The 144179-nt window shown below is 39.1% G+C and overlaps 5 protein-coding genes across 11 annotated transcripts; 4 read left to right on the forward strand and 1 right to left on the reverse strand.

Moving 5' to 3' along the window:
* Positions 1 to 35877: 35877 nt before the first annotated feature.
* On the reverse strand, positions 35878 to 37770 carry fam43a (family with sequence similarity 43 member A). Its single transcript, XM_055221147.1, has one exon. It carries the CDS (start codon positions 37562 to 37564, stop codon positions 36536 to 36538), a length of 1029 nt encoding a protein of 342 aa, XP_055077122.1. The 5' UTR covers positions 37565 to 37770; the 3' UTR covers positions 35878 to 36535.
* Positions 37771 to 38805: 1035 nt separating this feature from the next.
* Positions 38806 to 42131, forward strand: lsg1 (large 60S subunit nuclear export GTPase 1). Its single transcript, XM_055221129.1, has 14 exons — positions 38806 to 39017; positions 39171 to 39297; positions 39375 to 39495; positions 39569 to 39655; positions 39754 to 39840; positions 40006 to 40066; positions 40179 to 40355; positions 40435 to 40761; positions 40832 to 40933; positions 41020 to 41172; positions 41272 to 41386; positions 41455 to 41534; positions 41648 to 41821; positions 41893 to 42131. The coding sequence occupies exons 1-14, from the start codon at positions 38919 to 38921 to the stop codon at positions 42070 to 42072; spliced, it is 1890 nt and encodes a 629-aa protein (XP_055077104.1). The 5' UTR covers positions 38806 to 38918; the 3' UTR covers positions 42073 to 42131.
* Positions 42132 to 42616: 485 nt separating this feature from the next.
* tmem44 (transmembrane protein 44) lies at positions 42617 to 47596 on the forward strand. The gene is made up of 10 exons (XM_055221143.1): positions 42617 to 42823; positions 42898 to 43024; positions 43104 to 43194; positions 43328 to 43479; positions 43846 to 43932; positions 44008 to 44178; positions 45361 to 45498; positions 45573 to 45641; positions 45728 to 45850; positions 47451 to 47596. Exons 1-10 carry the CDS (start codon positions 42696 to 42698, stop codon positions 47553 to 47555), a joined length of 1191 nt encoding a protein of 396 aa, XP_055077118.1. The 5' UTR covers positions 42617 to 42695; the 3' UTR covers positions 47556 to 47596.
* A 1468-nt stretch (positions 47597 to 49064) lies between these two features.
* atp13a3 (ATPase 13A3) lies at positions 49065 to 66234 on the forward strand. Its single transcript, XM_033965476.2, has 34 exons — positions 49065 to 49276; positions 53392 to 53469; positions 54958 to 55039; positions 55117 to 55290; positions 55810 to 56067; positions 56160 to 56230; positions 56338 to 56421; positions 56493 to 56562; positions 56632 to 56766; positions 56846 to 56918; positions 56991 to 57122; positions 57222 to 57401; positions 57624 to 57781; positions 57897 to 58085; positions 58189 to 58250; positions 58354 to 58504; positions 58619 to 58738; positions 58820 to 58837; positions 58936 to 59089; positions 59167 to 59287; positions 59411 to 59535; positions 59905 to 60065; positions 60140 to 60268; positions 60352 to 60431; positions 60542 to 60584; positions 60667 to 60776; positions 60877 to 60973; positions 61046 to 61118; positions 61201 to 61378; positions 61454 to 61626; positions 61709 to 61797; positions 61872 to 61952; positions 62645 to 62737; positions 63435 to 66234. The coding sequence occupies exons 3-34, from the start codon at positions 54989 to 54991 to the stop codon at positions 63630 to 63632; spliced, it is 3831 nt and encodes a 1276-aa protein (XP_033821367.1). The 5' UTR covers positions 49065 to 49276; positions 53392 to 53469; positions 54958 to 54988; the 3' UTR covers positions 63633 to 66234.
* Positions 66235 to 66861: 627 nt separating this feature from the next.
* opa1 (OPA1 mitochondrial dynamin like GTPase) lies at positions 66862 to 92017 on the forward strand. 7 transcript variants are annotated; one of them, XM_033965478.2, is made up of 31 exons: positions 66862 to 67055; positions 67493 to 67817; positions 68228 to 68324; positions 68400 to 68507; positions 69340 to 69393; positions 70072 to 70154; positions 71463 to 71618; positions 72627 to 72680; positions 72754 to 72858; positions 72953 to 73039; positions 73113 to 73226; positions 73516 to 73596; positions 73687 to 73761; positions 73830 to 73901; positions 73979 to 74078; positions 74152 to 74282; positions 74400 to 74472; positions 74589 to 74661; positions 74764 to 74879; positions 75756 to 75820; positions 75901 to 75977; positions 76707 to 76872; positions 77429 to 77581; positions 78646 to 78754; positions 78861 to 78940; positions 79026 to 79166; positions 79597 to 79713; positions 79787 to 79880; positions 79953 to 80063; positions 90641 to 90716; positions 90812 to 92017. In XM_033965478.2, exons 1-30 carry the CDS (start codon positions 67027 to 67029, stop codon positions 90703 to 90705), a joined length of 3111 nt encoding a protein of 1036 aa, XP_033821369.1. In that variant the 5' UTR covers positions 66862 to 67026; the 3' UTR covers positions 90706 to 90716; positions 90812 to 92017. The 7 variants fall into 7 exon arrangements, with proteins under 7 accessions (XP_033821369.1, XP_033821371.1, XP_033821370.1 ...); XM_055221167.1 differs by having other exon boundaries at positions 66873 to 67055; positions 71460 to 71618; XM_055221168.1 differs by having other exon boundaries at positions 66873 to 67055; positions 71460 to 71618; positions 90820 to 92017.
* Positions 92018 to 144179: the final 52162 nt, after the last annotated feature.

Here is a 144179-nt window from a genome sequence, read left to right on the forward strand (position 1 = left end):
TCAATGTATTTTTAGAGCAACAGTTGTACTTGAAAGATAAAACAAAATGATTTTTAAATAACTATTTCAATCTAACATTTTCTCGTGTTTGCATATTTTTGCATAATTTGTCAAAACTTGCAGTTGCCTAAACAATCAGAAAGAAATCTACGACGGAGTATAAGGGTCAGTTAAATAAAATAAATTATGCGGGTGCTACGAGAATAAAGTCGTAGCATTTCGACATTAAAGACGTAATTTTACGAGAATAAAGTCGAAGCCTGAAAAAGTTGTAATTTTACGAGAATAAAGTCATAGTACTACGAGAATAAAGTCGTAATCTTACGAGAATAAAGTCGTAATATTACGAGAATAAAGTCGTAATCTTACGAGAATAAAGTCGTAATTTTATGAGAGTATAGGCTGCTGTGTGTGAATGAGTGACTAGTGCGTTATGTGTTATGGAGAACTTGGAGCATTTTGTTCAGATAAACTTTCAGCTGGGGTTTACGCACGATGAAATACTGTGTCTTTTAGCCCACCATCACCACACTATCATCAGTATAAGTACTTTGAAGGGACACTGCAAGTATTTGAGTTTGTTTAGTCGGAGGAACCATACGGATTTGGAAGAAATTGCTATATCTGAACAATTCTTCATAACTCACTGGTCACACATTCACGCACACAAGCCTATATTCTCATAAAATTATGACTTTATTCTCGTAGTACTATGACTTTATTCTCATAAAATTACGTCTTTAATGTCGAAATGCTACAACTTTATCCTCGTAGCGCCTGCATAATTTATTTTATTTAACTGACCCTTTTACTCTGTCATAGAAATCAGATTACTCACATCAGATGTAACTGTTGTGATGCTTTGACCAATAAACGTGAAGTATTCATTTTAATGCTCCAATCACTGGTTTCGATCACTGTCAACGAGCCATCCCAGGCTGACGTGTAGAACTTTATTCAGAGGGCTATCAATCTGGTGAGAGGTTACTAATGGACATGTTGAATATATAATAGTTCAATGTAGTAATTTACAAATGTAATGACAAATGTAATTTGTAACACTCCCTAAGGGCTGGATGCCCTCACCGAGGGTATTGTACAACACCAGAGAACTATGGACAGTATACTTTAGTTTCAATAATTTTATTATTATAATTTAAGTTATTTAGTTAAAAATGGGGAATGATTAAAGTGCCACAGGGTTGAAGCAGAGTCGTTTTGGGCTTGGAGGTTTTTCCAGGTGCCCAGGCTTATGGTCAGACTGAGCTTGCTCTGTAGCTCACATTCAGCAGCTGGCACAGCTGGTGTGGTGCTCAGTCCCCAGTGTGCCCCAGTTTCTCCCAGAGCAAATGACTGGTCTTGGGACTGTCTGACCCTGGCTGGATATAAGATAGAACGTTTTCAGTAACAAACATTTGGTCAAAGCAATAAAAATTAGGTCTAGTATCAATATTCTACTTAACATTAGCATTAGAGAAAGTCCAATAGGTGTGATGTGATGCGCTCCTTCCTAGTGAGCTGGACACACAGATAACAGTGTATGAGAGAGTGAGGGAGAAGATAGGGGTTTTAAATCCAGGCCCAAGAACAAATCAAACTGACTAAGAGTGGATTCGAATTTCAAAGGGCTGCAAACATCCATCCATCCATCTATTTTCTTCCTCTTATCCGGGGCCGGGTCGCGGGGGCAGCAGTCTAAGCAGGGACTCCCAAACTTCCCTCACCCCAGACACGTCCTCCAGCTCCTCCGGTGGGGTCCCAAGGCGTTCCCAGGCCAGCCGAGAGACATAGTCCCTCCAGCGTGTCCTGGGTCTTCCCCGGGGCCTCCTCCCGGTGGGATATGCCCAGAACACCTCCCTAGGGAGGCGTCCAGGAGGCATCCTGAGCAGATGCCCGAGCCACCTCAGCTGGCTCCTCTCAACGTGTAGGAGCAGCAGCTCTACTCCGAGCTCCTCCCGTGTGACTGAGCTCCTCACCCTATCCCTAAGGGGGATAGGGTGAGGCTGCAAACATAATACCAATTAATACCATTAAGTGTCATTATTTTAAGCACCTGAAATATAATATAAGATAGATAAGATAAGATATGCCTTTATTAGTCCCACAGTGGGGAAATTCCAGTATTGCACCGCACAGTTCAAGAACAGCAGGAAAATGGTAACATGCAATAAAACAAGATAATAGATAATAGCTTAAAATAATTAAAAAATACACTTAAAAATAAACTAAAAAATAGACTCTAATGTAACACACTGTTTATTATTATCATATTATCTTATTATTATTATTATTATTATTATTATTATTATTATTATTATTATTATTATTATTATAAGAGTAACAGTGCAGCATATAAACAGAATAAATCTCAGTAAAGTGACCTCAGTAGATTTACATGGTATTCAGTACTGCACATGGGTATAGTTGAATGACACATGTTCAGTGTTAAGAGTGTTCGTTGTACAGTCTGATAGCAGCAGGAAGGAAAGACCTGCGAAACATCTCCTTCACACAGTGAGGGTGAATCAGTCTGTCACTGAAGCTGCTCTCCAGGGCAGACAGAGCGTCTTGCAGGGGGTGAGACTCATGGCCCAGCATAGAAATGACCTTAGCCAGGACCCTCCTGTCCCCCACCTCCTGCACTGAGTCCAGAGGACAGCCCAGGACAGAGCTGGACTTCTTGATGACCTTGTCTCTCACAAACTGGGGCTGGTTTGTGAGACAGTCCAGGATCCAGTCTGCCAGGTATATATAATAAATATTTTTAACTGAGGTTGCAATGCACCTTTTTGCACCCCTGTAGACCCAGGCCTGCTTTGGCCCATATCAACATAAGAAAACACCCACACAAAGAAAAGACACTCAAATTTAAAGTGGCAGAGGAACAATAGTTTTACCCCTGTTACACATAAATCACTCATAGATTTTGAAACACAATCAGCTAGCTTATCTGTTAGTGTTCATTATTCACTTATTAAACACCCTTGGTATATGTCACCAGGCCTTGTACTTTATTATACAATAATCAAGCAGTTTGTTGATCCAGCAGTTTAAGCACACCTTTCCCTTCAAACATAGAGCGGCCTATTATTAGAATTTATGAATGATTTCCTCTTGCGACACTTACAACTGCAACAAGCAGCTAGTGTCTAAAGATAGGAGCCCTGATTTTCTTTGAGTAATGAGGTGTTCTGATTCTCATCCAGAATAGAAACAGGCGCATTCCTCCAAAGCAGTGGGGCAGAATCTAGGGGAGCATAGAATGTACTCTTGACCTGGAAGCGCAGGCTATTTTGTGCACAATTCCCAAAATATCCAAGCTCCTCTTTAATGGGATCTATTACAGGTAAGAACAAAAACACATAACATTTTTACAGTGTTGAGTGTGAAAAGTCAATGCATGATCCAAGCCTGAAGCTGACACGTGACCTTCTGGTTTCATTCAGAACATTTTGTCCACGGCTGCTCCAGTTCACTGATTGCTGTGTATTATAGAACATGAGGTTTGTTGATGTTCTAACACATGATAATGCCTTTGACTGCCTGCATGGTTAGGCCTTTTCCTCAATTTTTTGTAGTTTTAATGTACTCAAAGCTCCGACCTAGGGAGGTTCCTATGGGGCACATTTGCAGGCACAGCAGGAAGTGAGCAGATCAATATAAAGTCATCACCAGACCTGCAGTGAATGTCCGGCACGTGCACCAACACACCGCGCCCACACCTCCGCTTTCCCAGAAACATCAGAACAAGAGGTTTTAAAGGGCAGCAGACTAGAGAGTACAGAACTTTACACGGTCAGACTTTTATGTAACTTTTGCTTCAAGCCTGGTAAGCTAGACTCTATGTTCCCTGTATATTTCATTTAACCGAAACATATTGCTTCCAGACTACTGAGCAGGAAATTTACTTTTCAACTTCCATATACACTGAAAGCAAGAACCATTCACTGACTCACATAATATATTTTTGGGAAAATGTAACAGAACTAACCCCAACCACAGTGTTCCAGAAAAAGGAACAACGGAGGAGATTGACATTTGTTGTTCTGTTTTGTTCTGTTTTGTTTTGTCCCTGGTGGTGAGATGGTGGCAAGCAAAAGGCTCTTTTAGGCCAAGATAATTGTATTTACTTAAGGGAAAAACAGGGAGAGAGAGTAAGAGAGAGAAACCCCATTGAACAAAATAGAACGCTAACTGGTGATGTCAACATGGCTTGATACAAACACTGCTTGAACTTGGCAAAGACTAAACAACATTTTTGATTACTATAAATGCCTGATCTATGTGAACTGTGTAGGCACCTTTACCAAACTAAAATAATTAGCTGTGAATGCTCTTATAACTTCTTCTTTTATGTTTCTGTGACTTAAATTTAAGCTGTTTCTCTTGTTTTTGTTTATGACTGTCTGTGTGAGTGTCTCCATTATGTAACACTGGTATTTGCCTCTGGTCATGCTTTTATGAAGAGAACAACACAGTAACTGTGTTTCCACCTATATAAAATGCACATTTAAAATAAGTTGGTGGAAACACAACTACTGAGGCACTCCTTAGGTCTTTCTGTGAACATTTGACACTAACATTATACTTGGAACAATAATTGTTCTGCTGTCTCCCTCTTTCTTTCTTTTTTCTTTCTTTCTTTCTTAAGTGTACTGATATTTTATATATAGTGAAGTACCATCTGAAAGTCTCCTAGAAGATGAGATTGCAATATTGAGAACAAGCCTCAACCTTCACTGAAACCAAAGCGCTGATATACACTTCAGCAGACATGCTTGGCTGTGAGAAACCTCCAAACTGGAGGAGTGGCTACAACAGATCCCAGGAAAAACATCAGACATCACAGTCCTGAAAAATGTATTGTATTTTAATTATCATTTTATTATATCTTATTTTAAGATTTACTTCACACACACACACAAAAAAAAAAAAAAGTTCTTACCTTGTGGCACTGAATAAACACTGTATGAATTGAAAACAAATATGCTGAGGTAATGTTTATCATGGGTACTTCTTGGAGTGGAATTTTCTGTTATCTTTTTGTTCTATGATAAGATTTGAGCTGTAGAAGGTTGAATTAACAAGTTCTATGACTAATACTAATTGTAGACAGTATATAGGTTTTATTCTGCTACTTATTTCTTGCAGCTCAAGTTTTGAACAATATTGCACATTTAGAATCATTTTTATAACCCTGTTTTAGGGTTGTTATGTCAGTGGCATAGGTTAGTTTCAATATTATCATTTATTCTATACTTTCTTCAGAAATCACACTTTTTTTTCTTTTCTTTTTTTTTTAATCTTAAAGGGCCTAGTTAACACTGTCATATTTCAAAACACTTCACCCGACCTCCAGCTGACCCCCGTTTACCTGCACTCTCCCCCGGGGTATTCTGACAGCAGGGATCATGTCACAGGGGTTTGTCTTTCATTTCTCCCTCCATACCTGTTCTCCTTCTCTTCTCTAAAAACACTGTGCATCATTGAGGGGTATAGTGGTAGAAAAGTGGTTTTGTTCTTGACTAGGACATAAAATAAACAAACAAACACATGATCCGAGACAACTAGATGCTTTGAAAAGTAATTGATTATAATAAAAAATAAATCAGGTTCTACATTAGAGACTTTGGTAGATGTTGTATCTAAGTAGATGTTATGGTTGTGTTGATGCCAAGCAATAATATCTTCATGGAGACAAATGGTAAATAGTCATATTTTTATGCAGTGCTTTACCTTCAAGGCACTCGCATCGCTTTTACAAGGAACCCATTCACACACATAGGATTAAGTGTCTTGCCCAAGGGCATAACAACAGTAATCATCTGTGGGAGCTGGAATCGCACCGCCAACCTGTGCGTTAGAGCATTTGACCACTCTACCAACGATGTTTGTTGGTCAAGAGTGGGATTCGAAACACCAACCTTCAGATCAGTAGATAAACACCAACATAATACCAACACGATAGTCACGTGTTCATGCATTTGAGTCTGGTATGCAGAAATGTAAACAGTCAATAAATCCCTAGAAACATTGTACTTTCTAGTGTTCAAAACGCGTGACTTGGAGATACAGCCAACAGATGAAGGATTCTTCTTTGATTAGTTCTGGCTTTTCCACCATGTTTCCTTTGTTTATACTGCAGTCTGATTGAGTGCAGCTGTGCACTTGGATACTGGTCATCACATTGGCTGCATCTGTCCGTGCTGGGATTATAATCAAAGTGGACATGCACAGCCATAAGGGACTGGGATTGACTAACATTTCTACATCAGTTATATCTAATTTTGGCTTTAGAAACTGACTCAGCCAATAATACATCCCCAAAATTTTCACTGTACAAACCACGCTTTCAACGTCCCAATACAGTTTAATGCACTTTTTAAGCATGTTTTAAAGCTGTACATTTTAGGAGCCTCAGATAGCAGTTATGAAAGCTTCAATTGAGCTGGATAATGGGCAGTTACAGTCACATGGCTGATACATACACAAACAAACATTATTTTTCTCTTGTGCAATTTGCACTTACCACTTGACACAATAAGCCTGATAGAAACTAAAATTAACCACTCTGCCTCATGCATTTGTAATGTATCCAGGTTTTAAATACTGACTAAACTAAATAGACTAATTCACCATGTAAACATATTATCTTACCTTTATATCTTTTTAAATAATTCCTCAACAAACTCCCAAAGGAATTTCTAATGTAAAAGCAACACAGTGGTTAAGTACAGGGACGTCATATTATCAAATTATTATGATATGAAACATCACAATTTCATCAATCAATGAAACTTAATTTTGATACTTGACATTTGTAGGTGTAATGCCTTTTTCCTGTCCTGCGGTGTGACACATCTTCGAAGCAAAATGAAACATATTTGTGTAACTCTTTTAATTTGAGACATTTTAACGTGTCCTATGGTGTGACTCTCTTGTCACCCCACTGGACAGACGTTTCAAATTTTCCATGTTAGAAAATTATATTAAAATAATTGATATGTCTCTAGTGTTAGTTTCCTAAGTATATGATTGTCCAAGCTTAAAGAATATCTTTTTAACAATTATTATTTATTTATTTATTTATTTTAGAAAATACAGCTGTCACACCGCAGGACATTAAAATGGTGCCTGTTTTTCAAAAGTAAGAAAATGGCAATTATTCATTTTGACCTGTATATTAATCCAATCCAACTTTATTTATAAAGCACTTTAAAAACAACACAGTCGACCAAAGTGCTGTACACAAGTTAAAACACAAAACATGAGATGGAATAACATTAAAATATTAATATTAAACCCTGAGCTCGTCCTGGTGCATAAACATCAGTTGAGCTACTTCTGTTTTTTGTGTAAATGTCTTTTTAAATATGTGATTTTTCATGTCAAGCCGCAGGACACCCTCTGGGTTACAGGATTAAACTGCTTTTATCTTTTTAGAGATAAAGGTGTCATTTTATTAAATATGTCAACTCCTTTATGACCTGACTCTGACATAAGAGAAGTGTTAGTTACACAGCAGGACATTTTGGTGTTTTTTGTTAAAATACTAAAATATGATGCAGGACTTCATTTTAAAATATATTTAATTTATAGAATACATATTTGTGCACAGTTTAGTTTAATTTTGGAAGAAGAAAAATGTTATTTAGAAAGTCAATTAAAGTGATAACACCAAAAATGTGCATCACGTCAAGTGCCCATTTGTGCAAATATGTCTAGACTGATTATGGCAGAACTCAAAACATTTTAATACAAGCTTTAGGCTGACCTTTTTCCTAGTTCATCTTTGCACACTGTTCAAATCTCATAGAACTCTATAATGTATGAATGATTGATGATACTGTACCAGCTCCTTTTGTTCTTGTATCCTGCTGCCTCCCCTTCAGTGAAATCTAAAGCCTGTTGATTTCAGACCATTGCATCACTCACTGCACAAAGCCAGATTTATTTTTATTTTTTGGTTTAGATTTATTGAGTGTAATCTGAATAGATCAAGACACAACACGAAAATACACCAAAATAATTCTCATCATCTCATTTTCCTCGTTCTGTGTCTCATGATCCAGTCTGAAATACCTGTTGAATATCTCCTCACCAAAACGTGTTTGGGATAGGCTTGTCAAATGAATGCTTCAGTGGACAGTGAGGTTTTGGCTGGTCATAATAAACTCTGCTGGATTACAACAACATGATGCAACAAACCATTTGTAGAATTATATTTTCTTTTACAGGGGGCAGTGGTGGAGGAAGTACATAATATTGTTACTGTGGTAAAAGTGCAGATACAAATGTAAAAAGTTAAGTACTCATTGAAAAACTGTATTTTATGAGTAAAAAATAAAAGTATTTAACACAAGTGTTGTTAATTTGTTAAATGTAAATGTGCGTTAAAAGTAATGATATTAATATTTTTTACTTTTCAGTCCAGTTCACAAATGTGGTGGAGTAAAAAGTACAGATACCTGCTCTCAAATTTAGAGAAGTGAAAGAATCCACTGTAAAAATGTATGTAAGTACAGTACAGATACCTAAACTTAAGCACAATACTTCACTACTTGTTACTTTTCACTGCTGATGAGGGTGGTGCAGTATCACTCTTAACAGATTACTTTTAAATATATTTAATACCAAGTTAATTGGGATGATCGAATGAATGGAAATTACTATTACAATTAAAATGAAGTAGTGTGTGGTATGAAATATTTAATAACTAAAAAAATATCATTTTTTAAGTAGAGTTGTCACAATCCTAAAATTTTGAACTTGAACTTGAACCTGATGCTATAATGAAAAGTCTTAATGTTCTAATTTGAGTAACAGAGCTTCTGACAGAGCAGTGCCTCCAGTTAGCTTTACCCTCCCAGAGAATATTGATGACATCAGCTGCAAAGTATCAATAGTTCACACACACCAATAGTTCACCTCACAAATGTACCTTTAAAGTCTATAATATTTAGCAAACAGATATAATTAGTGCTATAGGCGTTTCTCAAAGTATTTGAGATATGCATTACTCATAGGTTTGGGGTGAGAACTGAAAAGAATTCAGGGTTTAACAAGAACTGAAGTTGCTTGAAGAAGAATTGGGAAATCATATTAGTCACGCTGAAAAAAATTGCTGTTTCCAATTTATTTATGCAATCTTTAATGGAGTTACATTTGGCAACTCTAACATGAACCAAATGAAGATCATATTGTGCCATGCGCTAACGGAAGATTTATTTACTTATTTTATGGGTTAGGGCATTAAACTTTCTCCCAAATCACAGAACACATAACAAGCACATCCAGGAAACAGAAGTAAAACTGATGGGAATAGACCGTCAGTGTGAGTTGAAATCATTGTTCAGTTCCAACTTGCTTCCTGTGTTTTGTTTGAGCTCAGTGTGTGTTGGATCTGAGTAATACCAGAGGTAGAATTACTCATCAGTTCTACTGAAAATCAGAAAAATTTAAAACTAAATTGTGAATAATTAAATAGCATGTAAGATCTTACTGAGAACAACATGGAATAGATATAAAAAAACACTAAAGTATGTTATACAAATGATGTGCTCATGATAATGTTTATGTAATTATGTATACTGTATAGTAATTATTCATATTAGCCACTTACCTCTCCCAGGTCACAGTATACTCTGTGATGGTCTCAAATCAAGATCATTTGAGTAAGTTAGGAAGGGCATCTGATTTTAACCTCAAATAAATAGACTAAATGCACTAGATGATATCCTGTGGTATTTCGTAGTCATAGACTGTACATATAAATGTACATAGCTAACCTGTTAGCCGCCACGTTCCAAATAGGAAATGAGCACGAGCACGCCTCCAGCTCCAATGACTCTGGCTCCAATTCATTTTACATTGAAAAACACCCCTCTCTCTGTCACTGCTGCTACCAGGCTCCTTATTTGACATCATGATTTTGGTATCTTTATTTTGCTCTTGTGTCCGTAAATCAAGATATGAACATTAATAACAGACAAATCAGGGCAATTTGATTGAGAGCATTTGTAAACACCCACTCCTTCTTAAACCAGAGGTGTGGGTGGGAGGAGAGTTAACTTCAACAGCCTCACTCCTGATTGGCTCTTTGGTTGCTATGTTACTCGCAATTGGAATTCCAAATATGGAACTTGGCTCCAAATTGGCCCCTGTAACTGCAGCCTCAATGAGCTTCATTTGACTGGAGCCAAACGCTGTGGGTCACATCATATTGTTTTAGTCCATTCTTTATACAGTCTCTGGTTTGAGTGATGCAAATTTGCACTCAGTTCTTTATGGGTAATTACCTTCATCCTGTAAATACTTTTCCCCAGTGCAATGTGATATGACAAAAAGTCTTACCATGGTAGAGGGAAAGTGACAAGGGAAACTTTAGTTTATCTTTAATAGCACAATGCTAGTGTTGCTTTCACTTTCACAGAACTAAATTACTGACATTGAGAAACATTGACACTTCTTTATTTACCCTAGTGCACTGTAAGCAATGCTGAAATGTGCCCTATGATCAGTGTACCTCCCCCACAAATGTTTCATTGGAACAAACATACAGACGCACTAATTATAGTCTGGAGTTTTGTTCCAGTCGGTACCTCGTCTCTTTCAGCTGCAGGAGGTGATTACTGAAACCCACAGACAAGAGAGTGTTTGGGTTGTGGAAGTGCATAATGGTTTCTGATGCAGAGACGATATCATGACAAAGTGATACCAAATATAGAAACATAAGCCATATTTTATAGAATCCTGACAAAGAACAAAAGGGTATGTACATGTATTTACATGAGAAAAGTTCCAACAAAATACAGTTTATACAGTAATAGTGTTTTCACGACACTAACATTTCAAACTCAATTTTGATACTAAATGATAGGAGCGATGCCAATACCAACCGTAATGATAATAAAAATTGATAATTTTCTTTATGTTGAAGTAGTCTGTGTAATCCCTCAATCATCCAGGTATGACCCATAACAAAAGAATAATTCAACTCTGTCAACTGGACAAAGGTTTTAGAGTGAAGACGTTTTGCTGCTCATCCAAGCCTCTTCTTCAGTTCTGGTCAGATTACTGGTGGACACTGCCTTATAACTGTTTGAAGTGAGGAACAAACTACACTGAAACTAATACACCTATTTGTTAACAGCTTCTGTTTGTACATTAAGTGTGGCACAGTTCACACTTACTTCACTGTTCACCAGCAATCTGACCAGAACTGAAGAAGTTGCTGGGATGAACGACGAAACATCTTGACTCTAAAACCTATGTCCGGCTGAAAGAATTGAATTTTTCTTTTGCTATGGGTCATACCTGGAACACTGAGGGATTACACAGACTACTTCAACATAAAGAAAATTTGGATATTTTATTATCATTATGGTTGGTATTAGTATTGATCCTATCATTTAGTATCATAATTGAATTTGAAATGTTAGTATTGTGAAAACATTATTACTGACAACTCTCACAATCAGAATAAATAATGTTTTGTAGGATATATTCTCATGTACATACCATTTTGTTCTTTGTCAGGATCCTATAAAATATGGCTTATGTTTCCATATTTGATGCCATTTTGTCATGATATCGTCAAATCATTCTGAAACTGTTCAAAAAATGTCACATTTGAAAAAAGCTATTTTAAAAAAATAAATATCAGTACTTGCTACAATGTGTATCTAGTTTCAATACTAGTTGTAGTATCAATTAGCATCTGATTTTTGACAACTTTAGTCAAAATGATAAATATAAGTGCAAAATACAAAACTGAATTCTTAATTGTATGGAAAAATGCAAAGGCAAAGCACACTGGAGACATTTTAATAAAAAGAACACATGTGACTGTGCTGAGTCAGTTTGAAATACAGCCATAGCTGTTCAGACAGTGCGGACAGTAATATCCACATTTAACACTAGATGTCAATAGTAAGTACAAAACATCAGCCAAAGCCAACTCATCATCAGTGTAACCATAATGTTACAATGTTGTGAAATGTTATATGATGTCACTGCTGTTTTGTTATAAAATATAAATATATTTCATGCATCACATAAATGGCTATGGACTGAATTATACAAAATAAATAAGTATTCCTTAACCTTATGGCTAAAGATTACTTGTAGTTACTGTTAACACTCATCACATTTTTGTATAGGAGCCAGTTTCCAGAGAATTCTGCTCTTCATGGTAACACAAATACAGCAATTTCATAATACATTCCAGAGAGGAGTGTTAGTGTTGCAAAAGGCAGATGGGGGGGCACCTAAACAAACTACCCTGACACAAATTTCAAAGTATTAGTGGAATTTTCAGAATAAATGAACAAATCCTAATAACTGTGTGAAGAACTGTGACTCAGCCTGACCCTTTAGGTTGCACACTAATATGAATGTGTTTCTGGGAAGACCTGCCCAGTGCGGAGAAGCTGTGAAATACTCTGTGTTCTGTGCATTGAAGCTTATTTCAGGTCAGTGTCTTGTGGTCCTTATTCCAGGAGCAGGGAGACGTCAGGACATATAAGCTAAAATTACCACACCTTCTACAACCAGGGCGGCTTAGTGAGGTCAAGATTAGGATCCCTGCAAGGACGCACTCAGTGAATGTGACCAGAGGCTAATTACTCGAGGTAGGAGGTAACCTTTCACTTGAGGTATTATTTTTCTGTACTGTAGAAATGTAGTGGTAGAAGAAGTACTTGACTTTGTTACTTAAGTAAAAGTATACAGACCATGGCAAATAAATACTCAAGTAAAAGCAAAAGTATCATATGAAAAAATCTACTTAAGTAAAAGTGTTTAAGTACCTGTTTAATACTTAGAGAGTAAAGTAAAAGTATTTTGCGGTCTTAAAAGGCTTCAAGTACATTGATTTTGATTTGCTCAAACTACAAACGTGTCAAAAAATAAACTCCTCAGCCTTTTCATCAGGTCTCAAGCAATAATAAAAAATACTGTTACTTTTCAGTCCAGTTAAAAAATGTAGTGGAGCAGAAAGTACAGAAATGTAGTGAAGTAAAGTAATAAGTATGCACTGTAAAATGAACTTGTGTAAAGTACAGATACTTGCAAATTTGACTTAAGCACAGTACTTTACTACTTTTATTTTGATACATTTCGGCATTGATGGAAATGAAATTATCTATTTATCTATGTTTTTAATTGCAGGTGTCACCAGTTGCCATGCATATTCGACATTCGATATGTCTAAAGCTAGACTAAGGAACATCCCAAGCAACACAATAAGATCTCCATAGAGACAAAATTCATAATGAACTTTTAATGAAGGTACATATCTATAATAGAATACAAAAACGTTGAATTATATTTTTACAAATTTGTCCACTATATTTATTTTTTATTTTTATTTTGAAGGTACAGCAACCTGACCCACTTTGACAGACCAACAGCAAACCAACAGAGGGTACCTGGGATCTTATAGTTCAGGGGTAAATGCTCTATGTTTATTAACCCTCTATAAAGCATTAAAGCACAATTACAAAACACTCTTTACAAAACATAAAAATTTAATTAAAGTTATGCATTATACCAGACATGTTGAGTAACAATTCTTGGTATAATTGTTTACTTCATCACAATTCAAGGAAACATAACAGTGACGTAAATGTAATTGGTTGTCTCTGAAGTCTGAACACATTTTTTAAAACTTGACATTACCAAAATCACTGGCAACAAGTTTATTTTCTGAATCCAAAAGAATCCCTTTGATTCACACCCCACTGGAGATATTTTCCAGATGAACCAAGTACAGAATGTAAATTGGGAATCTCGTGCTTGTGTCTGCCTTCTTGTACTGGCATTCATCCTGTCAGCAGCCGGCATCCTGAAATAGCTGTGTGGTGTGCGGGCCAAGTAGAGCCAGAGTTGTGCCGGAGTCTGAGTGTGTGACTTCCTCCGTTGGTGCTATTAACAGACCAGGAGGATTTGGAGGGAGAGGTGCTGAGCAGGCTGCCGCGGGTCGGGTGGTGCATGGGTGGTGTGCGCTCGTCTGGGTGTGCACATGCCGTGTAAATGACATAGAAGGAGTGGCGTGTTCTAATTGGTTTTGTCACCGTCAACGCTCACCAAAAGTATGGGCATCCCTCATTGAGTCATGTGCATATAAAGAATGCATTACTCATCAAAAAACATACTTGCTGTTCTGAATGTCAATTAAGTTTATATGTCATAGCATCTCGAAGAATTTCCCATCTGTTTTTTCCAATGCAAGAGTAATTAGAACACGTCAATCCAATAAAAATGAAAAATTTGCCTAATCAAACCTATAAGTAAGCAATTAGCGATAGTGACGAGGTAGTGTCTGCCCAAGTTTAAGTGTTTCAAATGACGTAAGAAACATTGCAATTAACATAACAGTAAAATAATTAATAAGTAATAAAATGTTTGTGAACTCTGATCCAGTTCAGTGTTCAGTGGTAGTAACACGAGCGGCATTATCACCCAAGAAGAAGAACTGCTGTAAATCTATAATGTATAAATTTACTAGTTTTTCATATGATTGTTCAGAAAATTTCAGTTGTCACCTACCCCCTATCCCCGCCGACTGCCCTGTATACTTGAGAGAGAGAGTTGAGACGTAAACAAATTTGTCACATACCCATATTTCAAAAAGCGAAAGATGACTCACTGGACGTCAGTGCTGCTCCATACACCTTATAAAACATGCTGTTATTTGGAAAGCTAAAAAGACGTTTTGCTCAAATCTTGTGACAACTATGCAAACTTCAACAGATTGTACTAATGATCCCTGACTGCCACAGCTAAGAACATCGTCTGCTCGTTTGTGCGTGTGTGCGTGTTAATAGAACAGTACACTTTCTCTGATTGGCTGTCAGTGATCGAAAGTAAACAAAGCACTCCACTTCCCCAGCAGACTCCTCTCCATCTTCCACTCTCTCGTCCAGTTTGTGCAAATATTTTCAAAGGTGATCCCTGAATTAATCCTGGCCCATCAGTCATTATCATTCACGAGGAGGTACTGTTAACTTTTGAGTGGATTTTTTGGAAAGTTTAGGAGAGAGTGGCGCCTTTGTAGACTGGTCAGTGTCTGGGTCAGCTGATCTGGACAGTATTATACAGTGAGACGACACAGTTAGTCATGAATAATAACCAATGAGACGTGTGGAGATAAGAAACAAATGGAAGGTCAGATGGAGCCACAGAAATGGCACTGGCCCAGAGCAGACTGCAGTGTTGGACTTCCTGTTTACAGCCCTGGACGAGCTATTTATGTCCCAGATGTTTGAAGCAGGCCTTCAGCAGAACAATAGGACAAGGCGAGAAGCAGAGGACTCTGAGGGATTGATGCACCAGCCACTGAGATGTTATGTCTAATGTTAATAAAACTATTCACTACGTCCAAATTAGACGAAAAACATGTATAAGAAAAACTGCAGCAAATCCAGACAAAATGTTTGCCGTCTACAGTGAGGGGATGAACCACATTACAATCATATAATTATGAAATACTTCAATGTCTCTTTTTCTTCTTCATTATGTTCCTATAAGAATTAAAATGATGACATTTTACAATATAATTATTGGTTAATTAAAACAGCGTTTTTACATAGGGCTGTAATGATGGCACTCTTGTGTAATCATCATCATGGCACATTGTCTGAAAGTTCATCCTGTCCATTATCCTTAACAGGAACTTGATAAATAATAGGACATTCCTCATATGACTGCAGGAGCTCTGTCTTTCTTTGTTTTATTAAAAATGCTATATTTGGTGGTAGACTGCAGTTTATGAGCAGTAGCCTGGATAGTCAAGTCATTATGACCTTTACAAAGACATATAGTCTGAGTTCAAATGGGTGTGACCGACAGATGGATTAGCCAATCAGAAAAATGCATGGAGCAAATATTCTACCAAGGACAATATTTTGGTGAAATCAATTGCCATAATATCTTACTAAGCATAATATCACCAAATACAATTCTTTTATAATACTTCTATGCTTGTGCAGAAGTTGGGACATTTTTTGTACGGTCTATAAATATATATTTTATTATAATTATATGTGTTACTATTGGGTCAAACAAAAAAAAAAAATTCTGTCAGACAAATTGCAATAGAGAATCCCCAAAGCAGGGAATAGAGCCTGAACCCCGCTGACCACAAAGCCACATCCAGCCTTGTTCCCACAGCACACAGCTCCTACTGCTCAGGATTGTGCCGGGTGTATTTTTAAACAGCGTTCTGTGATGTGTGTTTTCAAAGCCGAGCACTGGATTCTCCAACACAAATGCTGCAAAAGCCTGTTTCTTTTTCCAGCTGCACAGATAAGACAGAGGCCAGTGCTGTTTGGGCAGGATGAAGCCTTGTATGAGACAACAATGAGGCCCATGTAACTAAAGACAAGGCCGTATTCTCACCAGTGTTTTATTAGGCAGGTTATGACATGCAGTTCAAAGTAAAAATACAACCCAATGACACTAAGTACTGCATTACTGATATTTGGGTTATTCATTGTTTCAGCTTCCTGTTATTTGTAACAGTTTTGTGACTTTTTCCCCTTCAAAAGATGTTATATTTTGTTGTAAATTGCCAATCACTATGCCAACTGTGCTTTTATATCATTCTGAAACCCATGGATAGTTTTACATAAATTTGGTGTTTCTTGTTCATCTTTTTACATGGTATGGTTTTATGTCTCACTCCTAGTTAACCTTACGCAATTCAGTTCCTTTACCTGTACAAGCTCATTTCTGGGCCTATCTTCACTCATCGCTCATCACTGTCCCACCCATCAGCACTCATCACCAGCTGATAAGCTCTCAGCCAACATGTTTTAAACTCTACTCTCACTCCTCCAGTCAGCTGTCCAGCTGACACAGCCCTCCTCCACCCCAGCACCACCTTTGCAGAGGCTTCATCGCTTTGTCAGTCTTTTCTCATATCTAGCTCTGCACCTCTGATCGTTCTCTGGGTCATGGTCTAACTGTCAAAGCCTTGTATCTTTTTAACACATTCATTTGAAGCTCTGCATATTTAGTCTCTTTTTAAGTGTGTCCATTGATTGAATTACAAAATAAAAGGTAAAACCAGATAACCTTAAGTATATTTGTATCAACGTCAAACATTACCTTACTACCTTAATCTGAATTGTTATCAAAATCATACATATATTTCACACAGTGGGCTAAAAAGAATCATTATAGCGAGGATTTATAAACAAACCACGTCTGCTTTTGCATCAGCAAACATCCACATAAGTACTATGCTAATAAGTAACTGCACAAAGAAATCCTTGGTGGGCATTGCCATTCTAATATATCATTGTCTCACATCCCAAGAGTGTGTTTCTCAAGGGCCATGTAAACCTCCTTTCATCATGTATTTGCCTTCTGCACAGCTCCTTCATGCTAATTCACACATGCTGCTCTCAACGCACACAAACGCACCTGACCTACTTTTGTCTTCTACATTTCCCTCCTTCCATTTATCAGTTCTCATTCATAGCTTCAGCGGGTTCAAATAGAGTTGAACTGTATTATATATTTTTTGTTTTGAAGCACGCAATCAAGCGTCAAGCAAGTTATTGTGTTGTGTTTCCCAATAGCATTTTATTTTCAGCAATAATTTTACTTTTATTACTTCATCCGTTCAGTAATTGAAGTAATACGCAAACCCTCTTACACTGTTGGATCAACGTGATAAAGCAAAAAAAATGAAAGCACAAGCCCCGTGGCCACCCACTCTGCCAGCAAGCAACTCATATCCAATTTTATCCACAGACTGTAATGAGCCTACGTTCCCCTTTGCACCAAATTGCCCCATGCCCACTGTGGATAATATCTGGAAAATGGTCTTCTGCTGTATTGATGCCCTTTCCAGAGAAATGCCATTGTTGTCAGTCTCATTTGTCATGCAAAATACCTACTTGCTTCTTCAAATGTCATTTTGAAACTATGCTGTTGTGTTTATCTCATTCTTCTTGCATTAAATATCAGACACATAAAAGTAACCATGCCGACACTGTGCTAATTACTTCCAATGACAACAGCCTACAATCCTCTTAGCACAGATTATAGGAGGGGCATTTTCGATGTCCATCTCATTAATTAAAGCAACCCTGTAACTTTCTGAAGGTGGCATGTGTGGTATTTATATTTTATGTCACGTGCACGATTCCATGACATATAAAATTAAAGCCTATACTTACAAAACTTCTCCATGGAGATGCAAGTTTTAAGTAAGAGTCAGGTTTGTGGAGATAGACGCCTGCTCACAGTAAGGACACATTTTTTTGTTTTTTGTCTTGTTCAGTGCAATGAACACATGAACAAACATGCGTTTATTGTTTGCTAAAAAGTTACACAGTGGGGCTTTAATGTAAATCTGATCCAGAGCTACTTTGACTACAAATATATGAACAAAGTAAAAAAGAGAATTCTGAACTGATTGATCTTGAATATGATTTGCTCAGAAAAGAGGTTATGGCCGGACACCTGCAGTTCTTATTGATAAAGCTATATATGAGAACAAAGAATACTTAGAACAAAGCATTGTGGGACTATAGCCAGCAGAGCATCCTTTCAGGTCTATAGCATCGTAAGACGTATAATGGAAATGTGTGATGTTCTGCCAAACATGGAGAGGCTGACCTTAGAAATGGTTCAAAAATCTAAACAGGACATTTCTGTGGAGCTGACCCTGTTTGAACACAATGCTGCTTTCTTCCTTTTGCACTTTCAGTGTTATAAGCAACTTCACTAAGAAGGTTGCAGGTGGGAGAATTTAATGTACACTTCCCTTCAGAGGTGCGGTCAAGCAAAAACAGTGCAGTTTCGTATTGAGATCACAAAATCAATTGTATCTAACGGCATAATGCACATGGCAACAAATCTATAAATGTACATGGCAAGAAATAAGAATATACATTATAGCTGGGAACTGGGTCACGTTTATTGTCCTGGAAACTGGTTTCTGTTTTGGCCTAAAGCTCCCACCAACCTGTGACACCTGAAGGTATGGACTAGGTAAAAAAAATAAAATTTTATATATATATATATATATATATATATATATATATATATATATATATATATATATATATATATATATATATATATATATATATATATATATATATATATATATATATATATATATATATATATATATATATATATATATATATATATATATATATATATATATATATATATATATATATTTATTTATTTATTTATTTATTTATTTATTTATTTTTTACCTAGTCCATAAAATAAATAAATAAATAAAAACAATTATTTAAAAGATCTACAAATATAGAGATACATAGCCAAATAACAATAAAACATTTGGATATCCTGTCTAGGTAGTATTAAATGCAAGGGAAAGGAGGTGGGCTTTCGGTCTAGTCTTAAACTGTTTTTAAGATTGAGAGGATCTGACAGGCAGAGGGAGGTGACTCCATAGTCGGGCACTGCCATGGAAAAGTCATCTCTGTCATCGGTCGGTCTGGAGTTTGATTGTTGCATTGTATTTCAGTGCTTTCACCCACTTCTCCTATTGGTCAGCCTCTGTCATGCTCTGAGTGACCAGTGGATTGCAGTGAAGTGTGAGCTCTTAAAGAAGAAGATTGCTCATGGTTAGCGGAACATTAAAAGATACAAAAAGCATATTATTATCCTGGCATATTTCCCACTCCTACTTGAAGGGGTTTATGAATTGAGTTCCTGGAATTAGTTATTTTTTTTGCCTTCCTCTGCACTCTCTGCTCTTCTGCCTCTTGTCTTTGAAAAGCCTGTAGATTCCTCCTCTTTTATCTTGTTAATCTATACTGGAGACATGCCAGCTATGAGTTAGTGCATTCCAGTCACTTTTGCAGGATCGAGGTAGTAGGGTGGACAGGCCGGACAGGCATGGTTGCGCCTCAAACAGCATGTTCCTCGCTTGTTTTAAATCATTTTACTTTCTAGAAAATATTCAATAATAAATGTTCCCTTTGCTGTTCCTTTTATGTTAGTAAAGGTGGTAAAGAGCTTGGTTTCAAAAGGTATTGTAAACTGTTGCAAAATCCACTTCTATCTTGTTTTTATAACCGTGATGCCTGCAGTGTATTACCAAAGAGACCTGTGGGTGGAGGAGAGCCAAACAATGGTGGAGCCTGCTTGAAGGTGCAGGTGGGTGGTGGTCTGCAGCCAGAACTGTCTCAAATATTTGGGACACGGATTGCAACAGGATCTGAGGAAGGCCACCTTTTATCCCTGAGCTCCTTGGCATCACAACAAGGCTGTGGTTCTCACACCATTCTGATCGGCTTCTTTGAACTTGAACGTGTTTATTGGGTTTCTCTAGCTAAGTTCCCTGGTTGAATGGGTGAAGGGTAATTATTTTGTACTGTGGGTTGGATCACAAACAGGTTAGAGGTTAAGTCAAAAGAAGGGTGCGTTCCTGAGCATATTTGTCTCCAAAAATCTGTCAGTAATAAATTTCAGTTGCAATACTAATAATTGCAGAGTGCACGCCCATAAGCTCTTTGAGTTTATTCTAATAGACAAATACTGTTTATGTGGATTATATAAGACTTCAAAACTAGCAGTGGCTCTTTGAAACATCATCATCATTCTGTTCTGTCTTTATTTTGGTTAGCTATTTTTTGCCAAGTGAGTGTACAGGTATAAACAAAGGGATGATCACCCGTGTTTATGTTACACGATGTCACTGAAGCACATCCGTTCTGTGTGAACTTTGTTTAATGACATTGGCAGTAACACGTTTTCTGATTTACAAAACAAAATTTTGTGCTAAATGTGCTGTTTTTAATTAAAGGTCCAATATTACAGCTTATTAATCTTCTTTTTTTTTTTACAATGTTATTGCTTCATCAAAAAATATACCCGGAGGTGTGTTTTGTTTCATTCACACATGTTTAAGTAATTATTAGTCTGTCTACATTTCAAAAGTTCAAAATGCTCTGTTCCACCCTGTGACGTCATGAAACTGTTTTCAAAGAGTTACCTTTTCATTTGTTCAGTAGAGATTGGCAATTCCAGGGCTGAAATAATCGAAATGATTCCAGTGAAGGTGTATGGAGTTTAAAAACACAGTGGAGCACTTCCTGTATTATCACATGACATCAGAAAGTGGAACAAGGTGGAGTGTTTTGAGAACTAAACCTAAATATGCAGGATTTGTGTGTTAAATGTGTGAATGAAACAAAACACAACTCGAGGTACTTTTGTGATGAGTACACAACATTATAACATAGATCAGAAAATGGCGTAATATGAGCCCTTTAATATACCCATTTTTCCCAAGTCTTGTGCAACAAACAGTTATATAATTATTTTGTACCCAAGTAATACTCAAGGCCCAGCCCAAAACTAAAACTACACAAATAATATCTCAATACGTGCATGTTAATGACAGAGGCTTAACCTGAAAACAACAAAAAAAACTAGAAAGCAGATGTTGTTTATACCAGCATTGTCCATTTCTGTTGACATGTAAACACGATTGTCAGTGGTGTCATTAGAGGAGTGAAAACAAGGAGCAGATCCAGGAGCAGGCATCAGCTGAGCTCACAATGCAGCCAGTCTACTCCAGCTAGTCTCACAAACCCGCTGCACCTGTCCCACTGCATTTGAAAAGTATGTGCTGAGTCAGCTCCTGTCGAAAGGACTGTGAAGTCATTAATATTTGTACTAAGTTTATGTAGTACTGATGAAAGACACACCCACCTTATTCTGAAAGCAAAATAAACTGTGGTGTTTCAGAAGACAGTCAACAACAATCAATAATCCAATTATGTTTAATACAGACGGGGGCAGCTAAAAAGAATATAGTTTCAATGCAGATTTTTGTTGTAGTACAGTGAGTTCTTGGGTCTAGTCACTAATAGAAATGATCAGGTTCAACATTTGTCATTTACCTTTTGGATATTTCATGGTCATTGTTCATCTGGGAGTATGACATCAACACATTCCTCTTTGTCAGTTAACCTGTCTGAAAGTATACGAAAAAAAGAGAAAACAAGACTGCTATGGATTTTTATTTCTACTTTCATGTTTTGTTGTGTTACTTTGCACACTTTAGCTTGTCGTAACCTGTGAAATAAGACGTGTCTTGTGGTGACCTGTTTTATGAACTCTATTCCACCTCAACTCTTTGCACCTTTCAAGTGTCTCATGTGTTTGCAGATGCACCTGTATCAGTGTGTTTGTGTGTGTTTTCAGGTGTGGTGAAGAGAGCAGGAGACTGGGAACACAAAAGAGGAAACAGGAAGGAAATGACGGCGGTTTCCCTGAACTGCTAAACAGCTACTCTCTCTCCTCTGTGTCCTGTATGGAAAAAAACACGCACACACAAACACACGCACATACAGGGCTGTGATTGTGTTGTGAAAAACAGGATTGGAGACACAGGAAGCACACTCTCAATACAGCTGGACAACTGAAAAACTATACGCAGAGTGAGGTAGAGTCACATTTGACCAGTGGTGGAAGGAAACAAAGTAAAAGTATTAAAGTACTGTACTTAAGTCATTTTTTTAAGTATGTGTACTTTACTTAGGTACGTTTTACAGTGGATACTTTTTACTTTTACTTCATGACATTTGAGAGCACTATCTGTACTTTCTACTCCACTACATTTTTAACAGGACTGAGAAGTAAAAAGTACTTTTCATATGATTTGAGGGTTTAAAAAAACGGACAAAAATTTTTGAGTTCAAGCGTAGGCTTTGAGCAAATAAAAATACAAAAAATTAAGAAACTGATTTGTATTGTTACTGTTGAATAAAACCTGTATCAGTTTTTAATAAATATCACACCAAATTAACACTTTTATAATACTTTTTTTTCTTTTCTCGAAAAGTACATTGTTAAACAGGTACTTTTACTTAAATAGATTTTTTTCATGTGAGATTTTTACTTTTACTTGAGTAACTTTTTGCTTCTGTGTCTGTACTTTTGTCTACGTAACAAAATTGAGTACTTCATTCACCACTGGATTTGACCAAACTGAATACGGATTAAAAGTCCATACAGTTTAAATAAATAAAATGTTGGAATAAAACTGTCTCTTTTCAATGCTATCTCCGTATCTCTGTATATTGTAGATTGAGTGGTATTTTGTCAGACTCTGCCACAGAATTTCACTTTGCTTGGAATTGGAAATGTAATATTTTGTTGACAGTTGTAGTAAATGATTACCTATTGCATGGTTTTTCTAATTTCAAAACATGATCAAGTAAAGATGACAAGTATGGGAAGCATTACTAAAACATGTAAGACGCACAGAGAAGCTTTGGCGCCGCTCGCGCTCTGAGCAGTCTCTGAAGGCATGGAAGCTCTGCCTGCTCACTTATAAGGCCGCTCTGCGGAAAGCCCGAACTAGATACTATTCAAATCTAATAGAAGTAAACAAAAATAACCCCAGATTTTTGTTCAGCACTGTAGCCAGGCTGACAAACTCCCACACTGCCAATGAGTCTCTTATCCCCTCGAACATTAGTTGTGATGACTTTCTTCACTTCTTTGATTACAAAATCACAACCATTAGAGACAAAATTAACAAAGCTACTCCAAAAATCAGCTCTGAGCAAATCCAGTCTGTAATGCCAATATCCCATATGGACCCTCTAATAATATTAGATAAATTTACTCCTGTTGATGAGGTGGAGATTACCTCAGTCATCATGTCGTCAAAACCATCAACCTGTTTGCTCGACCCTATTCCAATCAGACTCCTCAAAGAAGCCCTCCCCCTAATAATAGATTCCATCCATAACATATTAAATATGTCGTTAGAAAATGGCTACGTTCCTCAGTCCTTTAAGTATGCTGTGATTAAACCCCTTTTGAAAAAACCTAACCTAAATCCTGATGAATTAGTCAACTATAGACCTATCTCTAATCTTCCCTTCCTCTCAAAAATTCTAGAACGAGTTGTGGTGAAACAGCTCTGCCGCCACCTGCAGGACAATAATATATTTGAAAAATTTCAATCTGGATTCAGAGCTCACCACAGCACAGAGACTGCACTGCTTAAAGTAACAAATGATTTACTACTAGCTGCTGATAACGGGCTGGCTTCAGTCCTGGTCCTACTGGACCTCAGTGCAGCGTTTGACACCATTGATCACAACATTCTACTGCAGAGGTTAGAATGTGACATTGGAATCAGAGGGACCGCCCTCAAATGGTTTAAATCCTATCTATCAGATAGGTACCAGTTTGTTAGTATAAACCAGAGCACCTCTCCCTGTTCTAAAGTAGCCTGTGGTGTTCCACAAGGATCTGTGCTTGGTCCAATCCTATTTACTCTGTATATGTTGCCATTGGGTAACATTATCAGAAAACATGGCATTAATTTTCACTGCTACGCTGATGACACTCAGCTGTACTTATCAATGAAACCAAATCAGACTGATCAAATAGATAAACTCAGTGCCTGTGTGAAGGACATCAAAACCTGGATGACCTTGAATTACCTGCTCTTAAATCCTGAAAAAACAGAGGTCATTGTCGTTGGTCCCAAAGGTCAAAGAGATTCTCTGTCAGACCAGATATTCTCACTCGACAATGTGAATATAGCTTCTAGCCCTACTGTAAAAAATCTTGGAGTCCTATTTGATCAAAATCTCTCATTCACAGCCCATATAAACCTAGCTTGTAAAACCGCATACTTTCACCTGCGAAATATAACTAAAATTAGAAATATTTTACCTAAAAACGATGCTGAAAAACTCATCCATGCATTTGTTACTTCCAGACTTGATTACTGTAATTCCCTGCTTGCCGCCTGCCCCAAAAGTACTATAAGGAGCCTCCAGTTGGTCCAAAATGCAGCGGCCAGAGTCCTAACAGGAACTAAAAGAAGAGACCACATCAGTCCTGTACTAAAATATCTGCACTGGCTTCCTGTCGAGCTTAGAATCAAATTCAAAGTCCTCCTCCTGACATACAAAGCCCTAAACGGTATGGCCCCATCCTATCTGCAAGATGCTATTGTCCCGTACCAGCCAAACAGAGCACTCCGCTCTCAGAATGCAGGACTATTAGTGGTTCCTAGAGTGTCCAAAAGTACAGTGGGAGGGAGAGCATTCAGTTACCAAGCTCCTGTGCTATGGAATCAACTCCCTGCTGATGTTAAACAGGCCCCCACAGTCTCTGTATTTAAGACCAGGCTTAAAACCTTCCTCTTCGGTATAGCGTATGACCAGGTTACTTAGTGAGGGAGTTAGGGTTATTAAAACCCGGGATAAGATAAGCTGCAGTAGGAGTAACTAGCTGGGGGAAGTATGGCAACCTGAGCACTATCCTCTACTTTGCCCTATTTTCTCATCAGCAATGCTATTCACATGTTGTCCCCTGTCCCACTCCCCCTGTGGAGTGTATCTCTTTCAGATGCCCCGATGACAGTTGGACCTCCTCCTTGCCTGGCTCTCCTCCTCCTCGCCCGGCTCTCCTCCTCCTCGTCTGGTCTCCTGGCCGATTTCTTATGTTGTCTGATTTTTCCTGTTGTGTCTGATTTTTCCTGTTGTGTCTGATTTTTCTTGTTGTGTCTGATTCTTCCTGTTGTTTTGTTTTTTGTGTCTTGGCGGCACGGTGACTGAGTGCCATCACTCATGTCTCACAGCAAGAAGGTTGGTTCGATCCCCGGGTCACCAGGCCTTTCTGTGTGGAGTTTTTCATGTTTCTCCCCGTGTCTGGATGGGTTTCCTCCGGGTACTCCGGTTTCCCCCATCAACCAAAACATGAACGCCCTTCGAGACAACTGTTGTTGTGATTTTGGGCGTTACAAAAATAAATGAATTGAATTGAATTGAAAAACGTTTGTGACAACCAATTAAAATAGCTGCACTTTAACTTGCGTCAGTAATTTATTTAATAGTCAGTCACACCTACAATCATTTTGTCGCAGTCAGTATAACCTCACCTCCTAAAACTGCAGAATCAGAGCATTTTAATAAAGCCAAAACGTGTGGAGTGAAATATGTGGAGCAGGAGGAAGTCAGTCCTTCCACACTGATAACCCACAGGGCAGCGACACAAACACCGCAGGCGCCAAAACATGGCGGGCTGAGCTCATACAAACCTCCGTCACGTTTTCTATTGTTTTCTATTACTGCCTCATCAGCTTTTCCAAATTATTATTTTATTTTCACCATTCAGGAGCAAGTGCGAATCACCGGATGCAAAAACATTTGAGTGGAATGTCTCAGGAAGGCCAGGGGTCGGGACAAGAATGTCACTGGCATGTTTGTTATCACATATTTGCAGCTGCATGACTCCAGAACATGTAGGAATGTGTTTTAAAAGTACTACATTTTCCTCTGTAAGATGTGTAAATTATCAATAAAACAATGTGAAAACTTTTGAAACTGATAGCTGATGGAGTAGCGAAATTGCATAATACAGTGTGACAGTGACATACAGTGTAATAACTATAGTGTGTAAATCAGCATATAATGTCATGCTCCTTTCGTCCAAACAAGTCCAAACCTTTTCCCTGCTGTTTGAAACCTCATCTGAACTTGTTAAATATGTGTTGCTGCAGACAAATTAAACATTTGTAAGGTGTACTATGTAACTTTTGAGGTTTTCCATGAGCATTTTCCCCTTTTCAAACCATGCATATGTGTATTAATGTCTGTACCGTTATGTTATTATGTGAATTATAAGCACAGGTTTGAAATAAATATTCTAACTAAAAATGTTGTCTCCATGGAGAAGTTGTTGTTTTGCCTGCTTTTGAAATTTGTCTGTCTTGTATTGAAAAAAATACCTAGAAAACATGTATTTTTATTGTGCCTGCTTTTCACCATGGAGATAGATATGCTTAATGTCATACTGTGGAACATTCTAAAAGGAACAACATCTCCATAGAGACAAGCAGGTGGTATACCCTCAACACGAAAAGTTACAAAGTGCAACCTTAAACCAAGCAGGTGCAACAAGCCATTGTAATTTTATACCTGTTTCAAAGCCTGGATAAACCAAAATGTCAATACATCTTTAAAATGTATTTATTTATTCTTCATTGAAATGGTAACTTTTTCATGAATACGCCTACATTTTTTTTTCTCCATGATCACTTCTTTATTTATTTCTGTTTGCCCTATTTTTCTATCTGACTGAGCATATCCGTTTGACAGGGCCTTCTGTTTTAAAGCTTTCGATATGACTCAACTTTCTGCATTTGTATCATGCACTTATCCATTTTTAGACACTCTCCAATGTATTCGCACATTTCTGTTTTAAACCTGTAGGTGTGGAACAATTTTATAATGGACAGTCTTTATTTAGCAGCATTTTTTTTTAACACTATCAATCACACAGAGAAGGAGAAAAATGGTAAATGGTCTCATTTTTATATAGCGCTCTTCCACCTTCAAGGCACTCAAAGCATTTTACATCAAAGAACCACTCAGTCATTCATACGCCAGTGTTCGCAGACACAGGGGGTGAGGCAGGTTAAGTGTCTTACCCAAGGACACAACAACAGCGTTCATCTGTGAGAGCTGGAGTCAACCGCTCAACCAATGATGTCTAAATCAAGAGCGGGATTCGAACCAGCAACCTTGAGATCAGTGGAAAAACTAAGCTACTGTCACTCCATTAGGCTAATATGTCATCTAAGCATTATTTCCATACAGTGCAGTGACCATAACAACACCAAAGGACAGGGTCAACTTCTCTGTCATGGTGCAGGATGACACACTGATTCCACAGCGACAGTAAAGGGGGCGGGGTCTGGGATTAGCATGCAGCGGGGGCAGTTGCCGGAGCAGTTTGTTGTTTGTTGCCATGATGCTTTACGTCTTAAGAGGCTTTAGCTGGTTTGGAGGAGGGAGAGCTTCCATCTGGTCTGGTCCACAGCAGACAGCGGGCATATGAAGCAATGATGTAGTGTGACGCTGCAATAAGAGGCTAATAGCGGATCGGTGTCTGGTGTCTGGGGTTTGCTACTCAACACAGATGCTATCCAACCTGTTGTCATTTAAACCATGACAATACAACTACTTTGTCATCACTAAATACTCAAGGGCAGGGTAATTGGTTGGGAAGTGGTTTGTCAAAGCATGGTTTTGGAGCTGAAAAGTGCACCAATGGCACTAGCTCTATCTCTATATCTGATAAAGGCTACACATAATGCTTCAACTTCAATTATTTCTATTGGCAAATGTTTTACCATTTTACTCACTGAGGCGTAAAGCTGTTGAACGTGTCTAAAGGTGTAATCACAGGTACAGTATGTCTTCATCTAGTTCCATGACAACCAGCAATTCGCCCCACCCAGCTAAAATCCCATTCAGTGTGTTTTTGAGCAATAAAAACACTCTGAATAATACAATGTAGGTGTTTTATGCCATACTGTAAACATTCCAAGGGCAAAGCAATAACACGGAGACGAGCGGGTGGCAGACTCCATACTAGAAAAGTTAACAAATTCACAAATCCCAGCTGAAAATAACATTGAAGATTCACACCACACCTTTGCAGAAGAGTAATCAGACCTGTGTTGAGAAAACATCACCTCACATACTGGTAAAATACCTGGACCATTGTGAACCTTATAATATGTGTATTGTCAGTCAGAACAGAGATTTAGTCACCAGTCTCCCTGTGATAACATACATAACATAACTTTGATGTGTTCTCAGACTCACATACAAACTGCAGGAGAAACTACTGGTTCAACATGTCGATACAGTTGTACATGCTTTTGACTTTGAGTTTTTTGGGGGTTTTTTTTGTTTGCAGATATTTTAGTGAGTTTGTGTTTGACTGTTCTATTTTGAATTATGTGCTTGATCAGTACTCACTTAAGTTAATTGTATTTTACCTGTCCGGGGTTTACAGGCATATCTGCTAAAACCTGGCACATGACATAAATGGTAAATGGTCTCAGTTTTATACAGCGCTTTTCCAAATCAAACCACTTCAAGGAACCCATTCACACACTCACATTCATACACCAGTGTACACAGACACTGAGGGTGAGGCGGGTTAAGTGTCTTGCCCAAGAACACAACGACAGCATTCATCTTTGGGAGCTACAATTCCCCCGCCAACCTGTAGGTCAGTGGATCTGGCCACTCAAAGATGTTTATGTCAACAGTGGGATTTAAACCACCAATCTTCAGATCAGTGGACAAAGTTTGTACTAACTGAGCTACTGTCATATGATCTACCAGGCAAGTTTCGACACACAATCTCATTCAATGTTTTTTTTCCCTTCATTTTTACCGTTTTCTACATTTTATATATTCTCTACTTATAGATATCAAATATTTCATGTAAGATATATAAAATTATGGGGGAAAGAAAAAAGTTACATAACTAATAATTAAATTAAATTAAATTAAAATAATAATAATAAAATAAGGAAAAAAACATTGAATAAAAGCGTGTGTTCAAACTTTTTACTGGTAGTCTTATAAGGTTAACATTTCCGTGCACTGTCAAATTAATTAATTTAAATATTAAATCATATGATGAGAATCAGATAGAACCAACATGTTGAATACATTATATATTAACAATAGCCAGCTGTGCAGAACAGCCTTTGTTGCACTATGAGCTCCTGGTCACAAAAAGCTTGTAAAAATGTGAATTATGAGGTGAGGAGAAGAGCTGACATCACATAAGCCACACACACCTACAGGCAGTTTCACAGTTTTCTGGTGGTTCTGAGACTATACGTGGTTTGCGAAAATAAAATAGGCTTTGACAGACTAAATACAACCATATCATGGAGTAATTCAATTGTGTTGTTTTTATAAATTTTACCAATAAATGATTCTGATTGAGGCACTGTTTTTAGGTTATTAGAGCACTGCTGCCTGAGTAATACAATAAAAATGCTATTATAATACAACATTTTCAAAGGCAAGAATACTATAATTCATAACTCCTTATAAGTTGCCTTCACGGCTATATAACTTAAGATGAACAAGTCTACGTAAGATTTACTGTCAAATCATTAAAAGGAAATTGCATAAAGGTTTGCTTGAGTCAATAAATTAGCCATACAAAGCTTACAGCTTTTAAGTTCTTTCAACTGTTAGCCGTACACCTTAATTTACTTAACTGGAAAGAAAATACATCCAGTTGCATGATTTTTGTTTTGTTTCATGTGGATACCCCTTACTCAGCAAATGTTTTTTTTTCTGTGACACACATGAAACGAAGGAGCTCATTGGTAACCTATGATTTACAAATAAAATCATATTTATCTCGCCTCAGATTTACAGAGTTTAGAGCTTCGCCCATTGATTCTCCAGAAATCTGTGATGTTTTTCAACCCTCTCTGATATTTTTTCATTTATTTTTTCCAATACAGATGGACTTTAGATGGATTTTCAAATATTGCGATGCCAAGTGAACACAACCACGTCTGTCCACGCCCACAATGGCATCATTGAGACAGGTCAGGAGTGACGTGGCATCCATTGATCAGCTTCAGATCGGTGGATTGATCTGATCGTCACAAAAGTAACAGACCTGATCTCTCCTCTTTGCAACGCTCAATAGGTACTTTGCAGCTGATGTCATCAACATTCCCTGCTCTATCTGTGACTTGTTAGCCTTTTAATCTGTCCCTTGTTTTAACACAATCTGACCATAAAGTACTGACTTACCTGAACTACAACGCGTTTGTGCTGTTAAAGTCTCTCTCAAATAACATTACAGTCATAAGCGATCTAGCATTTGCAATAGTTGTTTTTTTAAAGTTAGTTATTCTCAGCTTTTTGTTGAAAATCAGACACCTAAACAGGACTATAAACACGTGTATTGATCACAGGCTCCTAAAAATATGCTTTTTAAATCCATTTTGTATTTTCAAGCAATCTTAAAACTTATTTTGCTGAGTTTGCTAATGTGTGCATTGTGTCTCCATGTTAACCAGCGAGGATTCCACTATTGCACATACATGTAGAACATCCCCAGCGTGATGTACTGTAAAGTATCAATAGATCAGTTCCAGTCCTATACACAACAACACATTGATCTGAATAGAGCGGAGCAAACACTGTGGTGGAAGCAATAAGTACAGTGATAGGCCTAAATAGGACAACTACCAATGGAAAATGTCTTGTAACTTGTCTTTTCTAACATTTAACTGTATTTAAATATGCGCAACAATGAGTATGTTTTGTGAGGTAATGGCTGGGTAATTTCTCATAGGTGTAAATGAATGTACTGATTGCAAAATGCACGGCCTCTCTGTGCAGTACAAAGTCATGTTTACATGAGACGACCACAACCGAGGAATTTTTACAGCTGCTGACAGTGAGCTTCAAAGCTATAAATCTTTGAGACCTCCAATTTTCAGGTCATGCACAAGTAACATGCAAATCCAACAGGTCAGGTGAGCCAAGTCATGGGTTTTGTTTAGACTCAAGAATGTGTACAAATAGTTTTTTGATATTATTGCAGTTTGTATTATATACTGAGTGTACAAAATATCTCATGAGGACCATGTTTTTCTAAATGTTTTTTGACAAAACTTCAATGTGTGGGAAAGCAGTCATCATATAACAGTAAGGGTTCCACTTTAAGTTGATGGTGGGCAATACAATATCCTGACTTTTTATTTATTTTTAATTGTTTTAAATAACCCTGATGTTAATTCTTAGACAGTATTTGCAAATTGTAAATTGTCACATTTTTATACAGCGCTTCTCAACCTTCAAGACACTCAAAGCACTTTACATCAAGGAATCACTCACCCATATCAGTCTGCCTTGTTTGGGAAGATTGTACAGTAATTTTTTGTTCATTTTGTTTGTTATTTTCGCAGCTTTTTATATATATATATATATATATATATATATATATATATATATATATATATATATATATATATATATATATATATTTTGCATAGCAGGTGAGACAATATACTCAAAATTCAAATGTTTTGCTTATTTCCCCCAAAATGTGACAAGGAGAAATTACTATGTGAAGTGCCTCCTTGCAAAACCTCAGTGATGTTACCTTGTTTGACCATACATACAAGAAAACAAAACCGCAACTCTGCCACTTGTGCATTCAGTCAAGGCAGCCACTGTGTCCACTGTATTCTTTTTCCCTCCTGTTATTATTACATTTCCTCCCCTTGAACGGAAAGACCGAAATAACCCTGCTGAAATCTATGGCTCTCCGGGGGCAGGGCTTTTGTGTCGGTGCGAGTGCAAAACAAGAGCGGCGCTGGTTTTGAATGGAGGCTCAGTCACAGCTCCAGTTTCCCAGCAGATACCCAGCTCATTACATGGGGTAGAGTGTGTATAAGGAGCCGCATAGGGAGATGTGCTGGAGAGAACAAGAGGCTGGACTCCTGTCTGTCTATGAGTGATGAGGACACTGATGAAATGTGATGCAACTTTACCTGCATCAGAGAAAGAGAAAGAAATCACCTGCTTGTGCCCATGGAGGCGTTATTACTTGCCTAGAATGTTCCACTGTATGGCATTAAACTTATCTTCATCCATAGGGACAAGCAGGTGACAACTCTAGGCCAAGTTACAGGTTGGATGATGTAGAGAGGGGTATGTTTTAAGCAATTTTTTGGGCTAAAAAACACACACCTGTAATTACACTGGTGTTCTGTTTAATGCCAAGCTATGGAATATTCTATGTAAAACAATAACATCTCCATGGAGACAATCAACCACCAAAAAAGTTACTTACACAGAGGAAATCGAGATGAACTTTTCCAAGTCCATCGTATGGCTGGATGATATTGCCGGGGTGACCAGTTTTGTTATTTTTTTCACAACATTGTTTTATGTGCTTATTGATTTAGGACAATATATTAACTTATTTTTATTAACTTTTCTATTGACACGAAAAATGTCATGAAAAAGCGTTAACCACTCTGACAGTGTGCAACCCTGTGTAGAGCTGTCACTTCTGAGGATGAACCGGCTGATTTCTAGCATTTCTAGGTTTTAATTTTAAATTGTATTTTTATTTTGCCTTAATGCTAGAATGTTGGGGTCAGGAGCATAGACTAGATTCTTTACAGTCTATGGTCGGGAGGGACAGTCTGCTGAGATTGATCATTTGTTATTTGTCATTAACTTTGGAAACAAGCTATGCTTAAAGTTAGGGTTTGGTTAAATGTAGAAGCAGGATTAGTTTAAAGTGAAGAAAATGGTTAAGGCTACGGAAAATGTTTTGGGGTAGTTAACGTTTTAGAAGAAGTAATTTCAAAAACCAGATTCATCACCTAGTAGCCTTATCTCAACTTAACACCATAAATAAAACATAAAACAGTCAAAAATCCACCTTGTTAGGTCTGTTTATAGCAACAGAAGCTAACACATTACCATAGCAACCAGAGCTACATGATCACTTCCCTCCCATACCCTGTATAAAGAAGTGGACTAAGCGAGTGTGACGTCAGGCGGGCGCTTAGCAACACTGTCAATCAAACCTGTTGCTAACGCTAGTGGGAACAACCTCAGGGAAAGAAGGTATCTTGGACCTGGAAGTGACATCATACTTAGCAACTCTATAAAGTTTTCCCATGGTCTACCACCACCTCCCTTAAACCTGATGATCTATACTCCCAGGGTAAAATAACAGTTTATAAACTTTTGCTACCTTGTATTTTCTATGATTGAAGACTTGCTTAATAACACATCTGCATGTTATAAGTAGGATGTTGTGAGTCTCCTCCACCTGTCCTTAATGCAGCCTAAGCACAGTCTCCAGTGATCGAGGGCCTGTAAGAACATGTTGGTGCTATTTGTGGAGTCACTTGTGTGTCACGATCATGTTTTTAAGTGAAAGACGCCACACGCCCTGATTTAACATCTCCAGTGTTGTAATCAGACCCAAGGCCAGTCTAGCTTGTCTGGTGTTCCCTAATGCATTATGGACAAAGAGATTTAGTAGCACGGTTAATAATGCAGCTGAGTGCTTGCCCAACTGCAGTGATGCTATTCAGAAAGGACCGACAAGAGGATCATTAGAAAACTGGCACCGTCCATAAACACAGACAAACCATTTACTAAAGAGAGCATGAGTTACCTGATGTTAATCGCCAAAGCGACTTGTTTCAAAACAATGTAGGTTTCTATGGTAACCATTCAAATATGTTATCCAATGATTTTTTTGTGTTTTGTTTTTTTACTGGCATGCTATTAGTCAGCTTCAATATTTTCAATAGTCAAATCCACTGGTGAAAGAACTACTCAGTTTTGTTACTTAAGAAAAATACATATACTGGAGCAAAAAAAAAAAAAAAAAAAAAAAAAAAAAAGTATTAAAGTAACTATTTAAAAATGTACTTAAAAAGTAAAAAATATTTTGAACCTAGGTTGAGATCTAATAAAGCTTAAAATTTTATGATTTTGATAAAGATTAGTGCTGAACTTTGTTCAACAGAAGCAACTGAATACATTTTTTCCTAGCTGTTTTTATCTATATATTTTTGTTTGCTCAAACTACATGTTTAAAATAATTTTCAGCAGGTTTCATACAATAATGAAAATACTATTACTTTCCAGTCCTAGTGGAGTAGAGAATATAGATACCTTTCCTCAAATGTAGTGAAGTAAAAGTTAAAAGTACATAACTTTACTACTTCTAATTTTCTACGACCACTGGTAAAATCTGAATTTTCCACCAATACTGCCGTGAATTCTATTTGCATTTGATTTGGTGCCTAATGATTTCTATTCTAAAGATGCCTCTCTGGCCCAAAGCTGCAATGACATTTTAATAATCAAAGGAATAACTGTAGATAAGGAATAAAAGCAGGCAACTGGCCAAACTTTTTAAATGTTTTGCTCATTTCTGCATGACTCACTCCTGACACAGGGTTAAGCAAATGTCTCCCCATTTTACAACACGGGGAGAGAAGCGCTGAAGGTGAATTTTAACAAGCCTGCTTATTATGATAACTCTTATCTCCTCTAAAGGCATTTAAAACATGTTTCAGACAAAGCATTTCAGTGTATGAGAGGCTATAGCTGGTTCACATTAACCAAGACATTATTACCACAAATGGAGCTGAACAGAAATCTAGGTCAGTATAGGGGCAATGCGTTGACCATAATGAGCTAGTCTGTTGCATATATAGGCTGGCTTTGGCTGACCACTAATCACATGCTTATGATGTCAAATCATTATACAAGGGCAGGGAATATGGAGAAGTGAGGCAACATGTGGGTTACCTTCCTTTCTGCTACTTTCCAAACTGAAGTCATACACATATTTAGTGAATGCTTTTTATAGGCTCATAGCTGTGGGTTAAAATACTTTAACCTCTTGAATTAATCCATGAAGGGAGGGCTATTTTTACCTCAAAGCATTAGTCTGAGTGAGTGAAATGTATTCTAACCATACCCTCCCGTCTCTGGTTGCTGTTGCTGCCCGGTGCTCATGTCTTATTCAGACCTATTAGTTCTCAGGGAAACACTTGTGGTGTAGTGAAGAGGTGTTGGCTGGCAGAACAAAATATTGCACTATAAATCAACATCAAGACCACTGTCGTGAGCACTTACTCTTGTTAAGGTCTGTGCAGCATTCTTGAGAAAGTTATGCTGCTTTCCTTAGTCAGATCTGACTTTGCCCGTCACATGCCTATGTTTTGTGCTTTCTGATTTCCAATGAAAATTATTTTATAAATTTGTAATAACACTGAGCTAAATGGCCTTGACCTGAAGATAGTGTTTGAAGATAGTGACATTGCATCAGTTTATTTATATGTTCAGCTGATCTATATCATAATTGGTGTGTGCTGAATGAAACAAGAATTAAGGACAGTTAGTTGACATTGCCATGTCATTAGAAGCTTTTAATTTTCCTCTTGTTTGTGCCAATGCTGCCGTCCATCTGTGGAGCAGGCCTTCAGCATGAATGAGTCTATAGTCACGCTTCAAAACAGCATCTTTTGGAGTTTCATAAAATGTATTTTTTATTGTTTCCGAGGTTCACAAAACAAACCACATTTTCTCTTGTTTAAAAAATAACAAATGTATCTTTCATATTTTACATTTTAATAATTGGTCTTTTGCACAGCAAAGATATGACACTTATGTTTCAGACAACATAGCAGACGAACAATGTGGCCAAAGGAATACTTTCACAACAGTGCAAAATCAACAAATAAACTGGTTGTAACAAGCGTCCTAAAAATAAGGATGCCTTTAAGAACTACAACAAAAATGTGCATAATACGGAATGTTTTCAGATCATGGTAACCAAAAGAAAATGTTAAAGAAGGAACAGTTGGTAAACAAGCCAGAGGCTGCACCAAATCCTCTTAAATAAAAGAGATGGGTTTAGTGCGTCCTAATGCGCGCTGGGATTGTGTTGGCCAGTCCTACACGCACGTGCAAACCTCCAAACCTCAACAGTCCAAACATGTGTCCGTTTATCTCAGCGCGTGTGGTAAACCCTACTTTACTTTGGAGGCACAAACGAGACAAACACTCAAAACCTGGTTAACAAAGGGTGTCATTTCTCTCGGAAACAACTTGGCTCAACAAAGACAACGTCCCAGTGCGCGAGTGTTAAAGATACTCAAGGTTAATTAGGCGACTTCCTGGACCTTAGGTTCCTCATAACCATTTGACAGGTGAGGGGGCTCTTGGTTACTTTCTATAGAAGACTCACTGCCCGTGCTCTCCCCGGACAGTAGTCGGGTCACCCTGAGGTCCGCTTTCAGAGACTGAACATCGTTCCCTATGCTCATCTCCCCCAAGTCATTAATAATCTGAGTCAGCTCCTGTTTGCCATTACAGTCATTGTCCAAAATGTCCTCACATTCAAAGTGCATTGACTTCTCCTCCTCCTCTTCCCCAACCAAGTCCTCAGTGATGGAGCCCAACTTGGGGGCGCTGCGGCTGCGTTCCACCGGTGGTTTGTAATAACACTGTCCGTTTAGCAGCTTTCTAAGAGGCACCAGTGGGATAGTCTGCTCCCCGATCAACTGTTGCTGCTGGTGCCGAGCATCATCCCTGCGCTTTAGTCTTTTAAACTCGGCCAGAGCCGTGGCGGAGGTCTGGTACAGCAGCAGTGCCATGGCTTTTGCCTTCTCTGGTTTGGACACCAGCACCGCGTGGCAGCGCAGCATCACTGCCTTGTGCTTCATCTCGTGTCTGTAAATCCAAGCAAATATCTTCGGCAGTCTGGGGTCCGCCACGCAGTACGTAATCCGGTGTAGTAAGTACAGGTGTCCCGGTCTGCGTGCCTTGTCGTCCACATGCACCATGCGGATGCCTTGTGAGCTGATGGTCAGTCTCATTTTGGTGCCGTTCTTTCCCATCTCACTTTTGGCCCAGATTTTGCTTACGGCCACATCCGTGCAGCCGTCTCCTTTGGACTGGATAGTTGTGGCATTCCCCAGGTAAAGCACAGTGTATGTTGGGTCCTCGCTGGTGATCTTCACCTTTTTCCTTTTCGACTTAAACATGCTTCCCACCCTGTTGAGTGCGCTCTCAGGGCACGACTTGGCAAAAGAGGTAAGCGCAGAGTAGTTGAGACTCACCGCATAGCCCTTTTGCTTAGACTGCTTGTCTTCCTCTATCAGGTCAAACTTATTCTTCTTCCAAGGCAGCATTTTAGATGTGTTTCCAGTCAACAGAAACGTCTACTGAGAGAGACAAAATAGGATGTTGTTACTAGATCCAAGGGTATGCAAAGTTTAGTCAAGTCATTAATTCTACTCTACTCTAAATGACAAGTACACACAGAGACATCGTACTTTATCTGTCTATCCAAAGAGCGACTCTCCATCGTGTGCGTCTCCTCCAGTATCATCGCTGAGTCTACAGGCTGTCCGTCTGTAGCGCTCCAGTTATACAGTGGAACAAACCATCGGAAGGACTGTAGGGGTGGAGCAAAGGAATCTACCAAATAACCAAAGTGTCCAACATCGTCTCGTGGTCAAAACAAAGGCTGATGTTATTATTATTATTATTATTATTATTATTATTATTATTATTATTATTATTATTATTATTATTATTATTATTATTATTATTATTATTAAAGGTGCAATATTGTAACTTCTCTGTTTGTTTTTTTGAATTTTGATTTAATGAGTCCTATGTTTTTTACACATGCTTTGCAGCCATGTGTAGCCAGTAGCATCAAGACTGCGTGTGAGGGTGTAGGTACCTCAAACTGTGTAAGAAACTGCTCCAATAAAAATAAATGAATGGATGAAACTACTGATGAATGGGAAAGAGAATTGTACTGTATTAATCGATTTTATCAAGTTTGCATGGTAACCACCGCTGGCCTGATGATGTTTTAGTATGAGCGTGTAGTGATTGTAATGAATGTCTATGTCTGAGCATCTTCTGCCTGTCCAACACTAATTTCTCCACAAGGAGACAAGGCGACGCATGGTTGCGTCTATCTCTACCATGTAAGTATATTTTAGAGCCATGACCGCTACATCTTAGTCTTGCCTGCCACCTAGAGGCCAAAAGAAGAAGTACATGTAATTGTCATTGTCCTAAGTCGAGTATCGATTAAGTCCTTCTCAAGTTGTAACATGTAACCAGTACTTGGTAAGAATATAACGCGTTTATAGAGTAGGTTTGACTGGAGCCTTTGCACCAAATTCAAGGAACCAAATTCAAATGGTGTCGTTTCACTGGGACATAATTGTGAGCTGGACGATGCGACTGTACCACATCTACAGTAGAAGACACAGTCCGGTCATTTTTGAAAACAGTTAAACCGAGAGGGACCTGTTCTATAGATTAAAGCGTAAAAATGTGTTATCTGTCGTGAACTGCTTCATGTGCGTTTGATTTGCTTTATTTTTCATTATTCATTTTAGCCAGAACTAGAGCTCCAGTAGTCTCTTCCATTTCCTGTTTTCACGTCAACAACAGCACACACATGTGAGTTTACACTGCGCATCAGTTTTTCTGTTTTACGGGGGTTGAAAAGATATTTAAATGGGTAAAAAGAAAGCGGCAGGCGGTGGTCTCGGCAGGGCGCTGATAAAAGAGAGGCTTCAGTCTGGTCGGGGGAACAGAAGAGGAGACTCATCATGGGTGAGCTAGCCTACAACACTGCTACACGATTTACAATGCCATTTATTTACCAGAGCTATTACGTAAAAGTTGTCTTGACATGATTAATGCTTTGTCAAGGACGCAATTACCAGTACTAATGACGTTAAAAAGCACATTGACGTAATTTTTCAGCTTCACACTAGTGAAATCAATGATGGCTATGACTGGGGAAGGTTGAACCTGCAGTCAGTGACAGAGCAGAGCTCTATGGATGATTTCCTGGCAACTGCAGAACTTGCAGGAACAGAGTTTGTGGCTGGTAAGAGATGGGCTACCTACATTTCTTAATTTACACTGGTGTGTCTTCCAACTATGTGTGTTTCATCTTTCTTATAGAGAAACTCAATATCAAGTTTGTACCAGCAGAGGCAAGAGCAGGTTTATTAACCTCAGAGGAGAAAACCAGGCTGAAGAAGCTACATGAAGAACATAAACATTTCCTCAGAATCCCTCGCAGGTTCATATAATAAAACAATGGCCTGCTAAAACTCAGTGACCCAGTAAGTTTGAGTTATTTGGTTTTATTTCAGACCCCACTGGGATGAAAGTACAAGTCCAGAAGCTCTTCAGACTGCGGAGAGGGACAGTTTTTTGCAGTGGAGACGAGAACTTGCCCAGTATGTATTTGTTTGTCAGTAATTTCAACTTTTAGTGTATCTTTTAATTATTTTATTATTAAAATTGTAAAAAAAAAAACCAAAAACATATATTAAAGACTGGAAGAGGAGCAGAAGTTAATCCTCACCCCTTTCGAGAGGAACTTGGAGTTTTGGAGACAGCTGTGGAGGGTTATAGAAAGGAGGTAAGCAATCGGCCTATTTATCAAGACAAGGTATATAAGACTTTTTGAAACTTTCTGCACAGATTTTTATATCTTATTTCGAGGGGAAACCCAAATGCATCATAACAAGTCTAAGAAATCCTCTGTAACATTAATTGTTAAATTAACTGTATTTTTCTCTTCTAGCGATGTCGTAGTTCAAATAGTGGATGCAAGAAACCCGTTGCTGTTTAGATGTCCTGATCTTGTAAGTAATGTTTAATAGAATATTGATAATTGTTTTTTTTCATCTGACATTGATGTTAGTTTGCATGCTAGTAAACCTGAAATCAAACCTAACCTACTTTATTTATTCATAGGAGTCATATGTGAAGGAGGCCTCGAAAGATAAGGTGAACATGCTTTTGATCAACAAAGCAGATCTGCTCACCAGGAAGCAGAGGAAAGTCTGGGCTAGGTATTTTGAACAAGAAGGATTGAAGGCAGTCTTCTGGTCTGCGTTGGCTGAAAGCAATCGGTTAGATGCTGAGGAAACGGTAAGTGCGTTTTGTCAGTTAACAGTATTAATAACAAATAAATTTCCAAAAAATACAGAAAATGGTTGTCATTTCACAGGGGATAGAAACTGAGGATGCAGATCATGAACCAAGTGACGAAGAAGAAGAAACACAAGATGACTTAAAAGAAGTCAGAGAAAACAATAATGAGGGGGAAGTGTCCAGTGCAGAAGGGGAAGATTGGAACGATGTAATTGTAAATGAAGAGGACTGGCAGACCTGCTCAGAGGATGAGGGGGAGGGTGAAGAACGAGCTTCTATTTCTTCAAATGAATCCTCCCTCCATAACTCGAGCCGACTATTGCATAAAGATGAGCTTCTGGCTGTGTTCAAGTCTGTTCACAGTGGACAACGCTGTAAAGAAGGACAACTAACTCTGGGACTGGTATGTGTAAAACTGTATATGCAGGCATAAAGGCAAGTTTTCTTTTTTTGATAATTTGGTTTTGTATCAGGTTGGCTATCCCAATGTAGGAAAGAGTTCTACTATAAATACTATACTAAGAAACAAAAAGGTTTCTGTTTCAGCTACTCCTGGTCACACTAAGCACTTTCAGGTACGAATCATTTAAATTTAATTCTCATATGTCTTTTATTTTTCTCACATATTATTGCCATCCCTCTTTGACATTTTGTTTCACAGACACTGTATGTGGAGCCAGGACTCTGCCTGTGTGACTGCCCTGGTCTAGTCATGCCTTCATTCGTTTCCACCAAAGCAGAGATGATCTGCTCTGGGATTTTACCGATCGACCAAATGAGGGATCATGTCCCTGCAGTGTCCCAAATATCCTTTGTTGCAGTATAAGTTACTTATAAGCTTACATTATAAGTTATAAACATTGGGGTAGATATTATTTAAGGTTTTGACCTGAGCATGTTAAACGTATGTCAGACAATTCCACGGCATGTATTTGAAGGAACGTACGGCATTAACATCATCCGACCTCGAGAAGATGAAGACCCTGACAGACCACCCACCTCTGATGAACTGCTCACAGCTTACGGGTGTAAGGCTTAAGCAAACCATTTACTGGAATTAGAAAGGTCATTGTTAATTTGAGCCATGTTTTTTCAGACATGAGGGGCTTTATGACTTCACATGGCCAACCTGATCAGCCAAGATCAGCACGGTACATCCTTAAAGATTATGTCAATGTAAGTTTATATCTCTTATAAAAAACAGGGCGATAATATCTACAGACTGAAATATGGTGTTAATATCCATTTTTATATGGCATTTCCATCTTTTGTACATTTCAATCAACCAGGGTAAGCTCTTATACTGCCATCCTCCACCAAGTGTAAATCCTGAGGATTTTCAGCCACAGCACAGCAACTTTCAGAAAAGAGATCGAGACCAAAGTCACGATTCTTCTGCTAAAAACAATAATCTAAAAATTAGAAGGATTGAAAACACAGTGGACAAGAACTTTTTCCACCAGGTAAGTTGCATTTATTTCTTTATTTTATTGCTTTCTTGTCTACATAAATATGTTACATTTGTAATTTTCAGGAAAATGTACGAGCTTTATCTAAAGGAGTTCAGTCTATCATGGGCTACAAACCAGGAAGTGGCGTTGTTGGACCTGGGCAGATGGGGCCAGATGTGATGGCAGGAAAACCCTGGAAGAAACATGGAAACAGAAATAAAAAGGAGAAAGTACGGCGGATCACCAAGCATCTGGATGCCTAAACTAAATACAACATTAAAAATTTGTAAATTTAGTTCTTAAAAACAAGCCCCTCTTGAGCTTTCTTTCATGCATAGCATATTATGCACAAATGATGACATGAATTAAATGTAATTCCCAGGTAAACAAAAAAAATTAGTAAAAATAGTTTGCAATTTAAAGATGATTTCCTTGTATATTTTTGATTGCCTATAACTACAACAAAATGTGTTTACATTATGATATTTTGTATTCATTCAATCATCAGACGTATATGTAGTAGCTAAAGGTGAATATAAATAAAAAGAAAAGTAATAACATCATGACTCTTATTTTTATATTTGGCTATACATATGCATGTTTGTCACTTTGCCATTGTACACTTAAACGTCTCTAAAGGTATATAGACCCCTTTACATACAGATTATCAGCAGCTAAATGGGTAATTCATTCAAATTCCTTTAAAGCTAGTCCTATTTTAATATCGTCTCTTATATTCCAATCAGATTGTAATGGTGCGTTTACATAAACTGGAGCAGGTGAGTGAGCTCCTCCCACTCACGCCTTCCCCAGCGTGACCCCTTTATCTCATCTACACAATTTTACCGCACGTCTGCTCATTGAAGGATGATTTACAATCTTTGACATGCATTCGTTTGCAGCGTTTTGGGAAGACTCCATCACCTGTTTCACCGAGGACGCAGGAGGCAAACTTTGCGGCGCTGTGGCTCTTGGTAGCGTGTCAGGGCTGCTGCTTCTGCTGGCACACGCTGCGTAAGTGGGTTCAGATTCATTCTAATGTATTTTCAGAAATATTTTGCTCATAAAATTTTGATTTATTTATGAAGGTTAGGCTATGAGCGATGCAGATATCAAGTAGAAAGTGGGAGGGAAGCCACCACTTCTCTCTATTGCCTCCTTGGTAACAGTTGCAGCACAATTGGAGCCATTCTGTCCAGGCAGCTTCATGTTCAGGTGAGGTCATAAGAACAGGCCTATTTAGTGACTGACTGCCATCACTGTGCACATTTTATACTTTTTGTTTTGTTTGTAGGTTGTTTTGGCTGCCTTTTCTGCGATAATGGATGCTATATCTTTCATCACTTTGTGCATACCAATATGTTTGTGTAGGAAGTCAAAAGCAGGTAGGACAATGCCAATGCTGCAACCTGTTTTGGCAGAAATGCATAGCCCTTTTGAAGAGAAAGGGAGCTATCATTTAAGGCAAGATAACAGCTATATAGATATTTGCATACCCAAATACTGTCCTTGTTTCAGGACTGAGGATGAGAGCAAGACGAAGAAGACAGCATCTCTATGGAGTCTGTGTACTGTTCATGCTCACTGGAGGGTTTCTCAAAGTTGGACTGAGTAATACTGAAATACACAAGACTCCTACACAGAGGAGACTTCTACAAATTATAATGGAAGTAAGTGCCAAAGCAATAAATAATAAAACCTAGTCCTATAGGCTTTATTGAATTGGGCCTATTTTATAAATGAAGTAGACCTAATAAATACAGTGATTGCAATCTTTTCACATAGAACATTGACACAACTACACTTCCACAAGCTAATTTCTGATTCACCATTGAAAAGTTGGTGATGGTAAATGTTGCTAGAATAAGTACTCATTATTGTTTTGGGTGTGTAGTCCCGGCTTTGACCTAAGACCTAAGAGTCAAGATAAACCCTTTCTAGCTTTGAGTGCATTGTTGAGCATTAAATCGAACGCATCAGTGTATAGATGCCATCATTATTTTTATGAACTGACCCTTTACCATCTTTTTACACAGGACAACTCTGATATACTTGGATATGTCCTTGGAATCCTGTCTTTTGTGATAGCATATACATCTAGATTTCCTGCACTCTATAGAACAGTAAGATACAGACAACCATGGATTCAACATTTAATAAATGTTTGTGCCTCACACAATTTTTTTTTCTTTTCTTAGTGCAATAAACGAAGGCTGACAAGAGCCCAGCTGTTCTCGGCAGTACTGTGCTCCCTGGCTGGTTCATGCTATGCCACTGCCTTACTGCTTTACGACACCAGCAATGTGTTTATCTGGAGGACAATGCCATGGTTGCTGTCAGCTGTTTTGTGTGCCATGTTGGACCTTCTTGTATCCTTTCCCGTGTTAAAAAATGTACTCAGTTTTGTTACCTAAGTAAAAGTACAGATACCAGGAAAAAAAAACTCAAGTAAAAGTATCACATCAAAAAAAAAATCTACTCATTTATAAGTATTGAAGTACCCATTTAAAAATTGACTTGAAGAGTTAAAAGTCAAAGTATTTCATGCAGATTTTGAGATCTAATAGGGTTTAAGATGTAGTGATTTTGACAAACAAAATTCAGTCTTTAACAAAAAGAACTGAATTCATAGTTTTTTTTCTGGCTAGTTTTATCGGTATATTTTTGTTTGCTCAAATTATGGATGTGTTAAAAATTAAGCACTAAGCCTTTTCAACAGGTCTCAAACAATAGTAAAAAAATATCTTTTTACTTTTTAGTCCTGTTCAAAAATGTAGTGGAGTAGAAAGTACAGATACCCTCTTTTAAATGTAGTGAAGTAAAACTATTTAAGTCGATTTTAAAGTGGATACTTTTTAAAGTATAGATACCTAAAATTTATAGTAAGTGAAGCAGTGCTTTACTACTTTTGCTTTGTTACATTTCACTCCTGATCCTTTCCAATTAAACTTAAGAGATACCACATCAGAATTTACACTGTGGCCACTAGATGTTGCTACACAATCATAAAAACTGATGTGGGGTAAACCAAGGGATGAAGCAGTAAGAAATGAGGAGATTGACTTGACACCTGGGGCACATTGACTTTACCCTCTGACACAGGGAACAAGCAAGAGTGCCCAATAGTGTTAAAATGAGTTGAATGAATAAATAAATAGCATAATGAAACATAATTAGTCTTAGAAATGTACTGTCAAAATGTTAAAATGTTCCCCACAACAGACCCATGATAAATATTGAGAAATTATAGTTATTTCTTTATATATTAAATAATATGTTGGTATAGCAATTATTGTGACAGGCCTACTTTTCACCAGGGCCATTTATAGTTCTCTAGGGGTCTCAGTTCCCCCAATATTGAGATTCTCGTGCTCCTAAGCTCAGGCCCATAGTTGTAGGTAAAGGAAACCGCTATGTTGATAATATTCTCATAGAAATAACTCTCAGCTCTGGAGCAAACTAGTGAGAGTGAAATAAAACTATGCAAATGAATAACTTTGGCCACTTTTAAACCAGAAATGAACTGATTTAACTTTAACCTACTTTTCTAGATGATAGTCATTCATTTGTGCAAAAAACAAAATCCTGTGGTGTTGTCTCCAGACACAGTTAGTCTTCTGGGAAAATCAACCATCGCTGTTAAAGAGAGGCCCAATGAAGAGAAAAATCACTCAACACCACAGATTAAAGTAATAACATTTCTGCTCCATTCCTTTTTACAAATTATGATATGTTTGTTGACCTGTTTAAATTCATATTTTAGAAGAAAAATGCTGAGAAGTTGACTGGGACAGACTGTTACTTGCATGTGAAATGTTCATCTGAAAGTAAAGTAAGCATCAGCCACAGTTATGTAATAGTTTGATAATGCAAATATTCCACATGTTGCTTAGTGTTGGAATCTTTTTTTGTAAACAGAGCCCTATTCAGTTAAACTTGTCCAGAACGGTGAAAAAGGAGGGAGAACATAACAAAGATGAAGAGTGTCTCTGTTCTTCTGATACATCGTTTGACTCATCTGTCATCAGCTCAGACCTAGAGGTGGGCATGTTCTATATTCTAGTTTTTATGTCCATCTTGTATTGATGCATTAGTCTTATTTTGCACTTTAGTGGAAAACCCAAGATGTGTTATTTGCATGTTTTGAGACTAACCTGGGACTAAATCTGAAACTAACCCAAAACTATACCAGGACTAACCCAATACTATAACAGAACCTTGTATCCCAAAATGGTAGATAGTAGTTCTCGAGGTTTTATTTGATTATTCCATTAGGTTTGGTAATTGTTCACACGTTCCACTAAGAGGTAAGTAAGTACATATTTTTGTGGGGAAAAGTATGTTAAAAGTGAATTGTTCTCTGTTGTATAACGGCTGTGGCATTTTATTACCTTTAACACTCCCTCTAATTATTTGATATCTCTTTATATTACGTAAGAGATTTTACACCCACAAAGGCAAAGTCTAACTTTATTACAAACTTTGATACAGCACGAATGTGTAACGTTAGAAAGAAGAGCATGTTGTTTTGAATAGGTCTTTGTGCTAAGACTTTATGCTTATCACATGTTTCTAAAGGAAGTAAATAAGACAACCTTTCGTCCATACAACAGTCAGCATGTTCTTTGTTGAGACATTGCTGTTGGAAAAATAAGAAAATGAGGAATTGAGAAAAAAAAATTCTTCAAATCAGAACCCTTCATCAGTTTAAATTTTTTTTTTATTACATTTGTATTTTGTCTTATTAAAAACAAATTAAAATAGCTTCAAGTAATGAGTTATGGACATAAACAAGAATACCTTTTACCATTAACCAAAACTATGTGAACGAAAACACAGTGGGCCGAAAATATGTCTAATGTTTAACCAGAAGCACTTTAGAGTATGACTTAATGGTGAGGAGCACTTTTTTCTTACTGTTTCTATGGTTAAAATTGTGATGGAGGACTAAAGGAGATCAAAATGTAAAAGCTAAACCAACATAGACTTGTAATTGTCCTCAGAAGTAAAGCTGGAGAATGCCCAGACACAGACTAGGGAAGGAATTGTTTGAGATTTGCCATGTGCCCCAATTGTTCTGTTGTAAAAGATTTTTGATTAAAGAGTTACAGAGGGCTGGGTCTGTCTGCTTAGGAAGTTTGTAAAATGGAAGCCTTGTCTATAGAAGACTGTAGCTACCTCCGCTATTTTAGGACATGTTTATTCTCTCCAGTGCGTTCCCTGTTGGCCAGAGGCTTAAGAGTTTGCCACTAAATGTCCCTCACTGCTTTCAGTCCTCTACTAATGATCTCACTCAACTTGAATCATCAAAACAGTGTTATACTAAAATCTCATGTTTTCATTAGTCATAAGATATTTAACTAAAATGCATGTAAATATTTGATTACAATCAATAATCAGATTGCACCATTCCATGATTTTGTATGCCAAAAATAAATAATACAGACCAAGCAAGGCTGTATTTCACTATGAAGCAGAAATATTGCCAAGTTTTTTTCTGTTGGTTATATAATTTTGAACATGCATTTAGGACTTATTTTAAACTTAAACAAATAGTTTTACCAAGAAGTTTTAACCATTAGATTGATACACAGAGTAATTTTGAAAAACAGTTAATTTTTCTTAAATCTGTATTTTCCAGTGGGATTTTGAAGATGCAAATGTCCAGTGGTGTGAACCAGCAGCACAGCTCAAGGATGACAAGTTTCCATTGCAAGAGTGGCAAAGCATCCCTTTAACAAATTAACACTAGACAGATCATAAAATGCAAAATTAATTAAAAAAAAACAAAAAACAGGGTTGATAAAAATGTTAATCTGGGATGTTTGTCGGTTATCTTAGAATTAAATTGTAAAAAAAAATATGTCATGTAATAAAACAATATTGTATTGCTATCTTCTTGGGTTCCTGGGTCATATCCTGCATTTTCATACTCCTCGGGTTATCAGGGCTGGACTCGGAAAAGAGCTGGAGCTGATAAGAGGCAGACCAGACGACCAGTGCTATCTTTTAGACTTTAGGCTTGGGCACCAAAATGCCATGGCCACACACACCAGTGCATAACCCAGGGGACTTTCAAAGAACCTGATAATTGAACAATGAACAGATTATAGCAAGAGGATAAACTGCACCTCATACCTTAGTTCCTTCTTTTCACGTGCCACCAAAACAAGCCACATATGGGAACTAGCAAAGCAGTACCAGTATCAGCAGTGGAAAATACAGTTCTGTCTGTAAAGATGGCCTTCAAAGAGTGACAACATGGGACTCAAAGCTCAGGTTGAATATTGGCAGACCTAACCTAATATTACATTTTTTACTTGCCTTCAAATAGATAGTATACATTGTGTCAATTCCAAGCTCAGACAAACATTTTAACTTGTATCATGGAAGTAAAAGAAAGATTCATCATAGCTCTGAGTCATAAATTAAAAAGCATGTACCCTCCCTTTTTAATATTGTAGGGAATAAATGCTGACCGAGCATGGCTTTAGTGTCTGGGGGCCTCCCTCACAGTGTCCCTTCTGAGACCAGACAAAGAAAGCCCACTTGTGTTGTCTGGTGCTGTTCTGTTTGCAGAGGAGAAGAACAGCGAGATTAGGACATCTGAAGCTACAGGATTGACTGAAGCTTTGTTTTTCTTTGGATATATACGTCAGTGATCGCTCCACTGCAGCGGATACACCAAATAACTTCAGCCTGCAGGACTTTTCTTTCTTTCACCTCGGCAAGAACAAATTACAGAGATGCTTGTAATATGTTAGTGTTTTTTAGACTATGATATAATGTGATTATATCATACTCAGACAGGGCAAGAGCCACATCCCCACTATTGATAACATGGAATTTTTAAAAGGTAAATTCACAAATGTTGAGACCAGATCATTTCTATTAGTGTCAACACCCAAGAAATCACTGTATGTTCATTTTAGTTGCCATCTATCTGTATTAAATATGCTTGGTCAATAGGATTTTATGATGTCATCTGAAACCCAGCAATATAGTAGGCTGTAGTCACTGAGTCAAGTTGATGTGGATTTGGGTTAGGCTCCTCTTAAGTCTGATCTGAGACAGGACCTGACCATGTGTTAGGCATAGACAGATCCATGGTGGCACTCTTCTTGTGGTATTTGAGCTGCGTGATGATGACTGGACGTGATGTTAATAATACCATGGCTCTGTAACACTTCATAGTTAATACACCTTGCGTGGTTATCCTATGATGTCACTTCCTGCCGTCACACAACAGCCAGTTCAGGCCAGTTCACTATTGTAGTACAGAGGCTGTCCCACTGAGCTGTCAATACGCAGAGCACGAAAGCTCCGATCCGCTGCTTCTCTGCTGCGACAAAATTTTCGCGTTAAACTTAGTCCGTTTTCTGCTTCAACGACGTCTTCTTCCAGATAACAGTGGCTTTAGTGTCATAATGACTCGGAGGTGATCTTCAGCGTGTCCAGGTGGCTCTGGTAAGTGTAGTTAAATGTTTATGTTATGGGGAGCGGGAAATGGCATGTTGTACATTACCTTGGTGCTGTCATCATCACCCATGTGCTACATAGCGAGGCTAGCGCTAAGGCGGTAACGTGGACACCCGTTTTCTGTTTCCATGTGCTCCTGCCGACACACTGGCTGCCTCAATAAATCTGTTATTTCGATAAAGCGGGTTAAAAAAATGTAAGAAATGAAATGGTGTAAGAAACATGGAAGATGCTGTAAACGAGAGGCTGAGTATCGAGCTAACAATGACACGGGGCTAAGGCTAAACAGTTAGCTCACGTCCAATAATGTCCTTATACAGCACTTCCCATATGCTTATATTAGAAGCAGTGAGTCATTGTCATAACGTTGCTATTTATCTGTCATATTTACCCTTATAACTACATATAACCCTATACCAATTAGTTCACAGCCAAATGTTAAATCTGCATCTGTCTAAGCCTCAAAAACAAATGCAGTTGTATGTTGTTTTTTTCCTTTAGCCTACTATAACAGCATCACCTGACAAATCTACATATCAATTGCTAGTGTTCTTGTCTCTGCCCTCTTTCAAGCTATTTTTGTCTTACAGCATAATCTTGATGTACTTAAGCTATTCTTGGCCCCCAATAGACATTTCTATAAGTAAACATTAATTTGTATACTGCTGCTGACTGCCTGATAGTGCTTCTACAAATCATTGACCTTCCTGGTTTGTAATTACCACAGTGAATATTTAGTAATGTTCAGTTTGTGTAACATACGTGGGCAGGTGGATTACTTTAGTGAGACAGTTCTGACACTTACATACAGCAAGTAATGTGACTGTACAGTATATACTGCTTCCCTGCTGTGTGTTTCTTCATAATACAGGATCTTATTACATACTTTTTGTCTCCTACACAATGCCACAAGTTGCTACAAGTGGTCATAAAACACGCCCCACTGCTACTTGTATAGATTGACATGCTCATTTAATTTGAACACTTAAGAGTTTAGAAATTAGTTAGCCTCAGGGGTGGGAGATTTGCCAAAAAATCCTATCAACATTTTTTGAGGAGAGATCATAATTTTCATTTGGTCACAAGTCATCCAATTAGTGTCTTTTTATCCACCATTAATGAGAAACTAAAACCATCTGCTGCTTACTCTTCCTCTGCTGAATCCTCATGTACATCACTGAAATTGGTTAAGTTTACCACACTCGGGGTTGACCAGTAGAGGAAGGACTGTGGAACTACAGAGTTAGTGTAAAGTGTAAAAGCACCTCGTCACAATATGTTGATTGAACGAAAAAGGAGTATTGTCCCAGGATAAGATTGAAAATGGTAGTTTGAATGCATATAGTTGACAACTCTTAAAGGCTGCAGTTTTTGAGGAACCATCATTTCCTCCACAAACAACAAGATTCTAGTCTAATATTGCATAAAATTGCTAACCCTGTAGTTTAGATCTGTACAACCATGTTTTAAAGTACATGTGATTCTTGTATTATTTTGCCAGTCCATATAATCTATTAGTTGTCTCTGATTTAAATGAGAACTTTGAACAGAATCCAATTTTTTTAAACGCTAAACTAATCACAATCACTGTGCATTAGAATAATCACCAGTAGATATTTTTCCCAAATTGTTCAGCCCTAAGGATACCGATTCCTTTTTTTTTTTAAGTAACCATATTGCCCAGCTCTTCTTGGCCCAGTTTAAGAAGGTGCTGCCTGGTATTCCACAGGCGTTTGAGACCATCCCACATGGCTTTCACAGTGAGGAAAAGCCTACAGCATGTAATATGAGTTCTGCCGCTGTTGATTCAGAGTCCACATGTGAAATATCCTGACACAGTTATAGTCCTGTCCACATGTCTCCAATGTTTGTCCTGGGTGAGTCTCACAGTGGAGAGGTGAGCTTTGTTGAGCTGCTCTAGCGGTTTACCTTGAACAAGAGAAGGACAAGTCCATGACCCACATCAAAGAAGGTTACTCTAAAGCATTTGATGCAAAATAAAGTAGAGACAACTGTGAAACTTGACACTGTAATATAAACCTTGGAACTCCTTCATACAAGCTGACTGGAATGTTTGTCATCCAACATAGATTTAAGCAGCTCTTTAGACAGTTTTTCAGTCAAAATTAAGTTGTTTTGTGGGAAGACATTGTTTCTACACTGGCTTCACTGGAGTATGTACCATTAAATGCAGTTTGTGTAAAATAATGTTCAAATTTAACTTTGTAGAATGACCCTTTGCTTCAACGATGACATCTAGTAGCCTAATTGCAACTCTTTAAAGAAATAGCTCTGCTTTAGTTTAATAGTTTTATTTGTATGTTGATGAAATAGTCCATATACATTTGTTGTTAGGTCTTCATTTTCACAGAATGACGGTATAATGAAGTAGATGAAGGGCACAGGCGTCTTAAGCTTCTGTACAGTGTTAGTTTCTCATAAACACTGTTAATCCAGAGGCACATGCTTTGACTTAAACCCCTCTCACTTTTGGTTGGTTGGATTGTTTTTCCTCAGTTTCTGCCCTCTTTCTTCTCAGAGATATTTTCTCAGGCCTGAGTTGTACTGTCTGCTACACACACATTGATACTAGTGTCAAACAGTAACTGTAATACCCTGTGAAATTTAGGGCATCACCTTGGGCTGAAGCAATTCCCGCCTTATTTCATTCAATTTAAAATGAGAAGCAATTTGGAAAAATGTATGTGCTAAAGCTTTTTTTTTTTTTTTTTACTTTTGAATTCATTCTGCTGTTCAGCCCAGGAGCCTTATTCTTGTATTTGGCTCAGAAATTGGTCATTTCTGTAATCCTGTAAAAATCTGTGATCCAAATCCATGCACAAACAATTCTTTCTTGACCCTTTACCAACCTTTATAATCTTAATCTAAAATGTATATTGCTTGTCTATAAAACTATGTAAGTATAATGAGTATATGACTGTTATGATGGCCATAGGGTTACCTGTGTGCTCAGCTGATGTCGGGCAGGTGGTTCAGAGTTGACGTGATAATGAGGCAACAGAGGAGGGAGGACTTGGGCTCAGTATGAGGGGAAGTGATTGCGAGAGTACATTGAGAACTTGCAGCTTGATGGCAACAAAACACTTTCCTCACAATATTTCCATGAATTATCGACTTGTGTCATTAGGTCATGGTCCATTGTTAATTGTCTGGATTTATTCTCCCTGTGATTACCAGTGAGTTAGGGTGAGCGATGGCAACAAAAATTCATATCTTGATTTTAAGTATCCCAGCAGCAACAGCATTCAGACAATACTATGTGATCCAACCAAAATTATCTTATTTATTTATTTATTTATTTATTTTATTGATTGAGGTTTAAATATCAGACAAATATGAAAAAGCTGCATATTACCACAGAAGTTTCATCTTATACCCTTTGAAAAAAACAACATGTGAACAGTTTTATGCAGTAAATTTTAATTTTCAACATTATACACTATACTCAAATTCTGCATATCAACAATTCAATATATTGCCCATCTTTGGTAGTGTACAACAACAAAATATAATTCACTGGATAATAATTATGCATTTTTATGAATAAATAACTGGAGTATAGATGTATTAGTAATCTGTATCTACATTCTAAGCTATCTGTCTATATCTACATTCACATTGGCGCCTCTTCACCACTGAACCACACTTTTGTTGCGTATTGTATTTGTTAGTAAAATAACATTTAAAAGACCCACATATTTCAGCCAATGTTTTTTTTTCTTTGTTTGGCAACGTTGCTTGTTAATACAATAGCAGACTAATCAAATTTTAGACAATGCAGCTTTAGGCTGGCTCAGAGACTATAAATGTAACTGAGGTCATGCTGACTCCAGGAGGCCTCATATGGGGCTTTCTCAGTTGCTACATTTATGATTTAATTTGTCAATTCACAACCTTATAATCAACTTACCAGTATTGTCTTTACTGTATGTTGTATGTGCTTATTTCTGTCAGTGAATAGAGATAAAATAGATGCTCTTTTTTACCAATTTGTACAGGTTCTTGTGTGTTGACAGCTTTACATCAACAATGTTTGTAATACATTTGAAACATTGTTGAACTTTTTCTTCTGTTCTTGTCAGGGTTCCAGGTTGGTGTGGTGAGAGAGCTAGCTAACTGCGGGGAGGACCGCCTGGGGTACTGTGCACCTGGCTTTCAAGGTACTGCAATGCTAACAGACCATCAAACTCACCTCATTAGAATGTTTTATATTTTTGTTTACCAGTTCACATGAGACTACCCTGAGACAACTCTCATGTTTTAAGTTTCTACATCATATATCAAATTTCAAAGTTTTGTAGCCAAACTGAATTTGAATTATAATATTTCTTATTATTTTGTCTGCAGTTGTCTGACACTAAATGCAATTCAATTCCCACTTATTTAGAAATAAGTAAATTCTATGCTGATTGGAAAACGTAACTTTGATGTAGATTACTTGTGTCATAATATTTATTTACTTACCCTGTATAAAAGTACAATGTAGTAACAAGATTTTTTAAAATAAACCAGTCATCTATTCTATGCCCTTCCCTATAATTGGGAGACTTGTCACTTTCTTTGCTGTTTTGACAGCCCAGTCCTAAGTCAGACCATATGCATCAGTCTATGTAAGACTGTAATGTATTTAGAGATCTGTGTAAAAGTTTGCCTTACGTTATCTGAATTCACACAGTAAAAGCAGAAGGTTATGAAAGAAAGTATTCATCATACTCCATGTTGGTATTTCCAGTGATTGCAGAGACTTTAGTGGGGGTTTTCTGGTGCACTGCACTCAGCAGCTAGCGCCGGTCAGGAGCTGCCTCTGTAAAATAGAAGGAAAGGGCTTGGTCCACAGTGTGCCAGAGAGAAAGTGCAGCCTGGTGCAGCCTGTAGATAAGATCAAAGTGTAGCAGGAGCACTTTTTCTCACATTGCCTGTAATGCGGTGGCCCTAGTGGGCATTGTGTTCTGGGGCTGCGACCAGCTCTAGTCAGTTCAGTTTTTGTTTTTTTTTTAAATCAATGTTGGACTTGCAGTAGAAAAGATAGCTCAGTTTACAACACTGAAAGTACTGAGACAGTGAGATACTTTGAGTGGGTGTTCACCTGCCGACTCTTTCATCGTGGACAAGCCGCAGCATGCTTAAGTCAACAGACCCACAGTGATGTGAAAAGTGAAGAGACATGCATTTTACCTCTACATAAAATCACTGGGCTCAACATCTGTTGTTTTTACTGATACCAAGATGGAAAACTGATTGCTTTAGATTCGAGGTCTTCTAGTCTTTAAGGCTGTGTGAGGACCTTTTTAAGGCATTCACTCTTTACAGTACTCTAAGAAACCTCACTGTACAAGTGCAAGTGACAGCATAGGCTTTCCTTGGCAGCTGTCTGATTCTGGGTAACAACTGGGGGTGGGAGGGGGGCAGGTTTGATATTGAGTAACACAGATCTGATGACTGTGTGTGGGATTCTTACTCAGGTCAAGCAGCTGTTACTGAACATAAATCTGAAAAAATATTTAATTTAGAAGTACATTTCATATTCATTTTCTGTGAACAAAGCTAACATTTTGTTTTATATTGCCATTGATACCGGTGAGAATCGGTGAGCAACCTACTATGTATTTAATCATTTGTAGTCACAAACTGTCGCCATTGTGTTTCAGTCACTCAGGAGGGGGCTTGACATACGGCAGCATGGACAAGGAAGACTTTAAGGTACTCAACAAGGGAGAAGAGGAGGAGATGGTGCGTATCTTGTCTTTATGTCCTGTGCAGTTGTCTCCTGGACTTTCTTCAAAGAGTTTACTTTTCTGTCTTTGTAGGAGCTGCATGGCTATCGCTTGTGTCGTTGGCGACTGGCCCTTGTAGGCCTCGGAGTGTTGTGTACAGGGGGCTTCCTCCTCCTGTTGCTGTATTGGATGCCAGAGTGGTGCGTCAAATCCACTTGCACCCGGACCACAGTGCGGGATGCAGAAGTGGTGCTGTTACAATCCACAGTACGTATGGTGTGGGCAAAAGGCGAGACACTCCTACCACACTTTGTAAATATTTGGAGTCCCCCGTAAACCTTAGGCAATCATCTATAGTCTACATTTAGAAACTTCCCATAGAAAGGTCATATAACTGTTGGTGATTAATCATTACCACCTGTGAAATGCATTGATACATTTGACTGTCATGGTGTTTCAGTACAACAGCAGTATTGTCTCAGCACAAATGCATTTGTCTTTTGGTTCTTGTATAGTAACTTGTGCGGGAATGTTCAAATCATTTTTCGCTGTCCTTCCTTGCCTCTGTGGGTGGGTGCACAAGTTCGTGTGTGTGTTTGCATTCTTTTCTCCATTGTTTATTGTTCTAGCTTGTAAAAATCATATATGAAGTAAAAATGACAGTAGGATGAAAATCTTATGACCCAAGCATATAATTTACAATTAGAAATGACTGATTGCACAGCTCTAATTATACTTGGTTCTATTTTTAATCACCATGTATGTTTTGGATTTAAATTGTGTTAGGATGAATTCCGACGCTGGTTCTTGGCCAAGGTACGAGTGATGCTTGTCCCGGGGAGCAACCCCTTCCACAGCCTGGAGACCCAGACCACCTCCCCCTCCTCTCCTTCCTCTCCCTCTTCTCCCTCTTCTCCCTCTTCTCTATCCTCTCCCCCCTCTCCCTTCTCTCCCCCTTTGGCCAACGGACACACACCTCATCCTTCCGATGGCAGCCCTGCTCAGGAGCTCGTCAAAAGATATGCTGACTACCAACCTTCACAGGTAATCAAGTTCTTCTGCAAATAATACTATGGGCAGATAATAATTGTCATAATAATATAACTGAAGAACTTCTTTAACTTCATTTTCCACAGATCCGTTATTTTTCCTTACATAGCACAAAGTATTATTGGAACGATGCAAAGCAGAACTTCGAGGTTTTAAAGTGAGTCTTTCCAAAACAATTATTAAACCACAATGCATTTGACCGTAGAGCTGCTGTAAACATAGATTTATCATTTAATGTGATGTAATGCCATAATATTGTTACAGTGGCCTGGAAGATCTGCAGCTCAGCTGCTCTAGACTCCACTCTGAACATAGTGGGGGCTTGTCCCAGAACCAGCAGGAGTACAGGTGAGGTTTGTAGTTGTCTAAACACTCTAAGGTCAATTAAGACTTTAAAATGAACCATCCATCTGTTGCAGGAGACTGTTCTTTGGAATGAATGAAATTGAAGTGAAAGTGCCTTCTGTTTTCAAGCTGCTCATCAAAGAGGTTACAAACTTTTATTTTGTCCTAAGTTTGAGTTTGCATTGTAATAGTGGTATGTAATTCTTTTTATAGGTTCTCAACCCTTTCTACATCTTTCAACTCTTCAGCGTGATCCTGTGGAGTGCTGATGAGTATTACTACTATGCTATGGCCATTGTGTTGATGTCTGTCATATCCATAGCTACCTCTCTGTACACCATCAAAAAGGTTTGATAGTAGCACATTTTGGAATGATAAACATATAGAAACATATGACAAAGCTGTAATTGACTTTTTTAATGTTTAGCAATATGTCATGCTCCATGATATGGTGGCAGCTCACAGTATTGTCCGTGTATCTGTTTGCCGAGCCAACAATGGTAAGTGTTTTTAAGACCATTACAAACATTACATGTTACAGTTTGTAATTTTTTCATATTTTTCCATACTAGATATTGATGAGATTTTATCTACTGACCTTGTGCCTGGTGATGTGATGGTCATCCCCAGTAATGGGACTATCATGCCTTGTGATGCTGTGCTAATCAGCGGCACCTGCATTGTCAATGAAAGCATGCTCACAGGTAAGAAATAGAAACATTTTGGCTTAAATGAGACCAATCATGGTATACAAATCTCTTCAAATCTTTTTTTTTTTGATTATTATTATTATAATTCATTAGGTGAAAGTGTTCCAGTGACAAAGACCAACCTTCCAAATCCATTGCCGGGGGACAGAGGGGGGTCTGACTCTGCCTACAACACAGAGGAGCACAAGAGACACACTCTCTTCTGTGGCACCAACATCATCCAGACACGTTTCTACACGGGTGAACTGGTGAAGGCACTGGTGGTTCGTACAGGTCAGTAGGATTACAAATAAAATGTATTCTCAAATCCTAATCAATACTTAAACTAGTAACGATAATTGTATAAAAGAGTGTTTTACTATTTTAAAATGGGCATCTTGCGTTTTCCTTGGTAAACAATATTGCCTAATGTCTGTAAATGCCATTTAAACTTACAAAATAAAAGTTCATGTTCACTTTCAGAATATTTGCAGCTTTTGTTCACATATTTTTCAGGTTTCAGCACAGCCAAAGGTCAGCTTGTTCGTTCCATCCTTTACCCAAAACCCACTGACTTCAAGCTGTATCGAGATGCCTACCTCTTCCTCTTGTGTCTAGTCGGTGTGGCAGGAATTGGTTTTATCTACTCCATTGTCCTCAGTGTCATGAATGAGGTTACTTAAATATTATGATTCAAATTAGTTTTTTAACCACATAAAAAGCATTAAACATAATCAAGTACTATTCTAAGTGGTAGCTAAGTTATGGATGGAGGTGTCTGTTCCCTAGGTTCCTGCTGGTACCATAGTTATTGAGTCTTTGGACATAATTACCATCACTGTGCCACCTGCACTCCCAGCTGCTATGACAGCGGGTATTGTGTACGCTCAGAGACGTCTTAAACAGATTGGAATATTCTGCATTAGTCCACAGAGAATAAATATCTGTGGGCAGATTAATCTGGTCTGCTTTGACAAGGTGAGCTTTACAGTATTTTGTTTTTATTGTCTTTTTGAAAAAAAAATTAAATTCAGTTTCTGCTTTTTTGTCTTATGTATTTTTAACTCATTTGTTTTTACAGACAGGAACTCTCACAGAAGATGGTTTAGATTTGTGGGGAGTGCAGAGAGTTGAAAATGGCAGGTATGCTAGTTTGCCTACTTCTGTGTTATGCTCTTCTGTTTTCTGTTAGAATTGCATTTGTATTTATCTGTCTGTAACATATTTGTGTTTGACAATGTTCTAGTTTCCACCTCTCAGAGGAAACCGCTTATAAGGAGAGTCTTGTCAAGTCTCAGTTTGTGGCCTGCATGGCCACCTGCCATTCGCTTACCAAAATAGAGGGCCAGCTGTCAGGGGACCCACTAGACCTCAAAATGTTTGAGGCTACAGGCTGGGTAAGCAGACACATGTGTTAATCATGACAGCAACTAAGTCTCTCCAACATCTTGCTAACACTTCTGTGAAACAAAATGTAACAAACTTCTTATGCTTTTTTGGCGGGGGTTCAGATCCTTGAAGAGGCCACTGAGGAAGAAACGTCTCTCCACAACCGGATTATGCCCACAGTTGTCCGTCCTCCAAAACAACTGTTGCCCAAAGATGTCTCCATATCAGCTGAGCAAGACATGGTACACACACTGTGAATGTGAAATAATTTGAGATTGCAATAAGGAAGGCAGAGTCTGACTGGTCATTTTATTTCTTTTTAGGAACTTTATGAACTTTCTGTAAGTGTTCAATTGACACAATGACATCTTAACACAATTTTGAATCTTTGAAATTGTCATAAATAATGATTTATGCTTTTTGTATTTTATGTGTATAGTCTGCCTATGAGATTGGTATTGTGCGCCAGTTTCCCTTTTCATCAGCCCTGCAGAGGATGAGTGTAGTTGCTCGTTTGTTGGGTGAGAAGCGAATGGATGCCTACATGAAAGGAGCTCCAGAGGTGGTGGCTAGTCTTTGCAAAAAAGATACAGGTAACTTGTTTTCTGTATGATTAGTTTCTCTTGGTTCTAGATTACTTTTTCATCTCCTTGTATCTTATTCTTTTCAGTACCAGCTAATTTTTCAGACATTTTGGAGGGCTACACAAAAGAAGGTTTCAGGGTCATAGCTTTGGCTCATCGTCGCCTTGAATCAAAAGTTTCCTGGCACAAGGTCCAAAATATCAACAGGTAATATTTGGTATATGAACTGTTTGTAAACCTTTATAAATAAAGAAATAAAGATAGAAGTATCTTTTTTTGATCTAGGCCCAACCATTTCCTGATTTTTAAAAATATATTTTTGCATTTTAGGAATAATATAGAGAAAAATATGGAGTTTCTTGGTTTGATCATCATGCAAAACAAACTTAAGGCTGAAACCCCGGATGTGCTGAAAGACCTCCACCAAGCCCATATTCGCACAGTTATGGTGACAGGTGATGACTTTATTGTGACCCTAATTTATAACATGTGGCCTTACTTCAAGAGTGAACATAAAATTTCCTATCTTTGAATGTGTTTTTATTAATCTACTATGTCTGGTGGTTGGAGAGTTTGTAGATGAAAGAAGACACAATGAAAATGTAGCAAAAAGATTACAAAAATAGACAATTTCACTGACTTTGAAATGCCACTGTTACTCTAAAATCTATTATTAGAAATATGGAAAAGGTATATAACAGCAATTTCATTAAGACAATAATCATATCAAATATTTGTTTCAGATTTTTCTGGCCATGTAAATGTATCCAATGATGAAGTATTTATATCTTGTATTTAAATTTGATTTTTAAATGAAACTTCAGGTGACAACATGCTGACAGCCATCTCAGTAGCCAGGGACTGTGGGATGATTCCTCCTCAGGACACTGTCATCATTGCAGATGCTCTTCCTCCCCATGACGGACAATCTGCCAGAATCAACTGGAGATACGCTGATAAACCAAGCAAAGCAACTCGACTGGAGGTGAGACAAAAAGATGCTGTCATTTGTACTATCTGATGCAGAACAAATACAGTATACATTTCTTACATCTACAGGAAATTAACATAAGTTTAGAGGATGTGTGCCACATAGATGAGCCCAAAACACGAGACATGTTCCACTTTGCTATGAATGGAAAATCTTTTGCCGTCATAGCAGAACACTTCCCCGACATGCTTCAAAAGGTATGAGGTTACCTTTCAAGAAGACGGCATTGGTGCAAACTGCAAAAACCTTTTGTACAATTAAAGACTTTTCTGTGTTCCAGTTGGTCTTGCATGGAACAGTATTTGCCAGAATGGCACCAGACCAGAAAACTCAACTCATTGAGACACTGCAAGGTGTAGAGTAAGTATATTTCAATTCATTACCATGTTACTATATACAGTAATATTATTTGTGAATGAAATGATTGACTAATTGCTAGTTATGGCTAATTGGCTGTTACCATCTTGCAGTTACTACGTTGGTATGTGTGGAGACGGAGCCAATGACTGTGGGGTATGCATTGTCTTGTAAGATTGTATATGATGATTGTGTGTAAAGAATGTAATGTTGTAGACTTTAAATTTTTCTGGTGTAGGCTTTGAAGAGGGCACATGGAGGCATCTCTTTGTCAGAGCTCGAAGCTTCAGTAGCCTCCCCCTTTACCTCCAGAACACCAAACATTTCCTGTGTCCCCAGTCTCATCAGGTGTGTGCCAATTTGTGTGTTTTAAAACAACTGAGCTAGTAAATATAATAATGAAACTTTATTGGCTTGTGATACTGACCATACACTTCTGATTTGTCAGGGAAGGACGTGCTGCTCTCATCACCTCATTTTGTGTGTTTAAGTTTATGGCCCTCTACAGCATTATCCAGTATATTAGTGTTACTCTTCTCTACTCCGTAAGGACTCCTATGATCTTTTTATATGCTATTCTTACCAAGCAAATGTATAATATGCAACATCCATTTTAGATTCTCAGTAACCTTGGGGACTTTCAATTCCTCTTCATTGACATCGCCATCATCCTCATCATTGTTTTTACCAGTGAGTACGGAGGATTTTGAATATCAACACAATTTAGAAAAGCTTTCAAATTTACCAGAGAGGGTGATTTCCTGTGTTCTAGTGAGTTTGAACCCAGCCTGGAAAGACTTGGTGTCTCGACGTCCTCCTTCAGGTTTGATCTCTGCACCTCTGCTCTTCTCTGTGCTGACCCAGATTATCATTTGCCTGGGCTTCCAAACCATCACATTCCTCTGGGTCAAGGAGCAGTCCTGGTATACTGTTTGGTCTCCTTCGTCAGAGTAAGGGATTTTTTAATCTGATTGGTTCAATGAGTCATGAAATAATCAATTAATATTGCTCCTTCCTTTACCCAGTGCTTGCAACAAGTCAAGTAATTTATCAGACCTCAATCACACGGAAATTGATGAACACAATATAAAGAATTATGAGAACACCAGCATTTTTTATGTTTCATCTTTCCAGTATCTTATTGTTGCAATTGTTTTCTCAAAGGGCAAACCATTCAGACAACCAAGCTATAAGAACTGTAAGATACATTTCAATCAGTGCATTATGTATAAAAAAAAAAATTATTGTCCTTTTTAAAGTAGTTATTTTTTGTCCCACAGGGCCTTTTGTCATATCCACATTGATCTTATATTTTTTCTTATTGTTCATCATGTTTTACCCAGTTGAGGCAATCAATGACTTTCTTGAGGTAATTGTAATCAAACTTATCTTGACTAATGCTCACTAATGCTGCAGTCTTTTAATTGTTCATCTCATGTACAGATTGTCTGCGTCCCTCTTGACTGGAGAGTGAAACTTTTGCTGGTCATTGTAGTAAACGCGGTTGTTTCGGTTGTGATGGAGGTAAGTTGTACTCCGAATACAAAGTATCACCAAAACATTTTTTTCATGTGCAGTTTTTGTTTTCTCATGCAGTGTTCTCATCTTTTACTATCACGACTGACATCTGGTCTATTGTTGAGAGAAATATTGTATTAATGATAACTGCAATAATGTGGTTTGTTGTTTAAGACCACATCTTCGTTACAGCTTTTACATATTTTAATCCATAATTTGATGATATTTTAAATCTTTGCTGTGAACTGCTGTGCAACATAGTCGAACTTCAACATAGTCGATTATGCTGAACTGTTACATTCATTGGTGCTGTATCACTTTCTTCCAATGAAATGTCTGCACTTGGACAAATGCTAAAAGCTATGCTAAAAGAAAACTCCACCCGATGCTATCCTCTCACATTTTCAAAAAAATTAAGAAAAAAAAAAATGACTGAAATGAAAAATCAAATGAAAAGACAAATGAAAAGTGATCACAATGTATACATCTAAATCTATAATCCTTTCACTCTAAAATTGTCTTACTAATTCACATAAGAATTTAATCATGCAAAACCTGAGTCAACATTTGCTAATTATTAATGAAAACCTATGCAAACATTGGCCTCAGCAAGCTATTTCATAATCCAATACCAGAAAATGTGTAATCATAATAGCCTCTCTGTAATTCTTTGCCCTGCACACTGCGCTATTTCATAGAGCTTCATCCTTGACATCGTCTTATGGAAGCTTGTGTTCAGCCGAGACAAACAGGGCAGCTTTGGCGTCACTCCTGCCGCCCCGACACCACAGGTTGGGAAAATCTGACAATCTTTTCTAGCGTCTTTATTTCTTTTGTGGTGTTACCCCTCTGTCACTGCCTCTCCTAACAGACAACACTTTTCAGTGTAACGTCTAACCTCTCAAACCTGCTGCATGTGCAAAGCTCTCTTGACTCATTAATGACTGCTCCTTTTAAAAGATGCATATTTAAATTATAATTAATAAAAAATATTACAAAGTGTTAGCCAAACTTAAAATAGTAACTTTTTTGTTTCTTTTTTTTTTTTTTTTTTTACAAGATTATAATATTAACCCAATGCATATATTTCAGTGTATATTTATTTTTCTATTTTTCCTCAAATTTTCCTTTCAAATTCATAAATTATATATTCGTGCATAGACTCCCTAAATGGTTCTTGCCAATTATTTGTTGTTTTATTGGTAAAATATTTACAGTCTAAAATTATTCATTTTCTTTATTTTGACTCCATGAGCTTATTTTTGAGATACTAATAGCCATGCTCAGATTTGTTTTTGCAGTGCATGTTCGAGTTCACTGATAAAACATAGGTTGTTATGTTGGTATTTCAGTATCTTAAAGTGTGTACTTTTGCACTGATAAATCTGTAGCATGCTACTTTATTAGCCTTATGTTCCAAAAGGTTGTTAGCATGAGATCATGAATGTTCTGGTTTTTCTATTTCCTTTTTATTAACAATCTTTCCAGGGGATATTGGACCTGCGCGCTTACAAGTGTTTTGTTCGACTCTGCTGCCCTCACAAGATGATACCCAAGGCAAGGTACATGCATCTAGCCCAGGAGCTGAGTGTGGACCCTGACTGGCCTCCTAAGCCCACCACCACTACTGAAGCCAAGCCCTGTCCAGAAAATGGTTCCAGCTATCAGATTGGAATAAACTTGTGACGGTTAATCATATTTACTCCCCTCGCTAAGGCGTACTGTAAAAAGGCTAATTGCCTTGTTGCTTTAAGATATTCTTGATCCTGAGATCGTACAAAACATAAACCTTCAAACTAAAGCCAAACTGCATTTCATTAAAATAGCTGCCTGTAAAACCCCATATTCTCTGTAGGAAAGTGTTAAATAGTATAAAAAGTATTTTTTAAAATAAATTCTACATTAATATTAGGAGCAGAAATCTCTTGAACATTTATTTAATTTTATATTTAATGTTAACACCCCACTGTAAGACTGTCCACCCTGTCTGAAGACCGCAATGGTCAGTAAAAGTGGGAGAAATGGATTTTTGATGCAATTGTAAGAACATTGCATATCTAGTGGAACGGCTGATGTGTATGTACTAAATAAACAGGTTAAAAGCAGCAGTGACTGACATGTTGGAATTTCTACTTCTACAAAGTCAACAGACCTTTTAGTTCTATGTAAATTTATTGAACTTTATTGAAAAATCTTTAAAACCTGCATTTCCAAGACTCAGTAACTCCTCAGTCTAATGAACACTATATTGTTGCATTACCGAGACTCACTAACTATTCAATCTAATGATCACTGTACTCTTGGTGAAAAGGCTGTTTTCACTGATCATTTTGCCTTTGTAATAATTGCTCAAAGGGCATGACACAAAATGGATGTAAGCATATGTCTAAATTCAATACTCTTTTAGGCAGATAAGCCGCTGTTAGATAATTAGCACAAATGCTAGTATGTAAAAACTACGATAGTTGATAGATTAGTTTACATTTTTACCAAATAATTTGAGAAATTTAGCTAAATCTTTTATAGCTTTTTTTTAGAAATGTATTGTTTTTACATACATAAGCCATGCACTGTGATAGCAGCAGCAAAATAGTATATAGAATAATATGGGACAATATGTATCATGTTTTGTTGGTTAAAAAAAATTAGAGTGTCAGAGCATGCACCTGCTTGTGGACATTAGTGTGCATGATAGTATTTGCATTAAAGTGTCCTGAATCTCTATCGTGTCAGCAGAGGCTATACTGTCAATGCCATAATTTCTGCAAGAAATTTCTTCCCATGGAAGAATGGATGTGTTATTAATTAAGCATGTCAAAATGTTTTTCAATGGCTAGCTGGTCTAGGCACTATAAAACATTCGAATAAGTCTATCTGTACATTTTATTGGTTAATTTTCCAAAAGTGCTTTTACGTTACCTACAACTTTAGGGTTACATTGATGGTGGCTGCTCTGTATCAAACATTGTCTTGTAAAATATTTTAGTAATTGTCTGCTCCAGGGTTATTAATTACTGCAGCTTAGCCTTTTTCATAATGGCGACTTTCGGTCACTATCAACTTAACCATGATTAAATTTCCACTAAAGAGTTGGAGTCGCATAAATGGACCATCTTTGTTATTGTAATATTTAAGAGTGGCATTGGACAAGGACATTTGAGTGAAACGGAAGAAAAAAAAAAATATATATATATAAATATAAATGTATAATTGCAGAATTGAAAACAAATGGTATACATTTATATTCTTTCCAAAGACTTGATGTTAACAACAAAAACAAATGATTGTATAAAATTGTATAGAAACAGAGGTTGATAATAGTTGGTTTATATCTGTAAATATGAGATGAACATATCTATTGTGTTAAGGACTATACTAAATTTATTATTTTGAATGACAAAGGGCTTGTTGAATTTTACTTTTGGTACTGTTGTGGTTTTTGGTTTCTTGGCTGATGCTATATTGTGTATTTTCAATTTGATTTAAAATTTTAATTTTTTTTTTTTTACACTGGGCATTAATGATACAGCAACTTATTCAGGTTTGAGAACAAAATCTAGCAAACTGCAAACACAAGTATGATCTGTGTCGATTATATCAACTTTTATGGTGTGTTGATGATAATGGTTAATGATTTAAAACATGAAGGGATTATAGGCCTTTAGCACCTTTTATTTGGCACAAAGCAATTCATAAACTAGTGTGTACATAAATAGTTCGGTCTATGTTTATCCATTGTATTCATGCCAAACAAGAATGTAATTGTTAAGCGATTGTTGCATTCTTTTGTTTGTAAGTACACTAAATAACATTGCTGCTAAAATTCTCCGCTCTTAGTCTGCTGTTAAGTTTCCCCCGCCTCCTTGGTATTTTAAAAAGTCTAATCAAAGCAATGGTACAGTGTAGTGTAAAGAGCTGCTGGGCTTGCCTGTAGTGTTATAGAACAATGTTGCTCACACTTTTGAATGACATTTAGTCTGACTTTGATAGAATATGGAGCTTTACGTGGTTGTTTCCTCAGGGGAAAGTGTTGTGGCTTTTACAAAAATCAAAGGAGTAAACTAAACAGGTGATCTAATTCTTTTTCAAAATTGTTAAGAACAATTCTTATAGTGCTTCTACTCTTCTCAACACCTCATACCAATATTTTATGTGTACATTTATGACAAATTTTGTACTTTATAATTTATTTTGTATTTATTTTTTCCTCATTTTCTCCTTAAGAGTTGTATTTTAGATTGATCTCAACCTCATGATTTTAAATAAATGTTCTTTTAAAACAAGGATATACTTTGTGTTTTAATCAGTCTAATTTCATGATCAGAATTATCAACATGCAAATTTGACACTTAAAAGCAAATGGAGAATATAGTATAGTAGTAAACTTGTAAGACAACCTCAACTGCAGCTTTTTAGGTGTTTTGCATGTAATATAGGCTTCTTATAGTATTAAATAACGGTTATATTGGATTACTTTTGGTTTTGTTTTTTTACATATAAGATCACGGTTGATGGTGATGAAGATACCTCGTTTTCCAAAGAATGGGCGACCCCTAGTGGCGGACAATATTGGTGCGCAACACCCGACTATACCTAGCAGTTTTTGAATGGTGAGGAAAGTCGTACTAATGACTGGTGCATATGCTCCCCTAACGAAAATTCAATAGAACACATCTAGGGCATTAGGTATGGGACCTTTCAGTAGTGCCAAGTTGCACCTTAGACTGTCCTTTGATTTTGGGCCTTTTTTTTTCTTTTTTCAGAACAATAGTTTTATAGAGCTGGTATATAAAACTGTGTATATTGATTTCCAACATTAAATATAATAATCAATAATATAAATAACTCACCACCTGTATAACTACAGCGTAAGTAGGAACCATTGTACAAGACTGTTTTTACCCGTATTCATATTGAGATGGGACCGGGTTACAGGAAGTGCAGTAGCTGTGTCCTTGCTAGCTAACTGGTTAGTTTGCTGCCTCAACAGGCAAATGTGAGCGAATTGGAAAGATGATTTGAACTATATCTGAACAGAGTTGAACAACATTTGCATTAAGTCGCATTGGATAACTGCGACATGTTTCGTGTCGGAAGCAAAGCTGCATGGTAAGTGTTTAGGCACCACTTCACAGTGGTCATTTTGACAGGTGAAAACAGTAATGTCGCGTTTCCACTTTAACTGTAAGTACTGGCTTTAGATGGCCTCTGTTCAGCCATACCCTAGTATCAATCAAAAAAAATGACATAACAAATAAACTACTCGTTTGCTCATTTATCTATAGAGCAACGCTGCATTTTGTTTTGAATTGCTAACTGTTTATAGGCTATTTAGCTAACATACCCACGATGCGTCAACATCATGGATTTACAATATACATTTTCCAGATCTTATTATATCTGTAAGGTCTACAGCACTTAATGTTCTCTATAGGTGACGTATAATTGGATAATTATTGTATTATATTACAGTTTTTTTGTTTTTATGGAAAAAAACACTAATACTACTATTAGCACTAACGCAATAAAGGTGTATTTTTTTACAGCATGGCCTGCAGGAACTTGGTCGCCACTAATATGGGGGTGAGATTCCGAGTCCCACTGCAGAAGCTGCACCCTCTGTCCCGGGCCATCCATCACCGCTATTCGGGAAATACAAACCCTCAGCGCGCACCCCATCGCACAGCAGCCCGTTACTTTACCTCCATGTCGAGGCTCCCGATGCGACAGCCCAAGCCCTCTCCAGGTTCTGGAGGGCGCAACTATCAGCAGCATCGGGGCTTTTGGGTAGCCCGTCTGGCAGCTAGGTTGCTCAAGCTCCGATATATTCTCCTAGGAACAGCCGTGGGAGGAGGCTACACTGCCAAAAAGGTTTGAATTATTACTATTATTACCCCCCACCCGACTGTGGAACCAATAATTGCAGGTATTAGTGGTGCTTTTGAGGTGTCATGTAATTTATGTGGTATTATCTGTTGCAAGAAGAACTTGAATTTCATATAATTTCAAATATAAATTATTTGTAGCAATTACTAAGAAAGCATTTCATAAATTTAAGTTGTATAACTTTATATTTATTTGTCTTCTAGTATTCTAATATGACCTGTACTGTGGTGCTTTTGTCATACATCATTTAGCCCTCAGTACATATTCGACAAATATATTAATCATCCAAAATTGCAGATTGCAGTGGTTTGAATTAAACCTTGTGAGGAACACCAAAACGGAGTTAATATAAATAATATATGCGTTAATGTATATATTCTATATACTTTATCTAGACCTATGAAGAATGGAAGGACATGTTTCCTGATCTTAGTGAATACAACTGGGTTATTCCAGATTTTGTCTGGGAACTAAGTGAACAAATAGATCTTGGTAAGTTCTAAACTACTCAGAATGGATAGTGTTGGCCATGAATGTCTTGTAGTCAAGTGTTTTTTCTTTTTGCAGATAAAATTGCCAAAGCTCTACCAGAGATGGAAGAAATAGCAAAATTGCTACCTGATTTTGACAAAATAGGAGAAAACTTCACTTTTCTGAAAAGCCTCTTGTCTTCTGGTGAGTTGCATTTTTTCCCTGGACATGTCGCTGCAGTTCCAGATACTAATTTCAAAGTATGTTACTGCACATTCAAGGCATAACTATTATAAGACTATCAGAAAGTCAAATCTGAAAATGCGGTGTAACATCGGCAGTAGGTTTCTTTTGTGTTGTTAAAGACACTATTTGCTGTAATATCACGCATGCATGCCATTCTTGACAGCTGCAACCATTTCACAAACAGTGAGTGCTTTGGAATGTGTGTCTATTGTGTATTTCTTCATACACATTTGGCCATGAGAATGCATATTGCCTAATCTATTCTGATATCGCTAAGTAGGCATGGGACAATATTGAAATTTGTTGTCATGAGTATCATGGTCACAATAATGATTAAAGTTACTGACAGTTTTAAAATGTTGTAAACATTGTAATTATTCATATCCATATAATGAACAGGTTCCACATTTAAACAGCTGTTATAGAATTGTACTTTGTTACAAGTGAAAACAACAATGATCTAGACGACAGCATCATGGAGAAGTAGCTTTTTTTTTTTTTTTCCCCCTGACCATTTCGGTGATGTAATGGTGATTATCTCTGTTTGGTGATTATCAAAATAATATAAAATGTCCTACAAACAATTATTGTCTACTCTTTTTATCACAATAAACAATATTATTGTTTATTGTCCCATCCCTAATGCTAAAGTCATCTACAGAGCTTTCATATATCATTGAGCTATGTTCCCTCTTTGGTCACCACCCCGTGTTTCTGTCTTTTATGATTTTGTTTATCTTGTGTTCTTCCTTCCTCCCCTTGCCCTCTTCTCATGCTCCACATTTCGCAGGTGTGAATTTGGGTAGTCAAGTCAAAGGAGCTTCTGGTCTGCATCTGTTGTTAGGTGTGTAACCCCTGCTCAGATCCTCTCTCTCCTCTTTTTAACCATCATCCAATCACAGTTTCAGCAATATAAATGGTCGGTTTGCATTATTGGAAATGTGCCTTGCCATCACTCTGTTTGGAAATTTAGTTTGAATGATAATAATAAAGAAAACACTATTAAAGGCAGAATAAAAGCATGCGTGTGATATGTCAAACAGATATTGCGTAGAACCATTCCCCTCAAATGTGGCTTCTTTTCCTAATGTGTTTTCTGCCTCCTTTGACTTCTACCCTTTTTCTATCCTGGCTTTTAAAAATCACTTTACATTAAGTGAAATGTAAGTAATGTAAAGTGCTTTTAAAAATCATTTTATATCACTGTGTTTTAGAGCACTGTATTTATTGTATTTGCAAAAATCTGATAAAAGTCCGTAAGTCATTGTGCTGTGATGAAGCCAACCTTGAGCCTAACCCAGTCTTTTGATTAATACAGGGTAAATGACAGTGCTTTTATTTAATCCATAAAACAACAAAGGAGTGTTTTGTAGCTGTTACTAGGTGTGGGTTTTTAATAACGATTCATATGTTGGATTGGAATAATAAAACAAATAAACTAAAACATTGGCCAACTATAGATATTTGGCACGTAAACACATAACAGTATTTATTTTTATTTTGTTTTCATGTTTGTCTTCAGAAACTACAGGTGATCCACAATTGAAAGCATCTGATACTCCAACTACTGTCCTGCAAGAGTCTAGTGACAAACAATATAAAAAGGTAAGAGTGCGCACTACAACTTCTGTGCTTGTTGCCATATACTGCACACTGCGTAAGCATCATTGTTTTATATTGGACAGAAGAGAAAGAATAAGTCCTTGATAGAAATTGTTCCTATATTTTGACAATTTACCACATTTAAAAAGTAATGTGCAATTTCATGGTAGAGGTGGGTGTTACTGACAAAAGATCAACATCTCAATGTTTTGTTTTGTTTTTGCTTATCCTGATAACTATAATCAGAGGATATTTTTGCAGTTTGCAGCAACAAAAAAGAGCAGAAATATCTCTTCACCCTTTATTTGCAAGATTACTCTGCCCCTTTTTAATAAGCTGGTTTTATGTTGTTGTTTTTTACTATACATCATATACTTAGATTTTAATTTTGTAAATCTACCCACTTCTCTTCTCTCTACGGTTTTGATATGAATAAGTTGCATTTCATACAAAGAAAAGACTTCCTGTCATAGTGAGTTTTCATGACTAACATAACATTTATGCAGGATTTATGTGTTTATAAGAAAGCTGTAAATGTCCTATGCTGTTTTTACCAGGTGGCTAAGCCTATGAAATCTTTATTAGTCTTTGTATTCATTATTTGTCACTTGTTTTTTCCCTGCTCTCCTTTTGTCACGTCTCCATATCATTTATGTGTTTACATAAATGTTCTTGTGTCGTTTACCATACATCACATGAAAACATTTCATCATCTACCTTACAAGCAAAGCCTTGCTTTTTTGCAATGAATGTCTCCAATATGAAAATACATCCTGTCTGTGACCAGTATACTGTATTGGTCACAGTGGAAAATCCTCATGATAATTATATTGTCTCATGTTGGAGAATAAACATCAAACTGATTCATGCTGCACTGTATGCTTTGAGCTTACTTCTACTATATTAATGCAATATAGTCCACTTGCTCTTGCGCTTTGCGCTTTACTCTTTCCAGCAGAATCGACACATTCGGAACACACAGGACAAATTATAATATTTTCACTTGGTGTGGATGGTTGTCAGTTGGCTATCTATTGCTCTAAAGTGGTTCTTCATCATAGTGCAGATGTCGTTGGACTGGCATAGTTGAGCATATCTACAGACCTGACAAAGCTTATGTGTGATGATGATTGTGGGAAGAATTGAGATATTGTTTATACTTTAGGGTACACTTTGATTAAGGCCACAGAGAACCTATGACTGATCCAGGGCTCTGTTATCAGTGTTGGCCCAGGTGGAAGAGCAGACCTCTGGAGTGTGTTAGTGTTGTTGCTGCTCGTTCCTTTGTCTCATTTTGACGTGCCCCAGCAGGGTCTGCTTGGGGAGCTCATTCTTATTCAGCAGCAGATTCAGCAGCACGAGGAAGAGGTCCGGCGGGCCGCTGAAGCCAGTAAAGCGCGCCCCCCTCCACCAGAGCCTGCTCCCATTCCACCTCCGAGCCCCAGTCCCCCTCAACAGAAGCGCAAGGTGAAGGTCCTGTCTCACTTAGATGTCCCACCAAACGTTAGAAAAAGACAGTCACTCTTGTTTGATAAAGAAATTTGTTTGTGCATAGAAAGAGCAACTTAGCATTTGCCTGAAAGCTCTTTCATACAGTTCTCTAGCTCTGCTGAGCAAAGTTGAATATAATAAAGAAACAAAGCTTCTGTTAGGTTGCTCTTTAACTAATATAATTTAAGACACAGCACTGACATTTTCCAGCATTAAACAAAAACTTGAAAACATTACAGATTGCCAGTGTTAATACTATGTCAAAATCACTATTTATCCTTATGCATTGGGTTTACAAAACGTTTTATACGCTTCTCCTTACAACACTCTCCAAAAATGCCCTATTGTGAAACCATCAGACTTGTCAGTGGTAGACCTGCATGGGGCCTTGTTTCTAGGCAGGGAAAAATCAAGCAATGCTGTATTTAAAGTGGAACTAGAGCAAACTGCATGGAGTTAGGTTACAACTTGCTGCATGGTGTGAGCCGCACAATGAAAAGGACAAAGCCATTAACAGTTCCAAACACACATGTGCACTACACATAGGTCACCCTCATAATCATAACATGTTGATCTCAGTATGTAGTGAAGTGTTGTGAGTTTTTTGTGTAGATTCCCTTTTCTGTACTTTAATACCTTTGTCCATGAGTTTTCTCTTTCTGTTGCATCATTCACTCTTAACAATTGTAAATTCGTAGTGGTATCGGGTACTTACAATGCAATCAATTCAGCTTTTCTTTTGGGGGATAATTGAGCCATATCCTGTAGACCTGAAGGTGAGATTTGTGCCTGCATTTGTGAATCATTAGTGTTGTTGATTCTGTAGTTATGTACCCGAAATTACATTTTTGTGATTGTTTCTCTTAATTTTGTTCTTCTGTAATACAGTTTGCACGCATTGAACCTGCTGATGCTGTTGGGATTTCATGCTTGCACAGATACTCAGTAATATTTCTGTAGTAAAATGTGTTTGCACTTTTCTAGTCATCAGACAAAGAAAAGGTTGACCAGCTTCAGGAAGAGCTCCTCCGCACTCAGGTAAAAAAGCTTTTATAGCTTGTATTTAACGAAATTGTTGCTGACGTTTTTTGGTTTTTTTTCTGGTCAATAGCTGAAGTATCAGCGGATGTTAGAACGACTTGAAAAGGAAAACAAGGAGTTGAGAAAAGTGGTTTTACAAAAGGATGACAAAGGAATACATCAAAGAAAAGTAAAGGTAAAACACAGGATTTTGATCTATCATGCATTTTTCTCTGATTTACCATTTAAACTGACTATGTGGGCACAATGTTACATCTCCCTTCTTGCAGAAATCCCTTATTGACTTGTATTCTGAAGTCCTGGATATATTATCTGACTATGACTCAAATTATAACACTCAAGACCATCTACCAAGAGTAAGTAACCTTTCTAAAGAATGTTATAGTTTAAGTGTATACAGTATTTAGCATGATGGTTCTGTTATTTCAGGTGGTTGTAGTTGGGGACCAAAGCGCTGGGAAGACAAGTGTATTGGAGATGATAGCTCAGGCCAGGATCTTTCCTCGGGGCTCTGGAGAAATGATGACACGGTCTCCTGTTAAGGTCTGTTGGATTGGTTTTACGTCTGTATTTTTATTCCTGCAGATTATTTTCCTGTTTTTAAATTTGAATTATTAATGTGCGGTACCTGATTGTCAAGCCATGACAGGAGGGAGTAGGTATTTAAGCCATTAAACTGAAACTCACTTTCAGCTAGAGGTTGTTTGCCATTTGCAGTATAAAAGCTGGAAAAATTGACTCTTTTACAATGTACTCTATGGAAGAAAACTGGATTTTTTATCCCATGTTTGTACTCATGTTTTCCCATGCAATTGTTTAAATTGTTTTGTAGGTGACACTAAGTGAAGGCCCACATCATGTGGCGATGTTCAAGGACAGTGGGCGGGAGTTTGATCTGAACAAGGAGGAGGATGTGAGTTACCCATTCTCTACTTGTTTCTTTTGACCATTTAATAAGATGCTGTGTCTTTTGACTGTTTTATTGGTGGTTCTTGTTCAACAGCTGGCTGCTTTGAGACATGAGATTGAGCTCAGGATGAGGAAGAGTGTGAAAGAGGGACAGACCGTTAGCTCTGAGGTGTGGATGTATTTTTTGACTCTCATTAAATTCTCACTTAAATTCTAATCCTGACTTGTGTATTTTAGACAATATCCTTAAGTGTTAAAGGTCCTGGTATCCAAAGAATGGTGCTTGTTGACCTGCCAGGTGTCATTAGTGTAAGTAAAACACCCCTAATCTGTATAACATGTAATAACCAAGATATAGTTATACTTCATCCCATTTTTTGTTTCAGACTGTAACAACTGGGATGGCAACCGATACTAAGGAAACCATTTTTAGCATCAGCAAGGCATACATGCAGAATCCTAATGCAATCATCCTATGTATTCAGGGTAATTACTGATATACAAATCTGTCTTACAGTTTATGTTTTGCTTAAGCTTGACCTCACTGATGTTTTGTTAGATGGCAGTGTTGATGCAGAGCGGAGCATTGTAACAGACCTCGTCAGCCAAATGGATCCTCAGGGCAAGAGGACCATTTTTGTCCTCACTAAGGTGGACCTGGCTGAAAAGAATCTGGCCAGTCCTAGTAGGGTAAGAATTCTGATCTGTGTTTATATGGTTCACCACCAGAGGGACCCTTTCACCTGTAATTTAACTTGATCAGTCTGTTGAGTCATTACAGTTGATGGTGCAGGTTTTCCTTTTCAGATTCAACAAATTGTAGAGGGAAAGCTCTTTCCTATGAAGGCCCTGGGATATTTTGCAGTAGTAACTGGAAAAGGTGATGGATAAAAAAAAACAAAAAACATTATTCTCTGTTAAAATGATAATTATGATATTCATTATTTGTCTTTGTTAGCAACAATTGTTCTAAATTAAATCATTGCATCTTAATAGGAAGTAGTGCTGAAAGTATAGACTCCATTAAAGACTATGAGGAAGACTTTTTCCAGAATTCCAGATTACTGAGGCAAGTTATCTGATTAATTTACTCCTGTTCATTGACAGTATGTATGTATTGTTAATACGTATATACATAAACTGATGGATAATTGCTTGCATATCTGACTAGGGAAGGGATGTTAAAGGCTCACCAAGCAACCACAAAGAACCTAAGTCTGGCCGTGTCCGACTGTTTCTGGAAGATGGTGAGAGAGTCTGTTGAGCAGCAGGCTGATGTCTTCAAAGGTTTGTTTCATACATATGTGTATTTATGGATTTTAACATCCTGTTAGGCAAGACGAGTTTATTTGTTTAGCTCAATTCATACACAAAGTAATTAAAAGTGCTTAAAAGAATAAGAAAGACATTACAATTATAATACAAACAAATAAAAACATAAATAACCATCATAAATTATATGCACCGCTAAACAGAACCGTTTTGAGCCTGAATTTAAACATTGTCAGAATAGAAGCCTGTCTCACATCTTCAGGAAGACTGTTCCAGGGACTCTGTGGATCTAAGGGACCTGCTTCCTGCTGGTGGCAAGTAAAAGATAGTTCACGAACATGTGGGAGATGTACTTTGGTGCTAGGCTATGAAGAGACTCGTACACAAGCAGAGCTGCTTTAAAGTTTGTTATAGGAGACATTTTAAGGACTTTTTACCATTCAAAAGATATATTTTCTTTTAATTAAATAGTTTATCACTATGACGCCAGTCCTAGGTTTTTACTATTCTGAAACTTGTGGAGAGTCATTCTTTTTCCTTTTAATTTGGCTCCAACTTCTATGTAAAGCACACTCTATAATAAAGTTGAACAGGGAAAGTACAAAGGTCCCTTGCCAACAACAGATGAGATTTATGGCCATGAGACTGCAACTCCCACAGGCCCATTGTGTGTTTGATCGATCCAACGCATCAAATCACACAACCATCCACCATATACAGTGCCTGTATGGCCCTACAAACCAGCAATTAGCCTAATCTTAACTGTGAGCTGGGATTGCAGTGCAGCCTTTTATCTCTTTAGAAAATATAACAATTGTTTTATTAAAATTAAATAAATTATGAGTATAAATGATTCATATTTATTGATTTCGTATTACTTTTTTTCACCAGCATCCCGCTTCAACCTTGAGACCGAATGGAAGAACAACTACCCACGTCTCAGAGAACTAGATCGTGTAATGCAAAGATCTTTCAAAACTTTGCTGATAGATATTTCGTTTCCATTAATGTGTTCCACGTTTCTTTATCTCCATAGAATGAGTTGTATGAGAAGGCTAAAAATGAAATCTTGGATGAAGTCATTAGTTTAAGTCAAGTAACACCGCAACACTGGTAAGACGACATTGCATCACAGTTAAATATGCATATGCTCCTTCCTAAAATATGAATATTGAACTGTATGTCATAAATATCCTTGTGAGGACATTAAGAAAGTTGTTACATTACATTTATTCTTGTTAAACGCAGATGAATAGAGCATATGTTGCATATTTTCTGTAACTTTGCAGTACAGGTCACCACGAATTAAATCGTTTCTTGTGCCTTGGCTGCATGAATGTGTATGAACGTGTCGTTATACTTTTTAAATAAGATGTATGCATGGTGCTGTGGCCATCCCCAGTGAGCGTGCCATCAGTTGTCTGAGATCAATACAAGGATGAATGGCCCATGGATGGGAACAGGGTGGCCCTGTTAGCCCTCAAGCAGCAAGCCTGCAATATTGGAGATAGCACTTATTGACAGCAAAGAGTGTGAGCTTGAACAAAGGAGAGTCTAATGAAATATGAGCATGCGTTTATGATAAATGAGAGACACAGCACTGCTCCTCTCTCCAGGGGACCTTGTGTTTTGTCCCATTGTCGCTCTGCTCTGAGGCTAATAAGATTCTGATGCTGCAATTTACTGTCAAATGAACACTCTTCTAAACCACATGTTTTAAAACTACTAAACTGTGTGTTTATTTTTAAATGGATCCTCAAGCTATTGCTTTACACTGTAGAACTGCCAATTAGTAAAATCTTGTATATGAAGATGCACATGCTGTTTTAACTTATCATTCAGGGAGTCAATTCTACAAAAGAAATTGTGGGAGCGAGTTTCAACCCATGTGATAGAAAACATCTACCTGCCTGCTGCTCAAACAATGGACTCTGGTACCTTCAACACCACTGTAGATATAAAGCTGAAGCAGTGGACAGACAAGCAACTTCCACATAAAGCACTAGAGGTACTTCTTTATCTCATTATGATTCATGTTGTTCATATCGGGGCGTGACTGATGCACAGAGAGGAATTTTGGCTACAACTATTCACTTTATTCTGGAAGGTGCCGTGACACTGCCATCATCATTTGGGCTGCATTATTTTGTATGGGGCTGCCAATCTTGACAGCCAATATATTCTTTTGCAGACTACAAAGCAGTTTTAAAGCCTCCCAGAGAATTGGTGCATTGTTCACTTGTTGATGCACGTGAACATGAACATTTTACACAAATCAAACTACTTTATACCGAGGCAAAACTTCTCATTCTCCATTTAAATGAATGGGATTCCTGCTTAAGCGGAAGTGCCACCACATGGAAAACGTGACAACAACACCTAACTTTTAGATTCATATCAGACAATATGTCAGTCGTCATCAGCATTTTTCAACTCCCTTTTTCTTAGGCTCTAAATATAATGCATATATTTTAGCAATACTTTTTTGGCAATAGTTGAGCATGTCCATTCAAGAATGCTCCAGAAGTTGAATGACTTTCTTTTACGACTCTCTCCCTCTTTAGGTTGCCTGGGAGACACTGCAGGAAGAGTTTGCCCGCTTCATGGCTGAATACAAAGGCAAAGACCAGGACGACATTTTTGACAAGCTGAAGGAGGCGGTCAAGGATGAGAGCATTAAGAGGCACAAATGGAACGAAAGAGCCATGGACAGCCTGGTAAATATAATGGAGACTCTTTCGCTCAGTGTAGTAACCACTGTATTTGTATGGTATTACGCAAAATCTAACTTTGTCGTTCCCTCATCAAAGACATGTTTTTAGATGTCATCCATGCAAGTTTCAGTAGTTTAGTGATCGCTCCCTGGCCCTATTTGAACCCTTCTTACAATTAGCCATAATGTTGCTCGACTCAAAACTGTATACAAGCCTGATGCCATGTGTGGTAGTTTAATTAGTGAAAAGCATGCTGATCGTGTTGTTATAGAACTCTCTACAGCAGATACAGCATTTTCAAAACAATAAATGGTAACATGGTGATCTAAATATGTTATGCGTTAGCAGTTAATACCCAATAGAAGAAAAATACCCACTCTTTAAGTGTTGGATATTGGATTTTGTTTAGGGTGTCACGATTTGACATTGCTAGGATTACTATTAGAATGACTTCAGCGATTCCTGATTATTGACACCATGACCAAAGCGCAGTGAAATGCTAAATTCAGTTCCATTTACATTCTCTGATTATCATTCTTCTAGTGAGTATGCGACCAGCTTTATGAATGACAAAATAATGTTAATGTGACCCAATGTGATAAAAAAATTTTTTTAAAACCCTCTAGATTTACTTAACCAAAATCACTTAGTTTTGTATAAACTGTCAGTTTTCTTTTTATCTTTTTAGTTGCTGCATATATTGTGACCTGTATAATAATGATTATCAATTAACCAACCAATTAATCTTGACATCCCTACTTTAGCTTTGTGACTATAACATTTGTGTTTATTTGACTAGAGATACTGTGGTGTGGAGATACTATCACTGTGGTGATAACCCACCCCAAACTAGAGCAAAACCGCAGTCTCAACTTACTCCAAAAACTCCCATAACTCGAATAGAGCCTTCACATAAACTTGTCGGCATAGCAACCAAGTGTCATATACAAAAGCAGTCACATTAACAACAAACGGTGTCAATTCTGAATTTAAAATATCAGATCTGTACACTATAATGTACTATATAAATGTGCACTATTGATTATTTGAGTATTCCTCTTTGTCAGCGAGTGATCCAACACAATACCCTGGAAGACCGCTCTATTACAGACAAGCCTCAGTGGGATGCAGCAATTCAGTTCATGGAAGAAACCCTGCAGTCCCGACTTAAAGACAGTATGTTATTGAAACAGCTCTCAATATAAATAATATGTTCTTCAAGATTTCAAATGATATGCACTTGATTGATTTTTTACATCGTTTTTGCATCCTCTACTTGTAGCGGAGTCGGTAATCAGAGATATGGTTGGTCCAGACTGGAAAGAGAGGTGGATGAACTGGAAGAACCGCAGCCCAGAGCAGGTCAAGATATTTCACACACACACAAATCAGAACCACATTAAATGTTTGATACTTGATTTTTTTTGTTTTTTTACTTTCTCTGCAGCATATCCGAAATGAAACAAAAAATGAGCTGGAGCGCTTGCTAAAACTTCATGATGAACACACGGCATACTTGGCGAATGACGAGGTGACAACAGTCCGAAAAAACCTGGAAGCCCGCAGTGTAGAAGTGGATCCAATCCTGGTAAGATTATATTTTTAGATTTAGGACTAGGGATGGTACAATTTTTATATTTTCACTGATATCCAGTATTTGTTTTGCTCATGTGATCAGTGACAAATATTTGCCAAAGCTGGAGCAAGGCCGATAAAATGTAGTAAAGTGGTAGGAAAAGTAATGTTAAAAAGCGTAGTTATCTGGGATACTATATGTATTTTTTTATTATTCATGTAAAAACCTACATCCAATTTTAACTCACTAAATATATTTACAATTCTGACCAACTGGGAATAACTAATTGTAAAAGACAATGGGCAATTAAAAAAAAACAAAAAAACATTACATTTACATATTTTACTAATGTCAGTATATGAAAGAATCTCACATATTGGCCAGTTATTTTTGTATTCTGAATTGGGAAGTCTCTTCTAACAAATCTTTGAAACATCAACAGATCAAGGACACGTGGCACCAGCTGTACCGACGGCACTTTTTACAGAAGGCACTGTCACACTGTAATCTGTGCAAGAGAGGTTTTTACTATTACCAAAGGCACTTTGTCGATTCTGAGGTAAGAACCAATCATTTAATTGAATACACTGCCTTTATGCTGCAGTGTTAAAAAGTATATTTCCTACCCACAGCTGGAGTGCAATGATGTGGTCCTGTTTTGGAGAATCCAGAGGATGTTGGGAATCACAGCCAATACTCTCCGACAGCAGCTCACAAACACTGAAGGTAAGTGTTTCTGTTAGAGTAATACGAGTTTTGAGAATTGAAAACTGATTTTTTGCTCTGGTCTCTCTTCAGTTCGGCGGTTAGAAAAAAATGTTAAAGAAGTGTTGGAGGACATCGGGGAAGATTCTGAGAAGAAAACTCAGCTCATCACCGGCCGCCGGGTCCAGTTGGCCGAGGACCTCAGTAAGAACCTTTTTATTGTTTTTAGTTTTGAGAGAGTTTTGGATAATGGATGTAGTCAATTGGTTGCGTTCACGTCCTAGAACTTGAAGATGTCGTAATCTCAGATGGTGGGCAAGGGCCTATACAACTCTATATGACACCTATATAACCTAATTATTTGTAAGGGATTGGGTCCACAAACTTGGAATGTTGATCTCATGGCTTAAAGTCCTTTCAGTTGTCAAGCCTTAAGAGTTGTATATTGGCATCACTCTCTGCAGCTAAAAAATATTTCACTTTTGCTTGTTTATGCTGTTTTGTTTCATGTGCATAGGCCTATGCCAGTTACTGGGCCTATGACAGTTAAACAGACTAGAATATTGTGATAACTTGAACCTAATAACGTTTTGACTTAACTTTTTTATTGCTACTATGATTTCACTCTATTTCTTGGTGGTGGGTGTCAGTAGTGTGCCCCTATTTACAATATAACGGCACATACTGTATAACAAAATGTATTTATTTGTGCAGTGTGATTTTTATGGAAAGTAAACAGTGCTAACCTCAGTTGATTCCACCTTTACCAGCATTTTGTGGTTATCACAGCAGTAGACAAGTTTTATAATGCCACAAATGCTGTTATAGTATATGTTAAAGGTTAGAGTTGGGTATATGGAACAAGGATGTTTTTACCCAAGAATGTGGCTGTAAATTAGTAATGGAAGCCTGAGGAGTCTTGATAATTAGTTTTAAATAATAGCCTATTTTGGACTGTTGACATATAAGCAGTTTCATTTTCTATGAAGGTTTCTGTGATGCCTTAATGTTTGTGAGGAATATTGTGATAAACTCAACAAAATCTTTGGATTTTTGGGAATTGAGAATTGTAAAAGTTGCTACAAGAAAAGAATAATAACAAAAAAGTTTTCATTTCTAGCTTGACTGAATGAATTATGAGAAACTTTGAACTGCTTCCTCCTCTCCAGTGTCCAGGGTTCATATGGCTTCAGGCCCAAACTCACCTTTGGTTAGCAAATACATTCTAAATGCTTCTTGTTCTGGCTTGCCTTCTTCTCTGTTTTGCATCTTTTTGCCCACCTGTCAGTGTCACCTGTGTCCAGCTGACCTCAACCTTTACCTCCAACTTTTAGAACAAATAAAAGCACTCCACTGTCATCTATGAACAGAATATGTTTAGACAGGGCCAGGCAGTATGGCAAAAAATGGATCATGTTTTTTTGGGATTTTTTTTTCTCCATTTTCAATGTAGGTTTTCTCTTTTCAAAAACAAAATTAAGATGGCGTTCAATATTGAATTTATGAACATGAACAAGACAGACAGTGGCATTGAACTAAAAAAAAAACAATTTATTCCTCCCAAATCCAAACTCTTCTCCAAACAACATGCTTTTATAGACGGGATTGGACCTCTCGATAAAAAATAAATAAATAAATAAGAATTGACAATTAGACATTGAATCTTGATCTCAATTAAAATGTGATAAATTTCCCAGTCCTACTTGTAGGAGAGGAAATTTTGGGAATAATGCGGCAGCAGGATTTTAAAGAGAAGAAGTGTGTTACCAATCCCAGTGCGATGTCAAAGCTCTGATGACCTCGGGTGGTGGAGCTCAGGTTACACCTCCAGGTCAGGTGTGTGCGTCAGTGAAAGCGGCGTTAATGAATGGCGCTCTATGGGGGGAGAGAGAGAGGTGTGTGAGTGGGGCGGCATGTGCCAGACCAGCTGTATGGCACTGCGCCGTCTGGAGCTCAGCCCAGGTCTAATGCGTCGCCACAGGCTTCTGAGGGGACCTCTGGGAGGTTGCTTGGCTGCTTTGCTTCTCTTCATAGAAAACCGTTTGAATGGTTCTGCCGGAAAGGGCACGGTAGTACTTGGTTTGAGAGGGAAAGGAGTATTGAATATCACTTAGAGTTCACCGTCAGGAACATAAATTTTGACTGGACCATAAATTCTTAACTTCTTAACTTCATGAGTAAGAAGTGAACGCCTTTTTACTTTCAATAAACTTAAATTAGACATGTGTAGACTTTTCATTTTATAGTAATATGATGTCTGTGTAATCCCTCAGTCATCCAGGTCTGATCCATAGCAAAAGACAAAGATAATGTGATACAACTATAGAAGTCTGCCTCATTCTTCTCTACACAGTATTATTAGGAGTGTTTCACTTATGACCCCTTTTTACTAGGCATGTGGTAAATATTAATGAAATCAGTTGTTTTTTCCCATCCATTTATGTTTAACACAAATAAAAAACTTTGCTGTTGGTATTTCATTGTGAGGTAATTTAACTTGGCATTGTGTGAAGTGCATGTTAGGGCTCTGTTTCTTATGTGGTATACAATAATTCTCTGGTTGTCCGAACGTGTTTACCGTAATGCCCTGTGGGCCTTGCTCTCACTACTTTTATCTGCATCTGTGTTTGAGCTTCCTCCTCCTCAGCGATCAGTGCAAACTCAGCCCCAAGTGCAGCTCTGTTTGTTGTGGAGAATGACACATGGCTCAGTTGTATGCACCTGGGGAAACACATTCTTGATTATGAACCATAATTAAAGAACCTAACTCTTTGCATTTGTGTGATGTGCTTATAACACTGTCAAACATCCTGATGCCATAGTTCTCATATCTTGTGCATTACAAACACCACTTAGCATATGACAGAACTGAGAGCTCCCACTCCCCAGAGGCTCAGTCCAAGTTTGTATTTCCCACAGAAGAGTAACCTCATGTCCTCCTCTGAGGCCAAATGATCCATTCTCTCTGTGGGAGGACCACATAAACACCAGATATACTGCTGTCACTCTGCTGGCACAGATGCAGTCTTAGTGTTTTATCTCATCTTCTCCCTCTAGTGCTATGTGTATGCGGCTTCTGACTTCGCACATCCACCTATTGTCTATTGTGGGCCATCTAAGACTGTGGATCCCCATAGACCTTTATTTACATTCACCCAGGTCCTAGTTTTTTCAATAACCACTGATGTTTCCTATTTGTCCTTTTATTGAAGAGTTCTGTTCCAGTTGTTTCATATTACTATAACCACCTCCAGTCTCCAATTACATCATTCTTCTTCGCAGTCCTGTGTTAAAAGCATGACTGATGTTAAAAGCATGTGACATCCCTCCCTCTCTTTCTTCCTCAAATTTTATCCTTCTGCTTTAAAGACAGTCCATCAAATCAAATATGTGTATGGGAGAAAGGCCTTTAGTTACAGGCTCATACAATTAATGTAGTTAGTTGTTTGCATTTTTGGATGATAATTGGATTTCATTTTAAATAATGGACAATAGAAGGATGTTGAAGGATGTTGAGACTGGTGTATAAACAGACCGGATTGTCGAGACAGGGTGTGGGAAACTGGATAGAGAACAGTAGATGGGTTTGAGTGAAGCTTCTGTGTGTGTGTTGTTTTTTTTGTTTTGTTTTTTTCCCTTGCACAATGTGGCCACTAGAGGGCGTTTTTCCCTGATCCTCCTGTCACTCACACGGTAGAGGCTCACACACAACTCAGGTTTGACAGATGAGGTGATAGAAGAACAATACATTCTCTAAACCTGAGATCGTAAAGCACCGTATGTAGTATTATCTCTTATTCACGTTGCACCTTTATAAACTATCTCTTTTATCGTCTGTGTAATCCTTCAGTCGTCCAGGTCTGATCCATAGTAGAAGCCAAAGTTAAATCTGTCAACTGAACAATCTCCTACAACTTTTTGTCCAGTTGACAGATTTAACTTTAGCTTCTACTAATCTCTTTTATCATTCGCTTTGTGACTAAAGGTACACTATGTAACTTTTTGGTTGAGGATACACAACCTGCTTGGCTCCAAGGAAATGTTAATGCTTTGGTAGTCCACAGTATGGCATTAAACATTTCTATTTTGCAGTTATTCAAATACAGTTGGTCTCCTTGGAGATGGAGAAGTTTAATGTTATGGAATATTCCTGGCAAAGCAATATCATCTCAATGGAAGCAGATGGCAGACCCTCCACCTCAAAAGTTGCATAACGCACCTTTAAAAACAAATTATGCCAAGAGTACTTTACAATTGTGGTTTTGTTTGGTAATGCCACACAATTTCCAAACACGCAAAGCATTTTTTATGAACCTTTAAAATTCCACACAGTAGCTGCAGATTGTAATAAAGTATATGAAACAAGTAAGCTTTGTTCACATTGTCCTTCCAAGTGAAACAGCTGCAGTGACTCCAGCGTCCGGCCTGAACAGACATATTGTTGTGGTGTATGGTCCAGGTGTGTTCTCTGTCTCTTCAGTGTAATATGAATGTGGTCCTGGTGTGTGGTGTCCAATGCAGCTGGAGAGGTGAATTCTCCTGAGGGCAGCACACAGGCTTGTCTCTGTGTTGTATTCAAAGTACGACTTGACAATACTCACTTAAACTTAAACTCAGTATTTTTTTTTTTCTAACCAGATATTTTTTGTAATTCATCAGAAAGCCATCAAATGCACCTGTGATTGTATCTGGTGAAGTTCAAGCATTGCCCCATAAGTGATTGGCATGTCAGTATATTTAATTAGAAATATCTTATAAGTTTTTGATTTTTATAAACTCTTTGATTGTGGCTGTTATTATTTACAATGTACTCAATATTTTGCGTACTTTCAGACCTACTGTTTTGATTTCATTAACTAGGGATTATTTTAGTAGTCGATTTAATACTATATATAGCACGACTATTATAGTTTGATTAGTCAAACTATTATATATCTAACACATTTCTTCATACATTTCAATACAGACAGGTAATATGGTATGTCAAAACTTCTAGATGGAGAATGTGCGTAATATTGATAACAACTGTTATGTTTTCAGCATTTTTATTTAATAATTCTGCTGGCTGTGTTATTAAATGTATTTTAGAAGGTGTGTGAATCTGTATAGTCCGGTTAACAATGAATGATTATTAGACTGTGTTGTTTCTTTACCATTTTGGGGGGATCCGATCCGACACCGATACTTGGCCTTAGTGTGCGCATTGATACTGATACCAGTCTGATACCGCATAATGTGAAGAAGTCGCTACCCAAGGCTACTCAATTACAGTAAAAGAGCAAAAAATAAATGACGTTGAAGACTAGAGTTATTCTTGTAGGCTTTATTTAGAGCCTCGTACTAAAGTGTTAGTTGTGCTGATTTAGGAACGTTTACTTTCCTATTTGGATAAAAACAGCAGTGAGGCTTGTAAAAAGTCACTCATCTTTGCAGTACATGGCTAATTATGCAGAATAAACAAAGTCTGCATTATTGCTGTTGTCAGGCTTCACTCTCCATAGTTATTTTAACAAGCTGAGCGTCCAAAGGCAAAATTATGATACCAAAGAGGTAACACACATGTCTTTTCTGTCATTGTTAGCATGTTTTAAGTGCCTTCAGAACCTTCACTGTCTGCTTTTAACCTGCTCTGAGCATTAGCATTAACCACAGATGTCAGCAGCAACAGTCCCATCTACGGGTCTTCATTCTGAAAATGCAAAGTGGTATCAGGTGGGTGATTTGGTCTGATTACTCGCCAATATCGATACCTGAAACACGTGAGGTATCAGAGCTTTTGCACATGTCAGTATCAGAACAACCCTAGGTAGAATAGTGTATGAGTATTTTTAACAGTTGATTAGTCTCATTTATTCATATTAATTGTTTTAGCCCTATTCTTAACCATATATTGCCTACCTCTATTTCAAAATGTTCTGCTCCTTGTAAAGAGACTACTCTAAGTACAAGAATCATCTTGGTAGAGATGCATCCAAGCATGAGAACTTGCAGCATGTCTTCCTCCCATGTGCAACACCTGTGGCTGAAGCTGCACCAGGGATTATGAGCAGATCTGTGCTTAAAACAGTCTTGACAGGTCCACGTCCCCGGGCCCATGTGGCGACCAGAGATTGATTGCCACTTAGCCTCAGCGCCGTGCTCTGTGTGAGTGCAAAAGGTGAGCGCTGGAGTACGTCAGACTGCCTGCATCTCTGCTGACTAGTCTGATTTACAGCAATGTCTCCTAATGTCCGGTCAGTGCTTAAAGAGCAAAATGGGAACTGCTGCTACTTGGATTTGTGGTGGGCAATATTGACAAAAATGTATTAATATTTCTGTTGAATTAGATTAAAAACAATAATTAGATAAGTAACCAATCAAGCATGTGCTAAAACTTGACCTGTAATTTCTGAGGTTCAAATATCAGACAAATGAGAAAGTACATTCATAACAAGAGTGCAGAATAATACATTTTTGATTGTAGTTAATTTGAATAAATAACTTCTATGAATCATTATAAATACAACCCTATTCAACTCCAATCTAATCTTGCTCGAGACAAATAACAAAGTTCTTCAGTAGTGCAAAGAAAAAGTACCCACAAGAAATTTTGACCCCCAAAAATGATTGTTTCATCATGTATTGAACAATAAATTCATATAGTAATTATCATGACAGGCCTATACAAGTTAAACAAATTTTGCACATCATCAAAAACATTTTACAACATATATTAACTTGTAGAATGTAGACATTTATTGCCCGTGTCTACTTGGATGTATTGAAATATCCATACATGTGTGCCCTTTTGCCATTTACTTTGTTTACTATGTCTTAAGCATAGTTTCAGGTGGAATTATTGTGTCTAAAAGCACATTGTCACACAGATGTCAGTTTTACAACCCAGCACTATCAATTTGTCTCGCCAAACCGTCATGGTAAATAAAGCCTAAAGTGCAAGGCGGTACACACCTGGGACAACTCCTACATATTTATCTGTTTTTGTTTGGTCTGGCCTTCGTCTGACCCTAAGGTTTACCCCATTTAGACCCGGTCCCACACATGACTCTTGCTTTGCTGTACTCTCCCAAGCATCTGTTTTGTAGATACTGGCTTTGGCCTGATTCATGGATATGTCACTGACACAACATTTGAGGCCGTCAACATCCCCGCTCCCCCAGTGTCCAGATCTCCCAAGGCTTCACTCTCATAGCGTGAGCATTCAGATACAGTGACAAATCAAGCTACACTCTCTGTTTGTTACATTAAGACAATGTGAAAGGGGAAAGAACCGAACAGTTACACAGTGAGTATGGCAAATCATCACTGTAAACTGCAACTTGGACCAATACAACCTTTCATGAATTATGACATGCTGTGTCAGAAATCAAGCTCTGTACCCACACAGTGCCTCTCCAGTGACCGCTTAGTGAACTGTATACTCCACAGATTTCAGAGCACTGTGCTAAACTACAAACTTGGCACCAGCTTCATCTGCTGAAATCTTTCTGTTGCCACTTTTTCATAATACAGCCTTCTTAATGGTTCCCTCCCTTTCACATTTAGTTAGGGTTAGGATTAGTGTGTGACCACTGGCCAACATCCTTAGGGAAGAGATTCTTTTTTTCTTGGGCTTCTCTGTCTTCTCTTTCTCATCTTGTACATAGTTTCACTTTACCTCTGAGCGGGCTGCTTGTCCACTACTGCCATGCACTTTCACAGTCTAATTACAGGTCAATTAAAGGCTTTCTGGCTGCGCTCTCCTTCTGCCAGTGCTCTGCTGTAGCAGGCTTAACGGACTACAGAGCAACAGTGAATGAGATATCATTTCATGTGGAGATCAGCCGAGAATCGGCCTTAAAGAGAGGATTGTGGGGGACAGGCCCCCTCTCATTCACTTTATGGGCCGGAATCCCTCCACCCAGTGCAAGCCTCACAACAGCTAGCATCTTAAACAAGAGGCCTCTGGGATAGAGGCCAGAGGATTATGGGAATATTCATGACCAGATAAAGGATTGAACGGTTGAATGCCTGTGTTTTGGGGCTCATCTCTTAGGTAAACAGGCTCCTAAATGGACTTTTAGATTGCTGCTCCCACAACTCTGTAAGGAATAACCACTGTCCAGTGTTCCTTTGCCACTGTCTTTTGGTGGTTAACAGATGGTGCAAAGGGAAATAAATATCAGTTTCTCACAGTTTTGCGCGACAGAATATGAAGGTTTTTAAAGCCATTCCCATTCATTCAGGGCCTCCTAGGGTCATAAAAGCCACTCAGCATCCATTTAAGAGTGATTAAAATCCAAGAAAGAGAGAAATACATTTGAGTGTCTCTAATTATTTGCATTTATGCCATCAGTGTTTGTTGTGGGAAGAATTTCAGTAATGACCAACCCAAAGCACTGTAAAGTAATTTATTAGAAGATAAAGCTTACACTGTACTTTACAGATATCAGAATGATGGCTCCTGAGAAGGTGATGGTTTTAGTATTTTTCTTTCAACAGCAACAAAAAAATCTAGCCTTAACCCTGAACTGTTGTGGGATGTTGGGTGCTGCTCAGTCTAACTGTGATGCCCTCACTCGTTTTCTTGGTTCTTAGTTTTCTACTGTTGGCATTAAGTGTATGCGGCACATTATGCTGTGTACTTTTAACAAGCTTAAAGGGGAAGAGCATCAGCCACATTTAAACCTCGTTCAACTTTGAAGCCTGATCTGGGGGATTTCCCACATTTTACAACCCTGACAGTAGGTCCCTCCTCTGCTCTTCACACACACACACACACACACACACCCACACACACACACACCCACACACGCACACCTGATGCCTGTAATCCCTGGTTTGAGCTGAGTGCGGTTGGCCTGTGGGGGCAGCACACGGCCTCCGCAGATGCACTGGTCCCTTTGAGCCGTGCCCTGCGGTGGGCTGAGCTGGAATGGTGTAGTGTGGAGTTATGTTTCATTCAGCCTCACACCTGCTGCACAGAGTTGTCAGCGTGCCCCTCACAGGCCCCCTTAATGCCTCCATTAGGTGTTGTAATCTCCCCTGAACTCCGTGCCATTTTGCCTGAGTGTGTTAACGGAGTATCAAAGGGTAGACTTTTTTTTTCCTTGCCACCTGCCAACAGGGAAAATGGTCACGTTTACATAGCCTCTACCTGCATCAGGCACACTTTTATACCAGGGGATACAGATACTGAAAAAAGGAGCTCTGGTGGGAGGTATCAAACCTACAATCTGCCAGTCTGTGGGCTGACACTAAGCTACATTGTCATGCCGTGCGTGTGTGAGAGGGAAAAAGAGGTTTAACTGTATGGCTCAAGTGATTGTTTTTTTGTTGTCTTATTCATAGATTTCATTTTCGTGTTAGAGCGCCATTTTGAGGACTTTCGACATTCTGAAGAATATTTAGTTTTGAATTCTTAGTTAGCAATAGTTCTAAGTCGTCATCCCTGAAACCCACGGATCTTTGTGTTATCCAATTTCTCTGCTCTGTACTAAAGTTTCAGCATGTCCGTGTGAGTGTGCCTGCATCTCCCATCATCCCCTTTGCTTTTCATCCATCAGAAAAAGGATACGTCTACAGTCGTGCTCCCATCAAAAGCGCTGGTCTTGAACCCCTGCATGAGATATTCAGTTTCCCTCCAAGCACGCATGCACTTCTCACCTTTATGCCAATCTGAAGTGGACACATTATATATATTTTGTTGGCCTTAACTCTACACACCACTATCATTCACCCTATAGGTCTTTTTATTACTGATCTCCTTAGGAAAATAATTGACAATGGGTTGCCTATGGATCTCGTGTGGTGGATTGATCAACACAGAGCGCTGCTAGTTTGTTCTTCAGAGCCCCTGTTTGAGTTTGTGCTTGTGGGAGATCCAAACAGATTAGCACAGTTGACAGTGAAGCTGGGGATCCAGCCCTGTCTGAAGCTTGCAGCTGGTATTGGGAATCCTCGCTTCCTTTTTTGGCCTGCGACTTCCTTCAGCCACTGTTTATCCAGTGATTAAGACTACTTTAGAAGGCTTGTGCATCTCGTGTGACAGTACAAGTCCAGTGGAATAGGCCGCTCTTCGCAGCCAGTGCCGGGACAATAGGAGGGTGATGGTGAAAGGAAGCGACTGTTTTTCCAGTAGATTTTCTTTCATGTGCAATGTTGTTGTTATGGTATCTCCGTGTGTCCATTAGCTATGTGCCCGGGAGCTATGGAGAAGAGAGGGTGGGATCTTTTGATGTGGGCTGAGCAAACTGGGAGAGCCTTCATCATCAAATGTGTGAAGAGGGTCTGCCTTGAGCTTCTGCTGTCACTGTCAGTGTCGACCATCTGGTGTTTTGCTGTGGAGGAATTTCTACCTTCAACCCAACTCTTTTTATTTTAAGTCATTTGCTTAAAGGTCCACTTTGTAACTTTTCTGCTGATCGGTATATCTGTGAGGAGTGCTTGAAATGCTCCATGGTATGGCATTAAAGTAATCTATCTATTTTTTGGTTTAATTATAGGAGTTTTATTGCTTGAAAATACTTAAAACATGCATTCTTACTGTGAGGATGAAATGGAAATAAATATGTAACCTTAAATATGTACCCATACTAATATATTCTACCAGCTGACAGTAGCTGGTAATGTTTGTCCACTGATCCGAAGGTTGGCGGTTCAAATCCTGTGTCTACGTACACTGGTGTATGAATGTGTGTGGGACTGGATGAGTGATTCCTTGATGTGAAGAGCTTTGAATGCCTTGAAGGTCAAGAAGCGCTATATAAAAATGTGACCATTTACCATTTATTTTTTTGCAGAAAAAGTACGAGAGATCCAGGAGAAACTTGAAGCTTTTATAGAAGCACTTCACAAGGAAAAATAAAAACATAAAAGGTACATTCATTAAATTCATAGCATCTATAAATCTAGGTATTATTGATTTTAGTGGTATTGAAAATTGCTTGTTTTCTTTTATCTTTTCTTGATAGATTTGAAGGTCAACCTGGATCGCCCAACACAATGCACTGAGCAAATACAAGACGAGCTGTAAATGACATTACTCCCTGACCTTTGACCCATCTCTCAGCTGATTTTAACCCCCATTTTCTCAGACACACATGGGAACATGGAGCTGGATATCTATATTTACGTCATGTGTTGCCATCTGAAGTCTGCAGAACAGTTGGACTTGTGCACAAAAGCCCAAACACTGTCACCTTGAGGATTGCATTACACGGTGTTATATCATTTAATTGAATAAATGAGGACTGAGCGCTCTTCTATTTGTCTGTGTAGTACTGTATGTCCATGTATGTCTTTTTCATAGATGTGTTGGCACTGTTGATGATTGGTGAAATGGCATTGAATTTGATTACCTCAGTGGTCCTAATTAATTCCTTAAATTTACGGGCTTATTGTTATTGCGTTATTGCATCTCGAGCACTTATACGTTTTCGCCGTTTTGTTTGACTTCATTGTTTGGGTATCATTACCTCAATACAATCCACTACAAATTGTTCTTTTAAACATAATGCACTTTTTGTTTTGTCATCCTGGATTGAAAGTAAAAAAATGTGTGAGTTCAAATTCCCATACAGAGTGGGATGGCATGGATATAGTCAACTGAACGCTCAAAACATAACATTCATGTTTAGGATTAAAGATAAAAATTACTATGACATTACTATATAGGTATTCCACTCTTTTTGGCTGGTTTATTTTTGCCAAATGCATACATTTAAAAACAGGCCTAAGACATGCTTCAAAGGGTGAATGCCTTTCTCAGTTAGTACTTTCTTCAGTGCCAGAAGTGTCCATGCTCCCCCCTTTCATCCCGCCTCTTTGTACTTACTTTGTACCTAGACTTCTCAAATATCCCATGCACTCATTTCCCTTTCCTACTTTAGAAAAATCCATGTCATTGAACATATTGACCCATGTGTATGATGGAATATAAACATGGTATATGTACTGTGCATTGTTGTACAGATAATAAGAACCAATCGCCGTAGGATCATGTACAGCAGTGTATGCACAATATGTAACAGAACCCAAGTGAACCTGGCTTGAGAAATCTTGTTTTAAGATGTAAAGATATTGTTTGCATGTGGCCCCCCCAAGAAATGTGCTTTATTTATTAAATTGTGTTAAAAAATAAAATAAAATACTATTACATTTTTCGTAATGTACCTGTTGCTCATTAATGATCACCCTTGTTGATTTTGAAGATTGAAGGTTGTGTATTATAGAGCCATCGTGGACTTTATTTCTATAACTTAAATATTTTACTTTGTTAGATATTTGGCTTTTGATGTAGCTTGCTGTCATCTCACAAACCTGAAATAAATCTAAAATGGGTCTAAAGCCTGTACTACTAGGAGATAATCCAGATTTAACAGTGCTAAAGACGTAATAAGAATTCATGCAATTTAAATAATTAAAGTGAAGTCTGTGCTGGCTGGTTGTGTAGTGGTTTAGGCTGCACATATGTGAATGTTCCCATCTCTGCATTGTGGGTTTGCTTTCCTGCCTCAACAGTTTATAGTGTGTCTCTACCCTTTCTCTCCCCATTTCACTATCCAGGTTTTGTTCTGTCAAAATCTTCAAGGCAGAAAAACGACTTGAAAAATGGCAGAGGACAATTGAGTACAACAAGAAGAAGCCCTGGTACCACCTCTCTTACCCGTATCACAGCTTGAGAAACACTGTTCTAAGTATTGGGCACAGTTGGATATCTTCTGTGCTTCAGGTGTGTGCAAATCTCCAGGGAATTCCTTGTTGCAGCTGCTTTGGCTTGTACACCTCAAACTCGCTAAAGCCCATGGCCGCTGTAGATCACGCTGATAAATATGTCCAAGAGGGCTTCCACTCCTGAGCCTCCTCTTTCTCCACCACCTCTCTTCTCACCTCTGAATGCACACAGACCTGCTGCTGTAGGCTAACACAGCTCACATCACCTGGGCTCTTTACACTGGGATAACTAGTGAAAGCTATTAGACCTCCCTGTTTGGTTAAAAACAAGATGCCGAGTAAAAGACCCTAATGACTTTGCAGTGCCCCTGAATAGAAAGGAGAAAAGTCAACCTCTAGCAGAAGGCTTTTGTGCTATCAGATTGCCACGTTCTGGGAGGAGGGAGACACACTATACGCTATTAGCATCTGCAAAGGCCGTCACGTTGACTAATAGCCAGCACCACAACGGCACAGTGCCTCAGTTTGTGTTTTCGCTCTATTCCCATTATACTGGTGACACAAAGGAGCCCGGACAGGCCTGTCAAATGTGCCAGAGCAGCCGACATGCACAAAGCCCCATTTCTCCTCTTTCTTCGGAAAAAGGCTGATCCTGTTGCTTCATTTTTTTAATCCCCCACCTCATCGGTCGCACACATAGAGGGCGTGTCCGGGCGGTGTATGATAAAAACATTGAAACGGAGAATGAAAGGGGCAATAAATTGTGGGGATGGGCGTGTTATTTGGCTGAGGCAGCAGTGGTACCTCTTGTTCTCTGTCTTGTTGTCGGCTCTGCTTTTGTTCTTGACTTGTTTCTCGCGCTTTTGGACAAGGTTGTGAGTCCTGCCAGTCATTTAAGCACACACATGTTCAGTGGTGGTATATGGCATCCTGTATATCCTCCACTGTAACCTGTAATGTAATTGTGCACTGCTACTTCTAATGCAAAGGCACACTGATGACCTGAAATACTGAGTGTCATGCATTAGCGTTTCATTTGGATGTAGTAAGTTCTTGGTTCACTTAAGAATACATGCCATGTGCAGTGATGAAGCAAGTAAAATGGGGTGGGGAGTAGTACTGGCAAAAGCTCTACATTTTTAGGATCTCACACAAACAACCACATATACAGGAAGTAATAGTAAACAGTAAACAGCATCTTCATAAGTAAAAGGCAGATTAAACTGTCTTGTCACTCACAAAACCCCAGACAACTGTCCTTTCTGCTATAAATACTCATAAGGTTGATAAAATAAGTAGTGAACTAATAAAACATTTAGTTAATTTAGATACCACCGACTGATTAACAAATCAACAACCATGACCCTATTTCATGACGATAGTGTTTTACATTTTATTTAGAGAACTCAGTCTATTCTGAGATCTCCATCTAGCTCTAAAGAAACATACTCTCTTCAGAAAACCCATTCAACAGTGTAACAGTAAAGCATTTTGACCGAGTCCCTCATCAGTCCTTCAGTGAACAAGTGCAGACCAATGCACTGGATGTAAATCTAATACTACCCCTGTCCTCAAAGACAAACCAGAGTCGTCCAGTCACATCAGATGAATCTTATCAGAGTCTTGTTGCTGCAACAGGCTTCCCTCTCTGTTTCAGCCGACAAGCCCTGCACTGTCCCCGGGGCCCTCTGCCTTTTGGCCCTGGGAGAATAGCGTCACAATTGGCCTTTGTGTTCATTATGTTAGAGGCATCTTCCCATTGCACTGTGGGGTCCATTCCAGCTCTGAATTAGGCCCATGGGGATTTTAGCCAAGTCACCCAGGTCAGTGACCTTCCTTGTCACAGGCCCAACACACACAGATAGCCTATCTCCTTGCTGTGGATGCTATAAATTATGGCAGTTCTTAAATTTAAGAAACTGAAAGCAGCTTGCGTGCGGATGCTCCGGTGGTCCTGGGTGTGTATGACTCAGCTCCCTCAAAGGTGACAGGGCAGAGGACCACAGCATGTTCTCACCCTTTGAGCTTGACGTCCATTTGTGCGGAATCCATAAAATGACCTCACTATCTCACTGCACATCAGTAATGAATCAGCCCATTGTGCAGGCGATCGGACGGCATCAATAACACAACGCAGGATCTATATTTTCTTGTTGAAACTTGCAGATGTACAGATGACTCAAATGGGTCATACAGTTATCAGTAACACCAATGTCTGCCATGTCTTCACACTTACTGAAACACAGAGGATGGAGACAAGACAGTACAAAAGGGAAACAAATTTTTTTTTCCTATGTTTTCATTCAGCTGCGACATTATCTACTCCTTTAAAAAGCCATCGTGACAAGCTGTCTATGAGATGATGCAAATGGTGGTCAAACTATGTTGTAGCATCACACACTGATGGATGGTGAAAGGGCTGTTTGTGTGGGTAGAAAAACTGCAGGACTGGAAACATTTCTAAAAGAATGGAGATATGCGAGTTGCCATGGAAAAGGTGATTGCAACTCAAACTGTTTCTTAATCGAGTGTCGTCTCAGAGAGTGGGAGGGCTGCTCAGCTTTTAGCACATGAAGCTTCTGGGTTTGCATGGACTTAGTGGGATTATGGGAGCATTCATGGCAGCTAGTGAGGCCAGCAGGTGAGGCCGCAGCTCAGCTGTCTTAGCCTTTACACAAACAGAGGAAAACGGTTGCCAGATTCTACTTGTGGTTGCCAGGCTGAAATTGTATCTGTCCACATTGTTTACGTCAGTCAGTATCGGACAGAGCTCTGCACTTGTTGCCGCATTGGGGAACACTGAGGGCCGGCTTTCATAGCCTAAGTGGCACACTGAGGCCACACCACAAACCAGTCTGGTGACATTACTTGACTGGTCGTCAATGGTATCTTCAGGCAGGACTAAAACCAAACGCAAACAGGCTGCTGCCGACCACGAAAACCCATGAAAGTATCCACGAGTGTGCTCCTTTGTCTCTGAGGAAATGCTGGTCTTATTTTGTCAGAGCTTTTACTTTTAATTAGATCTGCAGCTCCAAACCAGCCTTTTTACATGTTTAAACCAGAAAACAAGATAATCAGAGGATGGTCCAGTGTTTACTATTCGCTGTTGTCCGAGTATTTCATTTCTATCCTCATGTCAATCTGTAACTCATTAATTATTTTACTCATTACGTTTATAGTTTTTCATCTTGTCATACCATATTCTCTGTGCCCTACTCTGCTGTCATTTATATAGCCTAAATTTTTACATCACCATGTGCCCATGTTTTCTAATGTAATTTTAGGACTAGTACAAAGAACAGAGAGTCAAAAGATTGTGGTGACCCTGGGAAAGAAACACTAAAAAATAGAAGCACTAAAACTAGTACTGAACAAAATAATGGTCAAGTATAATGTAGCCCATTGGACTTTTAGACATCTGGAAATCCTATATTAATGCGTACGTTATTGTGAAATGTGGCCAAATAGATTTATGCTATCCATTGTTTACATTGTTGGGCCGTAGGCATTGTAAAACTGAACAAAACTTTTAAAAGCACATCCATCTCGTGTGGTGGTTCCTGTGGTGGGTGCCTGTGTTTGCTCACCTGCTGGTCAGTCATGTCCGCTCTGAATGGCCGCAGATCTGACCTGCTGACCCCGTGACCTGCGGCAGCCTCCACACGCCTCCTCTCCGGACCAGCAAATATTGGACAAGTCAGTCAAGGTTTCGCTCTGTTACACTCGGCCCACTATCTGTTTGATTGTTGCCCGAGAACCGCTTTGCTGCCAATGGACAACAGCCAGGTCAGGACTTGTCCAAACATGCATATGGGTCATAAAATTTTGAAAACAACAAAAACGTTTTACATCTTTTATTTTACTTCAGTCAAGCATTGGCTACTTTTCTGAATATTAAAAGTTTAATCATTTGTGCATTATGTTGTCATATAACATTCAATGGAGGTTGCAAAATATATGATTCAGTATATTATATTATACAATATATTATAACAAAAGCATGTAAAGCTACATATTAATCTTATCAATCCTTCAAATATTCAAACATGCATTCTGACTGTGAGCAGGGTCGTCTCTCCAGAGATTTGACCTGTAATTTGCCTTGCTTGTCTCCATGGGGATAGATAAGTTTAATATAATTCTGTGGAACATTCCACGGAAAATAATAATATTGCATGTAGACATTGTCCACCAGAAAGTTACACAGTGCGCCTTTAAAACTGATACAGAAACAATTGTGATGCTGCTGATCTAACTCTTGTTAGAAGTTACTGAAACAGTGTTGGCTGCAAGTGCAAGCTCCTTAATACAGTTGTAAAAGGTTGTTAGCTTAGCGTCACCAAAAAGTAAAATTAGGCTTAGCCTATATTTACACTGTCTGGCTGTAAGTAGGCCACAGATTATATAGATCCACGAAACCTTAACTTTCCTTACCTTTCTTTGATTTAAGTTGTGCTAACCATAGACTTTAGTTTAGAATTTGTTGTTGTTTAATTTGCTTATCATAAATATGACACAATTACATCATTACATGAGGTGTTTTATTCATTCACTCGCCAAACTGTATGAATTGCATTGAATGTAAAAGTTTTTCACGCTTTCCATAGACATTGATTCATGATGTAGTTCTGAGCCTGGCTGTGTCTTCTCCCGGTGCATTGTCTGACGTGTGTTTGTGTGATCCTGGTGCTCAGACGTGTTTGCTCTGCCAACACTGACTGTAGTCCTCCTCTCTCCAGAGTCCAGCCTGGAGTGAAATAGACCCTTTGCAGCCCTTTCATCAGCTGGACATGGCCCGTCCCTTTAAGAGGACCAAGGTAAATAATGGCAGGACTTTAATAGGTGGATAATGTGGTCGCAGGGCACAGGCCGCCTGTTCCTGTGCAAACACGTCCACCACCTCCAACCCACAGGACAGCCACTATAGCTTATGGAACAGAAGATATTTATATATTATTGTTGTATATCTTAATTGGGATTAATTCATTATCAAACATGTGTCTAGAAATGTTTGCAATACTTACGGCATTGTTAATTACTGTAATGTATTCATCCAGATGTGCCAAAATTATGTCTGTCAAGCATTTGACAATAAATATTAATCATAAAATTAAATATGCATATTCCCCTTAAATGTTAAAAATGCTGGCTATCTTGCTAGCCATTTTGTGTTTTTTGGTGCAAATGTAACATACAGTGTAATATCCAACTAGACTAGCGTCATCTTTCAATCCAGATGCATCCTCTCGCCCACATCGCTGCCACAGCACGCACAGGGGTCTCCAGAGGCCAATTAAGGCAGTCTACCTTCCTTCAGGCATGTGCCCCCCCACCCCCCACCCACCCCCCGCAGACCCTTTGACCCCTGACACACGACCTCTATACTGAATGAGTACACACAGGAGCGTCAGAGCGAGACCCCCGGCCATAGCGCACACACACACACACCCTGTGGCTGTGCATAGCAAATCCAACAGAGAAAGGCATGGACCAGTGGCCAAAGACAAGGCGTCTCACTACAGTGCCTCCACACTACACGAGCATGCACACATTAACACACATGGAGTTAGAGGTGAGGGGTGAGCAGGGGGTCGCAGGTTAATACAGTCCAAATGGACAGGACAGCTGCAGAAAGCTCTGGAGCTCAGCTGATCCCCACAACATTTTGAGATTAAACAATCTGACTGATAGTATCAGCTTCTGCTACTGATAGAAACTCAGATCAGAAACAAATCAGTGTTGCATAAAAATAAGAAATTGGCTATTAATTGGGAAAAGGAATATTATATAAAATGAATGCATTTTAGGTTGAGCGCCTACCTCTACAGCACATTCCATGAAATTATTATTTTGTGAATTTGAGGGTTTACATTGTTCTTATTAAATCATTGACTTTCTATCAGCAGATGTATGACCATCAGTAATTTACTGAAGCAGCCATGTTCCAGTGTATTTCCAAACCTGGTGCTGATTTGGGAGTTTGGTGTTTCAAATAGTGTTTGTACATTTTCTTGTACATTCTAAATGTATCCTGAATGCCATTCAAATAGTATACGTTGTATATCAATGTTTAATGATAAATTCCATGTGTGAGTTGTTGCATTCGGGTGGTCAGTGTATGACGACATCAAAGGGCTCATTTCAGCTGTGGCAACACTGGAAGGAGGATAAAACCAAACCCCACCAACAAAACTAAGCTGCACCTGAAAGGCCGCCTGGCCCAGTAATACGGGATCATCCCTGGTGTAATTCCTCCCTCCTGCCCCGACAAAGAGCTCTGCACATCTGGGGGACGACCAGGAAGGTCCAGCAACATGCACTGGCCAGTCGCCATGCCAACAGGACACAGCGGTCTGGAGCCCTCCTGCCCTCTATCATCTGGACTATATTCTAATAAGTCGCCGCGGGCCTTGCATTGTGCATGGACATGTCCAAACATAGAGGGAGAGCAGGGGTCAGCCTGGACACTGACCTTGGCCCCAACAGGAGGCTGGGTTTGGGGGTCATGGCTGGATGTGTGGGGTGTCCCTCTGTGGCAGGTCCGGTTTGTAATCGGCTCAGTGGCCCATCGGAGGCCGGACACCGCGCAGTATTGTTGAAATGAGTCTGAAAGACATGGTGCTCAATGGCCAGGGCCAGCCAGGGTCAGACTGTCCGCAGAGGTCCACTGCCTTTCAAATGCTATTGATATCATTCTGGTCTCTGCTTCATGCATGTTGCAACGGTCAGCCTCTGCTCCCATTGTCAATATAACATCTCATATTACCAACTTTTCAAGTTCAAAAATCAGTATAAACAACACCTTTCAATCCCTTTTTATAAATAACACCTTACAATCACTTTTTAAACTGAATTTAAACCAATTAAGACCACTTTGTTGTGCATGTCTACCATATGTTGACTCAGTACTTAATTAGCAGCCGATAAAAGGCATTAGCTCGCTCCTGATTCACTTGACTCACACAGCTGTCTGCAGGCTGCTCTTGATTCCCCTGAACTCTATTATGTTTGTCTGGAACTCTAATTTCATCAAGCAGCACTCACACACGCACATACACTTATCACATTTACAAGGCAGCTAATACTGATCAGTGAGCCATTGCTGAGAATCATTCCATTGGAATAACTTCTTTCCAGTAACATTATTATTGATTTTGTTTTGACAGTTTATAATTAATCATCTGCACTGCATTTTTTTTTTTACTACAAATGTAAAACCAAATCCATTACTGATGCCAATACATTATGAATCCTGTATCAAAAGGTCTCACAATATAAAACATGTAAGCTTTACTTTTCAGTGTTTGGAAACGTCCTCAATGCCCATCACAGACTTTACTCAACTGGCCCTGGTCTGAAATGCTCCTAATGGGAGCTCTTCTGTCACATGCTTCCTTAGCCACCTAGCCCATCATGTCAAGCCCTACAGACACAGAACCAGCGACACTACACTGAATCTGGGAAAGTCCAGCTGCACCTAAATTGGTGTGTTTTAATGAACACTCTTCCTCCAGAAAGTCCTCTCTTTCACATAGTATCACATGACGCGCGACATCCTAGAATCCTCAGCACTGGTTACCTTGCAGGCTAATAGGACCTGCCAATGGAATTAGTTTCTTTCCCTGAAAAGAGAGCAATTAGCTCCAATTGGAAGCTACAGCAGTGCTGGACCCTCAGCCCCTGGAGACTCTGGTGGTCCAGACGTTTAATCATCATGTGACCTAGTTGCTGGTTCTGATAAATGGGCCACAGAAAGGAAAGCATTGGCCAGTCATTAATCTACAGTCAGATGGGGACAGGCACACACGGTTGCCGCCAAGTTAATTGGCCACTTATTTTAGCACGAGCGTAAAGCTAGAGTGAGATGGAGATTGATGCTCCTCTGTTGATCCATAATTCGGCCTCCTGGGTACTAATACTCACAAAACAAACAGAATAATAGAATGTGGGAAGAGTGGCTGTCTCCAAGGAGACATAAGGCCATTCACAACTCCACAGGTCATAAACATTTGACTGAGCACTATTTAAAAACAAGCCAATTCTACTTGAACTCAAGTAAAACTTGGTATTCTTCAGCATAATCATAGTATAAACATTCTACGGTATTTATAATGAGACTGTTCAGTGTGACATCCTCACAACTTGTTTCGGTCCAAATATTCTGAGTTCCATAAACATAAACAGAAGAAACAGGGACCTTGTCTGAACCTCCTGATGAATTAAAGACATATGATGTAAAATCAAGTTGTAACCATGTTATTATTCTTCATCAGTGGTTCACTCAGAGTTGTACTGGAATTGATTCATGCATGTTTGAGTAATCCTGCATTGCTATATACACCTGAGGCTTGAATGCTCAGAAAATTTCTGCTCTCACCTATCTCCACCTACCCACTGCTCTCTGCTCACTAGTGATTATTCAAAAAAGTCAGACTCCAGTCATACATGTAGGGTTTAAAAACTCAGATTCCGGTCATACCTGGATAAGGAGAAGTGCCTTTATGAAGAGGTGGGGCTTCTCAGTTCTACAGTTTTAAACAAAATGTAAAATAATGATCCATGTATGGTACAGTTCAGTACTAAATACCTTTTTCAAAGATAGCAGCCCTTAACAGCCCCAATGTTTAATATCTTTGGTGATGCCATAAGATACAACAAATCACAAAAAAGCATGTAGGCCTTTCAATGCTCTTATCTCCTCAGTCCTGTGTGTCCAATCAGGTTGTAGCTGGGGTCAGCAGTCATTCAGATGGATGCTTGCCTGATGGATGTTGGGAACTGGAGGCCTGAGCGAACTGTGATAAGGAGCATATCTTGACAGAGATTTCCGCTGTAAGCCCACACTCAGGATCCGAGTGTCGACAGAGAGAGATGGATAGGTGTTTGGGTGGATGGATACATGAATGAAGAGGAGACGGACATGCAGATTTCTGACTGAACAAGGCAAGGCCTGTCTTTGAGTGTTATCAGTTCACCTTGTGACCTACACTTAATGTCCTCCAGGCTCACAAAAATAATATTTGTCCAGTACTAGTAGTAGCGACATTACCTGTGGTAACTTCTGTGGTAAATATTTGAGTATAACACATAACCATATGGCACATGCTTTAGGGTTTCTGTGGTAAGTCTTTGTCTTGGTAAATATGAGAATATAACTGTAGGAGCTTGATCAATATGATCAATGGAAGCGTGCTTGGCTGTCCAACCTAATTCGAGCTAATTGGAACTTTTCACACATATGTCCAGAGTAGAATGCTTTCTCTAATGAGTGAGGCTGCCTTTACTCTCTGAGATGTGGCCAGCAGCAGGAGGCTGGCCCCACTGACCTGCACGCTCCCCTGTGGTCAGTGCTGAGCCGGACACAGCTCCGGCCTGAGACTGAGTGAATACAGTTCATCTCCTGCTCTCTGCAGGACTCCTGCTCCCTCTGAGATTCACGCCTGACCCCATAGAAGAGGCACAGACCAGAGTCAGCCCCAGTGATGCGGCTGCCACACCAGCAGCTGCCCTGTGACCGCTCCTCTGACCCGCTCAGGCCTTGGCTGGGCTCCCTGTGGAGAGTCAGGGCTCAGTCCCCTGGAGGGTCATTGTAGAGTGGCCACTGAGCAATGAAGAAATGTCTTATGGTGGGCCGGGGGGTCCCGCTGGCACCCCTGCGGCCACTGCCTAATTTGGTAGGAGGTTGGTACACCAACGACAGACGCTTGGGCAACAATGGCTTTGCACTGGTAAACAATAATGTTTGTCCAAGGTCTCTTTCTTGGGGCCAATCTGAAGCTCACAAAGCCCATCTGGTATCAATAAGATGTCCTGAGATGCTATTCAAGACATCAGTCTTCATTTTGCCTGCCTTTTCAGTAGCGCTCCTCTTTGGAGGCTCAATACCCAGAGTAGGTGAACACTTCTTGTGACAGATGCTATAGATCTTAAGTTTCTAAAGAAAAGCGTGCTAGAAACTGTGTTGTTTGATTCAGAAACGTATTCTGTATTACAGTGAAGAATTTGTAGATACTACAATCCTTGTTAGATTTTATTAAAAATAATGGTGCTGCCATGTCATCCCATCATAGTTTCATATGGAGAACTTCAAAGTCATTAGTGCCATAAGTGAGCATTTAAAACATATTACAAAATGAATGAAGAATGGACCTGAAACATAAGAAAGCATGGACAAAATTTGTTCTGTGTGTTTTGAGGTTGTTCGACCTTTACAAAAGTGTTGTGTTAAGCTGTCCACTGAGGGTCTCAGTCTCTTTGGTCACTATATAAAAGAAGGCACCTGGGCTCCTTTATTTCAGCGTAGCAGTCCTTATTTGTTCCAACAGAGAAACAGAACCATAACAGCTTTATTTTGTCGGACCTTCCCTCCTCAAAGTTCCACTCGCATAAAGGCGCTTTATTCATGCTCAGCTGAGGCCATATGACTCATGTCTTTATATGGAGGAGAGTGGGAGGAAGTTTGGAACTAGATGACCGGTGAGTATTTTGTTCCCAGTGTTGGGGCTGGTACAGGGTGAATAGTCTGGAGGCTAATGAATGACGCTGGAGGCAGAGAGGGAGCGTGAGAGAGGAGGAAGTTAGCGCAGTGAGCGGCAGACACAGGCCAGGACTCCGGGGTTCCCTGGCTCTCCTCTCTGGGACAGGAAGTGGGATTGTTTGTGAGCAGCACGTGTGATCAACAGGCCAGCGCGTTCTGCCGTGCTGAGGGAGGTCAGGCAGGAAGTGGTCAGGCGTGGGCTCTGACCTCTGGGTAACAGCGAGAAGCCTCAGGGGGAGCTGCTGCCCACTGCCACGTTCTGTGCGCACATTCAGGCTCACAGTGCAGTTCATTCAACATTTATTTCTGAAGAACATGTTATACATCATCATTTTACATTTTCTGATGCAAAATGCAATATTGATCTGAAATTGAAAACTGAAACAGGTCCTTTGACTTGCACTTTTTAGGGCCTTTGCTTTATTTGACGCTTTAGTGCAAAAGATAACTGCTGAACACGTGACTACACAGCTCTCCTCGTTGTGGTAAAGAAAGTGCTGTGAGGGAGTTTCTAGTAAATCTAAATCACATAATTTGGGGAAATTATCAAAATCTTCCTTACATATCGACCCAAAAAATATTTGCAAAGCTTATCGTCCATCGGTTTTGTCTGGATTCTGAACAATCAACATCAGCAATGGCTGTGAGAAAAAAAAACAAAAAAAAACATATTGGTTGATTTCTATTCAAAACTGCAGAATTGATGCCTCTTCATAGTGGCATATGTCTTGTGCCTCAATGGGACAAGCAACATATTTTCATATGTGACTTCACAGTTGAAAATGGCCATGTGACATCTTTGAACCCTACATCAGAGTCTGGATATTTTTTATTGCAAATGACACAGAGAACTGGGGGGAGATAGGGGGTAGGTGAAAACTCATTACATGAATAAAGAGAAATACTTTTAGCGTACGCTGATGGGAGCGAATACTGTTATAACATGGTTTAAAACTCATCAAGTTGAATGGACATAATATTTCCCCTATCTGTAGTCACCAGTCAGGCAGACAGTGTGTTAATGAAGACTTATTCTGGCATACTGGATGAGGTGGGGGATTTTGGGGGGCAGTTAGCCAGGTTCCCAGGACACACTCCATAACCACTTGAGACAAGGAGTCAGAGAGAGACATTCCTAAAACACATGACAAAAACCTGGGGCCACAAGTCAGAGAGAGAAGCATTGAGATCCCGAGCAGGTAGCCAAGGCAGAGAAGCCAAATTATCCTTTGTGCCACAAGAGCCATTGAGAAGGAACAGGATGCTGTCTGCAGGACATCCCAGACCCCTTGGCGCTGCATTGTAGTCCATGCATTTCTCTGCTTTTACTTTTATACATCCATGTCTGGCCCAGTGTTGACTTTGGGCAAAAGATTGACAAGGGAGGACTTGGCTTGTCTTGAACGTAAGGCTCTCCTCTTCATCAAATGACAGTGAAAGAGCGCTTCAAAGACAAACTCAATTAGCCAGCGTGGAGATTTGAAGGAGGTGTCTTCTGGCACAATGAGACCCCTATTTTGACGTATGGATGTGGTGAATGTGCAGCAAACACATACTTTTGTTGGATCTGAGACAGTGGCAGACATGTTCAATGTAGTCTGAGACTGAGGGTCACAAAGACCCCATAGAGCTCACTTTAAACTGAGACTAAACAAAATATAACAAAAACATTTGAATTACAAAATACAGCTGGGTTAATCTGACAAAACACTGACTGACTGGGGGAGGTATGTGCTTGAATTCTTAATGCTTTATGATGAATATACAGTGAACAAAACTTAAGTTCTCCCAAAGTGCAACAAAAGTACTTTCCCACGTTGAGATGTGCAGATGTTAGTGTTTGGCTGTTGGATGTTGCTTGCATGGCCTTTGCAGACCATCACTGTTCTGTGTTGTATGTGAGGGAGTCCAGCTGGTGATTTTTCAAGGTCATGTTTAACTGCTGCCTGTTATGGCTCCTAAGTCTGATAAATACATTTGGGAGTTTATAGTGGCCGTCACGGAGTTAGATCTAACCTTACCAGTAATATACATGGACATTGTGAGATTGTGGGTTCATATTTTAAAAATTTGGTTGCTGCTCAAAGTTCTTACGGTTAAAGATGGAGGAAGGGGAGATTGGGGGAGAGCAGATTGTGAAGGGTGCTGTGTTCATTCCCATGACAACAAGGGTAAAACATGCCCTGTGCATCCATATAAGGGGCCGCTGGGCTGGGACCTGCTTAACAATACCTTTAATGTCATAGCTCAGTGACTGCTCTTTGTACCCAGGACGGCGCACTGCGACCCACACAAAAACTCAAAGGCAAAATGGATTAGAATATGAGAGAAAAGATGACTGAATCAAACTCAGTGGATTGGAGGAGATTAGCAGACGGGATTAGGGCCAAAATGACACACTAATTACTTTCTGATGCGGCAAAGGATGGGCCACTGTTTCAAGTTTTCTTATTATACTGCTGTTTTGAGCGATATAGTGTCTGATCTGAGCCAAACATTTTCTTACCACAAAATAAAACATTTTCATTTTAAGTTTATTTCACATTAAATAAATCTCCGATCCTTCACTGGATGGGTTGTTGGTAAAGTTGGTCTTGTGGGCTCCAGGTGCCACTCATTAACCCTGATTAGTGAGGGCTTGTTTTGGAAACAGTTGTTGATGTAATGAAGGAGAAAATTCAATATTGAAAATGGAGTAACAGCGTTAGTGTGGCTGTGGCTGGATGTGGGTTTAATCCAGCCACACACACTCACACACTGAAATTCTGAAAACGACACTCTCATTGGGCCTGTTTACATGCACACCAAAATCTGAACGTTATCTGATGTCTGGAGTTATCCGATTATTGAAATTGCATGTAAATAGAATCTGATGTAGCTAATCAATAATTGTTTACTGATCTGTGCTAATAAGGAAAATACACCAAAAGAAAAATGAATGAAGCAAACAAAAAGATTACAGGCAAAATGTAAAAGATCGACACGTGTTTTGGATTACAGAGTACTTATCTGCTTGTAAAATTATGCCAAAAATCACATCTAATCGGAATCCAATTGCTTTGGCTATCAGATTTTTCTGGCCATGTAACTGATTTCCATTCCAAAGAGCTTTTATTAATTACAATTAGGCATGAAAACACCCCGCACAAATGTTGTCTACTAGGTTGTATTTGCAATGGTTTCAATCTGTTCAAATATAGGCTTCAGACAGTTAGGTTTTGTTTTGCTTTGACTGAAATGAGCTTGTATGCACTCTTCTCTTTTACTACTTCTCTTACTGACATGACTTACCAGTGGTGGAACATAACAAAGTAAAAGTACTAAATAAGTATACATTTTAGGTGTCTGTACTTTACTTAAGTAAATTTTAAAGTGGTTACTTTTTACTTTTGCTTCACTAAATCTGTACTTTCTTTTGAACTAGACTGAAAACTAAATGTATTTTTTGTGATAGTTTGAAACCTGCTGAAAGGGCTGAGGGGTTTAGTTAGCCGCTGTTCAAAATTATTCAAATAAAAGCAGATAGAGAGAAAAAGTATCAATTCAATTGTTTCTGTTGAACAAATCCTTATCAAAATCAATACATTGGAAGGTTTATTAGATCTCAAAATCTGTGTGAAATATTTACTTTGTAGTCTTTAAGTACATTTTTAAAAGGGGTATTTTAACACTTTTTTTCATATGATACTTTTACTTGAGTTTTTTGTTGTTTTTGTTTGTTGTTTTTTTGTTTGGTTTTTTTTTGGTTTGTTTGATTTTTTTGCTCTGGTATCTGTACTTTTACTTAAATAACACAATTGAGTTCCCTGTGATAACTACCCCAGTCTATATGAAAAGGTAATTTCAAGCACATATAGGCAGAATTAATTCATTTGCCTGAGACAGGTGTAAACAACTCCCTTCAGACCTTTCATAGCATTCAATGCAAATTTAACACTAATTCCTTATCAGTGTGTTTAGAACAACCCCAGCAGTTGCTGTATTGTTGTAATTCTTCCAAACATAAGAACACAACAGTGAAGCACTCAGTCCTGCAATGTGACTCAGTGACTTCCACTTGTGATGACCAAACGTCCCTCTCTTTCTCCTAATTATTTGTCCAAACTGGAGTCAAGGAGCTTAGAGAAGGCCTTGTGTGGAGTTTGCTCTGCTCTCCAGGTCTCCAATTAGCCCAGAAAGACTCCAAGAAGGACAGTAGAGACAAAGAAAGCAGGCCAGGCTAGAAAAACAAAACACAACAATCAACAAGAGGCAGTGGCGTCCTGACTAGAAGGGGGGCGTGCACACCTCCTGTCCTTCACAAACAACGCTGCACTGTTTTCTGAGCTCGGATCGTCTCTGTGGAAACCTGCAACTTCTTTTGGTTTATTTCATTGGTAGCTCTCTCCTTGGACACAGTCTGACATCCCCCGGGACCCCCTTCTCCCCCTCCTCTCCCCCCTGTCACCCATTCACATCCTCCCCTCTTTGCGGGCTAAAACAAAGGCCCGTGCTGAAAGGGCTCTGAGGTAGGTAAATGTATTCAGTGACACCGGCCGGATGATTCCATTCTGGGCCAACGCTGTAACATTTGTTTCCGAGCTTGTCTGAAGGCTGGGACCGCGTGTTGGCTCTTTTGTCCCACGTGCCCTCTGCGCAGCCCTGCAGTTAATGGTGGTCTTGTCCCGGGCCGCTGGACCAGAAACCCACGGCCCACATAGGACGGGCCGACGCAGGGACATGGGACAAGATGCGTAACAACAACAGTGTGTGGGGGAAGAATTTGGTCTGAAAAACTGTGTCAGGAGCACAGTTAGTGAACCACTCTGCTGGTCCTGTCTTCATCTTGTCAATGGTCAAAGAAAAAACTATATTATAAGTCTTAGTGAAGTAGACCACCTATAAAATGTACTCTACAATTCTTAATTATTAACACAACTATTAGCTTAAATTATACTTTACAAAAAATGTTGGCAATACTTTTATATGTTTTTGTCTTTGGTTTGGGTAAGAGAAAGAAATCAGCTTAACTTATTTCCGGTGACCCACTCTTCAGGGTCCTGGCCCAGATCTGGGCTGAATACACCATAGATGTATCAGAGTGGATGAAGGGGCTTCCTTAGAGGTTGCAGGATATCCCGCTGTTATCTATCTGAGCAGGGCCCCCCAGTATTTAGCTGTGAGGGTCCGGCTCTTTCACCACTGAGAGCCCAAAAGAGCATCTTCACTTGTGCTCTGTCACTCTCTCCGGGAGACGAGTGGCCATTGGAGACCAGGACTATACCACACTTGACTCTGGTAATCTGTGCCACACAAGAAGAGATGCAGCCATATGTAATGTTCAATTCAAATAATTAAAAACAAGCCATGGGTTTAAACTTAAAGTTCAGTGTTTCAAATAATTGTAATCACTATTATAGGCAAATAACATAACTTTTAGACATGTTTTAAACATCAGTGAACTAATAAAACTAAAGTCAGCAACATTTTTCAAGATATTACTAAACTTTATTGGCATTATTACTGACTATAATTGACATTAAAGGGGCACTGTGTAAGATTTTAGATAAAGGATCCAAAAAAAACATTTTTTCCACCTGTGGAATTTTTTTGGGGCTTAAATGTTTCACAAGATGGTTTAAAACTTGGCAATTTCCATGGAGACTCCATCAAAGCAAGTATTTTTGGCAATAAAAACGCCTGGAATTTTGTAAATGAAAAGTAGATTAGTTTATATCATACTGTGGAGCAGCAGGCAACACAGTAACATTTCCATGACACAAGTTGGTGATAGGCCCTTCAAACTTACATGTGCATCTTGAAGTGGAAGTGAAAAACATAAGTAATGAGTGTAGTAATACTATACTTCTACTACTACTCGTGTTCCTGAAAGTTCATTCCCACCAATAAAGTTGCTCTTTGTATAGATGCATGTCCAAATCTCTAACTCACCACTTATCCTGCAGTTTGGCGACATGCTCTTGTACGTGGGGCCACCTCTGCTGCTTGCTGTGTTTGAGGGGATTAGGGGCTCCTCGACAGCTCCTTCAAAGTAAGACCCAGCATGGCCGCTTCGATTATGACCTTTAGATGTTTTCAAAATGAGACTCCGATGAATACTGGCTTCTTTTCCCAGGGCCAACTTGAACCACACGTCAGACAAAAATGAATGCATAATCCAAAGAGCCACAATGGCAGGAGTGTAGGCCATCCTGGAGTGTTGTGCTAGCTTGCTGAGAGTGGCTTTATATTTCCATTGCCTTCTTTGAGGTTGGGAGTGCTATAATAATGATTAGAAACTTTAAAGACTAGATTAAAGAGTGGACCAGGAAGCTTAGTCTGTGAAGTCATTGTAGGGCAATTGTGCAGGTTTCTTGATGGGAAATTCTTGTGAAAAGAATGCTGGACTTAATTTATGTGGGGTCCACTTGTCATAAGAACAAGATGTGAAGTGAAGTAAATTTGAGCACTGGGATAAAAATGCCCCACCGCACACTTACTCTGCATGGCCTTTATGTTCTGTGGTGTAATAGAGGATTGTAGGGGACAAACATGTACTCGGTTGTGTGTGTGTGTGTGTGTGTGTGTGTGCGTGTGTGTCCGCTTACCCGGAGCCAAGATGTAGGGGCAGCAGTCTAATCAGGGACTCCCTTACCCCAGAAACTTCCTCAAGCTGCTCACATCATCACATGCAACTCAAATTGTACCATAGAAACAGAGCACTAAAGATAACTTTCTGTACCTACATTTTTTCATTTACAGGTGTTAAACAACCAAGTTAAACTGTGAGCGGGGTCACCTTTTTCAGATTTGTAACGTGGCCTGGTAACGTATCCTGTTAGTTTCTATGGTGACAGAAATGTTTAATGCCATACCAAGCAAAGCAATAACATCTCCATGGAGACAAGAAGATTGCAGAGCCCCTATAAAAGTTACACTGTGAACCTGTAAGTAGATTTTTCCAATGATTAAGTGACATCCAAACATTTAAAGGGTCTATTAGACAAACCATTGAAGTAATTAAATCTGGAGCTTGTGACACAATTGAATGTAATGTTATATAAACCAGTAATCTGTTTCATTTCAATCAAAAATACATGTAGTACTCTATGACTGTATGCCGTATGTATGTATTTATGTATATCTGTATGTATTTAATTTCATTCCTTTCAGAATACCCCACTAATTCTCTACAGAATTCTCACAAAACCAGACGGGATGGCAACAAATCCCCTGGGATTGTCAACTATCCTATACCAGCAGCACTGTCTCCCCAGGGCAACTCCCTCCTCCTGCCTCAGTGCTGTCTGTTCCTCACATGTCACAGTATACGCACAGATGGGTCCTTGGAGACATGTGCTCATCTCATGGTTTTGGAGACCCCAGTGGGAGATGGTAACTCAAGCATGTGGTTTGGAGCCAGAGAAAGGCAGAGGGAGGAGTGAGTCCCTGTGCACGTGGCCTCATGCCTCAAGCCTCAGGTGTGTTCTGTCTCCTCTGGGAGTCTTAGCTAAGTAGCCTACAGCAGCAGGCTTTCACTGAGAGATATGCTCCATTTATAAAGTTCAGTCAAATGGGTGGATTATTAAAATGGAGTAAATCACCTACATTTTTTGGGGATTGTAGGTTTTCAGATTATAGATTGAGATTATGTCATACTCCCAGATTGGGGGGGCAAGAGCCAGTCTTCTCTTTTGATCATATGGCATTTTCATAAGAAATATAAAAGATAAATTCACAAAAATCCATTACAATATGCATTTTAACCAGTGGTGCAATGTAATGAAACAGGCTACAAGCAATAAAGTACTGTTCTTAAGTACAAATCTTTAGTATCTGTACTTAAGGAAATGTTCAAGTAGATACTTACAACACTACATTTGAGAAGAGGTATATGTACTTTCTACTCCATTACGTTTTTGAACAGGACTGAAAAGTAAAAGTAAAAGGGGTTTATTTTTTGCACGTCCATAGTTTGAGCAAAAAAATATACAAATAAAAACATCTAAGGAAAAAAAAACTTTTATTTTTGTTGAAAAAAAAAAATCATCGAAAATCTTTATCAAAAAACAATACATTTGAAGCTTTATTAGATCTCAAAATCTGTACGAAAGACTTTTACCTTTTACTCTTTAAGTAGATTTTTAAACAGGTACTTGTTACAGGTAACGCAGCTACATTAATACTTGTCATCTGAAACCCAGCAACAATCCCCAGTAAAAAGTGTAGATTAAACCTAGACAGGCTGTGGTAGGCTGTTTCTCACTATAGGCTAATACTTCATTATCTTCTGTTCTTTTACATATGGCAGATAAATATGTCGCTGAAGTATTGATTTAATTAATTGTGGTCTAGTTAAAAATCAATTTGCTGTGTTAGAAAAGCCACAGCCGCTTGTATGCTTGTTGTCCACTGGAGGGCGCTGTTGTCTCTGGATGTCCATCACACACTGTGAGCAGACGAGCGCGTGCGTCACAGAGCGCTGAGGTTCACGAGCTGTCTGCTGTTGAGCTGTTGATCAGGTAACCTGTGCCAGTGTGCAATAATGTTTAGTGCTTAGTACAGATGTATAAGTGATACTAATGCAGTGACAAATGTGTTACACGTGCAAATAGAAGTTTTTCATCACGAGACTAGCTCTTTGGGAACGTGGTCTACAGTGACGTAAAGAAATGTACAGATCGATTTTAGGTAGACAAATCAGCAAAACAGTGAATGCACTAGAAAGAGAACATTTCTCCGCTTGGTACATTTACAAACTCGCCCTGCACATTACCAGGCTGTACCCTTTCTGTAAATATGATTACGCCTGCACACGCTGAGCGTGTGCAGGCGTAATCGGCCCTCTGTCTCTTCACAGATGTGGACACTCATCAAAGCGCTCTTCCCGGGACAGGAGAGCCCTCCACAGCGGTATAGACCCTATAGACCCTTCTGAAGTCAGGAGGCCCGTGTTTGCTTCAGAGATTACATTACCACACTTACAGCCTGGCAGCCTGCTCCCACCTCCTGAGGTGAGGCCACTTCTGCTGATGCTGCAGGTCTGGCACAGGCCTGTGGGACTGCACGGTGAGTCCTCTTTCTCTGTGGCATGGGGAGAATGTTGACTCAGATGGGACGTGTAAACAGAAGTGGGGTGAAGCCATGTGGGTGCCCTATTCGCATGTAGGACAGGCCCAGTGGATTAGGCTAATGTCCGTCCAGGAGGGGGGTGCTGCATAGCTGGCTTTCCCTTGACAGGAGGTGATGGATTAGGGCTTTGTCAGGACCCATGTCTTGCCCAAGGGACCCGGCGATGAGAGAATATCAGGGCCCAAGGGCAGCACAATCCCAGGATCAGCTACATGTTGACAAGGGATTATCCCCCTTTTTGGTGTGTTCATGCAAAGTTTTGCAGCAGTAAGGTAGCAAGTGCACAAGGTATGATGTGAGACATCTTGAGATGCTGAGAGCTTGTGAGGGTTTGTGACAGATGACACTTGTTGTCACAGGTGAAATAGTACTTATCATGATACTGTAGCTACTAATGTGAAAACCAGCACCTGTGTTTTGCAAAAAATACTAGCCAATCTCATTTATTTATTTTTTTGCCTAAACATAAAGGAGGGCAATTGTAAATTAGAAAGGGAACTATACATTAAAATGTAAAATGACTTATATACAAAAATGTATGTCTTTTTTACTTTGACTACTGATTTAACAACAACCATAAATCCTCACTCAAGTGAAGATAGAGTTGCAGTGAGCGCTGGCGATTGCACAACTCGTTGGAAGTGGTGTGGCAGATCTCACCCACATTTTACTCCATTGCTCATAATGTGGAAAGCAGATTGTGTATTTTTATGGTTTCCCTTTGAAATCCGGCACACTTGACCCCTCCCTCCCCCATCTGTGATTTTACTGCATGCTCTGGTTTATTTCTGGAAACCTCTTTTTCTCCTCAGCTTGTTTAAGACGCCTGTCAAAGTGTGCCTTTGTTTACTTTTGCCATTTGGGACAAACAGTTAAGTGAGGTGATTAGGGATTTGCTCATGATCTCCACTAGCCAAACACAAACAACTACTTGATATAGCCCTACCAGACCTAAAGTAATGGCAATTAACAACACTAGTGATTGGTACTGTCACAGTGTTTGGGAATAATTTGAAAATTAGCTAAAAGAAGCCAGCAACATGTCATGTCCTGATAAATACAGTTTTTACAATTGATGTTTTGGACAACAATTAAGAGCTAGTAGCCAGCTCTTTGTTACACTGTTGCCTTTCAAAGAAATCCGGCTTGTTTTAGCAGCCAAATGGAATTATTTATACCCAAAATGCTATTTAACATTTGCAGTAAGACACCAAAGTCATATAACGGTGACTACACAAGTGCCTTTTAAGCTTTTATCAAAATAATAACATTATATAAGTGTAACAAGAGAATTTGTTATGGAAGCTTCCGTTTCAAAACATACTCTCTGTAGTGCCTAGTTCTCATAGCCTCTATTAGCTTACATGATGCGCTGAAAGCAGGGGAAGGAGGGGGTAGAGTGAGACATGACTGTGAGATAGTGACTGACATGTGGCGGTGCGGCGCTGATCCATCTCCTGACGAACTTGTCGCCTCACCACGCTCCTTGTGTCAGGGCCTGGCAGGCTCAGAGCGTCAGGGCCTGGCAGGCACGGAGTGTCAGGGCCTGGCAGGCTCAGTGTCCGTGTGGGCGGCCTCCTGACACACGCGCGCTCCCTCCGTCTGGGCTCACATACACACACCCACACACCCATATCATGACGCTCACACAGGGCCACAGGGACCTGCACCGAGCCCAGACAGATCAGGAACAAAACACTGAAAACTGTGTGAGCCTCCCCCTACTCAGGACAGGTCAGAATCCTAAATTTTTCACGTTTCTCTGGTGTACAACTGCATAGACCATTATCTTGTTTATTTACTATTAATATATTTTTTTACATTTATACTGAAACTACTTATGCAAAGACTCTCATGTTAAAATGGCTTATTTTACAACCCTGGCTTCAATGTCACACTAGCATTAAAAAAAAATAAAAAAAAAGTTTAGCTAAATGTTTGTTTTTACTCTTTTTTTAACCTTTAGGACAATTTTGGTTGGTTTGATTTAATGTAAAGACACAGACTTGGGAACAGCCTAAATTGTTGGGTTATAATTTGTCTGAGATTAACACTTTAACTTTGAGTATGAGCTGCTTGTTTTGTATAGGCGTCACTTATGAATGTCATTCTGTAATTGTTGCTGTGTCAGTTTTGACTGTGACAGTGCTGATGGAAAAGGGGCTATTGATCTACTGGCATAACCACATGATTCCTGTTGCTACATTGGTAAATCCTCACTTCTGTGAATAGAGTTTATTTTATGGACTGGACTCACTGGCCAGGTTGGCGGAAAAGTGGCACAGTTTGGCATGAATTTGAAATGTCTGTAGTGTCAGTTGTGGAGCTGGAAAAAGGCAGCAGCATCCGTACTCGAGCCGTTGTTTTTGCTGCAAATTGCATTACTAGGACTGCATAAATTCAGTGGGAAATTGTCATTCATATTCACTAGCCGTGTGTCTTCACATAACAGATGTCCATTTGCCGACACACTACATATTCATGCAGTGCATTCCTGCAGGTGTGTATCTCTTCATGTGATGCGGACACACTGCATGACCACAGAGAGAAAAGTGGGGAGGGAGCCCCGGTCTTTAGAGACAAAAGCCCCCCTTGGATGCTCTTCGTGGGTGTAGGTGGAGGGCATTTAAAGACCATTCAGTCTTAACCAGGACCCCCCAAAGATACCCCCAAATTCTGGGGATGACTACCTGCCCAGGAGTCCATCTCGGCCCATCTGTCCCTCTTAGCATCCGCCTCTTCACCTCTGCTTCCACCCACGCACAAGCACACCCCAGTGGTTGACTGCTGAGTCAACGACTTCATGCTGATGGTGCAGAAAGCCAGGGGCGAGGGGTACATGGGTGTGTGTGTGTGTGTGTGTAAGAGGGTGTATAGTGGGAGGCTGTGGGCTTCCGCTGAATCTGGGCGAGTGGGAGTGAGTCGGAGGATGAGTGGGCTTTCAGAGGAGGTGATGGATGTGTTTGTGTAGGTGTTTGTGTGAGTGGGTAAATACTTGTGTAGGAGGACTCTGTGGGTGCCACTACATTGTGGGTGTGGGCCCGTAAAATCTATTTATATTCATTGTTTTAAAAATAGATGGCTCTAAAAAACAACCAAGTGAACTATGTATTGGCTTTTAGATTATTTTACAGGTATTTTGTGTCATTAGCTGCAATCATAGTGATTTTATAGTTAATGCAATATTTAATTACATGTAAACCAATTCATTAAACATTCTATTTTTTTTCTAAATAGCTTTAGAGAGACTTGAGACACTATTTATCTTATCATGCAGCTGTACAATACTCAGTACAAAGAAACATTGTCTCATGAATGACATATGAGTATTTCTCACTCCCTTTATGACAAATGTCAATGAAACTTGCTGAACAAACCTGGTCGTCCAGCAGTGAGAACCCTGTTCTCTTTCGCAGTGGGGCGAGTTGGCTAAACGTGTTCTGGCAGACAGGCACACCGCCGGCTGCCTCCATGAGGCCTGCGGGCGTGGGAGCGAGCGGCTCTGATAATAAGCAGCGTTTGGCCCGGCTAACCTCCACAGGCTTGGCTTGGACGAGTTGTCTCTTACTCCCAGCCTTGTTTTCTCTCCTTTTTCTCTGTCAGCAAAGGAGTGACTGAAGGGGAGGTCAGCCAGGGAGAGGCCTGCAGCTGCGCCTCTGAGCTTCTACACTGTTTATTTGGGCAGGCCCAACCAAAATAAGCTCCAGCCAGCCATTGCTCCTGAGAACTGAGGCCACCGGAGCGGCGCGTTTTATCCCAAGAACAGGGAAAGTGCTTTGACCATAAAAGCAGCTCACAGTACAGTTACCACACAACAGCTGTTCAGTCTGTAGGGAGGAAGTGAGCCACAGATGTGAGCGGGATGGTCAGGTTCCCACACCTACTCCTGACGTACTTCTGACATGTGCTCAGCTTCAGTCAGCCTCTTTGTTCAGCATAAATCAAAACCAAGTGTAGTAACAGGACACAGGGTTAGACACTGGAATCTGCTGTATTTCATGTGGTTTTATTCAGTATTTCTATTGTAATAATTGGCTCTTTGTTTATGATCCTTGTTAGCCCAAAGACAAACAGTCATTTTCTGCAGTTAATGTAGCTGTTCTTCTTCATTGAGCTTTTAACACTCATGTGAGCCTAACACTGGCTTTGATGGTGGTCATGTCCTCTTGTTATCAGTCAGGTGGTCTTTATGGTGGCCAGGGGGTATTATTTAAAAAAAAACACAAAGCAATTAAGTTTTACTCATCACTTTGTTACACCCCTCCCTTACTAATGTGTAATAGGTCACCTGGCGAGTGCAAAGGTGTGTAGGTGTGCCCCAGGTCAGACTCCCCTCCTCCTAGCCCCTGCAGCCGTCACTCAACTCTGCATGCTCTGCCTTCTCTCATCTGTTCCGAGCTGTAAAAGTTGACAGAGTAACTAGCTGCCTTGCTTATCTTGTCCTTACCGCCCATCCCGCCCACTGCATCCACGTTGCTAAAGTTGCACTGTTGCACAACTCCAAAACCTCAACTTTGTTTAACCTCTGTTTTCTGACCTCTCTCTAACCCATGAACATTTCTGATGACATCTTTCTGTCACCAACTTCCACCCCCGTTTTTTGGGAGATGCCATCGGTCAGCACCCAAGTTAAAAGCCCTGGATGTGTTTGGCTTGTGATACCTCTACTGGCCAGGGACACGTGGGGCTAATAGGCAAAGCAGGTGGTCTGGGTTTTGGGAGGAGAAGTTGTCTGTCTAGGTTTACTGCATCAACTCAAGAGCTTTTAACTGAACCAGAAGTAATACATAAGCAATATTTTTGTGCTTTTTAAGATTACTCAATATTGCAAAAAACTGTCAAATCTAGCAGAGTTAATCAACAAAAGCAGTTACGGGAAAAAATCTTAAATGTAAATGGTTGGTAAATTGGTGGTAAATTTAGAATCGCTGAATCGCTTTTCCACCTCAAAGCGCTTTACATCCACTCACCCATTCACACACACACACTCATACACCAGTGTCCATAGGCACTGGGAGCAAGGTGCATTAAATGTCTTACCCAGCAAGACAACAACAGTATTCATATGTGGAAGCTGGAGTTCTGTGGTTCAGTGGATCTGAGCACTGATATTTACCATATCTACCAATGATATTTTATGTCAAGAGCAGGATTCAAACCTCCAACCTTCGGATCAGTAGACAACCGCTCTACGAACTGAGTTCTGTCCCCCCTCACTCCATGTCCTCTTATTATCTTATTTTTTGTCCAAGATATTGTTGATCCCTAAAGCCTTTAGCTATTGATATTAGATATTGATTCTTTTCTGGAAACTACAGATCTAAGCATACTGTATCTGCTACATGTCTGTTCCTGCCAACAGGATGCTCCCTTCTCCTGAGGGGGTCTTAATTCGTAACAGTTACCACCAGCATCCTCTGAATTTAAATTGCAAAAATACAGACCGCCCTATGCAACTCCTTAACATAACAGCCCTCCCTTCCCTCTGCTCCTAAGACACATCACTCTGAGTCTGACAGCCAGTGGGTGACTCCTGACAGCTCACATTGATCTCCTGGCTGGGAAAGAAGGAGCTTTGACAATAGAGAACATGTGTCCATTTTGGGGCAAGCCTTAACTTGTCTGACCCCCTCATGTGGGATACACGCACACAAATGCCACCCTTAAGTTCAAAACATTTTCAAACTGGAATTGTAAGTTTTTTTGGCTTGACTTGCAAGAACAAAAGTTTGACATGTTTTTCATCTACATTTGAATAAAAACATTTGTCTTTCATTGGGCAGCATAGCTCACTCAGTACATTCTGGGTTAGATCATTGGATTTCCTTTAAGGCGCCTTTATAAAGAAAGTTATTGCCTGTATGTGATTAGGTAGTGCTGTTGCTTCCATGTGAGCATTAAATAAGCCCAGCCCTCTTCTTTGATAGAGGGTATGAAAAAATGAATCCTTTTACTCTCTTTTGAAATGGCTGAACGTGTTTTCAGTAATTAGAGGAATTATAATCTGGGATATGTAGTAATATTTTGGCAGTAGGGTTTTCATTTGATTATTTCAGGCCTTCAGGCCTGGGATGTAGTTTTAGATCTGTCTGTGTTAAAGTTACCTTAAACTACCTTATCTCGATCTCAATTCAATCAAAATCTCAACTAATGGTGGCAAATGGCAAACACTGTAACTATTTAAAGATATACTATGTCCACTGCCACAAAATGTTGGTGTTTTTTAAAACTTTGTATAAAAACAGCTATCCCTGTAGTTTTGACTTCTACTGACGTGTTGTTAGTGCAATTAATTTGTAACTTTTTAGTACTCTCACATTTGAATAAATTGCAAGCCTTTTGGCAACTGTATTTATTAGTAAAAATAACAAGTCTTATCTACTGTATACTGTTATGACATAGGGCAAGATTGTTTCCAAAACTCACCAGCTGTATTTCCAACAACTTAATTGCTGAAGAAAAGATGGGCGATAAACGATAATATTGAAACAAAATGATCTTTCCAAAAAATGTAAAATATTGTTAAAAAAAACAGGAGCTACAGTAAATAAATGGCAGAATGATGTTAGTTTGTCTCTATAATCAGTCATAGAAGTTATTTATTCAACCCTGTATAGCCCAAATATAATAGAAGTACATAAAATTAACAACAGATTCCCACTAGTACAAAGAATAAGTACAAACGATAAATATTGACCCTCAAAAGTTACTGTAATTATTCCATCCATAGTAATGATCATGACAGGCCTAGGCTACACTTAATATTACATTTTTTATCCTCCTATAAGGTTGAGAAATTTTGAGTGAATTATAGCTTTAAATAGTTTTCAGTACCTCATAAACATCATTGGTTGAGCAGTTATATCCACTGACCCACAGGTTGGCAGTGTGATTCCAGCTCTCACAGATGACTTCTGTTGTTGTTGTTTCCTTGGGCAAGACATTTACCCCATCTTGCCCCCAGTGTCTGTGTACACTGGTGTATGAATGTTTGTGTGAATAAGGGCTTTGAGTTCCTTGAAAGTGTTAAGGGGCTCTAAAATGTGGCCATTTACCATTCAATCTTATATTTGCATAAAAGTTGTCATAGAGACAGTTTACAAGATTGTGATGGAAATGTAACGCCTTCTGCACCAGTTTTGGACATTGTGTTTCTGTAACTCCAGTTTGTGCCTGGGCTTCTGAAAGGAAAGGTATTTATCACTCCTCACTTTTGACGTGTAGCCTACACATACTTACAACAGCAGGGTGAACTGGGTCAGACCTGCTCACCAGTGTTGACGTCTGTGAAGTACCTGTTAAAATACTTGCTCAATGCTTCAGGATGGAAGGCGATGAAGTCAACGCTACGATTCAACGCACTGTGTCCACAAACTACTGTAAATGTGTCAGTTAGAGAAAACAGCACCACTTTTGTTGTCATTTAGCTTCTTTTTATGTGCAGCATAATAAAATGGAGGACAATTCTGTGCTACTAGACCTGAAGTCAACTACAAAAATTCTTGGTTGACTAAAAGCATGCCCAGTGCATCGATTAGTTTAAGAAAAGGAGTATGGCATGGTATGGCAAACACTCTCTCCATGGCCATGTAACTGAACTCACAAGACCACTAAAAGGAGCTTATGAAAAAAAGAACCATTTTTAGAGAGGTACTATTAAACATCATCTTCATATCTCAAAACTGGGATTAAACTCACGATTAATCACTTCAGGCCCTCTCCTTTCCGCTGCTCTCTGCTGACTAAACATCTAACGGCATAGATCCCCAAATAACCAAGCAACTAGGGCTGTACGCAAAATATCAACAATATATCATGGCAGATTTCTTGGCATGCACTAATCGATACGAGCTGCTGTATTTTGATACTTTTAATCAATGTTAAGTCATTAGAAACTGGCACTTGTATACATACACTTTACTACATTAAGGGTTAAGCTGAGCTAAAAAATGTTGTTATTCTAACCAACTATCCAACCAACTAAATAACCAACTGACCAACCAACCAACTAAATAACCAACTAACTAACCAACCAACCTATTAACCAACCAAATAAATAGCCAAATTAATCAGCTAACTAAATAACCAACCAGCCAACCAACCAACAAACCAATCAACCAAATAACCAACCAATCAGCCAACCAACGAACTAAACAAGCAACTAACTACCTCACTAACATGTATTACCATAGTTGAGACTGCATTAATTGACGACATGGCTCTTTGCGTCACAGCAGTCTGAAGTGTGGAGAATGTGAGCGTGTGTGAAGATGACAGTGTTCTGGCGTTCAGCAGGACTCCACAGGGTGCTCCATAAATCTCAGATCTGATTCATGTTTCACAGCTTGGATCATCCACAAATCAGCATGTGCTCAGGGCACCCGTTTGTGTCGGAGAGGTTACTGAAAAATCCTAACATTGATGCTTTCAGTTTGGCTCACAGCATGTTCAGTCATATGTGTTTTTTCTACATTACTTCTCTAAATACTGCATCTTTATAAAGTTTGAAAAAGGGCTATGTAAGACTATTATTTCAAAAAACATGACAAATGAAAAAAGAGGTGGGAGGTATATAAAATATATATATAATTGCTGAAGTTGTTTTGGAAAAAAATGTAATAGCAAGAATATTGTCCATAATAAAAAAACATTTAAGATCTGAATAAAAATTAAAAGAACAGTGTCTTACATTGTGATCTGAAGGATATACTGCTATATTGTGTTTAATTTTACAGTAAATTTAAATTTTGTGGGAGATTTTAAACTCAACCAAGACTTATACTGGCAAAATTTGGCTCATTTCTGATGGACTGACTAACATCGTCATCAAGACCCAAAATAAATACAGAGGTTTTCATTTTTGTCCAGATCACCTATCCCGTATATACCTCATACACTCTTGCACTAAACAGACATTTAACTAATGCATGGCAATGATATGATTTCATAGTTTGACATTAAAGTTGCTTGTACTTAGTGTGTTTCTGTTACATGTTCTCTGTACATATGGACAGATGGCAGGCATAGTGCTTGTACTTCCTGTAGTTGCTCAGGGGTGACGGGCTGGAGAGGCATTCTCCAGATCCTCTCTTCCATGGATAAACAGAGTTCTTCACTTTTCTACTCTTCTCTTTTACCTGAACGTTCTGCTCTGGTTTGCGCCTGTACTTGCTTTGATGTGGGCTCCACAAGGTCAGCCCCTCCATGGCTCAGTTTTGACCTGGTGTGCCGCACTGAATGGTTTCCCCTGTCTATGGTTCCTCCTGGGGAAATAACACACACAGTTTCTATAACAGAGCCTCTTGTTGTTGGTCCGTGTGAAGGCATTCCCACCTGTGACTGGGGTCGTGTGTTTCAGCCTCTCCAGCTGTAGATCTAATGTCACCTGGGGCCTGCTGACTGGGAAGCACTGTCTAATATGATCCACATGTGTTATATCCTGTCTGAGGCGGGTCGGGTGTGGGAGGGAGGTGTGTGTGACGGGACAGCTGCAGAGCGCTAACCACTTTATGATCTTTCAGACTATGAGGTTAAAGGCTGTGCAGTTAATCAAATTTAAAGTTGTAATTTCTATAAGACATAAGAGAACAATAATTACTGCATTCAATTACAAAAATGTTGTTATCTTGTTCTGCCCACAAAACCTAGAGAAAAGCCACTTCTCTAATCCACAGGCTTTTAAAACAAAACTGTAGCAAAACATTACAGATAAAATATATTAGGAATACATTTTAATTTAATTTAAATTTTGACATTATAGAAGTATTTTTTTAAATAATCATGATTATGATTTTTGTCATAATCAAACAGTCCTTGGTAATAGTAGTGAGATTTGTGTAATGATGGCTTAGGCTATAGACTTAATTGTTGGCTGGCCTTTCTTAAACTCGTTGTGGTGTGCATTTTATAATTTTGCTTCTCTATATAATTCCATTTAAATCTGCTTCACCAGTTTGCCTTGGATTTGTCTATAAAGTTTGAAACAGGAAGTGTAAAAGTTAAAATGTACGCCATAGAGACCTGGTTATTAACTTCTCCTTTATCTCTAATTAACTCTCTGGTGGTTACTGACTGACCCTGTTACACCTGGGCGGATATGCCTCCGCTTTTAGTAGCCCCAAAGAGAGATAACTGCTCTTTTGATTTAAATCCACTTCAATTCTCCAACTTAACTAGTATGGAAAGAGTTTAGACAACTCACACTCCTACAGTGTGCTCTGCTTATTTCAGGAGTTAAGAGCACATTATTGTGTCCTCAGGGAGTGATGTGCTAATACCAGCTTGACTACCTTGGATTGACTTCATATCCCCACCTCAGCCTCCAAAATAACCTCGCTTTGAGGTTGGAAATTAATTACCAATTTGCAAAGTCCATAACTTTATCTGAAGCTCTAGCTTAAGCTGTAATCTGAAGTGTTGTGCCAATTTAGACTAGTCATAATGTAACTTTACAGTTAATTAGGAAATGGTACCTGGCCAATTAAGGAAATAATTGGAAAAGAAATGAGTCTGACTTTCCTGATAAATCCTGAAAAGAATCCACATAATAAGGACCTTTCACATGTGCTCTTAATTAGTGAATTCTCTTTTGTCTGAAGTCTCACTGTTTCTTACTCTGAAATTATTGAAGGACCGTGCCCCCTATTACTCGATAAAGGACTGAAGCAGCCGTCCTGCCTATGGTGATTAAAAGGGCTCGTGTGCTTTGCGGAGCCACATTCCGCGCTTGTGCAGAGTCCTGGTCTCCTGAGGAGAGGTTAAAGACAAGGATCAGCACCTCCCTGGGAGCTGCTGCCACCGTGTCATCCATCCTGGAGCCTAATCAAGTTATCATATCAACAAATCTCCCATCAGGGGCCCCTCGGCTGACATCACCAAAGACACCCACAGGAGGGCAACAAATTTAGAGCAGCAGGACGTTGCTAAGAGAGGTGCTCAGGCACCTGTAAAGGTCTCTGGACTGCCCACGGAAAGGGCACTCCCGCTGGGCATCACAGTGTTCTTTGGCCCCCGGTCAGGCGTCAAGCACAAGAGCAGCATAGCAGCAGCCATAGTTAACCATTCTTACAATAGGACAAGGACACAATAGAAGCACTATATCACCAAGACTGTCAATAAATTTAAAGGCAACCCACAAACAATTAGTTGAAAGGGCAGAGGGGTTTCATGGACATCACACCCAGCTCTGCAGGCCATTGGAGACAACCTGTCCACCCACGTGTAAGTGGCAGCTGGTCACTCTGTCCAGAGGATACTTCATAGACTTCTGCAGATCATGGGCTGACCTCTAAATGCATCCCTCCAAAATACGCCACATGCTGGGCTATTCCTGCAGTCACACGATGGTTTATTACTTGTTGAATCTGGGGTAAGTTTGTCTTTGTGCCTTTATAGACCCCACTTGGTGCTATGCTCTACATATCAACCAGCTGTTTTCTGTATGTTATATGATGTCATTTGGAATTGATATTAGTAAATGAACCTGTTCTCTATTTTACTAATGATATTTGACTAAAAGTCTTGGTTGCTAACGTAGACTTAAAAGAATCATCATTTGATTTGATTATAATCATATTGATCTGCCTATGCGTCATGTATCCCCAGTCCCCAAAACAAATCTATGATTTGAATGAGTATGAAGGGCATATGTTCACAATAGCCCTACAAATGGTCCTTGGGTCAGTCAGGGCTCAACATTTTCCAACTAAGTGAGTCTAAACATTACATTTTGATGAAATTACTTAAAAACGTTGGCAAGAGATAGTTTGTGACTAGATGACATTCTATTCTTCTGCTCTTCTTCATTTGGCAACAATGACCTTTTTAAACCACATTTCTAAAACTAGTGAAGGATCAGGTTTTTGTATTGCATTAGCAATTATTAATTGAGTATATAGCTTGCCCATATTGCGGCTTTAAAGAAACAAAAACCTTAAGTACAGCCTCTTAGCATTCATTCAGTCTACTGCAGCTATAAATCTTATTTGGCCATGACTGCTCTCCACCGCTGACCACCTCAACCCATTGGCCAGGAGTCAGGCCTGTGTCCGGCCAGGCCCTGACCCGTGAACCTTGGCCGGAGCCCTTGGGCCAATGGGGCGAGGCCATCCCAGCTACGACCCCGGCAGCTAGGGCTACCTGCTGCTCAGGCATAATGCAATTGGACACAGCTATCAGAATGATGGAGCACAACAAATTCTCCACGCTGACCACTCCAATGGCCACTGACCACTCTGGCAAGTTTTGGCAAAATGGTTCTATTGATATTTCAGCACAGATGCCTTTTTGTTTTTTCCTCACCATCCATAATGTGTTAAGTTAAAAGTGCAGCAATTTGAGTACTGAAAGAAGCTAGCTTTTTTAAATGAGGATGTGTCAAGAAGCCCATTTGTGCTCGTCAATCACTATGTTTACATGCACAACCAGAAAAAAAAAATAGCGATCTAATCTGATCATATACATAGATTAGATTGGAGGGGGATCACATTTGAAATTTCCAAATAGAATAATCACATCTGGAGTATTCCAATACTCAGAGCACTGCGGCATGCATATAGTGCACGCCAATCACACCTGAAGAGGCATTCAACTGCACAGGGCAAGAAGCAGCCAAGCAAACATTAGACATGTATTCAGAAATGTCATTGTTGCAAATGATTGTCTAGACTAGCTTGTTTTTTTATGTTTTGGTCCACTATGTTGAAAGAGAAAGTAAAAACTACCAGAGTTGTGACGTGTTTAATCGTGTTGTGGAGAGGATATTACTTGAGAGCAGGGGATGTCTAAAAATCAAACAGAAAATACACGTTGGCGCTTATCTATATTTGCAAAGGAGTGACTATACTATATCAGCTGTTTTATTAGTAATTATAGTTAAAAAGTTTCAGCACTAAGGTGGCTCTGAATATCTCTTAGACATCTCTTAGGCCTTGCATAGTGGGACCAGCTTTTGGACCCAGGTGTAGACTTGGACAAAAGTGGTCTAACTGGTTCTCTAGAGAAAAGCAGTGAAAATCTGATCAAGAAAGCACACTTGCCGTTCCCAGTGTATGTAAACATAGTGAGTGAGGTTTTGTCCTCTTAAACCCTTAGAACAGTTCCTTTCCATTACTTCCATTTGCAATGATCCTGGCCCCAGATTTTATCAGTTCATTTGCATTAGGTATGAGGTCATTGGCCCAAAGTCAATCTCCTGCTGTAATTTCCTGATTGAGCTTCTCTGTTTTGTTAATGGCATGAGGTTCACACTGCTCAGATAATTACTAACGTTAGCCCTGACTAAGAAAGACTCTGCTGGATCCCAACCACATGAGTCCTGCACTGCTGTCTAGAGTAAAAGGAAGTCCTGCACTCCCCTGCTTGGCTCTGAGTAAACTAAAGGTATTTTGAGGCATTGAGTGCATTAATTCAGGTGCCCTCCCCCCAAAACAAGCACACTCACCTGAAGGACCCCCTCCAAGCTAACACAATCAGGATCACTCATGCCCCGTGGAGTTTAACTGCAAACAAATGCACCCAGCTGACAGGGAGCTTAGATACAGGACCAGTTCTACGGTCTTATGTAATGAAAAAATACCTTAAGTTATAGATTTCACTGCTATTTTGAATAACTAGTACTTGTGCTGTGAAATTAAATGTAATGCATTGACAAATTTTTAGAATCATTACAAGACCGAAATTCTTTGGAATTTAGAAAGGTAATGGATCATGTAGATACTGGAATTGTAAAGCAGGTACAAGTGTTGCTTATCAGAATGTTATCAGTAAAAAGATGTTTGTATCAGTCGAAATGCACTTTTTGATTAATGTTTAACTTAATTTTAAAGAAATTATTTCCTGATGATTTAACTCTCAAATATACAGTCAAAAGTCATAGGATTTTTTTTCATTTCTGAGTTAAAGTAATGAATAAAATCTCTGTGACACAAAAATGTGGGTTCTGCTAAAGTTCATGGGGTGACCTAAGTATGAAATTAGCCATTGTGGTATTTTTCTATAACCTCAGGGTTTGGTTCAAAGCTCATTCAGTGTGGGCCAGTAGATCCCATTACTCATCTCTGCAGAAGTTTAGTTTAGGGTCTTGACACTTTGAAAAAGGCTGAAGGCGCAGTACAATGTCCACTATGTCCTTTGCTGTGGACTCTGGACTCCCGGCTGAACTCAGGAGGTGGGCGTGGTATTTTGTCCTAATAGGCAAAGCTCCACTGACACTCTGATCGCTGCATCTGCCTGCTTTTGTCAACAGTGGAGAATTTAATACAAGAATTGACCGCCAAACCCAAGCAGGACAAAGATTGATGGTAGGAGGGTCACAGGTTCCCTTTAGCCAGCTAGTCCAGCTTCTTATCTCTGACTCTCTCTGGCCAATTGATTTGATCTGGGGCATTAGTCATCAACTAAACTAAGGTCAGCGCTTTCTTCTCGAACCTTGGCCCACGGGCAGGGCATTGTCAGCCTTCATGTATGTGCCACTGTATGGAGATGGATGGACTGCTCACAGAAATATGTTGCCACTGGCCAAGTACACCCGAGATAGAGAGGTCATCTTGAAGTGAGAGTGAAGCTTTTGTAACCACATTTTGAATATACCTTTGAACTGCTTTGGCTTAAAACTGAGCCTTTTCAGTTTAGAATTAGCTGTGAGAATTACTTCAACTCATAATTCAGTAACATGCTTGGTTAAAATCTATTCAGAATAACTTAACTTTAGAAGAAAAAATGGCCTTTACCTTTTATGCCAACTAGTTCAATGACAAAAGTTGAAGCATTATTTTGATGTCTTAATTGTAATATCCTTTTGCCAGTTATGTTTACCATCAACTGACCTGTGTACTTTTACAAAAGGCACATGTACTCATTGGATGTGTTCACACTTGCACACACATGCAACATCATAACTGGGCCTGAACTAGGACTAAACTCAGGACTAAACCAGATCTAGCACTTAACTGGGCTCAAACAAGGACCAAACAGGTGTGTGTGTGAATACAGCCAATAAATTTCAATTGAATTCTTGTGAATCGGGGAGTACTTGTTAGCGTCTTGCTCAAAGTTGTTCAGTAATGCCAAGCCGCTTTCTAATTTTGCAAATAAATTGGCTTTTTTAACAAATGTCAATATCTTTCTCCTCTTCATGGTCATCTCATCTCATCAAACAAAAATAGATAAAGGATTATTCAGTTAACTACATAGTATTAAATCATGCATTCCACCAGTTAGGAGTGGCTCAAGACTTTGTCCAAAATGTCTAATTAGAACAGTGGGAGTGAACATGTCGTCTTATGGTCTGCCCAGACAGTAGCCATGGTGCCCCGCAGGGTAGCCATTAGAGCGCTGGACAAGGGGAGCCAAAGAGGATGTCTGCACCCCAGGAACCTAATCCGGTACCAGTGGCTCTGCTTTGGGAAGAAAGCTGTTCCCCAGTTCCTGAGCTCCCACAGGTTCTGGCAGGTGCCTCCGTGAGCTTCACAATTAGACTATAGTTTGGCTACTTTTGTGGCCGAATTAATCTCAAAGAAGCATTAACTTTGGTCACATTAGCTCAAATGGAAAAGTCAGCAGGGGCAGCTTTTTCAGCTTGGTTAACTTTATTGTTTCATTTTTGTAGTCACATTATAATCCCGATTTACTCCCCAAGATCTTTTCATACAAGATAAACAGAAAAAAGAGATTGAAAAACTCTGCATGTGCCGACAAATTGGTTAACTCATACAATCAGGCGGTCGTTTATTTTGAGTTAGTTTGTTGTAAAGGAGCTTTCATAGTTTTGTGATTTAGTCAGGAAGGTGCATAAAAATTTACATATATTATACATTATTTTATACATATTATAAAAGAAAAAAAACAACTATGTATTTGCTCACACTGAGTGAACAAATACAAATCTCAAGGGGTTTTTTTTTACAACCCAACTTCAGAATTACACCACATACATAATTGCATAATGGTCTTAGACTTATTAACCTGATATAAGACAACAAAATATAGTGCCCCATTGTCATTTTGCTTATAAATATAACGAAACTCTACTACATGACTCAAAACATATAATTTGCAACGTGTGTTTTTTTCTGACAAACATTTGTATACAGGTAAATGATCATGCTAATATGAATCTATATCATAACTGTCCCAGGTGTACTTTAGTCAGTCTTTCTCTTTCTCGTCATCTTTCTACACACAAGAGCATCTGGCTAGAGCTATGTGCAATTTGCTGCTTCACTTTTAATCTTGGTTTTGGAGACAACCCTCTTCTTATCAATAAGCTCTAAGCTACGGCCTGAGACTGAAATTAATTGTGTGCTAAGCAGAGTGGAATTAATGGCTTGCAGTGAAACCTGTAGTCTTGGCTGGCTTAGCCCAGCTCCGATCCCCTGATCCTGCTTGTTACAGGAGCTTGCCCATTGTAGATGGGGAGATGATTGTGTTCTTTCAGCCTCTTGCCGCTGCCTCTTTTGTCTTTTGGGGGAGCGCGAGGATCCCTGCCTTTGTCTGGGCTCACGTTCTTTTCAGCCAGTATCACAGCTGGCTCTTTTAATTCAGTGCGGACATGGGGGACACAGGACCACCCTACCCCCCAAGAGGCTTTACTGTAAACACAAACCCACACACATTACAATTATCACTAATGATGACAATAGAATATAATGTTTTACTATGTGTTGAACTTTTGATTGGTTTCGCTCAATGAGGTAGTTCATTTTTTATGATAACAATTCTTCAGTTACTGTCCAGCATTTCCTATCCTTACCATCACTAAAATAATCAATATTTTAAAATTAATTAAACATTTGTGCCAGTTCTAAGCTTGGGTAAATAAGGATATCCAGAGTTGACTTTAAATTTCAACATTGTAGTATTAGTATTATGGCTTACAAAAATCATACTTTTGCCAGTCTGATACTAATTTTGTGATGAATGTTATTTTGCCCATCTTTTTTTCTTTCAAAGCTTTTCCTGTGAAACACTTTCACTTCCTTGTCATAACAAAACATCACCTATTTAATTACAACCTTTGCATGTGATCCTGTTTCTCTTCCACTCAGTACACCTCCTACTATTCTATTTACATTTTGCAATATGAGATGTAATGTTATAATGCTATGTTATAATGTTGTTTCCTCATCAAAATACCAGGAGTTGGAGTCAAACAGAAAACACTCTGTTCCACCTTGTGATGCCATGTGGAGATACAGGAAGTGCTCCACTGTGTTTTTAAACTCCATATACCTTCACTCAATTCATTTGAATAATTTCAGCCCTGGAATTGGTAATCTTTACTGAAGTGAAGGTAAAAGGTAGCTGTTAACTTGAAAACTACCACTTCATGACATTGCAATTTACAAATGTACCAAGTCGCTGTGTCTCTCCTCAGCATGTGTTGTCTAGCCATCTGCTCGCTTTAAATGTGCCGACTCATTGAGCTTCACAAACACTACTACTATACGGCCGGACAATTACCCTAAACAGCTTGGTAATGGTTTTATGGTGTCTAGAATGACGGCCTGCAAAATAAAACTACAGGATACCCACAAAAACCTTACATGGCTGTAAATATGTATTAACCAGAAAATGGGCCTTGTGTGGGATCATTTAGATGAGACAAAGACTGCCCTGCTAACAAAGAGACACACAGGAGAAAGAGGGGATTCTACTTAGCTAATGACTTGCCCCATACAAATGTAAAGATGAGGGTGTTTAGGAGAAGCAGTTGTCCCGATAGACTGTAAAGTTTGGAGCTCTGGAAAACTATGTCCACTGTCTATTGTCGTCATGCTAATTCACTTCAGTAATATCGCCAAGGGCCTTTATGGGGGACTCATGTGGAGGGCGCTGGGTAAGAGGGAGATGGTGGTATAAACTGGACTCTTTAAGTGTCCACTTTGAAGGAATTTCACTGAAAAGCTCTTCTTTAAAATCAAACTCGGGAGTAGTCTTTTACCTCAGGGTTCTTAAGCATCAAGGGCCACCTCACTCCATATTATAGTTGTGTGAGTTGTAGCTATTAGGAGGAGGTAATAGGCAATCCCTCATGTCAAATGAGCAACATGGAGAGACTCGACAGAATAGTGACTCAAAATGTGTGTTTTATTAATCAAGAACATAGAAAATGCAATACATGCTTGTAGAGTCAGTGCTATTACTTCTAATGCTACTCTAATAATACTTCAACCACCTATTTTTGTATATACTTACTATTCTTATACCAGTTTACTTGTTCATGCTTTCTTGGACTTTCAATGCTACCAATATTGTCACTGGAGCCACAATTACTTTTGAAATATTCCCAATAACCTTATAAATGTGTTCCTTTATAAAGCTATAATTTATGTTTGCATGATCAAGTTTTTTTTCAACGTAAGTTTAGCAACAGAATGAGTTTGTTAAAAGAATACACAGTAATGCGTTAAAGTTGAATACAAAACCTGTATTGTCGGAAAATCAAAAGTACACTGAAACCAAACCATTGTGTACAGTAGTATACAAATCCTGTCAGTTAAATATCCCTGTCTTGGTTCAAATTGCTTCATTACCATATCTTAAATGTTTAAATTGGGGGGATATCAGTGTTTTTTGTGTTGGCAGAGATGAGGACTTGAAGATTATTCCGCCGATTGAAATGTAAAACAGCTATTGCAATTACCCATAACCTCAGCGCGAACCTAGCCTGAAACAATGCAACTAGTTTCAAAGGCTGTGAGGCAGACGCATCCCTGAGAGGCATGGCAAGATAACAACAAAGAATCATTAAAGGTAAAGGGAAGGGAAGAGATACGTTTTTCATCTTTTCCTTTGGCAGTCGTGGCAATAGAGCCGCCCCTTTAAACAACACCTTTTGAGCGAGTATGAGACTGTTTAAGATTAATTATGTGAAGCGGCTTTGGTTAGTTCTTTTTTGTAAACAGTCCATTACAAAACACGATGTATTCATTCTTTGGATAAATTGTGTTTCCGAATAAAGTGCTAATTGAAAGCAGTTTTCTCATTTTAGGTCAGTGTCCTACAGTTGTCTTCATCAGAGGTACTTTAACATGCTACAGATTACATATACAATGTTTTTTAAGGACAAACTTGTTATTTTTAACTATTTACCATAGTCTTAATTTAGCCAAACCCTATTAAACTCTTTATAATTTTTATTCAAATAACACACTACTCTATAATTCAATACAATACAATGCCCCTTTACAACAGAACTAAAATATAATTGATACATTTTTTAGTAGTTCGGTTAATTTTATGATGTGCACTTATACACTTTATAGATATTAACACATCTTAATATTATTTTGTGACCTATCATTTAAATGTATTAAAATGAGAGAATGACCGATATGTTTTGTTTTTTGTTTTGTTTTTTTGTGGCCAATGCCGATACCGCTTGTTTAAAATCTACAAACTACAAACTTACCGACTGTCCTTTTTCTAACCATAAGAGAGTAGTAAACCTATAAGCGAATAGTGGAGTCATGTTTTGTGTAGTTCAAATAAAGGTTTATTCATTTATTTATTTCTTCTTTGAACGGAGGCTTGGCCAAAACAAAATGTCCACCTATGTTGGAGAGTTAAGGCCAATAGATGATGTCTATCTCTAATTAAAACTGTGATAAAGATACAAAATGGCTGAATTAGAAAAATATAGAGAATCATAGGTGATATAATCATTGAACCACTCATTTTCAAGCTTCGCTGTTGTTTAGAATATATCATTATATAAATTATGCATTTCCCTTGACACATATCCAAGATAAAACAAATCAATCAACGAATCAATATATTCAGTGTATACCAAATGTACATTTTTTACGAGATACTTTCTTCAGTATTTTTTATTTTATTTTATTTTACATCACTGCTGTTAGCATACCTGGACTTCACAATAACAGTACCATTTCTGTTTTGTTAAAAGTTGCATCTTTTTTTGGATCTTTTGTGGATTAGTCGTGTGTGCCCTGCCACATTTACCATTTCTCCAAGCCCTGAAAGGTCTGTTCAGCCTTTGGACCAGGCAGGCTTTAGCCCATATTTGCATCTTAATGTCTGCAACACAATCCAGTACAGAGAAAGAGATATGGGATCAGAGCAACTGCTACCTTTTAAAAAGCCTGTTGTGCAACCCTTTTTTCTTGGGAGGTCTTTTAACTGCTGGAATTAACAAAGTGCACCAGTTCGACCAGTATGTGTTGTGTGGGATGAGGGGGGCATACCTAATCTGCTTCTCATTGATAGTCCCAGATGGATAGGTTTCTCCCAGTGTTTTGATGTTTGCGGCTGCCCAGTTAATTCCACTTTTTAATCACCCCTTGTGTCAGTGCAGGGATCTCAGACTGCCCTCGGCCCACTTGAGGACGACCCCATTGCCTCTTCAGGGCGGTTAACACTGACAGCATCAGTATGAGGGGCAGATGTGGGACATGAGCCAATCTGCCATCTCCATCCTCTCTGTCAACACGCTGCTTTCTCTGCCTCTCACAATAAGAGCTACAGCCCCTTTGTCCCGGAGAGTTGGTAAACTGTGTTCACCATGGATAGTCACAAGCACTTGTTTTATGTTGGATTGTCTATTACCGTTTGCACTTTGGTTTTTTGCGTGTTGAGGCTATCAGTCCTTGTGATTTAATATGAAGGGTTCTTTACATTAGTGTTTGCATTGATTTGCATACTGCTCTGGAGATAGACCTTAAAGAAGAAGGGTTTAAGTGTATTTGTGTTTTGCAGTGAATTGTTCACTTCATTAATCAGTTGATAACAAGAGGGTTTGTGTTAAGAACATCTTCTAAACTTTGTTACCTGCTGTTTTTGACTGAGGATAAGTAAAAACACTACTAAAATTACAATTATGGTACATGTCTATGTTAAAATCTTACTAGACTAATAAACATTAACAACAATAAACTTTTATATGAAAACCTAATGGTAACCAAGGCCTGTTTGATGCTCAGGAAAGTTGAAAGGTTTTTGTTTATTTGTGAAGGTGCTTGAAAAATAACCCTAGATAAGAGCACACTGTAGTTTCCACAAACTTAAGTTCAGTGTCGTGATGTTATGTTATGTTAATCTGTGTTTTGAAAATCTCCCAGAAATGTTGAAAGCCATGTTCTCAAACTCCTCCTTCTTAGCTTATATGTGATTGGCTCCTTTTGTGCTTGTATGTTAATTACAGGGCTCTTTCTAGTGATTCTTAAATAAACCCTATCATTCACAGTTGCACAACATCAGGATCATAAATTTAGGTGAGCTCAGTCACCTAAGTTGTCTTGCTGAGAGGCACAAGGGCCAGCCAATACCTCTGTAGAAGAGATTAATTCTTAGCTCAACCTGCTGTTTGAACAAGCACACTGCTGCCTTTAGCCTCCAGGTGTGGAGCCCATTAACACCTCTTTAGCCAGTGGCACACAGCCGTATACTGATGTTTACTGAAACTCCCCATGAAGCAGCAGGGGCTCTGATCAGTGACCTCATGCTCCATCAGCTGACCTGAATGTCATGGTAACGTGACAGGCAGCAGTCTGTGATAACTACTGTGATGATGTGCCAAGTCCTGTGACCTGAGAGGGAGCTTTATGATTTTCCTCTGGCGATGCTCTGGTTTAATTGTGACCAAAGGCAATCTGTTCTGGTCATGTGGATGAATGTGGTACAGCCAGGAAGTCACTGAGACTCACTAATGTCTTAAGCCAGTTTAGACTCGTGTTAAGTTCCATGGTTACAATGAGATTTGTTAAACCAGAAATGCACACTGTTGTGTGATTAATTACAGAAGTTGTAAATACATATTTGTTTTTATTGATACAAATCATTAGTTAAAAGTGTTACTCTGCCTTATTGAGCTGTATGTTTGTTTCCTCCCAATACCAATACAATAGGCCTTCCTGATTTGAAAGAGATCACTGGCCATTATTTTTAGACTGTGTAAAACCCTCTTTATTGTCATTGCTGGTGGCTTATGACTTCAGTTTTTGCGTCTTGCCCTCGTTTTTACAACCAGAAATAAAAAATTTACTCAAGATGCTATTCATTGGAGTTATGGTCGGTCATAAAGCTGATGAAGCAGCTTTAAAATGTGGCCCTATCCATACTATTGATGTAATGACTGTTTAATGTCTACAGCCACTCCCAGTTTAATGTGTAAGTGGGTGCTGATTGCCAATAGCACAGTAGGTCTGCTCCCTGTGGACCTGTCTGGTGGCTTGCGTAACACAAGGCCATAACCTGCCGCATATACAGTACCTATTCTATACACCCGCACCATATTCTGTGTCATGGTGCGGGTGTTGTATGATGCATTGCCTGGTTGTTCCTTTTAGATTACCAGGAGTGGGAGTGGAGTGTGCCATTTATCCAGCGCTGAAGCCCTGGCTGTCTCGTACTGATGACATCACTGGAGCCAGACACTCACACTTGCCGCTCATCTCCAGGACCGCACAGGTGATTCAGAGTGGCCCCTCGTTGGAGCCTGGCGTCTGCCCAAAGCGTCTGGGGTGTGTAAAGGGCGATTGGACCGGGAAATGGGAGCGTGATTTACCCACTGACCCCATGGAGTGCCGCCTCTCTTATGAACTCATCTGTGACTCAACTAATAGCTAAACCTGCCACAGATTTAGCTCCGACTTCGTCACCCCTCAACCTCACGGCAGGTTTTATGGGCGCTCCCTTCACACTGTTTATATCAGTGGCAGAAGGAGCTAGCTCAGAGACTAGTTTGTACAACGGCCAGCTATTTTATTTGGTTCCCCTTTTCTATGATTTGTAAGTGTAAACAAATATATAACAAACTCTAGCTTAGCGTACCTTTATACTCAAAGCAGCACTTTGTAAGATTCCCGGTGGGCACGGCAACTGCATGTCTCCAAGGAGATTAAAGGTAAAACCACACTTTTCTATGTAGATAGACAAGTTTTTCTCCATGGAGACAAACCAGTGCTGGATCCTCCACCACAAAAGTTAAAAGTCAAGTCTGTGGAGTAACAGACCCCTGCACAGTAAGGGTATGTTTTTAGTGAACAAAATGAAATCTTGCGTGGTGATGCTTTTAACAACTAGAATGAATAAGGCATTGTGGCCATATAACAGCCTCTTACTTGCTGAGGAGTTTATCATTGGTTAATGCCAGTGGTGGAAGAAGTACTCAGTTTTGTTACTTAAGTAAAAGTACAGATACTGGAGCTAAAAATACTCAAGTAAAAGTATCATATGAAAAAAATCTACTTAAGTAAAAAGTATTTCACACAAATTTTCAGATCTAATAAAGCTTCAAATGAATTGTTTTGGACAAAGATTTGTGCTGAATTGAACAGAAACAATCGATAGTTTTTTTGTATATTTATTTATATATTTTTGTTGGCACAAACCACAAACATGTTAAAGATAAATCCCTCAGCCTTTTCAGCAGGTCTCAAACTATAATAAAAAATACTACAAAAATGTATAGTGAAGTAAAAGTAAAAAGTATCCCCCTTTAAAATTTACTTAAAGTACAGATGCCTAATATTTGTACTTAAACGCAGTACTTTACTGCTTTTACTTTGTTACGTTCCATCACTGGTTAACACTTATCCTTCTGTCAAAAATGTCTTTAGAGCTAACATCAACAATACAATGATATAACCCATTCATTTACTACTAAATTCTTTCAACATTTTCTGGCCTAAGTGTTTAACATGTCTGCGATGTGCATCAATATTTCTCCTTAAACCTGTGCGTAATAAAAAGGCTGTGCACGTTGGATAGTCCTCCGGTCTGGATTGTTATGACCAGTGTACATAACTAATGGCCAACAGACTGGAGCCAGCAAAGGACATTAGTAACCATAATTAGTCTCTTTTACAGCAGTCTGGTGACAAGGCTCTGGTGTGTGGTGGAATGGCAGTGACGTGAGATTTAATTGCAACAGACATTTCTTTATGACTCTATTATGACTGTGTGTTTAATAACCATAAAAATGGCTTCGTTTAGGGCTGGGCTATATCATATCTTCATAATATGTCATCATTTGCTTTGGGAGAAATATGAAATCCGGAAAATCGTGACATAATTGCATGTGCACTGAATAGGGCTGTAGTTGAATAAAGACATGCAATGCCAACCTGGGTGTGGCAAAATCTTGCAAAACTTTTCAGAATCTCTTTGATCTGGCCATGTATCTGACCCATACTGTACAAAGGATGATAAATATTTATGTGTGTGTATTAAAAATGATTCAACTAGTACAAATTTTGGTTGACTAAAACAACTAATTACGCTTCTAGAGCATCTTAAGAGTTGACTGTGTCTGTGTCATTGTGGTCTCTCTGGCGTAATGCCAGTACAATTAGATCTTTATCACATGTGTCCTCTGTTATATTGCAATCAAAAAAGCAGGCCATATCGCCCTGCCCTAGCTTCATTACACATGAGGGGTTAAAGTTCTGAGTTATCACTACTGGAGTGCGACTGAACCTGCCCGCCTGTCTGCTGTTACATTGTGTTTATAGTCCTTATCACATGCACAGCAGCCAGGCACAGACTTTAAACACACAAGCCTCTGGCCTCTTGATTACTTTAGTGCCAGAAACCCAAGAACTACACACCCACGTGCACTTTTAACATCCGTATGTACATGCCGCTGCTCTCTTGATTGCCTTAGATTCAAAGCCAAACAAACACACACACGGCACACACACATCTCTGCACGGTTCCTCTGGCCGTCGGGTCTTTTCCCACACTGATACGGATCTGCGGACCATAAAGCAGCGTCTGGGATCACAGGGCACAACAGAGGGCCCTCTCTTCTGGCTCAGCCCACTTAGATCACTCACTGCAGCCTGATAACATGGGTCTGGTGCCTCCTCCCTACTACCCTCCACTCTTCATGGACTGCCTATTGAACATTACTAAGTGCATTTATACACCGAGAAATTACTGTTTCAGCCTGACGCTTTTAGACTAACATAAGTCTGGTTGGGCTGGATCTTGGATCACTTAATTATACTTTATCTGTGAAATCCCTCAGTGGTCCACAAAAATAAAAAAATCAATCAGTCAAATGGACAAAAAGTTGCAGGAGTAAAAACATTTCACTGCTGCTCATGCTGCTTTTTCAGTTCTGGTCAGATTACTGGTGGACACTTCCTTCAGATAGATATAAGGCAGTGTCCACCAGTTAGTAGTAATTCTTTTGTAGTAATGGTACTCTTATTTGTGTACATTTTGGCTAGTCTCCCCACCTCTGATGATAAGAGAGATGATATAGATAAAGTGCAACATCAGATTTCCAGTTTAGCAATAATGTCACAAATACAAAGCCCAGTCCATGTTGTGGTAACCTCATAATTAGTGCCCATAGTCATTAGCCTTCTGTTATTTTGTCCCTATAGACACAACTATTATGACCTCAGGGGGATAAAATAAAAAGTTCTCGCCTCCAGCTGCCCACACAAGCCTCACCTGCCTCCTCCACGTAGATTTTCAACTTAAAATATCTCAGCTATTTCTATGACGTCATGATTTAATGCCCAATTAGGGGATAGCAGCAGAAGGTGAGACTGAAAAGTCCAGCCTGCACATTATTTACTGGTCTGAGCATGTCCAGCCCTTTGCCGGTTATAAATCCTCTGCCCTCGTGTCACCTTATGAGAGAGCAATAAAGAGCGAGCCTTTCCAGAGCATGGGTTTACTCTATTAATACATTGTCCACTTAGTTCTAATTTATGTGCTTTTACCTCACAGTTTGTTTTTTACAACGCTGTAGGTTCACTATGTATAACTTTTCTAGTGGGGGGTATGTCACCTGCTTGACTCAAGATGTTATTGCTTTGCCTGTTGTTACACAGTGTGGCATTAAACTTATCTATTTCCATGGAGGCAAACAGATGACCAGACCAAGTTGCAGGTCAGATGTGTGGAGAGGCGACCCTGCAGTAAGAATGCTTGTTTTTCATTAGCATGTTTTTAGCAATGAAATGATCTGTTATTAAATAAATGCAAAATATTTAAGTTTAATGCCATATGGTGGAGATCACATCTCTATAGAGGCATGCAATTAGCAGACCCTGTACAGGAAAACTTACATAGTGCATCTTTAAGATTGATTATTATAAACTATTCCTGTTTGAGTTGAAGAGAAGTCAATAATAATGGAAGGAAAGTATGGATTTAATCTCTCCCAGTGGTGCGTTTGTGAATAGGGGATTCCCAGAGTGAGGTCCCTTGTTCCAGTTATAGCAGTGCGGAAGAGAGACGAGGGCTGGGAGACTAACAAGGTTTAACACAAGAGGGGAGACCCATCCCAAAATAGCACAGAGACAGCTAATTCAATCAACAGCTAGGCCAGTTTGTGGGGGCCATTTCTGCACAAATGCACCATTCTCTGGACATGTAGGGTTACCAAACTCATACATCATTCTGTTGTTCTCTCTCTTTCTCTTAGGGATATATATTTTGTCAGTGGGGTGTTTGGCGAGGGCTTACCGTTGGTGTGGAGAAGGGAGATTTGGAAGAATGGTGCTATTGCCCTGGCGCCTGGCAAGTACTTTAAATACGTTGGTGTCTTTGTGTTTGAGAATAAAGGAAAGGAGAAATTGAGAGTGGCATAGCTCTATAAGGTAATTCCAAGTATTTATTAGTGTAGATGTAGAATGGAATCTGAAGCCAGTAATATTTAATGCTATGCTGTTTGGAGCCAAATTAATTCGTAGAAAGGTCCAACAAACATTATGTTATAAGTTATGAGTATGTCCTTGCAATAATACAATTCTGGAAACATTTTAGATTATTTTTCAAGACAAAATGTAAAGGTTATTTATTGTGATAATCGTTATTTATGGCTCTTTTTTGTTTTGTTGTCAGGGCAATGCAGCGGTAAGTATCTTGGGTTACCTCAGACGAACTGGGACAGCCAATGTGAACCTCTCATGTCGCTGGCTGTGCCTGGACCTGCTCTCTGAGGTCCAGCTGGGAGACAAATCAGGATGGGCCCGGACCATCCATATCATCTGTCTCTGGAGTGAGAGGTAGAAACTGAGCGTGTGTCGCAGTTAACATGTTTTATGACCTGTGGGTGGGCTGCAAGAAGAGCCAAAGTTGGAGAGGGGCATTGGCAACTGTCAGTTTAGCTTGAAAAAGTGGAAAATAGCCCATAAAACAATGCAGTAAACCCCTTTTCACGTCATTACTATGGTTTCAAAATATTTAGTAACAAGTATATTCTTTGTTTGAACACAGGACAAAAAGCTACACATTTTTACAATACACTTTTCTGATTCTTATATTACATCAAAACCATTGAAGGGCACCGTGGGAAGATATGTTTCAGGTGGTTAACATTGCAGAGATAAATGTCACAGTAAACACACAACAGTGGCAAGTGTGCGGTGTCATGCTCTGAACCATCTCTTGAGGAGAGCACATACAGTGTGTCACACTGAACACTTATTTGTAGCAAATATCTCTCTTGTTGGCAAGCTCTAGAGAAATTCCATGTGCAGCCACACACAGCTCTGAAAGCATGTACGCAGATGGAGGAGTCAGTTCTTGGGAAAATGCTACACAGTGGTAAATATCCAGAGAAAGAGCCGCCTCCTGCCCTGCTGGGTGTCCTGGATGTTCCTGACGTGCAGCGGAGGATGTAGTGTGTGTGTTGTGAAGTGCTTGGGGTTGGCATAGAAACAGTCTGCAGGAAGCGGCCGTTCCAGTCGGAGTTGTGCTGGCAGACGCTCCGCTCACTTCCTGTGTGCTGCGAGGCAGGCGCACACACAGGGCGCTCGCCTGGAGAGCGGGCCAGAGAGAGAAGTGCGAGAGAGGGAGAGGAGGATGAGAGGAGGAGGAGGGAGTTCAGCCCAGAGCAGCACTTTCCCACAGTCTGGGGATTTGACACATGGCTCTCACACATTCTTCAGCCTTGCGGCCAAGCGAGCACCGTCACTGAGCAGAAAGAGAGAGAGAGAGAGGAAGGTTCCACCCTCATTGCTTCAAACAATATCGTTATGAACCACACTGTGCGTTTGCCACATGCCTCGGTTAACCCTTACATAGCCAACACTGTCAGCAAACTTATAACTGTCATGGTTACAAATAATCAAACTAAACTATTAAACCAGAAACAAAAAATATATGGATATAAAAATACTATGGTATAACCTTGGTCTGTAAGATCCATATATAGATCTTCAAAAAAGTACTGGACATTCAGGACAGAATGTTTTGCCTAACAAGCTATGCAAACTCAAAGCGAAAAGAATTAGGAATGTAAGCTCTTTCTGTTTTCCCTCTGTTCTTAATGTTAAGTCAGTGAATATGTTCTCTCATTCGACATAATTTTTTCTTCATTTTTTTCATAATTTTCTAAATAAATGGTTATAAAAAAGGTTTAAAGGGATGTCTCGATTACAACAGTTTTTAAACAGTGGCCAAGCAGATGTATCCTGCCTGGTCTTCATAAGGTGGCACACAGACCTTCGCAGACTCATGATTGACTGAGCGCAAAAGAATCCTCAGATGGAGTACCGTAAGGAGAGGATGTTGGGATGAAAGAAGGCCAAATCATGTTTTACTTGAGCGCTCATCCACTCTAGAGGATACTAAATTGGCAATTAGGATGTCCCTGCTCCCTCTGTGCCCTCCCTCTTCTTCTTGCCTTTGAGCGTGAGGTCAAAATTAGAACATTTGAGATTCTAAATGCCTGTGTTTCTCATTTATGAGAGAATACAAACACAGCAGGAGGTAAACGGCTGCGTTCCAGGCAGCGAATGGCAGACAGCCGTTTGATGCAGAGAATGCGACAACAAAGCCTTCCCGGAGGGAATCAATAGGAGTACGGACCAGGCCTGCAATTCCACACTACGCCTGTGACACCTTGACACAGCAACTTCCTGCTAATTAAGAGCTGGCTGTCTTCTCCCTGTCAGCACATCCTCGGCTGCAAAGTGTGTTTAGGTGTGTGTGTGTGTGTGTGCTCACAGGGAGGACATGACTGGCAATGACTACTTGGTTATGTGAAAACTGTTCTCTGCAGTATGTCCTGCTTCAAGCTGCCCTAAGTGCGGTTTAGTGGCGTGCTCTCATCTTTTGCCAGTTTTGTGTGTGTGCTTGTGTGTGTTTGTTATTGTCAGTCAAGCATCAGGAGCACAGCTGTCTCTAGCTTAGCCCTCTAATAAAAGAGCACGAGTTATACAGTATGAGGGAGGCGGGATCATCTCCATCATTATTTTCAGAGGCTGGAGGCACAAATCACCTGCACGTCAGGGACAAAGCCAGTAGTTTGTTTTAATGAGTCTCCCACAAAGGCACAAAAGAGCAACTGTATTGACACAATGAGTACTGTTGTGATTACAAATAAGGTCTGAAACCAATTTATTCTCTGTTAGAGCTTGTGAGTTGCAAATGAGTTGTTTGTGACAGTGTGTGTAAAAGCCTTACTCTTCAATTGACAGTTATAACATGCCTTAACTTGCCTCGCTCCATTCTTTTGAATAATATAATTTTGAAAGTGATACTTGCAATTGCCTTGTGTAGTACAAGGTAATTTGATGGTACATATACATAGCACACTATGACACAGAGATGCCTCATGTTTGTTATATCATACAATATACAGTTAGTACAGTTCAGGACCATGTTTGACCTACTCCAAAAGTAGGTCTGAGCATTATGATGACCCCATTGTGCCTGATCGCTGGCTGTTTCTCTCAGATGTTTTTTGGAAAAGCAGTTGAACTTCTCTTTTGTTTCCAGATGACTTGTCTGTGAAAAAACTGTCTGTCCCATTTAAGCATCACCGTGATCAGATGGCCACAAAGAGGCGAAGGCCAGTTCTTAAGTTTCGGGGGTGGGCTTTGATGTCTCCTCCAGATATTTGCTTCTCGGTGCTGGACGCCTCCCTGTGTGTAAAGGCTGAGGATTAGCAGTCACTGGAGTCTGTCTAATGAAGCCTGTTTGATGTGAGCGCCCAATTATTGTACTAGGCTGAAGAAAACGCAGGGAGTGTTTGTGCTCTCTCCAATACTGAAGCACACATGACCTCACCAACCACCTCTTGACTCTCATTACCCACTGTACAGGTGCAAATGGTTTAGTCACTATTGCTTCCCTGAAAGAAAGCCATATATAGACATAGAGACACGCTATTTTGCATAATTTAGTCTTACACAGAGATTAGTGTATGTTTGTAAGAACATGAAGAAGTTGATTCAATACAAATTGCCCTGTTTAGTCATGTTTGTAAATATATATTCTTTTTGGTACATAGCAGTCGGTAGTTACTTCCTTTGGATTCATCAATGAAATAAAAATAATAATAATTAGCTCATTATTTTGCCACTTGAAATTTTTTCTACTGTCAACTTAATTTTGCAGTCAGGGTCCTTCGCAGTAGAGGTCCGTTGGTTGCTTGGCTATTTTGGAGGTCCCAGTCTGAAAAGTTTTGGGACCCCCTGCACTAGCTGACAGGACATGCGAGAGTGTGATAGATGGACCGATGAAGAGCAAGAACAAACCACTCTGATGAAATGTTCCTCCATCCTCCATGTTCCTATCAGAAGAAAAGTAAATATTTGTCTTGTGGGCTGGGAAGAGGTTGGATATGCTAACACAAGCCACTCTGCCGGATGTTGTGCTCGTGCTGCTGATTACAGTTGGTGAACATTAAAACAGGAGTGCGTCTGTCTCTGTGTACCGAGCTACAATTAAAAAGTTTGTACAAGGAGTGTAGCCTTGTGTTTGAGTGTTTATCCAGGGTTGTGAAAAATGTGTAGACTTTTGAACTGAGGGCTGTAGGAAATGAAACAGTGTGGGGTCGTCTGAGTGTATGGGTTAAAGATCAAGAGCATGACAAGAAAACTTCTTCTTTAAGATATAGCCACAAAAAAACTGCTTCCCCTTTTGAATGCACCGTTTCATAGTAGGCAAATTTATCCCAACAGACAAACAATATCTTACTGTGTTGCAGTTACTCCATCATGAGTCACGCTCTGCAAGGGTTGTTTTACATTAAGAATTGTATTACTGTTTGTGAACATAGAGCAGGATTCAATTGAAAATCTGCAGAAACAAGCAGCTTTTTAATAATAATGCTTTAGTGTTACATAGCGGTTTTCCAGATGCTCAAAGTCACTGTACAATTTTGTGCATTAGTCATTCACTCCAGTCTGTGGTGGTAAACTACTACTGTAGCCGCAGCTGTCCTGGGGTAGACTGACAAATGTGAGGCTGCCAATCAGCCACCAGCAATCATATACTCACACACTACATTCATACATGGCTTTATAGACACAAAATGAAAGTATAAAATTTTGTGGGTATGTGCAAATAACATATTGGTCAGCCTATGTCATGCCTTAGGTGAGTGAGCACCAGATATAGCCAGTGACAGAGAAATATCAAAGTCAATAGCCTTATTTAACATCTAAGGCAGCATAAATTGTTATGTGAATTGGTCCCCACCAAATGTTAAACTTTAGCACAAAACACGCTAATGAGTACTAGCAAAAAGAACTTATGATTACACAATAAGAAAGTCTCACCTAAAGCGACTGGTTGACTCACTAAAATGTGACTCTCACTGTGGTAATTACCATTATTTTATCCAACATTACAAATCTAGCGAGTGACAAGGATATGGGAATGTCCCAGAGGAGTCAGTGCTTACTAATGATCTCCTTTCCTGTCTGAGCACACAAATAGCACAACATTGAGTCCTGCTTACCACCCAAGAGGACAATACTTATTTTGGTATAAAACAATGTAATTTAACCTCAAAATACACCAACCCATACTGAAGACTGTATGAACTTTGATGTTTTACTTTGACTATTTTGTTACTCTCTCATCATTTCAGCGGAGCCCCAAAATACCTTTAGCTCATGATTCAAAACATGTGTGTAATGCTTGTTTGGGTGGCCTTTCCTGGTGCAAATATGATTGAAAGGAGCAGTCTGTGGCTTGAGAGATTTCATAAACAAAGTCAAGAGGAAGTGGATGGCACGCATACTGTGGCCTGGTGTCCTGGGTCAGTGGTGTGGGTTCAGGGAGGATGTGTGTGT

The sequence above is a fragment of the Periophthalmus magnuspinnatus genome, chromosome 4, assembly GCF_009829125.3.
Source record: "Periophthalmus magnuspinnatus isolate fPerMag1 chromosome 4, fPerMag1.2.pri, whole genome shotgun sequence".
Classification (NCBI taxonomy): Eukaryota; Metazoa; Chordata; class Actinopteri; order Gobiiformes; family Gobiidae; genus Periophthalmus; species Periophthalmus magnuspinnatus.

Excerpts from the sequence above, each read along its gene's own strand:
- fam43a (XM_055221147.1), bottom strand. The coding sequence starts at position 37,564 with ATGCTGCCTTGGAAGAAGAATAAGTTTGACCTGATAGAGGAAGACAAG.
- lsg1 (XM_055221129.1), top strand. The coding sequence starts at position 38,919 with ATGGGTAAAAAGAAAGCGGCAGGCGGTGGTCTCGGCAGGGCGCTGATA. Across the intron at positions 39,298-39,374 it reads AGGAACAGAGTTTGTGGCTG|AGAAACTCAATATCAAGTTT; the intron begins GTAAGAGATGGG and ends TCTTTCTTATAG. Across the intron at positions 39,656-39,753 it reads TGGAGACGAGAACTTGCCCA|ACTGGAAGAGGAGCAGAAGT; the intron begins GTATGTATTTGT and ends CATATATTAAAG.
- tmem44 (XM_055221143.1), top strand. The coding sequence starts at position 42,696 with ATGCATTCGTTTGCAGCGTTTTGGGAAGACTCCATCACCTGTTTCACC. Across the intron at positions 43,025-43,103 it reads CCAGGCAGCTTCATGTTCAG|GTTGTTTTGGCTGCCTTTTC; the intron begins GTGAGGTCATAA and ends TTTTGTTTGTAG. Across the intron at positions 43,195-43,327 it reads GTGTAGGAAGTCAAAAGCAG|GACTGAGGATGAGAGCAAGA; the intron begins GTAGGACAATGC and ends TCCTTGTTTCAG.
- atp13a3 (XM_033965476.2), top strand. The coding sequence starts at position 54,989 with ATGGACAAGGAAGACTTTAAGGTACTCAACAAGGGAGAAGAGGAGGAG. Across the intron at positions 55,040-55,116 it reads AGGGAGAAGAGGAGGAGATG|GAGCTGCATGGCTATCGCTT; the intron begins GTGCGTATCTTG and ends CTGTCTTTGTAG. Across the intron at positions 60,777-60,876 it reads TGTGTCCCCAGTCTCATCAG|GGAAGGACGTGCTGCTCTCA; the intron begins GTGTGTGCCAAT and ends CTGATTTGTCAG.
- opa1 (XM_055221167.1), top strand. The coding sequence starts at position 67,027 with ATGTTTCGTGTCGGAAGCAAAGCTGCATG. Across the intron at positions 72,859-72,952 it reads TACATCAAAGAAAAGTAAAG|AAATCCCTTATTGACTTGTA; the intron begins GTAAAACACAGG and ends CCCTTCTTGCAG. Across the intron at positions 73,227-73,515 it reads TGACACGGTCTCCTGTTAAG|GTGACACTAAGTGAAGGCCC; the intron begins GTCTGTTGGATT and ends ATTGTTTTGTAG.